Here is a 114958-nt window from a genome sequence, read left to right on the forward strand (position 1 = left end):
AAAGTTCTGTTCATATCTATCTGCTAGAGTAGGTAATAGAACTCCAAAATGCTGCAGGAACAGTAAAAGCTTGCGTATCTTCTTCTCTACCACCTGCCACAATCAGCTAAATCCTTCTCAGAGATTTTAGAGATTTCACCTAACCAGGGCAGAGGATAAAGATCTGAGGAACAAATAGACAAAACATCAAATCTGAATAATGCTAGTCTAAAGGTAACTATTTTCTTTCTTGTCCACAGAAGTATGTACTGCTCACTTTCATGTTTCAGTAACACCAGAAAGCAAGAAATTTTGACCTTTTTTCTTTCTCTTTTCATTCCTGAGTTTCAGCTGCACTGATCCCTTCAAACTGAAATGCAGTTTTACAGTTTTGACTTTTAGTCTGCTGTGAGTTGAAAGGAAGTCCCTTAATGTAGCACCGGAAAGGGGGACAGGAAAGAGAGAGGGAAAATGTAATAGTTTGTTGTGTTTTTTTAAGTGAGATTCACATGGCACTTGGTCAAAAATGGGGGGAAAAAAAGAACAATGGAATAAGTAATTGCAAACCCAGTCCCAGCCACCTGGTATGAAAGAGATGAAAACTCAGAGGACAGTCATGAATCTGGGAATGGATATAGGTGGAGTCTCTTCACTGCAGTATGAGAGTGTAGCACTTGCCTCAAGCTTACTACTTGCGTACTATACAGACCAGTTTCAAGGTAGTTTCAAGACCATCTAAAGAGATCTCAGCATAAACTATGGAGGTCAGTTTTAAGATCATTTGCTTGCATTGATGCATAAGTCTGGAAATCACTTATCACTGCAGGGCAAAGCAGAACTGTGCTTGCCTGTAATCTCTTTCTGTCAATAAGTGGGAGAGAGAGATTTACAAGCAGGAAGGAAAGCCTCCTTGAGTTCAGACAGCAGTTTCCTGCCTGAATTACTTCAGCCTGATACTGTTTCAATTTCCATCTATTGTAAACTGTGATTTCTGTTTTGCCCATTCCATAAGGCTGTTTCTCAAATTTTTCAGACTATATTCTTCAGAAAGCACTGCTTAGGGAGCAGGCGCATCTCAATTTTAGTTTCAGGTGTCTCCTGAATACTAAAGGATGCACACATCTTGCTCAAGGCAGAAGTATGTGTATAGTTCATTCACTTTACCATAATGAAGTCTAATTGCCACTGCAGCACGAGCAGTTCTTAAAGCAAAGGTCACTACCCTAGCTAAACTACTGCTTTTACAATTTGAATGGTTAGAAACAGTCTCCATGTGAGTACTGCCAAAGCTTAAATTGAACAATACGGTTAATGATAAAGTTGGGTTTATTGTATGTTTTCCCTCTTGATACAAAAAATAAGAATGAGAATGTGACCTAAACAGATTTTTTACAGAACATCCGTGCACTTTAAAGATTTCCTGGATTTGGGATATACGTTTCTCATTCAATGCATGAAAAATGGTATTTCATTACAAATGCCAACAATTCAGTTATTCCTGACGTAACACAAAACCTAAATAACACAATCTGTTTTCACACAGAGATTTAAATTACAACAGTCTGGACGAGTTCCCCACTGCTATCAGGACACTAACAAACCTAAAAGAACTGTAAGTACAGCATTTATATTAGGATGGAGAATGTTTTGTCTAGTGTATGACTGATTATTTTCTTAATGCTGGTGATTTTGTCAGTAATCCCTAAAATCTGATATCCTAGGAAAAGCTAATAAATGTGCCAACATGCATAAAAGATAATTTTCAACATGCAGTTTAGAGCATTCAAGTTCTGACAACTTTTATACTGCATTGTGCAGTAAATTTTCTTCAAGAACTTCATCCTTGGAACACAGCTAATTTATTTTGAGTCCCAAACACAACAATTGTTCTTTCCAAGCAATCCAAAATATCACAATCTGTTAGACTAAGGAAAAAACATGGCCCTCTTACTGGCTTATCAAGTTTAAATGTTTTCTTCCATCCCTCCTCCCCCATTAAATTAAAGCATTCTCTTTTCAACTTAAATAGTCCTTTGTAATGTTGTAAACAAAACACTTGTGGATGCACAGACATAGTTTCTCTTAAATGACATCAACAATGAAATGAAGCCAGCCAAGTTTATTGTAAGAAACAGCTGAGTTATAAAAGAATGAATGAAATATTCACACATTTTAAAATGATGTGTCCAACAGTATGTATGTCCAGAGTTCTTTCAGTTTGAAGTAATTGCCACTCTGCATGTACCATCAGCATAGATTTTACAAAAACTAGCTGATCGTATAGCAGCTGGACACAGTTGACACAGTTGACACAGTTGTAGTATTACTGCATCACTCATAATAACGCCACTTTCTGAGGCTGGGATTTTTTTGGAAGCAGGGAACCCCCAAGCAGTGTTGACTCCAGCTCAGTGCCTTCTGTGCTGCCCAAGAGCGTGGCTCTGAGAGGCTGTGAGTTTTTCAGTCCAGCTACTCTCAGCTGCTGTTCTGTTTCCTGAGGCCTAAAATAATTGGTATGAAATCCAGTGGCCTTGAAGAACTGCCTTTCTTCTGACCACTGGAGTCAGTAGCCAAATATGGATAACCTAGGTTTGCAGTAAATGCACCTTGTCCAGTCCAGCAAATTGCCTGATGTGCTTGAGATTTCTCAATCCCATTGGATCTCACATCTAGGTATCAAACTGCTTGTGTCAGCTGAGCTCCTCTGCACAGGAAATCTTTGGAGTGTTAAATTGTAACCTGAATTCCCAAATCCAGCACAGAACCTGACCGTACATCAGTGTTTTGCTTGGCCCTGGAAGCTGATCTTAAAAACATGAGGTGTCTCTCATTGGGTTCCTTCTGTTCTCAGCAAGAGGAACCCAGGGCCACAAAGATTCAGTTTATTGCAGGGCTACATTACTAAGGTGTTTCTGGGTCAGGCCTCTTCTCTTTCTCAGAATTTGTGCTTGTACTAAAAACACTGACTATGGCTTTTTTTTTCTTGTCTTGGAAAGAGCAAGCCATCAAGGCAGAGCTATACAAGTCCCAGATACTCTGCCCTTGGTGTTATCAACTGTAGGGTCAGTTCTCTCTCCAGAATGGGTATAGATGTTAGGTTTTGAAGATACCTGTGAAACATTTTTCCCAGTGTGGCCTTACTATAGTGTTTTACCCAGTAGTGCATTACTACTCACCTTTGGTTCAGATGAGGTACATTGCTGAGGCGCCGTGCACAGGATATGAGCTATAGCCATGATCACTCACTCCCAGTCAGACCTCAGAAGTACCATAGACTCTGTTTTACAGAAATGCACTGCAATTTCCTTTTGGCTGATGATGGGGCTGCTCCCACACTCTGACCGTGTCAATGGTGATGAGGGGCCAGACGCTGTCCTGGGAAGCAGTCACGCCATTTCTTTTGCCTTTCTCTGTACAAGGAATCCCATTCAGTGCATCCACAAAACCAGTCTGTTCACTGGTTCTAGATGAAATGGGATCCTCATATTGCTTGGAATCTGTGTCTGCATGGATGCAGTTTTTATGGCGTGCAGAAGAACAAGGAATTTAGAGCCTTGTTCTGTCTCATCAGCAGTAGCACGGTGACTAAACAAGTGAAACCAGTAATGTGGAACCTGTTGAAGTAATGACCAAGTGTGCCTGCATGAGTGAACAATTTGAGGCTTTCTAAATATATAAATTTAATCTGGGAAGCCCTTTTCATACCCGACTGAACTAATGGGAGTTTCCCACACAAATCATCATTGTTCTTTAGAAACCTTAGTTGTTTCTTTTGTTTTTCACAATGGAGAAGTACTCATATGAATAAAATCCAGTAATTAATGATGAGACCAAGTTTTGGCCCCCTATCCAGCAGACACATTGGACAGCTTGTTCATTTCTACATCTAAAATATTTCAACAATGGGGTTGTAGGAGACTCAACAATATAATGTATAAAATCATTTACTTTATAAATTTGTGTAATTCATTATTATCACAGTAAATGGAATAGATGCAAATTAACAAATAGGAGAGGATACATATATACATGTACATATGTACTATTCAATGTCTATATGTACATTACATATACATAACCTACATGACATACAGCTATGAAACGGTTTCCTGCTGTGAGCATCTGAATTTTAAAATGCTATTTTGCTGTTTATTTCACCTGCATGGCATTTCTTGTGTAGAAGAGTGCTGAATTCCAGACATTTCTTCACTTGTTCTTTTGCTCTTGCTTTTGCCAGTTGTCTTACCCCAGAAAGCAAAAATATATATTTACACACAGACATTTTCCTTACTACAGTCAAAGAAATTGTTGTGTATTGTGAATACAAATTGTGCCTTCTCATTCCTTTTCTTTACTATGTAAACCATTTTTTTGTTTCGTAGAGGATTTCATAGCAACAACATCAAGTCGATACCCGAGCGTGCGTTTGTAGGTAATCCATCACTTATTACAATGTAAGTGGTAACAGTTTATTCAATGACACTTTGTGTAAGAGAATATGGTATTAAGTACCATGTTTGTTGCTATTTGTCTGATATATCTTCTTGTGAATGCCCTGTGTAGCACATAATAATGCAAGTGAAAAGCTTATATCTTTCTATCCTTATGAAAAGTGTGGCAATTTGCATGCCTTATTTAAAGGGAGTGAGTACCAATACTTCATCATTGACCTTTCAGTTGAACCACTCTTTATAAGACTCTTAATATTGCTGGCAATGTAGAAGATATAGAAAAATTACTCGTGATGGATTCCAGTCTCAATTCTCATTATTTACATGAGAATACATATAATTGGCAAACCTCAGTGTACGAAATTGTAAAATAAATGTAAGAAAAATAGCCACAAGTTTTGAGCAGCATTTTTTTAATGAGCAAAAGCAATATTCATTTACAAGTGCAGTGGTACTCCACTGCTGTGGATGGACAACATTCTCCAAATATGAGAAATTCTGTTTTCTTCATCCATCAACTTTGTCGTATGTCATAATAAAGTTCTTCATCTTTGAATTTTAATCTTTCTGGGAGAAAGAGGAAATGGCAGGCTTCTGGTTCTAAATCCAGGGAAAATGGATACTTCAGTATTAAAAGCATACTTAATGGAAATAGCTAGCAGGTGAGAAAAGGCCCACAGGCGCACAAAATGTCTGTGAGCATACAGAGATTACTCATTTGTGTATATTATAATCATGCAATGTGTTTTGAATCTTTTAAAATATTCCATGTAATATTTTGTGTATGTGTTATTTGTATAACGTTGTGTATAACATTGTGTATAACATTGTGTATAAAATGCCTTTTTTGCTCTCTTTTTGCAGACATTTTTATGATAACCCCATCCAGCTTGTTGGAAAATCTGCTTTTCAAAACTTACCAGAACTCAGAACTCTGTATGTGTTTCATTTCTTTAAATTGTCTTCAGTTGCAACGTTAGAGGTGTCCCCCAAATTCCTCATTGCAATTGTATTGAAATGGTGTTTTAAATTCTAGGACTTTAAATGGTGCCTCACAGATAACAGAGTTTCCTGATCTGACTGGGACTACAAGTCTGGAGAGTTTGTAAGTAGTAGAGGAGTATTTTCCTTTGGTTTGTATTTTTGATATTTATTCTAAAGAATGTCCCAAAAATAAGCATTTGTGTTGCAATCTTTGATTTATTTATTTATGTATTTATTTATTTACAAATTCTCTCAATAGGACACTCACAGGAGCACAGATCACCTCTCTCCCCAGATCAGCTTGTGACCAGCTACCTAACCTCCAAGTGCTGTACGTTTCTGCATGATTAATAACTTTACATTAATAAAAAAGATCAATGAGCAAATGAAATCATTATGATTTCAAAATTACCCCATCGCTGCTATTTTTGTGTATCACATTACTGCACAGAAATCAGAGCAGGGAGCAAGTCCCAAATGTTCCTGAAAAATACCATCCTCCAACAGTTCGTATTCCACATACCTGTCAGTAATTCCCACGCACTGCTGAAGAAGATCATTAATTTTCATCTTTTTAGGAAATGCTAAAATGGTTCATGATTTTGTTTAAAGAAATCAGAGCTACTTTCATTGACTTTATTTTCATTTAGTCTGTCTCTCCTGTTGCACTTTTGCTTTCTTGTGAGGCAGATAACTCAGGGAAGTGAATGGAAAATTTATCTGTGTAAGGAGTATAGCTCTGAGTGCTTTTCATGCATCTCTTTTAGATTTTTCTCCAGACAGACTTAAGTAATTGGCTGAAATTTTGATAGACTATTACTTGGCATTGTTGGGGCACAGTTCTTATACTAAATATCCAATATTATTTTAGCTTGGAAATGTCCTTGGGGTTTGCTTAATCACTAACGAAAGTAATCACTCTGTCTGCTTCTTTGAGAATCAGCCAACACTTTCCTCTATGTATTACATCACTTGGAATGTATTTTGTATTGCTTCTCTGGCCAACATTGAAATAGGACTAATTATAGCACATGATTTGAATACCACTGTGGATGTCATTAACATTTCCAGAAAAATTAAGTTTTAGTCGATGGACTCAGTAGAATCCTACACTGTCATTACTTGCACTGTTTTCACAAATCAAACGTAGAATCTACAAAATGCCCCCTGTCAGAATAGTAGTGACAAAGATAATTTTTTCCAAGGAAGCAAGTGGGTAGATATGATTTAGTTTTAAAGGATTGGAAGCAGGGATGAAAGTAGATTACTTTTTTACTTGATATTAATAATTATGGGAAAATGACATTTTTTGTAATTATGTATTTAATTTTTATTCTATATTCTTTCCACCAGCAAAATTCAGATTTAGTTTTCCCCAAACAAGATGTATATATATGTATGCATATGGTGAGACTGTTGAGAGTGGGTAGGAGAGGGGTGTTTGGTTCTTTTCCTTCTTTTTTTTTTCCCCTCCAATTTCTGCAAATTGCCTGGACTTGTTTTTGATTAGTTAGATTATTCTATAAATCAGTCCAGATGTTTCAGTTATTCTGTAATTTGTTGAGTTTTGGCTCAAGTCTTTTCAAGAGCTTTTTTCCCTCATGTAGTGATTGATTTCAAAGTTAATTCCCATATCTTTAACCACAGTGCTCAGTTATAAGATGTAACAGTTCTAAGGATCAGAAGCAATACTGCTTAATCAGAAGTGTAGAACTGAAAGCTAATTACAGTTCATTGTGATTGTTGCCAGAAAAATATAGGATATTCTCAGACAAAATGTACATATACATTTAACATATTTGTAAATACATATTTATTTGTGCATTTTAAATGTTTAAATATTTATCAGAAGTTTAATGTGATGAATATGAAGTCTGTGATGCAAAGCCAATGCTCCCTATAAGCAGACTGCCAATGCTGTTACTGTAAAACACTTAGAAGTCTGCACTTCAGCAGGAGATTGTCAGACAATGCAAGGAATTTGCGACAGCCGTATCTGGAGTTAATGTATCTTTCCTTCTCCCCTCAGTTAGAAATTAAAAGCTGACAGATGAGAGATAATAACTGAATCTGCACATTTCTATTCTCCTGTAAATAAGTTATTTTTAACTGAGCATAAAAAGAGACAGGAAAGCAAACCTTTTAGCATTACATTGAATGTTAATCTTTTCTTTTCTTGTATATTACAGAGATCTGTCTTATAATCTGCTGGAAGATTTACCCTGTTTTACTGCATGTAAAAAGCTACAAAAAATGTAAGCTTCAAACTATCCTAAAATGCCCAAAAAGAGGCATCTAGATAGAATTTGCTTGAGCATCATTAATTCAGTTACAACTGACCAATTTGACGTACTCAAATATGTATCCTTACAATGTACTGAAGTGGATCATAAATGGTCTACAGTACTGCTTAGTGTCTTCTGGATACCTTTGAAACTGAGAGAATTTTTATTACTGTTTCAGTGACTTGCATCATAATGAAATTGATGAAATCAAAGCAGACACATTCCGGCAGCTGGCTTCTCTTCGTTCTCTGTGAGTACAGCACTAATGGTGGCTCACGTTGGTGCTCAAACACATGGGGGTATATTTTCTATTAATTCACTGTCTATTCACTGTCTGTCCACTGTCTGCCACAAGTCACTCTAATTTCTATTTCTCCTCACTTTGATCTTTCATCCATTAAGTTGTGATTTGGAAAGCAGAATAAGCATTTTTAAGTTTAGTTATCTGAACAATGAATTCAGATATGTAAACTTACAGATATAGAAGCTGTTACTTCTAAACATTTATGGTAGAGGTGGAGAAAGATGCCGTCCCAGAGCTGGTATCTATCGGCAGAATCAGCTCTGAGGAGCATGAGGTCTTTATAGGGGTAAGTGTTCTCTATGAAGAAGAACAATAAGAAATACATAGGTCATTCCAAAAGTAATTCTTCCCATGAAAACAACAACAGACACAAGGAGCATAATAACATTATTTGACAGAACAAATTCTCGGCTACAAAGCACAGCTTTTTGTCATGATCACAATTAGCCAATTTGCACGGATGACCTGGTTAAGATACTCTTCATGGTGTGACAGCTGTGCATGGCTATCTGGAACATGGGTTTGTCTTTCACATCACTGTTGCCACTGTTGGAATGCATCACCCACTGCCTCACTGTGCTCACATCCACTCTTTGGTCTCTATAAACATTCAGCAAGTGTCAATGTGTGTCATTTTTTCTGCATGGAGGAATTTGGTGATGCCCCTTTGCTTCATATGCACTTCCATGTCACACAACATTTTATCAGACGTCTCCTCTGCTGCCATCTGTCACACAGCAGCAAAATGTAATGGAATATTGGCAGGAAGGTTCACCCTCACCCTACTGCCATACCACCAACATCTGCTTCTGATGTCATGGGCCAACATAATAAAATAGGAGGCATTACTTTCAGAGCATCCATCATAAATTTCAAACTTATGTATGTTTCTAGTGTTCATAGAGACACAGCAGAATGACTTTGTAGAGAAATTACTTAAGAGTATTTGCAGGATCAAGTCTGTATATATATAGTATATTATGTAGCTACTTATTTCAGTTTTTCCTTGATTGTGACTAAGTTTATTGACAATGGATTTGCAGTTACTAATCATATCATAAGGGCCTCTTAGAAGTAGTCTGTATATCCCATTCCTCTGTCTGCTACCTTGGGAAACTAAAGCAGACTGAAAACAACTGAGTTAGACTGCGAAGGGCATTAAGAAGTTTTAGAGAATGTTGTCACTTTAGTAACTAACTCCATTAACTGACTAACATAATTTTAAAAATTTCAATAAGATTTTGCAGCATGAGATTTGCAGAAGTTTATTGAAAGTATTTGCATGTAATTAATACCTTTTTTATATTTAGGCACCCTAATCAAGTGTATGAAAACTTCCATATTCACTCAGTGGGTATGTAATTTTCCACTCACTTTTCTTGTAGGGATTTAGCTTGGAACAAAATTAAAATTATTCACCCCAATGCCTTCTCCTCTTTACCATCTCTGATCAAACTGTAAGTATTTGTATATCTTTTACATTTAAATTTTAACATTTTTCTTGCAAGAGCATACAAAGCACTGGTAACTTGTTAATTGCCCCACTCAGCAGAAATAGAAGCTGTCTCTGTTCTAATCTTCTGGTCTGTTAGATCTGTATCTAAATGTCTGCTTTTTTGTACTTCACCAATTCCCATAGGTATTATGGCAAAGCTGCATATACCAGAGTGCAATCAGGATGATTAGAGCTTCATGAAACATATTAGTGTATCTGCCATTCTTCTTTCAATTTGTTAGTCATTTACTGTCTTTTAACAGTGGGGTGGATGCCGTATTAGTTGTGTATCAAAACTAAGGAAATTGATACAAAATCAAATTACAAGCATTGTTTATCATTGCATGGAATAGTTTTTCTTCTTAAGTAACTTTAGTCAGATTATTTAATGAATAAAACACCAAAAATCCAATTTTGCAGGTCTTAATTACAAGCACTTCTTTCTTTACTTTTTCCTTCTTCCCACTGTAGTTGTAATACCTCTATAAGGTGAATCCCTGGGGTGTATCCCTGGGGACAACATGGAAGAAAATTCCTCTGCAGTTATCTTGCTCTGCAGTTGTTCACAAATGCACGCTGACGGGTATCTGATCACAGATAATCCAGGAGTTTGATTTGGGAGTTACAGGAAACAAAAATTTGAAAAGAGGCATTAATTTCTTTTGATGGACTAAGCCACCCCTCTGAATGATGGACTGAAAAATGTCTATGAGGAGAATATTGCCTATGGCATCCTTTTTGGAGGGATCCTCCTTAGCGCTTTCTTGTAGAAGAAAGAGTACAGGACCATTGTTCTGCCAGCAATAAATTCTTCCCTTGATCTATAGAAAACCCTTTGAACACACACGTAAACCACTGTACCAAGTGTTACCTGAAATGCCTCTCTGTAACCCTCATCTGAATGAAGTCATGGTAGACTTCACAGTTCAGTTGGACCAAAATTTCATCTTTGGTAATTAACTGTCTTGTGAGCAGTAGGACATACGCATGCGCAAGTACATGCACATTAAACATGAAAAGGTAGAAAACCAGTACGTCAACAAGTCTCTTATTTTATGACTAGCCCTTTTGATTTAGATGTTCAAGGGACAAGAACTTTATAGTCCACCCGTAAAACCATACCAGTGGCATCAGACTCTCCTTTTTTCTTTTTTGAGCATTGACCATCTGAAGTATTGCAGTGTAGATTATCATGAAGAGGACTGAAACAGCTTACTGAATAAATGGTAGGGAGAGGGAGTAATAGAAAACAGAATGCATCTGAACATCTGCCTTTGCTTACTTTACCATTTCCCCTTGATCACTGTTAGCTTTCTGCTGAAAATATAGATGTACATTTCTGAGTGCTGTTGCAGTTTTGCTCTGTTGATTGAGACTTGTGTATAACACAGTCATTTTTTATCCATTTGGAAAACTATAGCCTACTTCTCCAATATGACACTTCTATTACAGAATTAAAATAAAAGAGAACCTGTAAGCTGATTTTTATTTGCTGTTATACAGGGATGTGTCATCCAACCTTTTGTCCTCTTTTCCTGTGACGGGGCTACATGGTCTAACTCATTTAAAATTAACAGGAAATCATGCACTACAAAGTTTGATATCATCTGACAATTTTCCTGAACTCAAGTGAGTATATCATTAAAACTAATAAGCTACATTTGTGTTCATGTGCAGTGGAAGGTGTGTCAGTGTGTAACGCATGTTGTTTCATATTGTCAGTCTTTGATCTGTGCTATTAAAACCAAAGCAAATACGATAAAAATGATAGACTTATTTTATTATGTTCACTTTTAACTGAAGAAACTGTGAAGTGTTTTGAAATATTAACCCCAGTACTTGGTTAATATGAGCCACATCTGCTTCCTGGTGATATATTTCAAAAGCTGTTAAAACAATATGATATGATATGTCTTTCTACTGGTCTGTGCTTACAGAATTTCCCTTACGTTTAGAGAGAACTCAGTAAATATCAAAAATATACTACTGAAGTTTTAAGATATTTGGCCATTTTTGTTCCAAGTAAAAATGAATGTGGGTTGTTTTTAAGATTCAGATAACACAGAGCCATGGAATTAGGAAATTGCAGGGATTAGAAGGGATCTCAAGTGATCATTGAGCCCAACCGCCCCCCAAAACTTTGCCATTGTGTGCCATATAAAATTTTGATGCTAATAATTTTTTGCTAGATGCTCTGTGATACAAGAAGGAACTTTTATCTAGAGATTATTTGCAGCTCTGCCAGTCACTGCATGACCATAGAAAAGTCACAGTAAATCATTTTGCCTCTGATTTCAGGATACTGGGGAGTGTTCCTTAACTTTCCTTGATTTTCATGTTTTAATTGGAGGATGCAAACTGAAAAAAAAATATTTTTTTTCCTCACTTTAATGTAAAATTTTTGATACCATAACATTCAAAACAGTTAAACAGTATGAACATAATTAGAGAATTACAGAGTGGTGGAGATGGGAAGGGACCTCTGGAGGTCATGTAGCCCAACCTCCTTCTCAAGCAGAGCCACCTGGAGCCAGTTGCCCAGGCCTATGTCCATACGAATTGAAAAGTCTGCAAGGAAGACTCCATACTTATGTCCTCCCTAGATTTGCATTTTGCACTGGAAGAGTTCCATAAGTCATTATATGCAGACATCTCAGGGAGATGTGCTACTGATGGAAAGGACTGGAGTTTTTGTACATTGTTATTTGTTACAAATATAGGTGTGATGAATAGAGGTAGGGAGATGATTAAATGTTTGAATAAAGCACTGGATAGAACCATACTGGAGTACTTTTATGATGCTATGTTAATATAAACAGAGAGAAGAGTTGCAAAAATGATTCAAGCGCCATGAAACAGTGCCTTAAAAGACTTAATAAACCCAGTATTTGTAGTTTGTCACAGAGGAGATTGGTAGTGACTCAATCACTAGTGTGTAAAACTACTTTGTAACATAAATGTTCAAAGTGCTAGAGGCCTTATGTAAGTCTTCAGATGAGTCTCAGAGGTCAAGAAGCAAGTATCATAAAAAGTTGTGAATGTCTGAGCCTGAGCGTCTGCCTGTTTTTCTTCTCTCACTGACTTTGCCAGCATGTTGAAGCAGGTAATAATTCTAAAATGCCCAAAGCCTCTTAAAAAGAACCTAAACACAAGAAAATTGATCACTCCAAAATAGAAAACATACAGTAATACATATACCATGTGTGTACCTGTAATGGTCCTAGAACAATTTATTGTTTAACTGAATTGTGTACAGGTAAGATTTTTGAATTCTTTTATCAATATTACACTTTATGTGGGTTGTGTTTTTTTTCACAAGATAAATTATATATATTGCTGAAATGTAACTACAGTGTATTTAGTTGGAATGAGTAATTAAAAAGGATGTGCCAAGCAATGGCTTAATTCTTTAAAAAGATATAAAAAATATGACCGATATATCTAGAGCTGATTAACATCTGTAAGAGCAAATTATATCCATTCAGGAGAGAATGGGATAAAATCCTATCCTGGATCCTGTAAGACTTGTACCATAAATTAAAATGAGGCCAGGACTTCGTGCAGGATCACTGCAGACAGTGCATGAAACACCAACTTGAACAGAGATCTGAAACGAAATGAAATTTCACCCTTTTTAATTGTTGGAACTAGACATTGGTTTCAACATTAAAGACAAATTCCTGTATAAAAACTTCCTGCTCATCTAAATGGGTCATTGCTGCTCAATACACAAACACATCAAAGAGCTGAGCATCCTCTGCCCCACCTTCAGCAATGGCACAAGAATGCTCAAAGAGCCGAGCCCAGCTTGCTATAACAAGCTATGAGGAAGTAAAGTCAGGCTGCCAACCACTCCTTCCCCCTTTATCTGATGCTTTGATTCAGTGCTGTAAAGAACTCAGTGACTAGCTCCATTCGTCATAACTGTGCATTTCCATTCACCATCAACCAACCTTTGTGAGGTGGAAAACAGCCTTGTGTTCCCTGATGTTTGATCTAAAATCAGGAAAAGAGATATTCCTTGCAGCAGGAAAAAAATGTCAGGGGTACAAATACCATCAGTAAGGTAAGAAATATATAAAAATAAATTCAGACAGTGTTTCTATGGGACTATAATTTGACAAACTCCAAATCTAATCACCACTATCACATTAGCACCAGGTATAAAAAGGACTGTTTCTGGCACTGTATGGCTGAGAGTTGCTTTTTTTTTTTTTTTTTTTTTTTTTAATTAAAAGTTGCTTTTAAAGGAAAGGAATTCCTCTGTCACCAAGAACTGGCGCTAATTGCTTTCCATTGCAAAGTATATTTTATCCATTGTGTTCTGGGTCCCAGTCAGTCTGTTCAAATATGCCTTGCGCAGACATTCAGAAGTATTTGCAGGTTTTAAACCTGTATGTGTGACCTAGTAACTAAAAAATAAAAAATAAAAAAATAAAAATTCAGTTGTTTGAGTTTATCAAAAGGTTCTTGAAAGTCCTAAAGAGAGGATAAGAAATTGGAGTCTTAGTCTTTAACCAAAAACAATTTTTCTGGCCACTTTGTGGAAGCTGTGGAACACCACCTTGTGAGAGGTCCACATTTCAACTTTGTGAGAGGCCAGTGGGTAAAAGCCCAAAAGAACCTGAAATCTGTTCTTGTTAGCTATGCATTAAACACAGCACAGCCAACTGGTCAGAAGAGCAAACATCCAGAAGAGAGCAAACATCCAGAAGCAGTTAACAGGGCTGGAGGGCATCTCCTGTGAGGAGAGGCTGAGGGCACTGTGCTGCCCAGCCTGGAGGAGAGGAGGCTGAGAGGCAACCTCACTGCTCTGTGCAGCTCCTGATGAGGGGAAGCAGAGGGAGGTGCTGGGCTCTGCTCCTGGGAACCGATGGCAGAATGGGAACAGCACAGGGCTGCAAGGGGAGGGTCAGGCTGGAAGCATTTCTGTGCCATGAGGGTGGTCAGACAATGGGAGAGACTTCCTAGCAGGGTGCTAGATGCCTGTCAGTGCTAAAGAGGTGTTTGGACTCTGCCCTCTGTAATGTGCTTTAAGTTCTGGTCAACCCTGAACTGCTCAGGCAGTTGGACTAGGTGAAAGTTTCTTCCAACTGAATTATTCCATTCCAAAACACACTTGCTTTCATTTCTTGAACCTAAAATACCCACTAGCTATTTCCTCAGCAATATTAAACGCTTCAGAAGGTTTAACTTCGCAAGTCGCAGTGATCACCTTATAGAAATTTCAGTGTTTCCTTTTTTAAAGTGTTTTGTGTTGGTTTTTATTTGTTTTTGTCAGCCCAGGTGACTAACTGTTGGTCAGTTTTGTAAAGTGTGGATATAGTAATAGTTTATTTAAGAAGAGCTTCTGGGAAAAGTTTACAGAAATGTTTCATCAGGATAATATTCATATTTTAAAAGATCACATGTAGAGAAATGAGTTAGAAATTGAATATTTAAGTCAGTCAGATGGCATGAAGTTGCATGATAGAACTTAGTTTTCTTGAACTTTTACTGGAGTATTGAAAAAGTAGCTTGTGCAATTTTGTACTGGTTACAAGAGTACAGATTATTGTTGCTAATTCCCAACAGAAATATAAGTGTATAGAGTCTAAGTTCTCCAAATGCATTAATTTAAAATTCACTTTAGAGCTTAGGGTTCGGTTTGCTCTTCTCTAAACTTGCTAGCATGCAAGCTTAAGTGTTGGCATTGGGCGCAGTTCACAAACTGATTGTCTTGTAGATTTTCAGGGCATTAAGTGTTGCTCGGAACAATCATTATATTAATTTACATGACTAATTTGTTGAAAGTAACCTGGTAGTAGTCACATCTTTACCTCTGAAGGTTTATTGGTCTGTTGAAATTAAGGTGAATTGTTAGGTTTCACTATGTTACTACTGGGGATCTGCAAACTAAATATCTATGTTTCCAGTGCATAAAGTATGTCTCAGCAATAGAAGTAGTAGCCTTTAGAAGTTGTATACATGTAGTTCTTCCCCAAAATTTGCACATCAACGGAGAAATGGAGTTGAAAACATACTGGAAATCAGTAATTTTCTGGCAATAGACGCCTCAAAATCTTTGAAAATCACTCATCTGTACTCAGTTTTGTGTTAGGAATTCCAATTTTACTAAGGGAGTTAGAAATGACCATCCAGCGTCCTTCAATGCTCATTGCTGTGACAATTAGTAAACTGAAAACCTTTTCTTCAGTGACATATATTTTCATATATGTTGCATTTGTGATTTATTCACCTTTCAGTTTAGAACACTACTTTCTTGGTCTATATACAAAAAGCAATCTCCTTGTTGCCATTTTACTGTGAACAGTGTTTGATGTGGAAAGAGATAAATGAAATTTGAATCCAAAAATAGATCTTATTTCCCAAAACTGGAGAAATTCCTTTTGGGAAATTAGATTTTTGTTTTGCCTGTTAGGCAGGTTAGGCACAGTTGTGATCTTTTGGTTTTTTAAAAGAAACCAGTAAGAAAGTAACGTGGAGAAACCACTGAGTTACACTGAAAAACTATTAAAAGACAAAATAGAAATGGAACTCTCAGAGTAACATTCACTCAAGTGCAATTTATGTCTTCTACTTCCATATCTCCGATGAAAATGTGTAAGAAAATTTCACTGGGCCTTCACTACAAGTACCCTAGAAATCATCTGCATTTCTGGCAGAGGATTCTATCTGTGAATCTTCAGTTTATGTCATCATGATTGACTTTTACCCATAAATATTTTTACTTTCAATTCTGCCTATTTAACCAAGTTCATTTGCACTAACATTAGAGAGCAGTACAATGAATAGCTCATGCTCCATCCCGGTATCATGGTATATTTCAATGTTCTTCTCCAGGGTCATGGAAATGCCATATGCTTATCAGTGCTGTGCCTTTGGAGCTTGCGAGAGCCACTACAAAATCTCCAGCCAATGGAACAAAGATGAGAATAGCAGCACTGATGATTTTTCCAGGAAGGATATTGGGTTGTTACAAATTCAAGGTAATCGTTACCTTTCATTTTTAAATCTTCCTAAAGGTTGTGATTTTTCAAGTGAGCAGCTGCGATGTTAATCTTATCCAATACTCTTTCACAGTCACAGAGGCAGCCTCTTCCTCTCTTGCCTGGCATTGTATTATTCAAGCATTCCTATGCTTAGGGAAGTCATTTTGTCAGGTTTGCCTTACAAAAATCTCACTCACTCATTTTTCTGTCCAAGTATGGGGAAGTGAAATCTTCCCTTTATCTGAGAGACAGGGAAGTGGTGCTCGTATGTAACTCTATAAAATAATCGAGCAGCAAGGACTTAGTATCTTGCCAGCCTTGGAAGTAGCAGCACTGCCTTCTCTGTCCTGCTGCACCCATGCTTCAGGATATCACAGAGCTTGTCTGGTTACTTAGGTGTAGCTGCTGGGATTTTTTCCTGGCATTTCCTGGGTACCAAGAGTGCATCTGTTCTGCAGAGCAGAAATTTACTTTGTTTTCTTCCCCTTCAGCAGAAGTTCTGTTATTTGACCTGCCATGTAAATGCATACATACATGTTATACCAACCTTCTGCTTTCATTGCTGTCTCCAGTCCTGAAGACTAGTAGTTTTCAAAGTTCAGGGCTAGTTCCAGCAAGAGCAGAGCCAAGAATACATGGTAGATCAATGACACACAAAGAAACACAAGAGCCTGGGTTAAATCTTAATAGAGGGGCACAATAGTGGAATTCGTATTTTTAACTCCTTCCTACATAGTTGTCACATTGCAAATGAAGTAATGGAGAAAGCACCTTTCTGAAAGTGATTGTTTTCAGAGAAGTGACGATGCCAACTTTTTAAATAATCCTGAGTACAGTGACTTAGAACCAAGAAAGCATACATCTGCTTCTTCTTACAGTTTGGCAGGCAGAGAGATGAGAATAGGCCTTAAATAGCCAGGACTTTTTTGCAGCTTGTACAAAAAGAAATTTTCCTGAAAAATGCAGTATCAAATCTGAGTATTTTCTCCCCCATAGATGAGCGAGACTTTGAAGATTTTCTTCTCGACTTTGAAGAAGATTTGAAAGCTCATCATTCAGTGCAGTGTTCACCTTCTCCAGGTATAGAACTCCAATAGATGGGAATCTAAGAGCAATGTTGCTAGATATTATAGATGCAGTAACAAACTCTGAATCTGAAACTAGGATGGAGACAATAAATTTGCAATAATATCTGTACAATAATATGAAATTCTGCACAGTCCTCCAGAAAACTCTGCAAACACTGAATTCATCTATGAACGTACCAGAAATTTCACACAGTCCTCTGGCAGATCCTCACTCTTTTCCCTTTTCAGAGGAATTGGTCTTCTTATCAGGGGGACAAGAAAGCAAAGGTTCTCTTCTGCCAATAAATAGATAATAGTAGAACAGAATCTTTGCTTGCTCTTTCCTTTGCAAAACTGAAGTACTTCTTCATTGAGTTATTCTATATTCTATACTTGAACTTTCTGAATAACACACAGTTTAATATCTAGGACAAACAAAACACTACAGTACTGAAATATATACAGTCCATCACAAGGAACACCCAGCACAGTCGTTTCCTTCAGAGAGTAAGTAGTACATCCCTGGCTTTGCAGTATGATGGAAAGGTTTTAAGGTTTAAAAAACAAAAAGTGATTAAATTGCAAGGCTACAAGTCACCTGTTACACTTAAATTTTACCTGAAGATGGGGAAAGTATTTGGAATATAACTTTTAGTTTTAGCATCCTGTTCAACAAAGATTCTCCCTAGTTGTTCTTCCATTGTGAAGCATGAACAAAAATCAGCTAGTACTTCAAGACTCACTCCAAGCCAAGATCCCCATGTTTCTCTACTGCCTCCTTTGTTATTGAGCTCACAAAAACATCATTGTCTTCATGATAAGTTGTCACCAGACACCTGTGAACTGACACAACGGATGCTTCTGCCTACTCAATGGAAACAGTGGTTGTATGGAGTACAACTCAGCAGCAGGGGTTGTGTCTTCATGGAGAAGGTGGATGACTTGCTTTGAGGAAGCATAGCTGACTAGTACCAAGACAAGTAATGTTTCTCATGCGTTCAGCTTCAATCACGCACTGGGCAACCTGATCTGGTGGGTGGCGAAAGGGATTCAAACTAGGTGATCTTTAATGCTCCTTCCAACCTAAGCTATTCTATGATTTATCTTCACATCTCGAGAATGTGTCATTCTGGAACTGCTATGTCAAACAATCTACCGAATGATACTTTTCACTTTCTGCAGTGTTATTTCCTTACTTGCAGTATACCTTGACAGTCAACTTATGCAGAAAAGTACATCTGAATTGTAAGTCAAAGATTTAGGGATTCCACTCTGGGGATATTTCTCAAATGGAGTGGTCTCAGGAAATCTCTTTGCAGCCAAAATAAAACATGTCATATCTTCCATCATGAAAATTCTTCAACAAACCTGATCTCCTCTAAAAGGTTGGATTTATCATCGGAATCTGAATGGAATCCTCTCAGATCTCACTGGATCTCAATCCAAACTAGTAGATTATAGTGCATTTGTCTTTTGAAGATGGGATATTTAGTATCCATTACTTCACTGAGAATGCTGGGGATGATGACAGACTTAAAGATGTTACCCACATTTTTCTGTCTCAACAACTTGCCTTTAAGGATCCATTCCAGATTCTTGGCAGAAAGGATTAAAAATTCATCCTGAATTTATTCAAAATTTAGTTGTTCAAAAAGAGACTTCCTATTCTTTCCAGTGCTTCATGTATTAAAGTTTTCTTCCTCTTGTGTTGGATGTTGAAAAGTAGATCTGGCCTTTAGCTTTTCAAAGGTCAAAGCCATTTGAGTCACCTCATAGAATCAGTGAGGATGAGAAAATGAAGAGCAAAGCACTCCTCTGGAAAGACACTGCAAAGGGGTCTTGAACTGTGTAATGACATGCTGTTTAGCAGCCAGACTGTATCTGTTCATATCCATTGCATCAAACTTCACCAGGACTCATTAGCAACTTATTCTGGTTCAGCAAGAGATCTTTTTCAGCTTCACATGACAGCATTCACTGAAACTACAAACTGGACATTCTATTCAGTAAGTAAGAAATCTAGTCAGCAATTTCACATGAAAGTTTGACCTCCAGCTGCTAGTTTAGAACAGTAAAATATGTATCCAGTAACTAATGCAAGAGACAAGCCTTCAGGATTTTTCTGGTAAGCTTCCTGTTTTCCCATGTGGTGTTCTGCACATATATGAGCCCATAGCTGGTGCAAGAGGAAGGTACAGCTGTCCTTTTTCTTGAAGAATTTTTCATGGCAATCACACTGCACTTGTAGAATAAAAACAAACATAAAAAAAGAAAAAAACCTAGAATGTTCAGGCAGAGGGACAGATGCATGCGATACGCAGATAAGTAGTGCGCTATTGAGATCTCTTATTGCTCAGAAGAAAGATAAAATATCCAGATCTCCTTTCAGAGTGAAATTCACTGCTTGGCTACGCTAAGAAAAAAGTGAAAAATTGAATTTTACTTTACATGAGTTTTCCTTTCTCCTTTTTTTCTCTTGTCTTTTCAGGTCCCTTCAAACCGTGTGATCATCTCTTTGGTAGCTGGCTTATCAGAATTGGAGTATGGACCATCGTCGGTTTGACCTTCGTTTGCAATGCACTGGTGACAGCTACAGTTTTCAGATCTCTGTTGTATATGTCCTCCATAAAGCTTTTGATTGGTCTAATAGGTATTGTAAACGCCTTGATGGGTCTTTCCAGTGGAGTACTGGCTAGTGTGGATGCATCAACTTTTGGTAGCTTTGCTCAGTATGGAGCACAGTGGGAAAGTGGAATTGGTTGCCAAATGACTGGTCTTCTCTCCATTTTTGCTTCAGAAGCTTCCATTTTCCTCCTTACCCTAGCTGCTCTTGAGCGTGCATTCTCTATAAAGCATGCTACAAAGTTTGAAACAAAATCCTCTATTGCTAGTGTAAAAATTGCCATTTTCTTTTGCTTTATGTTGGCACTTGTCATTGCAGTGATACCTCTCCTCACTGGGAGTGAGTATGGGGTTTCTCCACTTTGTTTGCCATTACCATTTGGAGAACCCACTGCTATGGGCTACATGGTAGCGCTAGTATTGCTGAACTCACTTTGCTTCCTGGTAATGACTATTGCTTATACAAAGCTCTATTGCAGTTTAGAAAAAGGAGAACTGGACAATATTTGGGATTGCTCTATGGTCAAACATATAGCCTTGCTGCTTTTTACTAATTGCATTCTTTATTGCCCTGTGGCCTTCTTGTCTTTTTCCTCCTTACTAAATCTTACCTTTATCAGCCCAGAAGTGATAAAGTCCATACTGCTGGTGATTGTCCCACTGCCTGCGTGTCTAAACCCACTCCTTTATATATTGTTCAATCCACACTTCAAGGAGGACTTGGGAAGTTTGCGAAAGCAAACTCTGCTATGGAGGAGGCCAAAACATGCTAGTCTGATCTCTGTGAATTCAGAAGACATAGAAAAACAATCTTGTGACTCAACGCAAGCGCTGGTAACCTTCACAAGTGCTAGCATATCATATGACATGCCTACCAGCAATTCACTCATGCCATCGTCTTATCAAATGACAGAAAGCTGCAATATTTCATCCGTAGCATTTGTTCCATGTCGCTAGTTTCAGGGGCAGTGCAGAAAATATGTATGTTTACAAATTTTTTTTAACCCAAAAGTAAGTATGGGTGTGTGTTTTCAAGCTAGAGATTGCCTCTGAATTACTGTTACATGCATCACAAAACAGATGATGACAAAACTTGCAGTAGGCTGAAAATCCAGTAGTTTAGCCTTCTCAGCCAGTTTCAGAGCTGCTGGAATGAAGAGAAAATCTGAAAGCTGCAGCAGTTTCTGCAGTTGTATTGGCAGTTCCCTTTCAAAGTAGCACTACTCAGAAAAGGCAGTTGGTCAAGAGCAAAAATACTGCGCTGAATTGGTAAGCTTTTTCTTCAACACATCTTCAACACAAACATGGCACACTTTGTTTCATGGGTTGGGTTTTTTGTTATTTTTTCCTGTTTAATATAATTTGGTCTTAATAATAGATACTCAGTGCCGAGTCTGTTTTCATAAGCGTCAGCATATGGCCCTCATTCAGCAAGATGTCTAAGTAGAAGAGTAGTCCTGTTGGAAAACCTAAAGGTTTTTGCAGAATATACTTCAATTAAGTTCCATGTTCAATAGAGAAAGTTCATTTAATAGTTTACCTGCTGCTGGTTTTGGTTTTTCAAAAGTTGTCTGACATGACAAAGTATTTTAATTGCCAGAAAAATCTACAGAATTATTATATAGTATAAAAGCAGTTAATCAAAATCCTGCTAAGCACTTAAAATGGAATCATAAACAGCAAGCCATTGCTACATTAATATTTTTTTCCTACAGTTCTGCACAATCTGGTCATGAATTACCAGCATGCCAGTAGAACTACTAATGATAAAACTGACAGTTGAGAGACTCATAGAATTTGAGGGAGAAATACTACATGAAAGGTCATGAATACAGGCAGACTGGTGTGTTGAGTACAAGTAAATGACACGAAAGGCACTCACGCGAAAGCACTGATGTAAGGTCATTTGTGTAGGAATGAAAGTGATAGTCCTGCTCCAGGCATTTCTAGAAAGCCTCTCAAGGTCATTAGTTGAAGATGTGGAGGTCACTGTGTCTTTTTGGCTAATGATAGATATGGGAATACAAGGAGTGAAGGTTTTATGGTCTGTGTTCTTAGCACTGGTGCGAGCACTACGGGAGTATTTCAGACATTTTTTGTATTCACATGCTGTAAAGAACATTGGGGAAATAAAACATTTCAATGTCACAAATATACTTTAAAAAAAAAAAAAAAAGCTTGTCAAATAAGCAGCTTGATCACAGTTTGTGAGTAGCTACTTCTGGAAAACAGAAGTTTGAGGGAAAGGACTAAGTCAGGAGGAGAAGAATCTGGTAAGATCCCATGGAGGTTGATGCTAGGTGTGTATTCACAGCATAAAAATAAAGGTGTGAATTGCTGATGTTAGCAATCACTACCAAGTAGAACAACTTGCCATGGCTTGGAGTGAAAACTCACCAAGTAAGTTCAAATTGGATACATTGCCAAAAAAGGTTTTGGAGCAGCTATTGGAATTCAGGGATGCCTGATGGCATTAGTTTAGGAGCTGGTTAGGTTAGATTAACATAGAGTACCTCTCTTGATTGTAATCTATTAATACTTTGCTGAATCATGATGTGTACGTTGTGAGAAGACTTCAGACCTTTTCCAAATGTACAGAGCTCCCTTCCTTAGCCCAGAAGACAAGCAGTCTTTGACCTTGGCCAAGCCATCAGAGGACCTTCCAATCATCTTTTCTTAGAGCTGGCATATTTTCACTCAAGTGAGTTGATCATTTATGACACGGAAATGCACAGATTTGTTAAAAATAGCTCCCTGAGGAATAATCTTTAATAGCCCAGTAATCACTTTGCAGTTAATGGCCACTCAACTTCTAGGTGAATGAGACTAATTTTTGAACATTACCACAGTTAGGCTAGCCCTGTAATTAAGATAATCAGTTACAGATGGTCACTGTTGTTCATCTGTTACTATATATGCAACTTTCTGGGACTACAGGATGGATTTTCACAGTGAAGACTCTATTGCCAACAATGGATATGCTTTGGCTTTCTTGTCTACTCACACTGGCATATTTGTAGGTTTGCAGTTACAGATGGCATTAGTTGACTTTGGCTGACATGTTCATCCTTCAGGGAAAAAAAATGAACCAATGCTGAAATTATGTATGATAAAGTCAGCTGAGTACTTATCTGAATCCTTTATCTCTTGTGGGTTTTGAAGCAGTGCAGCATACAGCTGGGGAATGATGCCTGAAACCACTTTGAATTAAACAGAGGATCAGTCAACCATTGCACAATGCCTATTACCGTGTTTACTTAGCTTTAATTTAACTGGGGTCTGTCTGTGCTGCACTGCTTAATGTCAGTGAAATTCCTTTCAGCTCGCTATATTTAAGAAGTTTGTAAAGTGATTTGGGAATCAAAGTAATGTTATAATTCTAAGGACTGGTTAAAGAAAGCTTCTTTTATCAAAACTTTTTTAACTCGCAGAAAGTCCTAAAGGCTCCATGTCTTATTTTTATAAGCATGTTTGAAATATTTTGATCAAATATTTTAAACTTGAAATTGTTCAAATTCATTTAATAGATTTTAAAGTAAAATTTGTAAATATAGAACTGTATTTATTATTACAGTGAAATGCAACTCCACTATAGGACGTGAGATTAAGCCCTGTACAGTTTCGTATTGATATTTGCTATATTTTCTGCTCAGATATATTGCTAAATTCATTATCTGTAAATAATATAATGTAAATGTGTAGTGATTGTAAATAGATGATGCTTTCTTTTCTACCTGTGTTCCAAACGTATGTCAGTTGTAATAAAATGTGACTACACAGTAAAGAGCATTTAATCAGGGCTTAACACTTCACAACTGTGTGCATCTTCAATTAATCCTTCCCAAGTTATTCTAATATTTACACAAACATCTCCAGATGTCCAGAATTCTTGGCCAAACATAACTTGCAGGCTGTGTGCTCTCGTTATGTGCCCTGGGGAGCAAAAAATACTGGAAAACAGTGTTTTGTTTCAGCATGGACTGAATCTTCTACAAAAAAAACAGATTCTGCTCCCTGCTGTCTGTATCTCAGTGACAACCACACACTGCTGCCATCTCAGCTCACACCGTGTGTCACAGGCATGCACCAAGTCACACAATGAAGGGTTGCCTGGCAGACTTCTGACCTCTGTGGGCCACATGGGACATGAGGGGCTGCTGCACTTACTGCTGGCGTATGCAGGACAACAAATTCTCCTATATATATCTTCATTTTCTCTCCAATGCTGTATGTGGCAGGCAGAGCTGGTAATTCATCTGGCAAAGCTCACAGCAGAGGGGCAGTAGCAGCATCACATACAGGAAGCACAGGGTGAAGATGTTCAGGGTAAGTGGATGGTGGGGCACAAAATGTGGGATTTAGCAAGAGTCACACGGCTCAGCTGCACCAGGGGTGGCAGCTCTGCTGGAGGAAAGGCAGAAAGCAGCTGAAGGCTCAAGTCATCCTTTAGGTAACAAGAAAAGGTGGTGGCAGATACGTTCTTGTTGGAAGGGACTGCAGTGCAGAACAGTGCTGTGTGCTTAGTTTTACAGAGATTGTGAGTGGGTCCTTTCTGGGAAGAACCTGAAAGAGATAATGCACCAATGAAGTACAAACACTGAAAGCAAACAACCATTCAGACAGGAATTCAGGGCAGGAATACAGGGAAGTAACAAACTACAAAGACAAAAAATAAAATATTTCAGTTGCAGGTAGATTTTAGCAGGAAATGCACAGGTTCTCAGAATGAATAAGAAAGTCAGAGTGTATGGGGTCATCCAGACAGAAAGGCCAGTTAAAAATAAGTACTTCTGATGGGTGAGTTTGGGGACGCTTGTGTTAAGATGGGGCAGAACCAGCAGTGAGTGGTGATGAGAGGGCATTAATTACCCACAGAAGGAAAAATCAGACACATGGCAGAGTACAGGAGAGTGCACAACTCAGGGAGGAAAGGGAGCTTTAAGATACAAAAGGCAAACAGGAGCAGAATTTGATGGGATGTTAACAATAGTAGAGTTTTGTGATGGATGAAGAGCTCAGAATTAATATAAAAGATGTGATGGCTGAGGAGACAGTGAAGAGTTTTTCACAAGGCAATATCAGAGCTGGGGACCATGTGGGAGAAGAAAGGTATGCTATTCGAGGAAGGAAACACTGCATGATCACACTCTCTCCTCTGAGAGACAGAAACCATGGAGGAAGAATGGGATGGTTTGATGAAACCTTTGGTGGAGAGTGGAAAAAGAGATCAGTGTTGTATGTTCTGGAACATGGAAGATGGACATGATTGACTTGTTTGTCAAACAGCGAGCAGTAGGGCCTGAGGTCAGCTTCGGTTTTCTGGTGATCTGTAAGCACACGTGAGCACGGGTGACTTCTGCCTCCAAACACTTGTGCCTCAGAAGTCTTACCAACAATAACAGCTGAATGAGAGCTTACCACAGTCTCAGGTGACGAGTTATTTAGCTAGCAAGTAGAGCATACCATCTGTTCCCTATGGCACACTGGATCCAATGCCAAGTGTTACTTGGGAACTCAGAAAGTCTTCAAGGAAGATACAAATTTGGCCAAAGAAGAACTAGTCAAACACAGGAGTAAAAGCCATAAAGAAGACGGGATCATGTGCTGTGACAGTGTGTTCCCTCCTCCCCTTCTTTCTCCCAGCTCCCTTGCTGTCTTCCATACGAGGCTTTTGCAGAGAAAGGCAATGAGCATCAGTACTGGTAACACTCTCATTAAGGCAGATTAATGACCACAAATCTGTCTCAAACTGAAAGAGCTGATATCTGGTTCAACAGCCAAAGCCCATTGAGAACACTCCTAAAAACTACCTATGATTAAGTCAATTGTTTTACACCATGAAAAGCAAGCAGCCCAAGAGCCCCTTCAGCTCTCCTGCATGGCAGTGAGCTGCGTGAAAGGATCTACCTTCGAGCAGGAACACCTCTCATAGTCATGCCTGCACAGAGATCCCTTACATCTTGACACCAAGGCACCATGCCAATAAAGATCCTCAGTGACTGACTGTTTAAGCTTTGTTAGTTTTGCTAAGATTGTTGTGCACATGGATGGATTGTGCACATAGGGTCCCTTAGACACGAACCGTTGACCAACTTTGGGATTAGGAGCAGATCCAACCACACCTGGGCTCCTTACCTCTTAGCTCAAGGAGTTTGGAAAGCAAGGAGGTCCACTCTGAACTTTGTGACTCAAGAGGAGGGGCTCCTCCATGTGTGTGTTTAACACTCCCCTCTATGTAGTAAATAGACAAGTGCATCCAGCCATCTCAGATCTTGCTAAGTTGCTGTTAAATCGCTACGTTATATTGTATCAATGAATATATTCCTGTCTTACGAGTGAAGTACATAGTGTAGATGTTCCCATTTGCAGCACCTACAAAAAAAGCAGAAATGGGTAAAGGCCATGCTTAACTTTTAGTGGAAGAGAAGCCCGGAGAACAGCTTTTGGTAATCTCGTAGTTCTTATTCTTAGTCTCCAATTCAGGCCCACTCTTTGTGCAGTCCTTTCTGCTTCTGTTCCAGGCTCGCATTCTGGCCCACTGACCTGCATATAGAAGCCAGCAAGTCAAACTGTCTCCTATCCATATCCTCTGTAATAGGAATTCCAGCATTGGGCACCAGTTATTTCCTCTGGCTGTTGAGTGAGACTCTGCCATAACAATAATCTCATTATCAGGCATTTCTCTCTCATCAGTTTAGGTCACTGTATGAAAGTTAAAGACTTGCTGAAAACCTCATTAGTCAACCATGTAAGGAAAATCTTAAATTGTTTTGTAGCAAAATTAACGTGCATCCTCCAGGAAAGCACTGGAAGTCACAAAAGCAGAGATAAAGGAGTAAGAACATGAATACAGGAAGAATAACAGTGACAGATCTGAACTAGGATCACAGCAGCAACAACGTTGTTTGGAAATCTTTTCAGACCTGTAGGGCATAATAATTGCACAAAGGCTCAGGTGCTGCAGGAGAACACAGCCCTCAGCCTCCAGAAGAGTTGCACCCTTCTACCAGCAAAGTATTGGAACAGCATTTCCACCAACTCCAATAATCAACCCGTGTTCTCTTTCAGTAGTGTGCCAACAATAATTCTGCAAGGGATGAACAATGTTATTGTTAAAAGTAATGGGATGTTATTGTGTATTATTGAAACTAAGCTCGGGAAATTGATTCAACACATACCTGTCTTTGCTAGAACAGAATCCTAGCTCTAAGAGGCTTGAATTTTTAGGGAAGAACGCAGATTTACCCATGCTAATAAATAAGTAAAGAAGAAGGAGTTCCATCTCTCCATACCTAACACAAACATGCTGGAAAGGAAAGCCAGTATCAACATTAAGAACATCTTGTTAACATAACGAGAATCACAGACTTCTGCTCCAGTGAGTCTAGAGACATAGGAAACATGAGTATATTACTTCCATAAAACTATTTGTTGTGGCATTGATAAAATTATCTAAGGATCCAATCTCAGCCATAGTTAAAAACAAACATTAGGAATATTCCTCTTGAGAGCTGGCCCATAGCCAGGAATTCTAAAAAAACTCAGTCACAGACAAAGAGTCCACTCAGAATCCCCATTTAATCTTTTCGCAGGTGGCAACATTTTCCACTTGTCAAGCAAAAAAAAGAAATGCCTTCATTAGCAAGGGGAAAAAAACTGTCCATCTGTGGGACTAAAGACTTCCACTAAGTATTATGCATGCACATATCAGGGGTCTTCAACTGGCTTTGAAAGTCTCAGGACTGCAAAACTAATACTTGAAGGAAGTTTCAAACATCTCCTTTTTCATCTGGAGTCATTCTTGATATGTAATCATTGTTTTGACAGGTGTCCACTGTTATTAATTTTGTTCCATGCATAATGAGGACTCAATCTCTCTATCTGTAGATTTCACTGCAGTTATCATCAACATTTCTAATTAACGATTTTTTTCCTTGAGGAAGAAGCTCTCCCAGTCTTCTCCTGTAGGAAGAAACACAGTCTATTGTGAAATCCTCGCAGGCCTCTTTTTCTTGTTAGCTATGAATGTGAAATCCAGAATGTTTCATGCAGTCAAGGAATTAATTCTGGGATCTGAAACTAGTCTGAGGTCTGCAGTGGTAACAAGTGCCTCAGCTCTTCCTTTCCTGAACACAGCCAGCAAACGAGAAGCCAAAATCATTGCTCCAGGGAGTGCACCAGAGAGATTGATAAGCGGGTATCTGAAGTGTGGCATACCAACCAAGTGGAAGAGCTAGCCATCAGCATCTTAATTCCTCAAGTGAGAAGATAATTATTTGATTTGATTAAATGAATCATAGAGTCATAGAATCATTAAGCTTGGTAAAGACCTCTATGATCATCTAGTCCAACTGTCAGCCCAGCATCACCATTCCCACTAACCACGTCCCTCAGTGCCTTCTCTTTGCTGACAGAGGTGGAGGACCTACACAGAAGGCACAAACTCCCCGCCTCTTTCCCCTCTCCTCACAGCTCTCCCAGGTCCTTGCTGTCCTCGTGGGCTGTGAGCAGAGAGCCCAGCACCTTCTCTGACCCTGCAGCTGTGACCACAGCTGGCTCCACTCCAAGGACATGTCCTGCTAACAGCACCAGCCCTGAGGCACTGAGAGGGAGCTCTTTGTGTCTGAGGGACAGCGACATTCTCACTGGGGTGATATAAGGCAATAACATGCACAAGGTGGAAGCACACCTAGGAACACCTGCAGCAGAGCTGGAGCGTACTCCGTATCAAAAAGACAAAGAGGCAGTATGCTCTGCTAGAGAAAAACACCATTTCACTGTAATAATTGGCCAGGAGGTGAAGTCAGAACAGTCTGGAAATACTGTAATGTCACCGAGGGTCAGAAAGTTCGTGGGATTACCTTAGGAAAGTGGAGACTGCAAGTCAGGGAAGTGTTATTTCAGAGCACACTTCAAAAAACATGCTCTGGCTTTGCAGTCCCACGCTGCAGCTGGGGGGTGTTGCCTGAGCAATGCATGGTGCTGAAACATCCGATCCTGACAGTGCCACCCCTGGGCTGGGTGCAACCTTTCTGCTCCTGAATGAGAAGCTGTGCCACTGGAAGTCACCAGCCCTCCTTGCTCTGGGCTGAAAGTATCACAGGCACTCTGGGGGGATCTCACTGAGGCCTTCCAGTACTTAAAAATAACTCATGAACAGGAGGGAGACCGACTTTTTACATGGTCTGGCAGTGATAGGACAATGGGGAATGGTCTTAAGCTAGAAGAGGGAAGATTTAGGTTAAATGTTAGGAGGAAAATCTTTACTCAGAGTGCAATGAGGCACTGGCACAGAGAAGCCATGGGTGTCCCATCCCCAGTGTTGCTCAAGGCCAGGTTGGATGGGTCCCTGGGCAGCCTGAGCTGGTCAGTGGCAGCCCACGGAGGGGAGTGGGAGTTGGCCCCCTTCCAACCTAAACCATTCTGTGATTCTGTAAGTAATATTGGCCTAACTCTAAAAAGGCAAAGACAGAGGTGCTATATAAAGGTTGGAAGGTGGCATTCAACGTTGGAAGAAAAAGAAGAAAAGATAACTCTTGCAGAAGATGAAGCAAAAGCAGTTAAAAATCTCATAGTCATAAAGGGCTTCATTCCCAAAAGCAGCAAAGGAAAGTGAAATGGCAGGGGCAGCTGCATGTGTGCACTCACACCAGGCACAAAGGAGGACTGACAATACTCCACTGGTTTTGCTGGGGAGAGAAACATCTCTGGGCTTAAACACAGAGAGGTACGTTCATCCGCGGGTATTGGCACGGCATCAGAAAGAATATAAATAATACAGAAAGACTTGAAATGAGAAATTTCTTAAAAATACTTCAGCTTTACACAAGCATCAGTAAAAAACAAACAAAACAATAAATCACTGTGGTTTGTTGGGTTCATTGGGTGTTACAAGCTGTTCAAAACTCAAATATTTTCCTTCTGTTCTCTTGAAAAGGACTCGGTGTATGTGCTTGTATGGAACTGACACACTTCACAGTGTATTTATTTATTAGAAACGTTTAGATGTTGTACTGAGGGACATGGTTTAGTGGGGAAATATTGCTGATAGGTGGACAATTGGACTTAATGATCTTTGAGGCCTTTTCCAACCTTGGTGATTCTGTGATTCTATACAGGCTTCAACAAATTACCAGCATTCACAATTTAGTTCTGTCTCTGAGTATTCCTTTTCCACCAACAAGAGCCAACAGGTGCTTTTTTTTGTAGAACATTTTCTCTCCATTCCCCATACTCCTGACATTGAGCTCTACACAACGCTGCTGATGGGGCTTTCCAAGCCTTTAAGCCCTTGTTCCCTTCTTGGAGGGATTTACAGCTCTAAGAAATCCATTTTGTAAGCCGTAAGTGAACTGTTCACAGTATCGATCGTTCTCTACATACATTATTAGCTGTGCCAGGAGAGCACTCAGGAGCTTTGGACATAGAACACATCCCTCTGCTCTAAGCACTGTATAAAGACAGAGGGAAAAATATTGCTGGGAGCTCAGTGCTAAGCTCTCAGCATAAGTCAGCATAAACAGATGGGAAAAATGGGCGAGAAAACCCACAGGCTCTTCCAGTGTGGAATGCAGAGGATTTGTGAGAACCTTCTGCACTTCAGTGCTTTTCAGCAGGCTTCTATTTCTGCACCAAATACTCCTTTCTGCACAGTGGAACTTCTCACGTTTGTAGGCAGCGAACATCACAGCCTTAGAAGTTGTTGCTTTATGGCAGAGAGAAGAGTTTCACATCAAGCCTGGGACCTCATAAATGAACATCCTAAGTCTGATTTTTTTTTATAAAGGTAAATAAGTGATAAACAATAGTGCCATTGTCCAGAAAATACAATTCTTACACCAAGGGCCTTTCATAATGAGAGCAGCATCATAAAAGTGCTTTGATCTACAAAGGATCAAATATCTTTGTTCTCTATTAACATAACTTTCTTTCCCAGTGGAACATGGAGAATTCCTGATAATGGCACTCCATTAGGATAATTAGAAAAAGATTGTTCAGCTCTACTTCCCCTCTTAGAGCTCCCTGGCAAATTTCTTTTTCGTGTCATTCAGATTTTCTACCCCAAATATTTCTGTCATAAGGAAAAAATTTAGAACTTTCACATTTATGACTCAGAAGTTTTGGCTGCCAATGTGATATTAACCAGCCATTAAAGGATTCTGAAGAGGGAGCCATGCTGAAAATTAAGCCATCAGCTTTTAAAAACCTAATAATTTCTTTTAATGTGAACAAGCTTGTAGATAACTATGTCATGGATCTTTTAACAAGGTAGCGGGAATGTGCCTGGCCTTATTCACAGGGGAGTCACGAGAGAGCGTTCCAGGAAAGGTTGGCCCCAAGGGACTGGAGGGTGTAGCATGACCAGAAGCAGGACTGTATGGCAGATGACAGACAGGGAAAGACACTTGTTAAGAGAGTATTCCCAGACATCCCAGCAGAAATCCCATCTTGCTCTGTCTTGCAGTGCAGTGGCAATCTCTCTCCCATCAGGGATACAGACCTGAGGCCACAGACAGATGGGGCCAGCTGAAGAAGCCTTGTTTGGCCCCACAGCCTGTGCCACTATGCTTACACACACTGTTGTGAAACATCTACCGTTCACCTTCCCAGGTTCTGGTTCAGTGAGTCACCCCTCATCCAGAAACTGCATAAGGGAAGTTTGAGGAGACTGCCTATGTAGATTTGGGGAATTCTGGCAGAGGGGACACTCCCAGACTCTCCTGCTTTGGTGGTGAAGGAGACAGGCACAGGCTGGCAATGGGATCCTCATAGACTTTGGTGGTTTTCCATCTGAAACACAGCATCCTTGATCAGCAAGATGGATGCCAGTCACGGTAAAACACTCGAACCTGCAGAAAGGAAGTAATCAATGAAGAGATTGACTGATAACGCTGATCAAAGGGCACTAACATCATAGGAGAAAAGCATCTCATCAGTCACTCTGAGCAATATGATGGCAGGAAAGCCAAGCGCACAGAAAACAGAGCCCCATCACACAAGTCTGAGGAAAGGAGTGAATGTGGGGAATGGGAAATCATAGGTGACTCTGAGGTCTGTGCAGAAAAGTGGTCATGAAACTGAGAAAATGAAGTCCCCTGGGAATACTTTTTTCCAAATCTTTTCATTCATCATTCTATTAAAAATAGATTAAAAATCATGTGCCTGTTTGCTTCAGCTATCTGAAAGAGTAAGCTGTAAACCCTGAGTGCTTGGAAGGCTGGAGATCTGGGCAGCAGCGTTCTGAACCTGCTGGAGTGTTACAGCTCTTGATTTCAAAATCTTAGAGCAGGTGGGACATTCAGAAGGAAAGCCAAGATAACAGCCAGTACTGCAGCCTGCTTCTGTGTGCTCCTGCCTGCCTCTGAGCCCGCTTGTGCAGCCCAAATCCTGAAACCTTGCAGGTGGGGCATTACAGCAAGGACACAAGAAGAGACTTACACTCTTCTCCTGGAAATGTCTGTCAGTCTGTTTACATTTGACTGTTCGTACAAGCTGGGGTCTTAATAACCATCATCATCACTTTTTCCATAAAGCCATATAGAAACACAATCGCTTTGCTAAGTGAGCATCCTTCTTTCACCCTGCATAATTACTTACTGTTCTTACTCACTGCAGCCCTGAGGTCAACATTTTGTGCCGGCTTGGGGGACCCGAGGGAAAAGTAATGAGTGGAGCACTGTGGAGTCCCATGTGGGAGATGGAGCCAGAAGTCCAGCTTGCTGTCCCCAGGCAGAGGAGTTGGGGCTGTGTCTGAAGCACCTGGGGCACTTAGGGCCACCAGCACCCCAGTTCCATGCAGCAAGAAGCCAGCAGGCTCTGGCTCCAGCAGGCTGTGTTCTCCAGAGCACATGGCCTGGTGTGTGTCTCTAGGCACAGAGGCCTGTGCTGTGAATTCAGTGGAACAGGGCTATCCTCTGCCCTCAGTCCATTATCCAGGCCCATGTGCTCATGCTCCCTCCAGTCTTTCTTTTCTTCTAAATTGAGTGGTCTTGACCATAAAACATATGAAAAGCGTTGTCTGGTCCACATCAATTCACCAAATAGCAGGACAAATACTGCTTGGGCTAAAACCATGCTGGGGAGTCTGTTAACAGTGTGTTGGTTTGTCTGTGCTTGAGCCCATATCCTGCTCAATCTCACTGGTCCAACCAATGTTTATGGAATTTCAGGCACAAATATGTTGCTCCAGACTGATCGAGTCCAGGTTCAGGGTTAGCCTATCAGTGTCCATAGCAGGTCTGGAAGCACTGTATTCCAGACAGCTAGGTGGATTTCTGCCTTTTCTTTGGAAGTTTTCCAGGCACTCCAGTATCTAATTTCCCTGAGATCTGGCCAACACAAAATTAAATTTGGGATGAGATCCAGTTGCCCATCAGCAGGCACTTTGCGATTGGGATGGAGCTTCCTGATTCAAAGAAGTAAAGAAGTTTCTCCAGGCAATTCTCCATGCAGCCACTCACCCCAGATGTGGCCTAGGACTCCCACCGCAGCAGAACCCAAGGCTGAGCCATGCAGGAGCCTCCCTGCCCTCCACCCAGCAGCATGTTGGGCAAGAGGAGGCCACAATGAAACAGATGTTTTCATTGCTCTGTTTCAACAAAAGCTTTTCATGGCTTAAAGCCTCTGGACTGCTTAGAAGAATTGGACAGAAAAAAAAAAAAAAAGAAAAAAAAAGCTGAAAGATAAACAAATATAATAATCAAGCCTAACCTTTGATCTATGTTGATCTGATAAAGCTCTGGCACAGAGCCTACAGAAACGACTCAACGTAGCACTCGAGGAGGATTGTGCTGAATTAAGCGGTACAAACACAGGCTTTGTGTTCATTGGCACTTTATAGACACTGCCCCACTCACATGCTGATCTCAGGAAAAAACATCGACTTTTTACCTTCCAGAGGAATTACACTGGTCGTATTATCATCTCCTCTCGTGCAATTATATATCCACTTATTTATGGTGCAATATCTTTGTGTCTCCCCAATATTCTGCAATCCCTCAGATTATTAATGGGGCTTTACAACCAGGAAGCACAAAAAGCAGGACTTTCTACTCTCCAAGACAAAACTGCTCTGCTGTTGGTGTACAAGTGCCACATGCCAATCCGCCTGGACATTCCCCCAGGGAATATGTCATCACTCTTTCCTGTTCTTCCAACAAGAAATTAGATAAAGTTTGTTTTTTCTTGACTTTCCTGAGATTTGAACTGTGCAGGTCCTGGTGGTGACTTTCCAAACAGTGAAATTACTCCTAAAATCTAACCAACCTTTTCTGAAAGAAAACGGAGTGCTGGCATCTCATTCAGAAGAGAAAAAAAATCACAGAACCATAAGGTTCAGAAAGGGACCTCTGGAAATCATCCAGTCCAACCTACTGCTAAAGCAGCTCCTCACAGTAGGTCATACAGACCCATTCTGTATATCTCCAGAGAAGGAGACTCCACAACCTTTCTGAGCAACCTGTTCCAGTGCTCTGTCACCCTCACTGTAAAGAAGTTCTTCCTCATATGTGTGTGAAACTTCCCATGTTCCAGCTTCTGTCCATCACCCTTTGTTCTGTCGGTGGAAGAGTGGAGGGAGAAGGAAGCCTCAAGAAGGAAAGGTGAAAGTTGGTGGGAAAGGCAGATGTGATGGCAGTGAGTGGGGGCTGTGCAGGAGCATGTGGGCTGTTCTCACACCACATCAACATCATCATAACAAAAACTCCTTCATGCAAACTTGTAAGAGCAGTTATTTTGCCATTCCACTCGTGCTGCATGAGCTCTTCTCAATACAAGAGTTGTTCTCATCATTATTCTCAAGACCTGTACATAGAAGCTCCCCAGCCACCCTTTCTCAGCCACACCACATTCTTGAACAGGTTGGAAAACAGACTAAAAGGGGCATAAATGGGAGTCAAATCAGCACTTATCATAGAAATAAAAAGCAAAGGTAGAATTCAACCATCATGTCAGAGAGCAAAGTTTCCTCATGAATCACTTCACAGGAGGTTGCCTACAACCATCAGGTCCTGTGTGTGATAAGAGTGAGAAATAGATGGAAAATCATTTCCTTTTCAAAAAACACAGTTTTTCCCAGCTCAGACTCTTTGAACCAAATCATTTTACAACAGCACCACTGCATCTTCTATGGTGTTTTCTGCCAGATCAGATCCTGCTGCCCACACTGAAAGGCTTACTTCTGTTTAGTCTTCATAAGCATTTCACTGAGTGATGTTTACTACCACACAGTCACTTCTGCCAGTACCCCAGGTGCAGCACTGTGAAGTTTATGATGGGTTTTTATGCTCCTATTGGCTAACAGTCACACAGATATATAATTGCCAACAATTTAACAAGGTTAACTTTCAATCACAGGCCATGCTCTGTCTTATTATCTGCTACTCAGGTAGGGCAACAAGTTGTAGTAGGCAATAAAAAAAGAAAGAAAAACAGCAGTTAACAGCTACATCCTCTCTTAGGTCAAATTTAGATCTTGTTTTACTTGGAAACATTAAGCCACCTTGCCAATACAGATATAATAACACTCCTGTTCTGTTCTTCAGATCAACAGAAACCCCTGACATGAAATACTGACATACTCTGGAAACAAGCCCTCTTCAGCTCTCTTCTCATCCCTAAACCCACAGGGAAGATGGTCCCCCACTCTCAGGTGAAAAAGCAGGGTGCGTATGGGCATCTGTTGATTTCAGATAAGATGTACGGTCCCATCTACTTCTATGCAATCTGACTGCCTCTGCAACCTGCTACAAATTTGTAATGGATTTGAATGTTGCTGAAAAAAAAGTTGCTGCTGCTGCATCTTCATTTGAACTCTATTGAAGCTACCTTGGAGCGCCTTCACATCTACAATCCATTCCCATGTAGGATAGAGATATAACTGGAACATCTTGTGTGACACATGAAGTAGGTACAGATATTGAGCAACCTTTTTTTCACTAGATATAGAACTCACAGAATTATTGCCTTCCAACCAAATACTGCCAAGACTTAGATGCTTACGTTCAACTCATTTAGAAATCATCTTTTCAAACTATCAGGTGCAAGTATGTGACGCAGCATCTAGCAAAGTTCTTTGAATTATTTTCTTTTAAGACTGCCAACACCAAGGATATAGGCGACTCCTATTAGCTAGGTGCTGAAAAGTAAGGTGCATTTTGAGATACAGTTGACAAGGCAACTCCATGAACTCCAATCCATTGATTTTCAGTTGATTCAGCTGTCTTGGTTAAAAGGTCTGTATTTCTAAATTAAAGTAAACGTCACACATTCTTCTTATCCCACCAAAATCCATCAGTAAAACCTTCCATGATTTTCTGTAGATATACAAATGATCCCAGAACAATTCCCACAAAGTTATCTAGCAGAGATGTGACCAGACTTAGTCAACATGAAACCTGAGAATGGAAATGAGTTTGCAATTGGTTTGAATAGCCACTCATCATTGGAGAAACTTATATTTGAAATCCAAAGAAACATTATTTGTGGGAAGAAATGACCACATGCATGTTTGTCACAACTTTTGTGATCCAACTGTGCTTCCATGGTCCCATGAAAAGAATCTCAGAATTCTACAAAGCTCATAGAATCATAGAACGGCCTGGGTTGAAAAGGACCACAATGATCATCTAGTATGCTATGTGCAGGGTCACCAGCCACCAGACCAGGCTGTCCAGAGCCACATCCAGCCTGGACTTGAATGGGGCATCCACAACCTCCTTGGGAAACCTGTTACAGTGCATCACCACCCTCCATCCCTGGAAGTGTTCAAGAAATAGGTAGATGTTGTACTGAGGGACATGGTTTAGTGGGAAATATTGGTGGTGTGCAGATATTTGGACTGGATGATCTTGGAGGTCTTTTCTAACCTTGGTGATTCCATGATTCTATTCTAGGATTAGTTTGGGTTTCAGACCTACTTGTTCCAATAATACAGAAATATTATTGCTTTGTAAGTCTGAGTGACTGACCACAGGACAGAAGCTCAATCGGTGGGTCACAGAGGAGGGGCTGTCGGTCTGACTGCTTCTCAGGGGCAGACGCAGGTACCCACACTGGAGCCTTATAGGCAAAAACTCACCTCAATGATCTAGTGATGGGCAAGCCAACTACTAGGGTGGGATTTTCCTTCTTCTATCAGAAAATTCATTCAGTTCTGCCCTAGTAAATATTTTGCTTAATTAATGTAATCTGTCTTGATAATTTCCAAAACTTTGAGATGGTCTTTACAGACCAAAGGAAAAACAAAAACAGTCAATATATAAAATCACTAGAAAAGAGCAGAACAGAGGACCAGAACAGGTGCTCCTCATGAACACAGAAAAGCCTGCATCTGAATGGAAAAAGCTTTCATTTTGTGATGCTTTTCTTCCTTCACTGTCTCGAGAAGATTGATGTGATTGCAGCCCACTTGTAGCTCCTGTCTCTCCACTAGAAGCCAAAGTCTTGAGTGAAAAACTGCAGTTTGTGCATCTCAGAAGAAAGAAATTATGTAGAGTTGCACCTTCCTCAGAGTTTGAACACTAGAAACACAGGAACAACTGCAGCAATAATGAAGAGTTCATGTGTCTTAGGGCTGCACCAGTCGTCAGTTGCTTCCTCAAATTGGAAAATGAAGAAACAACAGCCAGGATTACCTGGCTGCTATTCCTTTTTGGGTTTGTTTCCCAGTATTTACAAGGGCTGCTCTGAAAGCAATGCCTGTTTTATTATGTTGGCCCAATACATCAGAGGCAGATGTTGGCAGTGTAGCAGTAGAGGTTGAACCTTCCCACCAAGGGGAATGCAACCCATTCCATGTTGTTGCTGTGTGACAGATGGCAGCAGAAGCAGACGGGCACTCTGACAGAACGGCATCTGACATGGAAGTTGCACATGAAGCAAAGAGGTGGCACTGAATTCCTCCATGAGGAAAAATTGGCACCCACTGACAGTCATTGACACTTCGTGTTTATGGAGTTCAGACAGTGGGTGTGAGCACAGTAAGGCACTCAGTAGTTAGTGCATTTCAGCAGCGATGACAGCAGGTCACCTCCACTGGTGCTGATTTTTATGAGCACAGGGTGCAGGCTCTTGTCCATTGTTGGTGAAAATGCATAGCTAATAGTGGTGGCTATGTTAAAAAATAGTGTTTTATAGCTGAGAACGTGCTCTATTAAGTAATGCTATTACGCTTTTTGGACCTGTTGTAGTTTGCATGGACATAAACAAAAGGCATTACTTTTGGAGCAACCTCTGTAGTTATGCTTCAGATCCTTAGGACTGAAAATCAACCATCAATCCCTCAGAGCATTTTAATCCCAGGCCACAGGTGATAATTACAATTTTCAAAGCTGGGTCAGATTTTCTGTGATGTTTACAGTCAAAAGCCTGTGGAGAAAAAAAGGGAACTAATGGTTCCTAATTAAGATAGAAATACATTCACTGTTCTCCATCATCTCAACCTTGAGTGTTGTGGAATTGGATCCAGGCATACAGCTGGATGCAGTACACGTACAGATCTGTATCACAGAACGACGACTGTGTAAGCAGCGTTCTGCTTTCAAGAAAGTCGGAGGAGATGGATGCTTCCACCTTCTTTTCACTTCAGTGCCTCTGAAGGTGATGCGAATTTTCTGCTTGCCAGAATACCATCAGTTTGAGAAGTTAGCCTGCTTTGATAAACACTTAATGAGCACTGAGGGCAGAATAGAACAGGTGCACAAGGAATATGCCTGAAGGATTTTGAAAGCAAGCCAATGTAAAACTCACACATATCTGAGGCATGGTCTTGGCCACCACTAAAGATAAACAATCATCCTTAGCCTTCTGAATCTAAAGAATCATGGAGCTGGGTTTTTTTTGTTTGTTTGTTTCTGTCAATCATATAAACAAAAGAAGTAAAATATATTTTTCATTAAAGGCCAGGCTATCTTCAGAAGGAACAAAGCCAGGCAAAAAGACTCCATCACAATCTGCATTCTATGTAAAATAAAGGGTGTGCAGTAGAACACCTCAACAAAAGCACTAAAGAAATCTGTAAAGACCCTAGGTAGTTTATAAACCGCTGCATGCACTAAGGTAAGAAATATTTACATCCTTAGCCAAAGGCAGGTCACTTCTTACAGCTACGTCCCAGCAAGGGATGGTAAGAAAAGTGCTGGCCTGGCTCCATGATTTTTTGCCATTTGAACAAGGGAAATGAGGGGGCAGGAGGAGTGATTAGACTAAGGGGGTGGAAGTACACGTTCACTAGAAATGTCACAATCCCAGAATGGTTGAGTTTGGAAGCAAAGCGTGGAGGTCACGTTGCCTAACCCTCTGCTGAGGCAGGGCTGCCAGAGCAGTGTACCCAGAGCCAAATCAAACATTTTTAGCAATTGTAATTGCTAAATTGTAGCAAAAGGCGACAGGTAATATTGGTAAAGGTAACCAGGAATATTTTAATTAAAACAATATGGATTAAGATCAGCAGCAGATAGAACATCAGTTTGTCTTTCCCTTCATCTCCACCTGAGAACTCCTTTAGGTAGAGTACTGCACAATCACAGAAGCCCAGGGTTGGAAGGGACTTCGAGAGACCATCGAGTCCAACTCTCCTGCTAAAGCAGGCATCCTACAATAGGTCACACAGGTCCAGATGGGTCTTGAATATCTCCAGAGAAGGAGACTCCAGAACCTCTCCAGGCAACCTATGATTATTCCCTGATTAAAATTTTAAGCAAAACTAGGCCTTTTGTTATAAAGTCACTGAAAAGCAAGACACAGAAGATAAAAGAAGGTAACAGTCCTACATAAAAGAGAAGCTGAAGTGACAGAATGTGCAAGATAGAATTAAGACCCCATAACCCTTGACAGTGTTAGTCAGCAGAACAGGAGAAATGGCATTATGCTACAAACTTGCTACATACATTCAGATGTTGCTTAAGAAAAATGTGAACATCACTTGAGTTACACACGCTGCCCATGTTTACCAGACAAGAAGGCTTTTATTAAATACTGCACGTTTACAGTCTACATCTTCATTCTGAGCTGTACCACTGAAGTGTAGTCTGAAGAAATCAATACTACTGTACCACAAAGGATGGGTTAGAATCTGCTTTCTTCATATTCCATACTTTTGCAGCCTCCAAGAAAACCTGGCCATTTAACCTCAGTATTTAAAGTTTTACTTATTTAGTAATTAATTCTTAAATCTTTCTATACACCTTTGTATTTATGGTGTGTAATCACCCTCCATTCCCTTACATGGAAAGCAGCATTTCCCACTTTTCTCTCCTTTAAGAGAGCTGCTTCACGTGTAACTTCAGATACAGGTTTTGAAAACTACTAAATTTTTTTTTTTCTTTTTTAATGTCAGAAGCAGCCTCTTTTCCCTTATTTACAAACATTTCAGACCACTTTACTCTGTTTTCACAGCATTTGCTTAAGTCACCTTGGCAAAAGGTGCAATCTTTTTTTTTTTTAAATGTAATTTTGCACAGATGAAAGAACAGGCAGAAAGCCAACCCAACGTGAACAGCCCCACGACAAACTCAGTAGGTTGGTACTATCCCTCTGCAATGCAAGCAGGGACTGTGGAAAGAGGGCCTCATTTCATTAAAGCTGAAAATGAAAAATATAAAGCGTGCTTTCCATTACTGACGTGACATTATTGAAAGGAAAATGGGACAAATTCATCTGTGTACCTGAGGCAAAGGTAAAAAAAAAAAAACCCTAAAAATATGTAGTTATCCTACAGCCACAATAGGTAACTCAACCACATGTGTTTATATTTTGGGTAAAATATAAGCAACAGAATATTTTTTCTAACATCAACTGAAACTGGAAATGTCTGCAAAAATAACTAATGGAACGTGGGTGTACCAGTACAGAACAGACCAACATCAACTTTCTTTAAACTGTTAAACTTTATTATAAATTAAAATTTCTTTACAAAAATTGCACATAATTGACCACTCTTAGGTTCTGATGCACTGGCATTTGCAATAGTTTCTTTAATCTTCAAGTTTAATAGTCTCTGCCATGAGTCCAATGCAGAAAAGGGCAGTAAGCAGCCCTCTTAGAGCCTTCAAGTGCAACAAGCATACTTGTGGCCACGGCAGTTACACTTTCCTTAAGAGCGGCTGCTTTTGTTTTAAATCCTGTAATGAAAAAGTCTCAAAAAAGGTTTAAAAAAGGAAAAACCCAAAGTGGACTACTTGCTTTTTACTGTAAACACAGCCCAGTAAATTAATCCCAAACACAGATCTCTCAGGCATCAGTGAGAGTGTCAAGTGAATCAGGAACAGCAAAACAAAGAAAACAGAAAACAAAAGAAAAACATGAAAAAATAATGTCTGTCATTTGGATTAACTATACTTACGTACATGATGCTATGACAATCTGGCAGGGCCCAGAAGCGAGGCCAGACAGGAGTTCATTTTTCCAGAGAGGAGGGTCATGTTAATTGTTTCCAGCTTCATGGAAAGCAGACCGGAGGCTCGATATGCTCAGCAATACTCATCTGCCTTATGCAGATCTTAGGCATAGATCAGCCTGAAGAATCATTCAACTGATTTTGGCATTTAACAGAACTTATGGCTGACTGTACCCAGCGTTCAGAGATTCTTGCATTCTGTTCTGCAAGTGTTTAAACTTAAAAGCTCATCTAGGCTGACTCCAACCTCTTGGCACTTGGATACTAGTTTTCTCAGGTTATCAGTTTTACCTCCTCCTGATGCTTCAAACAAGAGTTGCTGCAAGAGATGGGGAAGCAGATATAAGATTTAGCCAAAGCTTGAGCATCACCACATCTAAGGATATGGGATATGCAGAAAATTTATAGGAAACCTCAAACTGAATCATAAGGAGAAAACATTACATCTTTCCATAGTGTTGCACATAGAGGTAACTTATGAAGAGCTCTCTGATATAAATGATGGACCTGTAAAATAAAAACAAATATTAAGTCAGCAGAATGCTGTGCACTCAAAGTCATTGATTTAAAGCTCAAAAATCAAATGTAATACTTTTTTTTTTTTTAATCAGTTTTTCAAGCATCATGTTGCTACCAAATGAAAAGGCAAGTTCACATCTGACCTTAATTCTGACCCTTGAATGTACACAATTAATTACATAAAGACAACTGTTTTTCTTCTCAAGACTCTTGCCTTGTTCACTGCACAGGATGGAGCACATTCAGAGAATAAAGCAGCTTGCTTTGTCCATTTCACCTTTTAATTCTATAGGTTTTCTCCTAAGACATCTACCATCTATCTATGCTTTAACATGGCTTTAGCTTATATGCCTGCAACACTAGCAAAACAAAATGGCTATTTCTGTTTGTTCCTTGCTTTGTTGGTCTGTTGTTTTTTTTGTTGTTGTTTTTTAAACCATTGTACATCTGGAACTAAGAGAACCAAAAAGGTTTAATGCAGACATCTACAGAAGCCTCCTTCAACTATTGCTATTGCAAGAACCAACCCTAATCAGAGTGTAATTGGTGAAGGGGTTTGTTAGCATTTAAAACTTTCATAACCGTTCGTATATTCTCTCAGCAATCCTATAAATGAGCTGCTGAAGGGAATGACAGGTTCTCCAGAGATAGAAAATCCAGAATCTGAATCATAACCCACTCTCCAAACAATATTTTACTTGTTTACAATAAATTACAGTCATCTGCAACTGTCACTGGTCTGTGTAGTTGTCAAAGTGCTCACTACAGCCCTAACTGGGCATTTCTCCCCTCTCTTCCACCTTCCTGTCCCTAAAAAATACCAACTGCATTTTGTGTGCCTAAGTGATTTTACTTCACATGGTTAGTGAGGTAGTTGCAGTAGAAAGCTATACGACTTCTTCTGGGTGTAATCTAACCACAATATTTTACATATGATTTACTTCTAATTGGTTCATCTTTTTTGAGAGCCCTCTTCTGAATTAATTTGAAACATTTTTCCAATTGTATAACTAAATAAAGCAGTGACCTTCTAAGTCAGCCTTGCTGTAATGTACATAGTGCCTGAAAACGTAGTCCTCCTAATACAATGACTGAAGCAGGGATCTGTGACTAATTGCAGATGACACAAAATCATCAATACAGAGACAGAATTAAGGTTGAGTATGCAACCATGCCTTTCATGTCTCCTGACTGAATTATTTGATCTTATCAACTAAATAACTGCCTACTTGGGGGTATTTTTTTTTCATGACACTAAGAGACGGTAAAAAGGGAAAAAGACTTCATAACTGACTATAACAGTAGCCATGCTACCTATTATATATCAGTTAAAGCTTTGTTTTAAACGAAAAACTACTGACAGAAGAGAAGGGTGCTGAGAAGGAGGCTCTACAAAAAATGACACGTAATGTGAAACCACAGAGAAGTAGCTCAGAAATGCCACAACCAAGTGGTGAGTCACAAACCCAGGGCCTCCTGGATCCCCTTTAATACAAAGCAACTTTTCACGAGCAGAACATTCTGGGTGAGAGCAATAACACCAGGAAGATCCATTCTGTTTGAGCTGAAAAGTAACTGTGTTGCTGTGCCGAAAAACACTTATTTGTGTACAGAGGGATAAAAACACTCTCCACACAAATACTATATACTATTCATTATTTCAGGAGGAAAAAAGCAGATAGCTTTCAGGGAAATCACTACTTAAGCTCTCTACATACATGTGTTTGGCAGAACAACCATTCCAACTCCTGTAAACAGTAGTTGTTAACAACTTCCAGCACAAGAAACCTTTTATCCCCCTACTGTATTTGAAATGCTAGTCATCTCCTCTGGGTTAAACAAAAAGTAGAACACAGGTTCCCCAACAGAAGAAAGATACAAATAGTATCAGAAATATAAAATATCCTTTCTACTTCAATTGCTGAAGGTATCTCTCACACTTGAAGCAAATGCTTCTGTGTTTATACACAGAATATTTCAACTATCAAGAAACCTTGAGTTTAAGAGCACCGTTGATGTACATAAAGCAGAGGAACAAACAAACCTACAGAACTTCATAATTATTCATTTTAGTAAAGCGCACTGACTTACTTCTCTTTGTCCCATTAGAAAGCACTCGGCAGCAATGGCTCTGAGAAAAAGAAACAAAAATATTTATTCTTGAATTCTTTCAAGTGCCATCATCGGCAAAATACTGATGTGGAATGGATCTACAAATTCCTTGTGAAGACACTGACTAACTTCCAATGATATTAATCTACAGTGAAAAGATAGAAATAGCCATTTTTTAAAAACAATCTTACATGAGCAAGACATTTCAGTGGTTCCCCATTATGAACAAACACTGAAGAAAAAGATCAGTTCAGCATCACTGGATAATGGAGATTACTGCTATTGTGATATATAAAGGGGAGGGTAGAGAGGAGGAGACAGAAGTCAATAGTTGAATTAAAAAAGGCAACTTGTAAATACATCATCTTTATCTGCATAATATCCATTCACATAAGCTTCTCCAAGAGGGAAATTCCATTCACTTGTAACTGTAAAGACAAGACAGTACCTTGTCTGTTGCAACAAAGTAACTGCTTAAATAAAATAATGAGAGACTTCCAGCACAAGCCCAATTTGAAGGATGTTTCAGATTTACCTTTGTGATGTAAACCTTATAAACAAAAGTAATATCTATGAAAACAGATGTATGACTGTAGCATTACATTTTCCAGATGGCCAGGCATGTTGGGATATTATATGTAAACATCTTGGCTTGCAGTTTCAGAATTTGAACATTGCTCTCCTCCCAGTACCGCAGAAGTAGTCTGTAAAAGGCATTCATGAGAAAGGAACACTGCTCTAATCACTGGAAGCAGAACAGCAACGCAAAGATAAAAACACGTTATACAAAATATATTATACCTAATCTCAACCAAGAGCTGCAGGCAGGAAAAAGAGGCAAGGCATCACACACAGTACTGACTGAGAATGTTTTCAGAAAAAGATGCACGTCAGGAGAGTAACTACACAGTATAAAATCAGAGAAAAAATATGATCTTGGCACAGTACAAGATTTGTTTTCAGCAACTGTTCATTTGAAGGAAGACAAATGACTTCTGCTGTGACTACAAGCTACCGTGCAGCCAGTTCTGCTCACCCATTTCATGCAGTATCAACTTGGTCTAAGGAAGCTGTAAGCTCCACCTCAACAGAATTGCAACTTGGTTTAAAATGCAGCCATTCACCTTCCTACACCAAAAGGTAGGTGTCATACTCTCTCCCTGTGCCAACAACACGCTTCTTTAACATCTAGCTTTGAAATCTCAGCAGCCCCTACTGATGACAAACAGTAAGCATTCAGGCACTGATCAAACTTATTCAACAGAATGTTTGTGAATTCACAGCAGCCAAATGCACTGATACAAGCTTCCTAATCCTGGAAAGAATGAAGAATACGGAAGAATGTTTTGAAATGTTCAGCAACAGTCAGCATGATGTTCACTTTAATTGCTTTTGTTTCCCGTAAGATCTTTCCAAAATGATTTGGAAATCACCTTCTAAAGTGATTTGTCTTCGCTATAGTGCACCAAGCCTTCAGGTAACACTGTTATATACTGGTATATCCATTTTATTTTGCTCCACATTGGAACTACACTTATAATAAACACAAGATTTTAATATACCACTAATACTCTCCATACACTTGAAATGTTGACATTTTGACTCATGTGCAAAATGGATAAATTTATTAACAGTTCCTATGTAATTATATACTCTGTAAATAGACTGGAAGTCTGTAAAATACTAGAAAGAGATTGAGAAGATGTCAGAAAGCACAATATACCTCAAAAAAATGCAATACGAGGAAGAGGTTTCATTCTTCTAGTAGAAATCAAATCGCATGCATCTTGTACAAAGTAGTAGTAAGTGTTTACCTTGATTACACGTATTTCTACATACCTCAGTGCAAGTCCAGGATTAGCAGGCATGGTAGAACAAAACCTTTCCAAAGCTTTGGAATGTTGAGATTTCGGAATACAGCTCAAGTAGAAGAAAACTACCTGTAAAATTTGAATTATAAACATTCATCTGCTTTATAGGTGTCTAATTTTGCCAAGATTAACGGAGAAGTAAACTACAAACTTTGTGACCAAAATAATTTAACACCCAAAAATCTTATCCCCTCAGTGGTACAGAAATCAATTCACACAGAAGCTAATGCCACTAATATTTCAGTCCTTCCAGCTCATATTTAGTAAGCAAAAGGAAACGCACTGAGTGTTAGCAAAATGGGAGATAGGATTTACAGATCCAGAATAAAACTCACTGACGTGCTCATCTTGATCTTTCCCTTACTATTCTATTTCTTTTGTTTCTCAACCACTGTAATAAAAACTGACAGCTTAAATACTGTTTCCATCCTTCAGTGTTAGAGCTCTGCAGACCCCTTTTGCTCAACCACCTCGTCTCTCCTTCACAGTTTCTCTTTTCACAAATAAAGAATAGTCTGCCATTAAGAGCTGTATCTACACAATATCAAAACATATCACTTATTTACGCTTCTCTTATCCTCTACTCAAGAAGTCACTGCTAGATACTTTCCTGCTTGGAACACTATACTCTCCAATTACTTTTTTTATTAATTCCAGTGTGCCAGTTCATGTTCATGTGCCAGTGCACATATAGTACCAGTGCTGTATTTTGACAATTAGAAATACTTGTAAAAAGGATATCAGTCTTTTTGTTTGGTTTAAAAACACCCATGCAAGTGTTTTTACCTTGTTATGAAACTCGTAATTGGTCCAATAATCAGCAGCACTAAAAGGAATTGGGTATCGTGTGGGGACCGTAACCAGACATCTGTTCACTAAGTCAGTAAAAACCTTGAATTCTTGAACTTTGTTGCTGGATCCAACAACCTTGTTATTCATAAAAACAAGATAACTGGAAGAAAAGGAAAAAAAAGATAGTTCTGGTGGCCTTCACTGAATAGTTTGGAGATTAAACTACTTTCCTCCCCTAACAACTTACTCCAGCCAGATGTTCTGAACAATTTCCTGCTGCATCACTGCACCAAGAGCTGCTTCATAAGCATCCAGTGCTTCACTAACACTCGCGTGAAGAGACTGGCACAAACTGTTTATATTAGAAGTTAAAAGAAAAAGTTATATGTTATTTACACAATGCATACACTTTTAAGGGTTAGAAACAAAGCTTTCGAATTCTGAGATAAACTGAAAACTGCTTTTTGGTTGAAATGCACAACGGACTGATTTTATCAGGCAGCACATTAAAGTGGGGAAATCTCAACTGCTTACAAGGAATAACACAACCTATACAGTTTAAAATGCAACTCTCAAATTGTTTTCTATTCTTGTATCTCTTATTAATTCTTTTACATACTAAGAGTGCTCTGACAAAACCTGAAGGGGCACACCCTCAGTAAATGATTAATGTTCTGCAACTGAAAACTCCATTTACTCAGACCCACCAGCTGTTTTTCAGAAATACTTTAGAAAGCCTCACCAGTATATCTGCCAAAGATATGGGATTTGCTGGTTTACAATGTCATCTGTAAGATGCTCTTTATAGAGAGGTGCTGTAAATTCAATCGGCATTGGAAAATTCAAGAGATATCTAAAAGAGAAAAAGTGGTAATAAATGGTAACATCCCTTTCCTCAGAAGATTCCTACAGAGACATATCATTTAGTGTAGAATCTTAATTCACGACATGTATTAAAGAGATGCATCTACTGTTTTTAGAGATTAATTCTGCCCAGAAAGATGTAAGAAAGTATCCCATAAAATTATAGAAATACTTTGTATACAAAGCATTCTATTCCATTATGTGATGATGTGAGAAATGTTTCTTTCTCTGGCACAACTACCCCATAAAATACATCAAAACCTAGGATACAATTACCTACCTACCATCAGCTACACTGCACTACCAATATTAAATTCAATGTAAACAAACATAACCAGGAATAAAAACATAACACCCAACTTGGAGATAAAAAAGATAAAAACATTTCACGGCCTTATCTACATTTAAGCTTCAGCAAATAAGATCTGCCTTTGAAAGCCTTCAAAGGCAGCTAACTTTTATGGACTTCCTCAAGATTTCCGTATGCAAGCTTCCTACAGTTAAGTAGGTGCCTGAATTTTAGATGGAGATTCAGCAGACTGGTTACCAACCTGCACCTTTTCAGCAACAACAGTTGTTCATGAAAAGCATGGAGCTCTGAATGGAGGCCTTTTGTAAATGCCCTAAATAACAGGTTTGACACACGAAGTTTTTTGCTTCCAGCTTTGAAAAAGCAACTTAGGGATGCAACATATTTGACTGATGCCCATTTTCCCCATAACTTGCTGCCTGTTTTGTCTTTTTTTCATCTTATGGCTTTGCAATTTAGTTATGAAAGCACAAACAACTTACACAAACCTTAGAAAATATCACAGCATAATTCTCTGAAGTTTTACTAAGGTTTGCCAAGCTGAAAGCAAAAGAATTACAGACTGTCCTGTTTTTCAAGAAAATGTCAGTATTACCAAAACTTGCACAGAAAGTATCATAAACATACCTTAAGAGATCCATGGAATCATGCTGTTGGTAGGTATTCTCAAAGAAAGCTGCCACAAAATCTTGCAACAGTGGAAGAACACTGCCTGACCTTTCCTGTTTTTTGGTGGTTTTTTAAATTAAAAAAATTAAATCAGACATAAACCTGAAGCTGACAAGAAAAATTTAAGCATAATATTTATTAAGCGCTGTCTATCTCTGTAATACTCCTTTGCTTCAATCTCTCAAAAATAATGTTTAAGTCAGTCAGCAAGTAGAAGGAAAAAAAAGGAAAACTTCTTACAGCACTCTGCTGTTACTATTATTCTTTCATAAGGATACTAACACTGGATTAGAACAGTTTGAGGTGTAAGTTTATCCATGCATACAATTCCTTTGGTTACATTAAATCTTGTCACTAATCTTTACAGTTCTATATTAAATTCATATAAAGAAAAACAAGACATTACAAAAATACCATGAAGATTAATCAGTTTGAATAAGTGTCTGAAATGACATACAACCCCCAAAACTTTTATAAAGCCAGCAGGCCAGAGACACTTTTGGGGCTGGGTATTATTACCTGTGATATAAGAAATTTACACAACTGATAAAAAATTTCTGCATTCTGAGGACTCTTCTCAAATGCTCCAATCCACACTCCATAGGCACTTTCACTCTGCTCCATCTGCAAATATAAGGTGGCCAAACTCTCCAAGAGCAGACAGTTGTCAGGGCAGAGCTCCAATAAAGATCTACAAAGTTCTGCTGCAGACTCCCACCTAAAGTAAAAGATAAAGGTTATGTTTAAAAAAGTGGAGTTGAGCACTCCTAACTGGAAGTGTCTGGAAACATCTTACCTCTCAAGAAGTTTCAATAAAGCTATCATGTTCCTATAGAGAGGAAAGCATACAGCTATTCTTTTGTCAGCCTCAAGGCTTTCATCAGTACACGTTTTGACTGCATCTTCAAAACAAAAACATTAGAATTAAGACCTTAGACCTCAAGTAATATCAAGTGTTACTTAAAACATTAACATCACAAAAATTATCCCTTGGTCATAAAATCACAAAAGCATGGGAAGTTCTCAGCAATGCTCTTTTGCGTTACTAAAAACAGGAAGATGATTATTGCTGGAAAAGTTCAGGTTTTTTTCATTAATGTATCACAATGAAGATAAGAATGAAAAAAAGTCTTTCAGGAGTTTCATCCCTCATTCATTTAAAAACAACAAAAACTCAAATAGTACAGGAAACATACTGTCAGCTTGAGTAGTTCACTGGTAGGATATCACCTACTTAGAATTACATAGCAGTAATTCCAGTGTAGCTGCTGAAATCAGTTCTATTGAGGCAAGAACTAACAGGGGGAAATTCTTTTTACGTTAAGAAAAACAAAGTTACTAAATTCCAATACTAAACAACACATTATCATGGCTAGACTACTTCCACTCCTACAGGTCTACCTACAAAGATTATGCTTGAATATTTACTTGCACACCCTATTATCAACTGCAGCATACTTATACTCCACAACAGTTCAATATTAGTGAAGCTAACACACTAAGTACTGACATTCAAACAACACCAGTATAAAGTCTTCCCCAGGCAGTGCCTAAGTCAATTTCATTTCTTCTGGTATCTTCATTAGACATCTTTTAAAAAATTACTCTGTTTATTTAAACTCCAAATGAAGACAAACAGAGGCTTTGCACTGCATCTTCTAAGGAAGCATAATAATCTTCTAGTAAAATAGCTTTCCAATTGATATGCCCCACTAGGGATGGGGGGGAAAGAGAGAGGTAATGAGCACAGAAGCCTGGCTTTTTTAAGTCTACAAAAAGAAGCAGTGGCATGCTGTCACAAGCTACTGTTCCCTATCTTGCTACAATATCATAGCTCAGAGAAGAAAAGCTACAGCTTTCAACCACAGATGAAAAAGTGCAGGTATTAAGTACCCAAACCATGGAGTTTCCTTATTCTTCTGTTCAAATCAAGATGAAATATGCACTGGATTTAATCCCAGTGGTTTAACACAGCAGCAATATCACACCACCAATGAAATTCCTGAAGTTGCATAATATTTTTTCAACTGCAAAAAAGTGAGTAATGCATTGAGTAGTTTACCCCCTTAATCTTACCTTCAAACATAGCTAACAGTGTATCAGGATCAGTCTTCACATCTTGAACTGTTTGCCACGGTATTAGAAATGGCTCTTTGTTCATTATCCTTGAGGGACCGACGTTAGCTGGATCATAGAACTTGACTGGGAGAATGTTGAATTCAATTAAATGTATGTAAGACAGCCAAGCCAAGCAACGGTCACTTGAAGTAAGGCGTTCTGATATTATCTTTTCATTTGCTGATTTTAAAGCATTCTGTAAAGGTTAGAAGAAATACATTCTATGTTTTAACCATATAATCTTTTAGGTATGAGGAAAGGAAACAGGAAAAGTTCTAATGTTCCAAATCTTTCCTATGGAGAACAGGAAATAATTCATGCCCAATCAAGATTAAATTTGGCTTAGTGAGTGTGTGACTATATTCAAGAAATACACAACTATATAATTTTTACTAATTGTTTTAGAAAAACTGCTGAGAATTTTGCAAAGAATGATTTTGAAATGTTGCATCTTCCAATGCATTTTCACGCAGTTCTCTGCTTCTCACTAATATTTCCAATACACTTTTTAGAACAATCACATTCAAAACTAAAACAGCCCAGTTATACTGCGAGATCTCAAATAAAATCATTAGAGCAAGCAATGAGACAAAATCTAAACACAGCTACTCCTGAAGCAGAACAGAATGTCATGGCTAAAGGTACGCCAACCTTTTTTCTCCAAAAATGTAGTACAAAGAATGCACTTTCAAAGGAAATAAAAATACTTGAAAATTCAGGCAAAATTCACAGTATTTCTTGAGTAAGAGGTGAAAATTGAAGTTTCAACAACATTTCATTTATCCACTCTTCAAAATATTTTAGAAAATTTTGTTTCGAGTTTCTAAAGAGAATTATTACCACTCAATTTCAAGTAGTACTTTTACCTGGAATTTTTTTCTTATTAAATAAGGTTAAGTAACTCCTCCTCACTACAGTCTTTTTCAGTGACACATTACAGGTACACATCCACAAAGAAGTGCTTTGGTGTAACACTTTGAGTAAAGGTAAGAGAAACCAACCCACGTTCTCTCCTCATGTACTCTAGACTTCCATTTCAGCACAACACAAACCAAACTATCAGTACTACTGCCTTCAGAACAGCTGTTGGAGTAAGTCAACAAAGCATTATAATTTTTTATTTAAAACTGAGCTAGACTAAAACGTTAACAGCCTTAAAACAACCAAGAAAATTGCTTTAAGATACAGCAAGCAATAAATGCCCCCTGCTGGCAGGAATGAAAAACTCGTGGTTGAAATTACCACAGCTCCAACTTTCAGGACTCTTCTCACCTTCTTTCCCAGTTTGTGGACTACAGGTCAGCAACAGCAACCTGAATTCTCTTTAAGTAATAATAAAAGCCTGAGATAAAACTTTGCAGTTTACAGGATCTCCAATGCCTGAGATAACACTCCCCAATTTTTGAAGCAGGTGCAAAAATACAAAACAACATGCCACTATGATCTTCCAAAAAACAAAAAAAAAAAAAAAAAAGAAATGATTTGACCATTTCTGTAGCAAAAAAAACACATCTGAATACCTGAGACAGAATTCACAGGTCCCTAGAGAAGCATTCTACTGCTAACCAGAAACTAAAGCAATTCTAAAGCAACTAGAAGTATTATGAAGCATAGTGAACACCCTACCTTTATTAACAACCCAATGCAACAGAAAACATGCAACAAAGAAACTAAATGTATATGCAAATTTATAATTATATTGTGTTTTAAAAGACAAGTCCCTAGGAGACTTCCTCTAGCAAATATAAGATGCAACAGCATGAAGGTACAAAGACAAATCTTAGGGTGGTAACTTGGAAGTTACCTGCAGCAGAAGAAGAGCATTCTGGTATCTTCCTGTAAACAAGCTTAAGTGAACTCTGTACAGCAGAGTCTCCAGAAGCTGGAACGATAAGAGATTGGGATTTTCCTCTCCCTCAGTCACTTCCATTAGGAACTGCAGCATCCTCCCACATACATAGTCTTTTCCATCAAAGGAACTCTCCAAATTCAAGAACTAGAGAAAAATAATTTACATTAAGAAAAATACTTGCGGAACTTCAAGGTTAAAGTTTAAAACAACATGAATGACATACTTTGAATAATGTATTTTATCACCTTATAAACAATTTTTCCCTCTCCCCACATACCAAAACCTCAGAAAACACTTAAAATGTTTAATGATCAACTTCCAATGTCCTTGTGAACATTAATTTTTGCAAACTTATATAAAAAAAGCAAAATTAAACATCTTGATTCTAAATGACTGATTCTCCTGAGAAAAAAAGTGACTATTTCTACATACATTCTGCAAGTAGAACTTTGAATTACTTCACTGTGAACAGAACTTTCACAAGCTGTTCTATTGGCTTATTTAGACAAATTGCATTTTCCTATTTAACAATTTCTACAGTAGGAAATGCATACATTTGACTTTTTTTTACTTACTGTCCACCATATCTGATAGGATGGGGCATACTCCACTGCTGTTTCACACATTTCCTGTATCTCCTCTTTTGTTCCTCTTTTTGAGAAGAGTCTGAGGTAATGACACCAAATCTCAGGATTTTCTTTGTTGTTCTCAAGAGCTCGAGCCAAAACATTTAGAGTAGAATCCAAACACTCTGATGATGAGCTGTGAAAATTGAAATGATAGTATTTGAAAAACAGACCTACTATAGGCTAAGAAAAACTTTATCTTCCATTATGTTTCCTCCCTTCTTTTTTAAGTCTTTTTCTTACTATGCTTATAACTTAGAAAGCATGCTCTCTTCAGACTGAAAGTATTTTCTTTGTACGTTGACTATTGCATTTCTATCCTACATGTTTCAGTTGACCTACTCTCATTGTCACCACTGCTAAAATGCATCACCCACAACATCACTATGATCACATCTTCTGTTTGGTCTCCATGAACATGTACAGCAAGCATCAATGAATGTCAAAGGGTACCATTTTTTCCACATAGAGGAATTCAGTGACATACCTTTGCTCCATATCAGCACCATCTGCCTCTGATATGAGGGGCCAACATAATAAAATAGGAAGCATTGTTTTAACAGTAGCCCTTGTATTCTTTTAATCTGCTTTTAAGAGATGAATTAGTTGTATCTTTGTTAAATAAAGTTCCTTAACATCAACTGTAATAAAGCTTCTTTTCTGCATGGGTAAGGTATAAAACTAAAATGTAAAAGCAGACTTACCCTTCATTTTGGTTCAAGTATTTATATGCAAGTTTAATCCAAAGCTGTACATTGCAGGGGTTTTCTTGGACGCTTGCCTCCAAGTTGGAAATGTCATCAGTCTCACTTGTAAAATATCGGATATCATCTGGAGTCACAACAGTATCAAGAGCTGGAATTCTTTTCTTATGTTCTGTAGGGTGGGCTGGAAATGAAAAAAGAATCTTTTCAAAACAGAAATGACTTGTCACTATACATTTCATACGAGGAGTGACATTTCTATATACTAAGTGTAGCCATAGCCAAGAACAAAATATGATTACTTCAGCATCTTAAAAATTTAGAACTGTGTAACATGTAGAAAATTGGTTATGTTTAACATGTGAAGACAAGAAGTAAATAGCAATAAAGACTGCTTCTTTGGCCAAAAGACACCAACTAAGTGTCCTTAAGAAATGGACATCTAATGTCAAAAAAAGGATTATCTCAAAAAACATTTATACAGGAATACAGAGGATGCCAAGAAATCCCAAAGCTCCCACTTCAATGATAAGTCATATTTCAGGTTACTGATGCTCAAGCAAGCTTCCAAGTCTCAAATTATGTTTAAAGAGCAGCTTTGCTTTTTACCTCCTGATCTCATCACTTATGATCAACACTGTGCAAGTTTAAGCTAACAGATGAAGTGTGCTACTTTCTATACTTCTGGGGGAAAAAAAGACAACATCTTCTGGTGAAGCTGTAACATTCCAGGGATCTCAATGTTCCCTTTCATGAAAAGATAGGCAGAAATCCCATCTAAGCTTCTAATCACACTTTATACCAGTTTGTTGATGTTTTTTTTTGTTGCTGTTTTGTTGTTGGGTTTTGTTTGCTTTTTTTGTGTTTTTTTTTGCTTTTTCTTAAGCCCCACCCATTAAGGTCAACTTTGAGAAAAGTTACATGAAGAAGGAATGTAAGAATGTCTACATACAGGAAAATAGGAAGAAGCCAAAAGAGCTGAAGACAACACTGGTTTTTTAAGAATCATTTTAAATATCGGGTGTTGGGAAGAGACTGCTGTTTTTCTCCCCAGTATTCTTTTTTAATGGATGCCATGCTTCTGAATTACCATATTTAATAGGTCCAACAGACTGTTCCTCCTCACTACTGCTGCTATCTAGCAGAGGTTTTCTCCAGTACTTTGGTCTCCATTTCCTTTTATCTTTCCATGTTGTAAACGGAGGTGCTGTAAACAAGTAAAGCAATAGAAGTTTCATTTAACTTTTTCTAGACAAGATTGAAATATCTTTGCCAATGAATATTTCAGATAAAAACATTCCACAAATGCAATATAAATGTACAAGTTTTCATAGAGCTTATTTATATCTGCAGTTCTCAAGTGCTTAAGTCGTATTTTTGATTGGGAAAAAAAAATTAATAGAACTAATAAAACTAAAAAACTAATACAACTATTATATTATGGCCTTAAAACAAGTTCTGTTCTTTAATCTATCAGAAGTATAATTAAACTAAAAAAAATTGACACACAAAAGGGAATATTCTTGGTTGAAAAAGTCAAAATACTAATGTAATTACAAAAAACAAAACAAAACAAAACAACATTTAATTTATCAAGAAAGTTACTTACTATGACCTTTACTCTCATTGACATTGCTGGCCAGAAGAACAGCCATTTGATCTACTGACATACGGTCTCTGTTTATACCAAAAAGCTTTTCAACATATTTTTCTGGAACAAGAACATTCATGTCTTAGGTAGGTAAACAAGCAGACAGGTAACTTACCAGCAATTTAACACAATCTATGCTTAATTAATGAAATACAACTGCTTCAAGAGGTATGCTAATTTAACACATGTGAAGAAGAGAGGGCAAGACCTCATCCCAAGTTCTGCTCCATCCACGGAACCACAGCAGTCTTTTGAGTGAAACATTCTACAAACCACAACTGTAGAAAGCCACTACTGAGGACTGAACTGGGCAACTAGAGAAGTATTTTACACATTGCGTTACATAAAAAAGACTTGCTCCCAGAACTTCTAATGGAAACTACTGCCCTTTAGAAATAAATCTTTAAATACATAAGCAAGCAAAAATTTCTTAAAAACCTGTGGCAGTGCTGATTTCTTCATCAGTGCTTTTTTCTGAACAGCCAATCAGTTCTAAATTGTAAGACAGAATATCCTGAAACAGCTGCTTTCGGCTAAGAGTGCAATCTTTCATGTGCTGCCTAAAATAAACAAAAAAGCAATTAAAATGTTTATCACAGCAACAACTTAATAAAGTCCATAATTAGAAAGTTGTTACTAGTACACACAAGGGTGAGGCATAAAGAAAATGATCTCCATGATTAATAACACAGTCTGTTCTGAAATTTCCCTTAGATGTTTCTCTGGGCCTTCTCTGAACTTAAGTCCACATCAGTAACTTAATCCTGGTCTTCATTACTTCAACACAGCCTTGCTCATTAGAATAAGATTCTACACACTTGCTTTGCACTAACAGAGGAACACAGTGTTTAAAACTTCCCAGTTCAAATAGGTTAGTTATAACAATTAAGATATCCCCTTGCATTTAAAGGATCTGAAGTATGATTTGATTATAATAGCTATGGGTTGATTCAAAAAAGCTTTCCCTTTTTGCTGTAAAAAAAGAGCTAAGTACATTCCTATAATATTTTTCCAGTTTTCAAACTGGATTTACTCGTGGCCAATACATATCGAGTTGTTGTTCTGCTAATTTCTTACACCACACAGCGTAATGCTGTTTAACAAAGTATTTTTAATATGATTTAACACCAAGCTTCAAAGGAGCACAGTAACTTAGCCAGTATTTTACCAGAAAACCGGAATTTTTCTACCACAATGCTATTTTCTTATATATTCACTTAATATTTGCTATGTACCCTATGTCCATTTGCTGCATAATATACTTCTACCATGATTAACACTATCCATTACCACCTGAAGATTTATGATGGCCTAATGTTATGCCAAAGCTCTAGGTAAGAAGAGCCTTATCTGAATTACAAGGTAATCAAAAGGTAAAATATTCTCTAATAGTCTCACTTTTTAATAATAAAAAATTCTATCTAAAAAGCCATTTCTGTTCACGGTTCAGATGCAAGATTCCAAATTATTTTTACTGCTAACTACGTATTTGCAATAGGATATTAAAACCAACTTTCTTTTCTAAAACTTGCCCTTAAAACCCTACATGGAGACCTTCTGAAGAAAACCCTCCCTATTTTGGTCTTAAATCAGACATCTATGAATCAAATGGAATAGTACTCACCACTGACAGTCATCATCATTGCATGTGCCTGTTAAATCGAAGCGGCAGAAACACTGCTTTGGCTCGATCATATTGCTATAAGTTACTGAACTGAGGTACAATTTTTCCTTGGTTCGAAAATACGGACTAAACCTAAAATGAAATAATGAATTATTGTGACAGAGCATACAAACTGAGACACCAATTAAACATTTTGAAAAAATAACCAGTTTTTTTTTAGTACTAAATCTCAGTATTTCCAAAACCCTACTTCCAACCAAAATCAGCAGTGACCTGTAGTATATATAGCAGTATAATAGCATAGTGTAAGACATAGGTGGAAAACAGATGAAAGGAGATGGAATGGAATAGTATTTCCACACAGATTCTGCTCTAATATTCTCTTTTCCCCCATGGAGAATTTCAATCACTAAGCTTCCTAGTTAAAGAAAATTGCTTCAAGAGAGTCATGTTTCTCATCACAATTCACCTTTCTGTACACGTGTTGGTTATCACTGAAAAGCAGTGTAGACTTCTTTAAAAAGGTGTACATACACAAGTTAAACAGCTGTTAAGTGTCTCCGTACCTGTAGGATTTAAATACTAGAAGAGGACTACGATATGGTCCAAATGGAAATGGTTTTGCTTCAGTTTGTTTATTCTGTGATGTAACAAAATCCATATCCACTGAAATTTCCTAGAAAACAGATGAAAAGATGTATAGCAAGTGCAATACAACCTAATAAAAGCCACATTCATATTTCAAGTGTTTACCTGACCACATAAGAGATCTTCCTTAGGTGCTACAAAGGCAGTACTTTTCACTAACAGTTCTTTTAAACTGTCAGCTTCAGCATAAAGTTTTTTCAGTTCATCAACATTCAACCCAAGGAAAAGCTCAGGCTCCTCTGCTGCCTTTTTTGAAAGTTTGTTTATAGGTTCTTGTTTTGGAGTGTCCATGTGTTTAAGATTTGGCTTAGTATAAGAACTAGATTCTCTGAAAGATCTCCTTCGTTCCCGATTTGAATTAGACAGCACCTCATCATCAAAGTAGTTTTCTTCACTGTCCAAAGACAATTTATCCTGGGTAAGATCATGAAGTGATGGCTGAGGTAATGCAAATTCAGCTTCCTCATCTGCCTGAGGTGCAATATCGGATTGTTCCTTGGTTTGAAGTGCCCGAGCTTCTTTCAATTTCTGAATCTTCAAAGCATACTCATACTCCAGTTGCTGCAGTCGTCTTTTTTCTAATGCAATCAGTTCTGCTGAATGCTTTTTTGGACTTGATGCAGGGGAGCTCTCCAATTTCAACATTTTGCTTGGCTGAAAAGAAAAAAAAATCCCTTTATTTCATTTTCACATTTACTGATGTATTGACAGGAGGCAAATTAAACACGGGCAAGTTATTTAACTCAAGAGTTTATAAAAATATTCTCATGCCCTTGCCAAGAAAACGTCAAAAAAAAACAGCAGGAAAACCACCAAAAAGTCTCTTGCAAATCAATTGGCATCTATGCAGGTTTTTCCAATACAGATTACACTACATCTTGTGCAAGGCTTAAAAAGAAGTTCTGAGCATATTTAGAAGGTGAACTACAACACAAGTATCCACAGGAAAAAGAAAAATTTGCAGAAGTACACAGGCAAGCATAGAGGCCTGGTTCTTTCATAATTTGTAAAGTAACAAAAAACCCACTTCAGTGCCTTTGGTAGATAGCATAATGAGATGGTTAATGTCTACAGACAGCAATTTCCTTTCTTCACAGACAGAAAAATAACAGAATCTGTATCTTAATGACATTGCTCTGGCAAATATATGTTGGCTATGAACAATTTTATTTTTTGTTTGTTTGTTTTCCCCACTACTGATTTCTCAAAAACAGAAGAAAAATTAGGAAGATTCCTCCAGTGCTTCTAAAACGTTCTCCTGTTTTTACTGAAATTCCATCTGAAAAAGGTTTCGTAATCAAAATTGCTACTGCTTTTTAAGAACATAGTTTAAGAGCACTGTTTAACAGCACAGACTTACTCCAAGATGTTCTTGTTCCAGTTTTCGTTTCCCAATTTCCTTACTTGCTACTGCTTTTGCTCGAGCAAGTTCCTCCCCATATTTTAATGCCAGAGCTTTTTTGACTGTTACTCGCTGTTGAACTTTATGAATCTGGAGGAGAAAAAAAAAAAAAAGCAAGTTTCCAGATATGATCAGACAATAAAATACAGTTAGAAAACACATGGGAATTAATCATGCCTCCAAAGCAAGCCTACTGTGTTCAAACAACAAAGCTTCCTACTCTAAATTTTCTAGTTACAATTAACAGAAATTCAGAATTTACTTGTTCCTGAAGCTTCTTGAGAAACATCTTATTAGCGTTCAAGATCTTCTCTGTTGCCTGTAGTTGTTCAGCCAGTTTGTTAATTTTATTTTCAGCAATTCGAACATTCTCTCTTTTCTTGGCTTCTTGTTGCAACAAATGTTTCAAGACAGATTCATCCTTCATCAACAGAAGTCTAGAAAAAGACACATAACATTATTTTCCAGAGACATCTCTTGGAGATATCACTGTTCTATTTAGAAACCAAGTTGTGTTTAGAGTGATGCTTACCAACACTTCTAGCAAAGACCTAAGTGTCTCCAAATAGTCTTAACATTAAGTGCTGATATTACATAAAATAATTCAGTCTCCAAGTTTTCACCAGATTTCTACTGCTGAACAGAGAAAGGTAAGAAGTGGCCTATCTTCAATACTCTTTTTGACATCCAAAAACCACATTTTGTTGCCTTGTGTTACTCAGCAACCCAATTCTTTCCTAGGCCATGTAACACCTCAAGACATTGCAAGATGTAGCTTTAAAGAACAGTAGAGTAATCAAAGATGAAGAATTTGATGGATGGAAGTAAATAAAGGAAGAAGAGATGGAATTAAGTAAAGGAAGGGGGATGAACATGTTTCAATATACATCTGAACACAAGTCAGTTTCCTCACCAGTCCACACATCATAAAGCAACAATGAAAACAAAATGTAGGATGCAAAGTACCTATGATGTTTGCCATGGCAAAGGAAGGGTGAGAAGCATGGAAGAGGCATACTAAAAGAAAAGGTGTACAGGAAAAGCTTTAAACAGCATGCCTAACCTGCAGAAAATACTAACTCATTTATATCAAGAATATCTAATTGAAACACACTATCCTCCAAGTGTACTGACCAGAAAAAAACCATACTCCCTTTCCCCTATTTTAGAGTTATTAAGAACAGATAAAGTTCTAGTCACTGAATGTAAAAACAGCTGAACACTGTTACTGTGAGTAATAACTTGTAAATAGGTTTGAACACCAAACTTGCCCTTCAACATAGCTCCTTTTGTATAGCAACAGAATTCAAGGTTCAACAACTAAAGACAACAAAAAAAAAAAATGCTTGCTGTACTTCAGTGACTACACATTAATAAACACATACTTAGAGCTTTCATCATTCTAAGCAAACAAGGCAGGACATGTGACAGTGAAAGAGACTCACTTGTTTCTCTTCAGCTTTGCTTCTGCTTCAGTAACTTGTTTTGTTGCTACTGCTATTCTCCCAATTCCATCAACTTCACCATCAGAATTTGCAGGGGATGAACTGTTCTTCAGTGGATCAGATTTAATTAAACGCTGCTTTTCACGACTAAAACATATGTCAAAAGCAAAGATTTTCAGCAGCTTCAACATTAACTCCTAACTTCTAAAACCTTCTAAATAAAAAGCAGCAGTGCAAGACTTTCAATTTAAAGAATAAGACTTCCACAACTCCAAACATCTTCTGCAAGTCAGTTTGAATCTAATGACCTCCTTCAGCTGTCCTACCAAAAACTCATGGTGGAAAGACTGTAGATAATAGTAACGTCTTCAAACCTCTATTTTTTTTCTAATCACAAAAGCACACTACCAAACACCTACAAAGAATGTACGTTTTACTTTAAAAACAATCAAACTCGCTTGTACCTAGCAATCTCTTCTTTTAGGAGTCTGTATTCTATCTTCTTATCTTCTGGTAGAGCCTCTGGAGTTCTCATTGGATCATTTTCCTTTTCCGATTTTGGAGGAGCTTTGATTCTTGAAGCCTTTTATAAAGAAAAGTTGAAGTCAATACTTCTCATGCAAGTTTCAAATACAGCTATTAACAGTTTTTCAGCACAAACTTAAAGCTGTTCAAGATTAACAAGACTTTTAACCAACTACTTATTTTACCATTAACTAAACATGCTTTTAATTTGAACTGAAATAATGAATAGCTTATGCAAATTACAATTTGATGGTTCAGACAGGAGTAACCTATCTACTCTTGCCCTTTTCCGATGTAATCCAACTGTTTCTTGATTCAACTCTAGAAGTTTAAACTCTGTAAACAAAGCAAAATAATTACAAAATAAACCTATTAAATATTGATAGTTTACCTCAACATTTCTCCTTGCTTCTTTTATCATGGATTCTAGTCCTCCAAATACGCTGTTGGTTGAGTTAGATGGCTCTCCATCAGACTCACTATCATCTGAATCATTTAACGTAACCACAACAGACTTGTGTTTTGGAAGCTGTATAGAAGAAGAAAAAAATTATATTAAAAAAAACTAAAAAGAGATAACTGAACTCATTTACTAGGAAAAGGAAGTTAAAATCCTTCATTATGGCACAAGATGGTACACTAATTTCATGTTGCGTGAGGAAAACTTAACCTGTGCATCTCCCCTAGCATCCATCCTTGATAATGTAACATGAAAGGTACATCAATATTTTCTTCCTACTCCCAAGTACCTACAGCATATTTGTAGCTTCACAGTCATAATACATGAATCACAAATATTTCACTCCTATAATTTCATAAATTATTTCCATTTTAAGGAGAATTATCTGCCACTTACAAGCAGTTTTTGTGAACAAACTGAAGGATAGCAGGGAAGTCCACCCTAGAAATGCTGTAAAGTAGACTATTAAAGACCAGGACTGTCACACATTTGCAATGCCTCTTGTCCCAGCCCACAGTTAGAGTCAGCTGACCTCACAGTGAGCTGCTCATGCAGTTAAACTGGCAGAACACAAATGCACACGGAAAACACAGGCTCCAAGATTAATCACTTTTTGACAGCATTAATAATTGAATCCACACAAAGAATGATGTAGAAACAAGGAGATTAGTCTCAGATGTGAACTGAAATTGCTTATTTTCTGACTGCAGCTTCAGAACATTCCCCAGACTCACTTTCCCATCTCCCAGTATAAGTCAAGTGAATGAAATACAGATTTAACTTTTACATCAATACAAGTCTGAAGTTTTACATGCCTTTTAAAGTGCACACCAAAGAAATCCTCCACTTATTAGGGGAAAACAAAGTTCTTTCTGATATTCTCATAAGGATCATATCCACTGCTTCTGAATGTGCTACAGCTGCAGTACCTGCACCACCACAGCAGAGTGGTGCAATTCCAATTTTTACTGGTTCGTGAAAACATAATAAATCCCAAGTTCTTCCCCCCTCAATTATTCTCTGACTACGTTTCCAAGTCAATCTTACTTCATCAAATTGGGCTTTCCACCCTTCTTCACATGCCCAAAAAATCACTTCCTTATCACTGGCTTTTTGACATTCACAGACCAAAGCTGCTAAAATTCTGGCACAGCAGGGCAGCATGAATTGTCCCTAAATCTCCCCTTTGTTTTTCTACTAGGGAAAAGTTGACAGAGGGGAGGATCAAATCCAGCCTTTATCCAGGTGTTACAGCAATGCCTTTCATCACCATAACTTATATGAGACATTTATTACATTACTCAAACTGCCTGACAACTTCCCAGTGACATAATCTCCCTCATTCCTGCACCTTCAGTTAAGCACCTCTCATCTGTGATAATGCAGAGCAATAGAATAAATGGCTATTCAAGGCTTTTTTTGTTTCATCACACGTTTAGTATTTAAACATGGATAAGCACACAAATGTAAGCTTAACGACCGTAGAGAGGAATAACAAGATTAAAGATAACGTGTTCCTCCAAATGTAGTAAAAATAAAATAAATACAAAGACACCAAACACCGATATTAATCATACTGCTCACTACAGTATCAGTGTAATATTACATGGACTTTAATTTGGCACAACACAGGCAAACACTTTTTATAACATGCTTCCAACAATCCAAGATGTTTGCAGACACCACAAATCAAATGCTAACTAAAGTTAGACATGCTGTTCAAGTGAAGTTCAAGTTACAGAATGTGACTGGAGCTAATGTAATGAAATCTGCTGCTGTTATAAGAGAAAAACACCCTCCTCTCCTTAAACTTGCACTGACAGACATGCCATTTGTCACCTGTTCTGTGCTGATGCTCACAGTTCACTGAAAAAGAAGAAAAAAAAACACTACCCAACCCCATCACCACTTCTGCAGAAGAAAATGTTCTTTACACCCCTTATAAAGTTTAGTTTTTTCACTAACGCAGAAAGTTAAATAAGGAACAGGAATGATGCTCCAGATCATAGCTTACAAGAAGAGAGACTCTGACAAGGAGTAAGAGAAAGACCACCTTTTGAGGGGAAAGAGCAACTGAGGGGTTACTCTGGCCAGCTACCACAGTTTCAGTCCATGCTAATCTGAAAAAAGGATTAACTGAACTACATACAGTCTTTGAAATCCAAGCTTCATAAACCTGAAATTTATGCAGCTTTAGCAGAGATCAGCTACATTTACACTAGCAACAACCACAGATCTGTACCTCAAGCACCTTAAAGTGAACTGATCCTACTCTGATTCCATGTAATAAACACTACAGCTAGACTTCACCAGTACACTCTCCAAACTTATTAGTTTGGTTTAGACCAACTTACACCAACCAATGACGTTCCTTTCTACAGTGAAAAAAGAAACACATTTTCCAGTTCAGCTAAGCATGGGTGTGTTTTGATGCTCCCTCATGCTGTTAGATTCTTAATTCAGCATCAAATTATTTCCAGAAGAGAACATGGATTAAAGTTACTAATGATTCAAATGTTTAACTGAAGCTCCACCATTCCATCCTGCATCCCTAGTTTAAAAAAAAAAAATTCTCATCTACTCGCTCTTCCCCCAAATTGAATTCAACTCCAACTTGCAGTCCTGTTAAGAGAAAGCACCAATATTTCCTTACTGTGATCACCGCTCGTGGAGGCCTTGGTACTCTAACAAACTTCGTATTTTGTACTCGTGGCTGAGATACAGTATTAATACTGACAGCAGACAGATTGCTTCTTGGCACAGACTGCAAATTATCTGGAACAGGAGGGGAAGGAGGACCACTGTTACTTGAAGTTTCCTAGCAAAACAAAATAAAAATAGTCATTACACATGGGTACTTTACAAGACAAATGTAAGCATAAATGATCTTGTTTAGATCATAATTTCAAGTTTCAAGACATGAAACAGACTATACAACTATATCAGATAAAGCTTGTAACACTGCAATAACGCCAAAATGCCATGACACTTAAAACAATCCCAATCTCCTAAACCATAAACCTTGTTTCTAAAAAAAAAAAAAAAAAAAAAAAAAAAAGATCACACACATCAGACATAATCTTTTAGAAGTTACAGGCCTCCCAACTCCTCTCACTGTAAGTTTGAAATGAAGTTACGCAAATGAAATGAGCAGTTTTGCAGAGAATCCCTATCTCTCCCAGCACATTCAAGTTTTTGGCACTTAAGAGTTTCATAACCCCGTCATAAATAAATAGTAAGCTGCAAGTTACAATTCAAAGAGTATCCCTGGAGTTGGTTTTACTTTGATTTCTTTTCAGGTGGTAGAAATTGATTTTTAAGAAATCAGAAAAGCAGCATTCAATCCCCCGAAGTTCACATTTAAGTTTTGGTCAAGATTGCCACCTAGAGGTTTACATTTAAAACCCAATGAAGTACCTCAGATCTGAAAGCCCGTTTGTTAGCTAGCGACTTGAGTAATTCTTCTCTTAAGAGCATCTCCTCTTCTTCTTCCTCATCTGCAAATGGAGGTTTTGGTGGCTGTTCAGGCTCTTCAGGTGGAAGAGGTGGAAGGGGTGGGGGTGGCTCAAGAGAAACACAAGAAATACCCTCCATATAAAGTTGGCTCAAAGATGGTAGAGGCTGAAAGAAAAATAAAAATAAAGGCTTGAGACTTCTGAAGCTTATTATTTCTTTATTCACCAGAGGTTATGCTATCTAAATTATTTCATGGTTTAAAATTAAACTGCAGTGGATTTAAACTAATATCAAAGGCTGTAGCTAAGTGCCTGTAATAACCCCATAAAAAGATGGAAACAACAAAATTACATTTGGAAGACGAATGTAGTGCAGACATACAACTATACATGAAAATTCAGTATCAGGGGTAGTCTAGTCACAGAAATATAGCTGATCTGACAGGTTAGGCCAATGGATTGCATCAAACTGTTTAAAAAGCAGTTCCAAAAAGGTTTTACAAGTTCATCTTGCCAACAGAATTTCACACTTCTTCACTCAAAACAATTCAGAGGGCACCAGAACAGAGGAAAATAAGCATCTCCTTTCCTGTTGCCTTCCCAGTAAGAATAAAAAACACTCACTGAGGAAAAGAGGTGGGGAACTACTTTCACTTCCATGGGTACTCTGTGATACAGAGACTGTGCCTTTTGACTGTTTCTATCAAAGTGTGAAAGGACTGTGACAAACTACAGGGCTTTCTTTTCCCCCCTAGGTAACAAACTTATTTGCTAAGAAACCACGTAGCACCACTAACAGTCAAGAAAAAAAATTTTATTCAATACATTAAACTTTAACTGAACAGAAACTATCATTCAAAAAAGAATATTGGATAATCAAATCAAGTGATCAAATAATTCAGGACTACATGTACGTTTGATAAAACCCTAGCATTAGAAATGAGAGAAAATGAGAATAATTTCAGAAATACTTCTTTCAAGGTTACTTACTGGAATTGGAGGTGGCAGTGGCAAGGAAATTGGTGGTATTGTTGGAGGTGGATAATATCCTACTGGACACTCAAAATAAGGAGGTTGTGCTGGAGAGGAAGCTGTAATAAAAAGAAGCAACTGAGCGTAAGAAATACTAAACTCATGCTTCTACTAAAACAGCAGCAGCCCATTATTTCCTTTTAGTTAATCAGCACTTCGTTTATCAGCCTGAAACACAGACAGTGCATGTAAGTCACAGATGCACAAAAAAAGTTACATACAAAATGCAAGCACTCCCAGACAGTACCGCTGAGGTAATAAGGGATAAATCATCCCAAGTCATATTTTATTTAGTATGTCAGAATCTGCATTCTTAAACTACAAATCTCAGTAGAGTGACTGTGATTCTGTGACTCCTGGCTACTGCACACCAAAACTACAGTACAAATAAGGGCTGAGGCAGATCAGATGTACACACTGAATTCAGAAACATTAGAGCATGAGATGCTTCATCAAGCAGTGTATCATGTAGCAGAGTATTGTTTTAGCAAATTAATGTACAATGTAGATTAAGAAGAACAGGAAAAAAAAAAAAGGAAAATAAAGAATAAAAATTACTAATGCAGTATTTTGATTAATGGAGCTCTTGCAACACTACACCTTCTTTAGCATTTTCACATGGAACAAAAAAGCCTGAATGCTTAAAAGCATCTCAGAGTCATTAAATATTTTAGGTTCGAAGAAATCTCTGAAGTCATTTGTCTTAACACAGGGGGTCAATACAGTGCTAAAGTTTGCTAAGTGATGCATCCAGTCAAGTTACAAGAAGTATCTTTAAAGGGCTGAATTCTTACATTTTGAGGCAACCTGTTTTAGTATCCAATTGTTCTCTGTGAAGATTTGCCCTTATAGGTAAAATTTCTTCTGTAACAATTTAAGCATTTTCCCCTATCCTTCTCTTGCCCAGTCCACAGAAGAGTAGGCTCTATCTTCTTTATAACTGCCACAAGGAAGTTGAAGACAGCAATAAAGACCTGCCTCAGCCTTCTTAACACAGTCTCAGCTCTTGTGGTCTCTTTTCATAAATCACACGCCTCAGTTCCCAAAAAACTTAAAGGTCCTCTGCTAGACTCATTCCAATACATTATCTTTCATGTAGTTGAAAACTAAAGACAAATCAGTCTCCTAAAGTGAGAGGGGAATAAGCACTTCCCTCAGTCCTCGACCACTCTGCTCAGCCATTATAGCCTCAGTGCTCAAACCCAGGCTGCAGCTGGCCTCTATCTCACAAAGGTGTACTGCTGACTCATGTTTCATTCAACACTAATACTGACCCCAGGCCCTTGTCTGGGTAAGCTGCAGCTTTGCAGAACACCCACAGGCCTCAGATTTCTATACAACTGCTTTGGAATGTAAAAAAAAAAAAAAAAAAAAAAAAAAAAAAAAACAAACAATAAAGATTTCACAGTACTACCATGAGAACCCTGGGCACCTTCAAATCATCACTACAGCAGAGATAGAAAAGAAATAACAGTCAGTATTAGCATGTTAGTTAGTACACTTTATTTTTTTTTTTAATGTAAGCGAGTAGATCATATTCCAAAGTAACTGCTCATTTCCTACCTTTTAATCAATCATCTTATAAATAACAGGAAGTCTTACCTGGAGAGTTAGTTTCACTATCTGTATCCATGGCAACTTCATCGTAATTATCATACTGATATATGCCTCCTGCACTATCCGTAGGCTGTTTATCCAAAGACCATCTCAAGTCTGTATCTGAAGACTGAAAGCAACAATGAGAGTATTTTATTTAGCTGTTCTTACGCTATTATTTCAGAGCAAACCTATTTATAGAAGATATTATAGACAGGCCCTGTAACAGTCTTCTAATTACTTTATAAATACAATTTACTCAGCTTATTAAAAAAAGCTTTTGAATTGAATACTAAGTTTCAATCAAATCTACTGCAGGTAGTGACTTCAAACAGCTTTTAAAAGAGTTCTTAGAAGTTTGGAGGGGGGAAAGGAGGAAAGCCTACTGAGCTTATATACTCAAGCAATTTTTAAATATTTATCAAGTCATTTATCTGGTAATTGGCCAAGGTTACATGTTTCTTAAACACTGGAAAGGAAATAAATTCTTGATCATTTCTGTTAAATATGCCATGGTAACTAACAAGACCATTTAAACTACTTTTTATTAGAAAGAACTCAAAATTGTACATAGATAATCTTCAACAAGGCTGAATTTGTGTGTTTAGTTGAAACACTTTCCAGTTGTTGTAAGACTGCTGTTTCAGGACACAAATCCTTCATTTGTCCCACATGAGACACATATCACACTACATAATGCCAAGAGACTTAAATTTAACTTGAAGTAATTCAGAGTAGGAATTAATATTCAGAAATGAAAAGACACAGAAGAGGTAAACGTTACTTCTTAAGACTTCTCATTTTGCATCCTTAAGAGGCATACAGTACATCTGTTGGTAGCTTTTAGAATGTTTAAACACTTCAAGTCTCAATTTCCCCATCATCTCATGGGAGTCTTGAATAAAATTACTTCAAACAGGGAGTCACAATTCCCCTAGCTCTAATGCAAAATGGAATTACAGCACCAGTAGCACAAACCACTTGATACAGATGCAGCTGCTGTAAGCAGTTTCTATGATGAAAGAACCAACACTGAAGAAATACTGCCTTTTTGTTTTCTCTGCAATGTACCTACAATTTAAAGGCAGAATGTGATGATTCAAGTGCATTTCACTAGTTGCAAGAAAGGAGGAAAAACATCCTAGAAGTGCAGCAAGACCACACTGCAGTAATTCTAGCCCTTCAGAAAGCTGACACAACTCTGTCATCCTGTAGTGAGGTTTGAAGTCATTTTTTTTTTGGTGTTTGGGCATATTTAGTACGTTGAGAGATTAAAAAAATACTACCAAGAAATTAAAACTTGGATGGCATTTTGAAAGCAGTAGGTCACTGAGGTTGTAGACAAAGAAATTACAAGTGTGGAGACAGAAGTGCAATCTAAGCAAAGAAAGTAAAAAAAAAAAAAGTTCAGCTAAACATCTCTAGGAGGAAAATATTTTATCATTAACTTGCCGCACATCTACAACTCATACAAAACTCATCTTACTAAAACCAAAGGCAGTATCTATCTAGGAAGGCATTAAAGCTTTGTAACCATTGGAATAAGTGGGTGGCTCCAAAAGTAATGCCTCCTATTTTATTCTGTTGAACCACAATGTCAGAGGTACACGTTGGTGGTATGGCAGTACAGGTTGAATCCTCCCACCAATATCCTGTCACATTTTGTTGCCATGCAACAGAGGGGCAGTCTGTCACAATGGCATCTGACATAGAACTGCATACACAACAAAGATGTATCACTGAATTCTTCCATGCAGAAAAACAGCACCGACATTCATCACCACTTGCTCAACGTTTATGAGCTCAACGTTTGTGAGCACAATGAGGCAGTGGGTGGTGCATTTCAGCAGTGGCAACAGTAGGGCATCTACTGGTGCAGATTTCAATGAACGCAGCAGAAAGGCTCTTGTTCATCACTTATGGTGGTGACTATATTGAGAAAGTGTTTTGTAACTGAGAATTTGCTCTAACAGGGCTATTGTGCTCTTTGCATCTGCTGTAGTTTCCATAGAAAGAAACAAGAGGCAGCACTATCAGAGTGACCCATGTACTTTGAGTTTTAAGGGGATAAGGAAGGGTTAGCGAGAGTGAAATCAGGAAGAGCATAAAGACAGGAATCAGTCATGAATCCCAAACAAACCACGACACGTGACGCTACAAATTCATTACCCTGCTTCTTGATCTCCTTTTTCCTCCAACTAGCTTCATAAACCGATTGTACTGCTCCTCTTGATTTGAGAGGTCCCTAATTTTTCTGATTTCTTCTTCTCTCTTTCTTCTCTCCTCCTCCTCTTCTTGTTTCCTCTGGTCTTCCTCTTTCTGACGCCTATCTTGTTCCTTTTGTTGCTGTATCTTCTTTGATGTCTTTGTCTGTTGTTTCCTCAAAGTTTGCTTGCCTTTAAATAAAAAGATAAGTGATTAACTCTACTTTAACTAAATAGTTCCCCAATTCCTAGAATCTTCAGGATCTCTTAGTAGATGAAGACCGTTCCAGAAGGATTAATGGCTCATAATTCACTGTTTCACAAAACATACTATGTCTTTTTTCAGAGCATCCATTGTAGTTTCCAATTTCAGTAACATTAACTTATTACCTGTAGAACTTGTCTTTTTTGTTGAATGTGCTTTTGCACTGGCTTTGACCTTCTGTGTTACAGTTTTCGTTTTTGTTAATTTTTCCTTGCTTTCCTTCATCACCTGTTGCTCTTTTTGTTGCCATTTTTTACTAGCAGACTGAAGTGCAAGAAGCCTAAGCTGCAATTCAGACATCTCCTCCTCCTCATCAAGCAGTTTCTTGAGAGGAAAAAAAGAAAAAAAAAGGATGAGACAAAGTCAAGAAGTATCATTTAGTATGTCATTTAGTGAGTGAATATTTTTGGAAAGTCTTTTAAAGTCTGTCCCTACATTTCTTAAAAGAAGATTAAAATAATGCTCTAATGGTGAAGTGCTGTTCCTGTAGAATCAACCGCTTCTATCACTGAAATGTTTCTGAACCACAGTTTGGAAAAAAATCGTAAGAAATACCATAAAGCAATGACACCTTACTTATTGGGGACTACTTTCTTACCTTTTCAGAGATTACATCTGAACTGCTAGGCTTCCGTGTTGATGTTTGTTCTTTGTCTTCTGCACCTTTCAAAAGAGAATGGTTTTGAGCAAGTTGCTTCTCATGAAACAACAGAATATTAGAATTAAATACAGAAATGAATCTATACAAAACTATCAATGGTACACTACCAGAATTATAATTTTAAGTTATATGTACACATTAAAAACCATTAATGGCATATCTGATGAAATCTGCATCATCAAGAAGGGATAAGCCTAAGGCAAGATTTGACTCTTCAAATAGTCCTCTGGCTCTACTTCCCCAAGCAGAGCAGAACAGATCAAGAAACAAGACAAGAGCAAGGCTTCTCGCCATCCACTTTAGCCAGCATCTTGCATCAGTTACTGCTCTGAGCATCTCAGATCCCACTGGCAGATATTTTGAGTAACGGGTCAGTTGTCTGCAGAGTGAAATAAAGGCTCAATGCTGCAGTAAGAATGTACTTGGTTCATTTCACACCAAATATACAGTTATCCTATGAAAGTGAAAAGCAAATAGTAATGCTTTTCCCATAAATACATTGGCAAATCAATTTTAGACTGCCCGAAAACCATGAATCTGTTTATTATGCTTTACATATTTACATACAGCATACAGAGTGCTATATCATTTAATAAATCTAACCAATCCTGATTAACACAATAGTATTATTATATATCAATCAATAGTATATTTAACATTGTATTGTATAATTATAATGGAAAATATAGACAATTATGAACAAATAGATGCTTTGCAACCCTCTCCTGTATCAGCCTTTCTTCAGAGAGATTCCTCACCAAGAAAGTTACATCAGTGGAAAGACTGCAGTCAGCACAGCTTGCTTTCTTCTCAGTATTTTATGAAAAGTCACAAAGAGGTTGCTTAAAATATACTAAGAGCTTATACCTAAATAAAAACAGTGCACAGCAAGAGTTTGGATATGCATGTTGTTGTTTTTTTAATAACACACACGAGGGAGAAAAATAATTATTTAATGCCCATCTGCATTCTAAAAAGATAAATCAAAGAAGTTACTACACTAAGCAAAGTTCTCCGTCACTCAGTCCACAGGATGGAAGCGAGGAGATGCAGATAAGGACATGGTACGTAAACTAGAAGACGAAGACACAGGCAAAACAGACTAATGAGAAGCAAGAGAGGAAGGAATAACACTGTAAAGCCTCTGTGAGTGCAGTGGACTTGAACTACAGATTCAATTCTAGAATACATAAGCTTTACTCAGCTTTAAGACAAATTCTTCAACTCTGGAAGGTCAGGACACCCAAGAAACCAGTTTGTAAAAAAAAAAAAAAAAGAATGTTGCTGATGTCTTAGTATATGCATAATTAAGTAGCATGCATTTACTTGTTACTCATTAATTTGCAGTAATTAAAATCCAGATCTTTCCTACTCTGGAAACATGTATTACACCACCATAAAGGCCTCCATCTTGTGCATTCTGCCTGCTTTCAGGTCATCTTCATCATATGTTTAACTGAGCAGTTTCCAAAAATCCATATGTTCTCAGTACACCTATTACAACATATATTTCCCCTATCATATGACCAGGTACTTTCATTCTCACTGCTTTCGAACTTTGAAGGCAGATTTTCTTGCAGACTCTCTTGCTTTTGAAATAGTCTTTTATTCCTGCCTTGCAACTTCCTCCTGCAAGCTACTGTTTTCCCTTTTCGTATGGCCAAAATTGACTGCCTATGCTCCCCCACATCTCCCATTAAAAATTATGTTCCTTCTTAAGGAATATCTGAATTTTTGTTTAATTAATTGGAAAAAAGCAAGGGGAAAAATATCTAGGAAGGTTTATCTAGTAATTATCAGTTTTCTCTAGCTCTTTACTGAATTTTTAAAAATACCTCCCTTCTAAATTCTGATACTGAAGTCACACATGAATTCCCAGTACAAAAAAGACAGAGATCTCTTGGAAAGAGTCCAGCGGAGGGCCACAAAGATGGTGAAGGGCCTGGAGCATCTCTCCTATGAGGAAAGGCTGAGTGAACTGGGTCTGTTCAGCCTCAAGAAAAGAAGACTGAGAGGGGACCTGATCCAGGTCTACAAGTATCTAAGGTGTGGGCGGCAGAATGGCGAGGCCGGACTGTTTTCAGTGGTGAGTGGAGACAGGACAAGGGGAAACGGCCAGAAACTGGAGCATAGGAAGTTCTGCACAAATGTGCGCAAGAACTTCTTTACAGTGAGGTGACGGAGCACTGGAACAGGCTGCCCAGGGAGGTGGTGGAGTCTCCTTCTCTGGAGATGTTCAAGACCTGCCTGGATGCCTACCTGTGCGACCTACGGTAGGGAACCTGCTTTGGCAGGGGGGTTGGACTCCATGATCTCTGGAGGTCCCTTCCAACCCCTACAGTTCTGTGATTCTGCAATATGAATTGATCATTCTGACTTTGAGTGTTCTAGTCCCACCCTTCTTCATGTTCCTACAAATCACTCACGTGTATCTTTAGTCCATTCATTTAGCAATTTGTCTCTTCCCACTCAAATTGATAGTTTATGCACACTGACAAATTAGCTACCATAAGATGACAAGTGACGTCTTTCAGCACATCCTCCAACACATTAAACATCATGTAGCAGAACCAGCTGGAGGCTCAAATTAAGAAATTTAAGCTAACTCAGTTTGCTCATCTTAAAAGTAATTTCAAGGACCTTTACGAGAAGGTCTTCATCTGTCAAAAAAAAAAAAAATAAATAAACAAAACACACCACAACCATGCTTCCAAGCAGTTTTGGTGAATTACATAGAAGAGGAAGCCAATACAGCAAGATTTACTGTATCACTTTAAACTAAAATCCTAGTTTCAATTACATTATTCAGTACAATACTTTCGAACACTTAACAAATATGATAAATTAAGGCATGCAAAAAGAACTATAACAAAACAAGCGAGCTACAACAACTTTACAGGTATTTACCTTGAGTGGATTCTGTGACTTCAGATTTCTGTGACGACTGCTTTGTTCCTTCTTTGACTTTTTTCAACCTGCTCCTCTCAGCTGGAGTGGGCAGTTTTTGTCTGAGAGGTTTCAGTTCAAATGCCTGAAAGGCCATAACCGGATTTTTCTCCTCAGGAGAAACTTCTTTTATAGCATCTGTTTTAATACTGTCATTTTCTACAGTTATTTGGTCCTCAGTGTCTGCTGTTTTACTATCATCTTGTTGTTCATTTTCTTCCCTGTTGCTCAGAGCCAATCTTTCATCCTTATTAATGTACTCAAGCTCCAACTGTATCTGCTTATACTTCAGGAGCAGATCCTCAAAACTTTCTTCCACAGAGTTTTCACTTTTAGAAGAATAGTTCTGTTTTCTAGATGGAGACCTTCCAAAAGTTTTGGCTGAATTACCAGTTAAGAAAAGTAAGAAAAGAGCATGTATAACATTCACATAGCAAAGGTAAGACTGATGACAAACAGAACTTAAATTGATTTAGTTTTCTCTTCAGGATAGCTTGAAAAATATCATCTACAACAGCAGCACATAAAAGATGTGTCACTGTCAGATATGGACAGCAAAAATAAACACTTTTCTCATATCATCAACTTAAAAGAATACCCTAAAATTCCTGAGATGCCTTCTTTATCTTGGGACAACTGCTGTAATGATGAGAAGGTTCCATATTACAAAGAGCAAGCTGAACTCCTAGAGGTCCTAACTCTAGTCCTGGCTGCCCAGCTGATCGCCTGAAAAAGATAGGTTGAATTCATTCTCATTGATTTTATCCTTTCATAAATGCCAACATCTAGCCACAGCACAATTACAGACTGCAGAAACCGTAGCTCAACAAGCGAGGTAAGGCATCACATAGCCAACAGCTGTGGGGAAGAAAAAATGTTGGCTAAAGACTTGCAATCAAAACACTTAGGAGAGGATTTGGAAGTATTAATTAGTCAGAAAAAGTTGTCAAGAAAATTTGTATCCGCTGGGAGTAGGTAGTCAAGCTGTTCAAGGCAGGCAGTGGAAACATTCTTAGCGAGAGTCTTACCATGCAAGTGTGTTCTGCACACAGCTACCCTTCACAGAACATCCCAAGTTGGGCAAAAACCCATAAGGATCATTGAGTTTAACTCCTACTTCTCCTACCTTGAAAATCTTAAAGTTGAAAGATAAACAATCTAGTAAAATAATTACCCCCAGGAAAAAAAAAACATAGGATACTGAGTCAAGTTTGACTCATTGAACTTACAATATCAGCACTGACTCAAAGTTAGTTATGAGAAATGCTTTTTCCAACATGGTATATTTTGAGTAAAAAATTAAAAGCTAAGATAGTTAAGACCTATCTAAAAAATCCTTATTAGAGAAAAAAGCAGAACACATCAACAACTTGGATATTTCACTATTTTTAGACTAAAGATTCTTGCTGCTTATCCTGCATAAACAAATCTGTGTAACAAAACATTTCCTGCTCTAACAATGCTCTCCTAAGTGTCAGCACATAAGATAAAACTACGTTAAATCCACAAGGCAATCAAAAACTGGAGGAGTTTTACAAATATACTGGAAATACATCCAAAATGTAAGAGCTTTGTGAAAAATAGCCACAAATTACCTACGAATTCTGTCAATTCTGTCAAACTCAAAGGTTTCTGCTGCTAACAAAATGTGTGTAATTTTGTGAGTGACAGGAAAATCTGAAGCTGATTAACTTATTTAACACAACTTATAAAAATAAACCTAAAAATGATTTGATAATTTCAATACTGAAACAATTTCTGGAGACATCTGGAGTTGGGTCACAGAAGACAAAGTTCTGAAAAGTTTTTTTAAGCTTGGATTAATGAAGTTGCTACAGCTCCCAAAAAGGTACTCATAAGAAACGTGGTGTTTATTGCGGTTTTGGCTTTTAGCTGTGACAGTTAATTTTCTTCACAGTCACTGGTATGGTATTTATTTTGGATTTAGGATGAATCAGTGGTGATAATACACTGATGTTTTTGTTGCTGCTGAGCGGTGCTTACACAGAAACAAGGACCTTCCATTTTTTCAAGCTGTCCCACCAACAAGAAGCTGGGAGAGGACAGAACCTAGGTCAGCTGAACCACATGGCCAAAACGATGCTCTGTGCTACCTGGCACAGTGCTCAGCAATAAAACTGGGGGCAAACAGCCTGGATTAGGGGAGAGCTACTGCTGCTCCAGGGCTAGCTAGGCATCAGCCAGTGACAAGCAATCGCATTTTGCACCACTTCCTTTTGTATTTTTTCCTTCCTCTCCCATTTCTCTCTCAGTTTATTAAACTATCTCAACCCTCAAGTTTTTACCTTTTTACCTCTTTCAGTTCTCTCAGTCATCCCATTGGGTCACATGATACTTAGCTGCCCACAGAGTTAAACCACAACAGTGTTCCATGAATGCAGGTTTGCTGGCTTTTTTCATATATAGCTCTAGATACAGAGTGTAAGATTAGGTGAGTGCCATTAGAGGCAGACAGGAGTGCATTAGAACAACAGTTCTATTAACACTGGAGAGCCTACAAACTACAACCAAAAAGAGATCAACTGATTAGAAAAAAAAACTGAAAAGGGAAGAGGTTATAATTCAACAGTAACCCTAAGCCACACTGTGGCTCCATGTTTCAGACCCAGAACTCCACAAATCTCTACATAAGAATTTCTACAGAAGGCTCATTCAACAGCTCCACACTGAAGTTGCTAGGAAATAAAAACATAAATCTATTAAAAGCTAATATCCAAAGAAAAATAATTATTTAACTCTGATTTACTCCAACTCATCTACACTTCCTCTCCTACAGAGCGCACACAAAGTAGCAGTTACATGGATAAAGAAAAAAAAGCCATTATTTGTTAGCAGACCTTCACATTTCTCACCTGTCCTGTGAAATTCCAAATATCACCCATTGCAGTGAACCTCCTTGTACCAGTTCATGTGAGTGTCTCATCTGAAGTCACTTGCTAATTGCACCCCTCCTCCATTCACATCAGCAATATGAAATATCTCAATATGTAGGGATACTCTAATACCAACTCATTTGGATAGTAAAGACATGAAAAAATATAATTCATATTTTAGAGAGAAAATCATGGGCCTTCCTTAATTAATCCATTAGAACCAAATGTGACTTAAGGGGCAACAGCATTAGAAAATCACCTATAATATTCAAACAGAAGAGTGCATCTTACATATAAACAATAAAAGACTTCATTTCCTTGCTCATTTGGTTTGAAAACCAAATTATCAGTTTCTGTATGATCCCTTAAAGTGTCCAAGACGACTGTATCTGTATCAAGCATTGTAAGATCAGCTGAGAATGATAAACATACTTGCCCTGCAAATTACACAGAAAGTAACTATTTTCTGGTACTTTGAGCAACACTTCGAACTAAGAGCTATAGCCTCTATTTTCAGCACTGGCACTGTTGCACTGTGCAACCTTGGGGCAAATCACATCTTCATTCCCTGCCTCCAAGATAAGAAACAATCCTTGAATGAAGAGTTATGAAGGTTTCAGGAACACTCTTAACATCACCAGACAAGATTAAGAACAGCTCTTTATCAGTAATTTACATATTCTCTCTGCATACCGAAAAAGAACGGTTGACACAGATACATAATCTTGGCTCCAAAGTAGCACAGGGAACCAATGAGCAGCTTTCAAAGCCTTAAGTCCTAGGACAAGTAGGAGAAGAAAAAAAAAATCCTTGTTCTTGGGGACAAGCAGCACAACCAAAAAACAAGTCACATCTTTCAACTATGGCTACAGATTCAACAAAGCAGCATAAGATTCTGGAAAACAACTTTCAAGCACTAATTATTTTGCTCAAGTTTTGCTGGGTGGTTTGTTTGTTTGTTTTTAGTATCTGTGTTCTCAGGCAGTTGCATCAAGTCTCAATGCCATGCTACCCCAAAGTTACAGTTGGCATCTAAATTGTTTTTTTTCCTATAGTGGTTCTGGAAAATGAGATTTTTCCACTGCTTTTCCTATTTCTACTCTTAATGGGAGAAAACTTTAAAACCCATGAAAACCACCTCAGCAAACTTATCCAGAAGCAACTGATAGAGAATATCTAGAAGAAACACTGGGTGTGGCTTTAAACAGAAACAGGGCATTCCATGTTACCTGAACTCCCACGTAATGCACCTTCTGTGTACAGAGCCCCAAGTCACATTTAATGTGAGTTTGGCTTTAGCTACAAATAACCTCTGAAGGGCTGCAAGTGAAAATGAAAGAAGGGCAGATCCTTCATTGCCCAACAAGGGAAATTAACAAGCTCAGCGCTTTAGTTTTATAACTAGGACACTTCAATCATATATTGTCTCACTGACACCACATCCTAAGGCTCACTTCGGGCTAGCACAGCAGCACCTCGAATCCAACAGAGCAGGGCTTTGTTTCAGGCTATGCTTTTTTCTATCCCTGATCGGGCCGGGCAGGCTGCAGCGCCGTCCCAGCGGGAACCCGGCTGCCCGGAGCCCCTGGCGGCGGGAGGCAGAGCCAAAGGAGCCGCGTCCCTCCCCGCGCCCCGGGCCACGTAGCGCAGCGCTGACAACACAGCGGGCCCACCCGGCAGCTCGGGCCGCCGCCCCCCGGCAGAAGGAAGGATACATTTCCGAGGCGAGGGCTCTCTCCAGCCCTGGCTGCCGCTGAAGCCAGCGCAGCTTCCCCCTCCGGGCGGCCTTCCCGGCGGGTTGCCGCCCCTCTCGCCGCCGCCCCGACTCCTACCCCAGCGCCATCCGCCTCGGTAGGGCCGGCCTCGGAAGCGGAATCGGTCCAGGGCGTTGTGACTGCGCTCCCAGAAGGAGAGCCGGGGACCAGTCTCCGAGTGCGGGCCCGACGGCATCCGCGGCGCGGGCAGAGGCGGCGGGTGGGAGCGGAATGAGTCCTTGGGCCGGTAACCGCCGTGGCCGTGCAGGTGGCCCATCTCGGGCGGGGGCTGGTGCCGCGACCGCGGGAAGCGCCGAGAGGACGACAGAGAGATGCCGCCGCGGAGGCCAGGAGGCGGCCTGCGCCTCGAGTAGGGCCTGTTGCCCACCAGGCCGCCGCCGGGCTCGGAGCCGCCGCCGCCGCACGGCCCGGAGCCGTTGTTGTCATCGTCGCTGATCTCGCCGTCTTCCAGCTCTCCCTCTTCCTTAGGGGAAAGCCCGCTAGAATCCAGCGCTGTCTCCGCGGGTGCGGCCTCCGCGGCGGCCATGGAGCCCGAGCCAACAGTGAAGAGAGGCACAGCGAGAGCCGCGCGGCCGGCTTCGCTTCCTGCGCACGGCAGCTCCACGCCTCGCCCCCTCCCCAGCCGCCCACCCTGCGCGGCCCCGACCCGTGCGAACTTCTCGCGAGACCACGCCCTGTCCCCGCTGCCCCGTTACGCAACTACGAAAAGAACGCGAGGGCTGGAAACGACTCCCCAAGCGCGGGGCGCCCTGGGTAATGTAGTTCCCAGCTCGAGACGGGGCCGAGAGGGGCGGGGAAAACCTGTGGCTCAGCCAATAGCAGGCCAGTGGGAGTGCAGGCGCCAATAGAAACTCGAACCGCCATGTCGGTGGAGGAGGCTGCCATCTTGTTGAGGGGAAGCGCGCTGCCTGGAAAAGGGGGGCGGTGGAATAGTTGTGAGCGGCTGCGTGGCCCGTGTGGTGATTGCGTGTACGTTTCTGAATCTTGGAGAAGACTGACGCCTTTCAGCGTTTTTCTTTTTCTCAAGAGTGAATAGTAATTTTTTTTTCAGTTAATAATGTGCTACAAGTGCCATAAAAAATAAAATTATCAAATCTCCTTATTTTTTTTCTCTTTCTTTCTCTATGATACGACATGATGAATGGATGATACCTATGTGCTGCAAAGCCCAAAGCAATGTGCTCAAGACTCTCTGAGTACCCATCCTCTTCTTTTGACCCGAGGGGACAAATGTATGACTATGAGCAGGTGCTCTTTCAGTGATGTGGCTTATTACAAATTCAGAGTAATGGAATCTGTATATCACGTCCTAAATCTCTCCAACGCCTCCTATCTGAAGCAGTGCTGAATCTATTAAAATAGTTTCAAAGAAGAATGATGAAATTTTTTTTTTTTTTTCTTTCTGGCAATCATCCGTCATAACGCAGTGATATGTGTTTCGTGTCGATTTTATTCAGGTGGATATAACCCCTAGAAATCATGCTTAATTGGCGAGTTGCCCTGTTTTAGATAACCTGTGCTCAACAGGTCTCCAAAAGACTGGTAGATGAGCACAAGACCTACTGAGAGCTTTCTGAAGCAGCTGCTGGAAGCCAAGCAGGGCTTATAAAACATTGTTAGCTTCATCTGTCTGTGCCTGAAATCCCATCTGCTGCGGTTACAAATGTTTCAATATCACCACCTCTAGTGTTGCAAAGGGCAGAAATTTCCTGCCCAAGAACTGTTTGTTTATTTGGGCATCCCAGAGCTTTGCATGTATACGGTTTCCATTTTCTTTGTATACAGACAACTAACTCTGTTTCTAAGAGTTTTCACACAGCAGTAGATACCAGTTACAGCGTTTTGCAGAGGGAAAGGGAAGTGCTTACAAAACTGTAAGGAATTGGCAGAGTAGTAGGAGCTCAATGGGAAGTTAACCCCATGTGGTGTTCCCACTCCATTCAATGCTGCTGTTTGTTTGCCCAGAACTCATCTAACAAGTGAGCTGAATTTATTCAGTGCCAGTATGTGATCTGCATTGTGAATTTCTACCTGAGGTATTTGACTATCTGAAAAAGGAGATTCCTGAAAATCTTCTAGTGTTTTTTAATGTCATTTGGTATTATATGATCACACTGTATTATGTAGTATGATATTTTATTTCAATATATATATATATGTATATGTATGTATATATATATATGTAGTATGATATTTTATTTACATGATACTGTAACTGGAGGATCCTTTTTCTTACATTATAGAATTATCAGGCAAGCAATTTTATTTCTGAACTTCCAGGAAGAAGATGATTCTTCCACTGTATTCATCACTAGTAATAAACTGATTAATTGATAATGTTCTCTACTATAAAAGGAATAAAATGGCATAAGGAAAAAGAACGTGTTGATCTGATATGTCTACATATCTACATATTTATACAAATGCACACCAACATTTGAAAACTGCCTTTCTAAAATAAAACATTAAGAATCTTCCATATTCCATAGGTAATAGATGGAGAAATCCTGTGAGGTTTTATTACAGTTTGTAAATGTTAGATGAAATCCAAAATAAATAAATGTTCTCTTTGATGTATTTGACTTCATACACTCGAAGGATATCTATTATAGCTGCTGGAGCACCATTTTTGTTTTAAATACTGAATATATTTTCAATAAAGTCAAATGGAACAATTTAAAATATCAGAAAGCATATGTCTTAATATAGAACATGGAATTTGACTTTTCCTTTGTCATATCTCCTGCGTATTTTCTGCACCTCTAGACATGGGCAAAAAAGCATTGGGGAAATAGTATGTTTATGAAAACAAATTTCTAACATCTGTGTATACAAGCAGCTAAGGCTGATTGAATTAAAATATATCATCCAGATCTCTTCCCGAGACTCAGCTTGTACAGCTGGTAATAAGTTTTGTATTTAAACATAAGCAGCAAAGATCACATAAATAATAAATTAAATAGCTTTAATGCAGATAAGACTCATTTGCGTATTTTACAAATTTGAACAATGACTATTAGTGCAGCAATACTAATCCTACTACTGTTATTGCTCGTAAAGTTTTAAATATCCCTGACATAAAATATTACCATATGATTGTTTTTTTTGTGGTAGGTATCTCAAATTACCTGCCCAAAGCAAAATAAATAAATAAATAAATAGATAAAATACTATAATTAGTGATCTCCAATGATGTTGTAGCTTCAAGTTAGATATGCCTCATTTGTGGTCCACAAAATGTTAAAAATACATATTTTTCAAAGTTTCTGGTAAAAAAAAAAATGGCAACATTTACCATATTAAATGAAATTCTTACAAGCAGAGTGGAATCTTGTCTTTTGAAAGCACAATCTGATATTTAAGGATTGGGCAACATTTCCAAAAATAAAGGATGTTACATCTCTTCTAGTACCTGTATGGGAACTGCTGAGTCACAGCCTGAACCTCTGATTGATCACCTGAGGCGAGCCATGAGTCAGTCAGAGGAGCACAGGTGAAGGCAATTCAGCTGTGTTGCCGGAAGGGGTGGAGCCAGGCTGCAGCCCTCCTAGACCTATTGAAGAGCTGGCTACCAGTGGGGAAGGATCTCGTCTGGAGATCATCTCTCTTGGTGTTTTGTGGTGAGCCCAGCCAAAGGGTAAGCTCTTCCACTTATTCTCTTTTTGTTATCATTGACTATTTTACCTAACTCTCTTGATTATGTTGTGATTGTAACATCTTGATATCTATTGATTATACAAGTACCACAATGCTAGTACAGTAGAAGAAGCAGAAGAGTAGTTTGCTTTTTGTCTTCCAAGCTGGCCATTGCTTGAACACAGGCTGGACGTGAATCTGCTTGTGCAAGGTGGCATGTGACTTCCTTTTGCGTTGCTTGTTTTTGTAAGCTGTTTATCTTATGGCTTTTCTTGCTGTTGTTCTTCTTATAAACCCTTCTCCCACTGGTGGTGTGGAGGTGAGTGAGCAGCTGTGTGGGGTACATAGCTGTTGGCCAGGGTCAGCCCACTGTAGCAGGACACATAACTATATGCGGATTATTCATATGTTACTAATAAGTGCGTATTCAATTTTATATTGCTATGTAGTTGTGTTCCTAGCATACTTCTGTATTGTGTGTGTGTTTTCAGTTTGTTTATTTATTTTTGCATAAAAATGAGATAATTTACAGAAGACTATAAAAGCTTTTTAAATCAGAGAGTAGACTATAATCTTTACCTGTTTTGCTGAGTTGATATTAAAAATGAATCAGCCACATCGGTACTTGCTTGGAGACAAGAAATCAATTTTGGGGGACTGTTAAATTATTCACTGCCAGGCAGTTGCTAATGAAGACTTCTTTAAAATGTGAAAATGTCAAGGTTGTCACATGAGGTAATAACAGTGTCTGGTGGAGGAGTTGCAAGTTCAGTCTTTCACTAAGCGTACACAAGATTTTTTTTCTTTTGAGAAAGGCTTTATTATTAGGAATAGAGAATAGCTACTGCAGATAACTTTAAATGGAACACATGTACTCAAGTAGCAGTTAACTTCTTCCAGTGATATGTTTTAAAAAGAATTCTAATTGCCTCTAGAGAGCATAATGTCCATTCCTTTATCATGAGGTCAACAACTGAGGAACTCATTGGCATTTAAGACTCTAAATAAGCCTCTCTGAAAGGACTCAAAGAAATGAATGACATGCTGAGAAGCAAGCAGGTGAGAAACTTAACTGTAGAACTCATGCCATCTTTAAGGCAAAGACAACTTCAGTTGAGTTTGTATTGTACTTGAACTTAGTATGTCTGAGTTAACACCGAAGACTTTAGTGAGCGCGTAAAGAATTTTTTGCCCTGCACAGGGATGAATAGCATTCCTTAATTCTTCAGATTGTATGCATATGTAATCATGGTTGATCTAAATACAGAGCTAGAAATATCCTATAGTGTTTTTGTTCATTTGCCGTGTTAACATAGGCAGGTATTTTTTTATTTTTTAAGTATCTTGGAGTCGGATTCCTCTTCAGATAAAGGATTAAGAGAAATGTTATTTATGGCACATGGATGCTACAGTCGATGTCGTATTAGCTCTAGATGACGTATCTTATGTCTGTGGTCTTTTTTTTTTTTTTTTTTTGAATGCTTCCAAAATATTTCAAGGAGATAATCTGAAACTAACCATGCAAATCAGCATGTTTTTAAATAACAAAATCAAGTGCAGCTTTTCTATCAAGTGTGAATACTGCCATGGACTGCATGCAAAATTTTGGATCGAGAAAGAAGTGGAAAAAAATAAACCGCACACAAAGTCTCATATGAGACTTTTCTTTTTATGAGGCAGACAAAACTGTGCTGCATCATTTTCATTATATAAACATCCAGTATCTTTGTTAAAAGCACGATGGAAATAATGAGAAGCAATACACTGAGGTGTTCTGCATTTTTTTATCAGTTCTTAGCATTTCTCAATATGAACATTTTTAAAGTTGTATTTCCTACAGCATATATTCAGAGCAAAGGATGACAAAACTGGTCTCAGACACAAATCATAAGTTAGCTGTTACAACGGTAACAGGAGCCCTAATTGATACATTTTTTTATTTGGATGGAGGGAATGGTGAGTTATAAGTCAGTCGTTTGTTTGTATTGGTCATGGCAATGGAGTGGATAAAAATAAGTAACTCTTCCTTTTGACTGGGAAAGAAAGTTTTCTTCTTTACTTGCCCTTCAGAACTGTATTTCTGGGTGACTGAGAATGCATATCTTTAGCTTGGGAATAAAGGACTTGCCTTTTCACTTTATATAACTTCCACATATTATATAAGTAGTAACTTTCAAGTGCAAAAACTGCGCAGAATGTATCACCCCACTTTTCCTGTATTATAACAAGATGCTTTTCAACTAAGTCACTCTATCCCTGGTGTCACAGAATAAACACAGCCTATTTTGCAGATTTAGGTCAGGCAGAAGTGGGTTATTTCTACAGCAATGGGAGACAGCACAGAGTGACAGAGGTTCAGTTCTCTATCAGTGCAAACTTAAAAGTATAAACATTTACAGTAGATATAATCAGCTTTGAAAAGGGACTGATATGGCAGAGTAGCATCTGTGCAGGAGGAGACTTTGTCACAGCAGCTGTACCACTGTGTTCCTCATGATTTGGAGTCTGCAGCCCTGTGGTCTCAACATATCCCTGTTCATCTTGCTTGTCCTGTAACACTGCTGTGCCCTTGCCAAACTTTTAGGTGCAGGGAGTCTGCTGCCACCTTTCCCTCTTTGAGATTTTATTCTCTTACTATTCTGAGAGACCTTTAGTGTGCTACAGACAAGACACAGGTATCATGGCTCTTCTAATGAGGACTGTGCTGTCTAACCGTCTGTCCTTGCCTGTAGAATTAGGTGTCCAGCAGCATCAACTTTTGGATTTCATCTCTCTTTCCACCTCTGTTTACTACATGAATCCCATTTGCAAGGCTGGGATTAGTATGGTTACAGCAATAACTCTACATTTCTTAATACTGCAAATACAGTACAACCAACAATGATAATAAGAATAAAATGCTGTATATTTTTTTTTTTTTTTTTTTTTAAACCTAGAAACCCTAACTTTTTAAATGTTTACAGAGCAGTTCCACAACCTCCAATTATTGGATTGCTCTGCTTTGGCTGCTTCTTTTTTAATGTGTATGCTCAAATCCTAGATGGTTTCAAAATTGCCTGGCATATAGGTAAAACAGTGCATGTTTCACCCCAATGAGACAGCATAATGCCAAGTTTTAACCTGTTTTGACCACACAATATCAGACATTTCATTCCTTATGTGGTAAAAAGGATCCACAGTGTAATTGAAAATTTGCTTTAAATAATAGCTGGTAAATTAATATTCTTTTAATGGTTTTTGCCACCTCATGCATGGGAAGCATGACAGCCCAACAACTGTCATGTTCTGAGATAGCTCACATTTTCTGATAATATTCAGAAGGAAGAGGAAAAAAATGTTTTATAGCTGAGGTTATTATATAACATGATCCAAATGAGTCTTGTCAGAGACATGGGTATGCAAATATACCTTGAATAGCATAGGCTTTTAAGGGAGTAGGTATACAAGATGAGTTGAAATCAGTTCAGTAAGTGGTCAAATAATATTGTTCTAAAAATTCACAGTTTGGGTATGATTACCGTGCCCCACATAGTATGTTGCATTTGCTTTCAATTAGCAGCTGTTCTGAGGAGCATGCAGTCCCAGGTGGAGGGCAGAGTTGGATCTTCACACTTACATGTATTGGATTGACTTGGATCAGTTCCGCTTACTGTCATCAGATAATCTTGGACAAGCGATTGCTGCCCTGTGGGGATTGCAAACTGATCTTTTATTTATTATAACAAATTACATGCTATAGGACACATGGTGACAACTTCATTAGAGTGATGAGGAACACTGAAACACACCCAACGTTTTGCAACATCTACGTCATTCTTGTAATGATAAGCCAACTCAAGGGTATCTTTATAGTTCACGCGGTGATGCAGTGACTTTCAACTTTCAGAGGACAGTGTCTCTGGGTTCCTTTCTGTTGATTTTTTCAGTTGTCTGTGTGTCACCTCAGTGTAGACTCAAGTTTGGGCTCACAAGAGTGACACAGTTCACAGCCAGGTTCTAGAAGGGCTTCTTTTACTGTCAAGATCACAAACATTTCATTAGAACTTTCTAATAATTCATCGTAACATCATCAATCATCTGTTGCTTGGGTAGATGCAGTGGCTTAGGTGCCTTGACACCATGGTAGAGATCTGGCCATTTAAGGACAGCTACTTCACAAATTTGGGGCAGTTTATTTAAATCAAAATTCTTTCTTTCAACAGCTCCTGAATGTAAATGCTGTTTTTCTGAGGCTTAACAGACCACCTGAACAGTGTGCTTATGAACTGAGTCCCTTGGTCACTGTGTAGTGTGAAGGGTCAATGAATTGAAGAATCAAACCAATAGTTCCTTGGTGACAGTAGCAGTATCTGCGTGTCTACATTGACTGTAGATGGCCTCTACCCATCAGAAGAATGTGTTTATGATTACAAGACTGTGTCTGTACTTACAGCACTTGGTTATCTCTATAAAATCCACTTAAAATTCACAACAGGATGTGCATTGTTTTGGGTGTGCAGCAACTTTGGTTTGGACTGTTTGCAAACCAACTTTCTGTACTGCTGCATGAGCCACCACATGGGTCACACCAGCAAGAGAGGAGAAGGGAACGTCAGGTGCAATACAGCCACTGCCCTGAGACTGACACAAGGAACTGAGGTGTGACTGGTATCTCTGCCCAAGCCAGCCATCATTTTCATCTTCTGGGTCCAGTTCCTGTAAAATAAGGCAGTTTTGAAAGAAAAGCAGATGGAGATGAGGCCTCTCACCCACAAAAAGGATTATGACTGCATTATGTGGGGAAACATTTCTGAGATCATAGATTCATACAGTGGCTTAAGCTGGAAGGAACCTTAAAGATCACCCAGTTCCAAACCCCCACCATGAGTAAAGTTGCCACTCAGCAGATGAGGCTGTCCAGAGCCCCATCCAACCTGGTCTCACACATCTCCAGGGATGTGGCATCCATAGCTTCTCTGGGCAACCTGTGCCAGTGCCTCACCACACCCTGAGTGAAGAATCTCCTCCTGACATCTAACCTATATCTCCCTCTTTCAGTTTAAAGCCAGCACCCTCACCCCCTCCCCCCTTGTCAGAACACATAAAAAGTCAGTCCCCCTCCTTCAAGTACTGCAAGGCTGCAATGAAGTCTTCTCAGAGCCTTCTCTTCTGCAAGCTAAACAAGCCCTAGTATCTTGTTCTGGCACAGTACAACATTCATGTGCATCTCCATTGCAGGAGGCACATCACAATGCTGTGGGGTTAAGGGTAGAACAGCAAATGAGAAATGCTGGCTGAAAACTAGAGTAATATTTGTTCTCACTTAACCATAATCTGTAAATATGCTGGGTTTTCCATTTTAAAAGGAAGGATATGACAAGGTGAGAAATAGCAAGAATTAAGAGATAATGAAGGATCAGAATATCTGGGTGTTTTTTTTTTTTCAATAATAATAATAAAAAGCAGCAGCAGCATCTGTTTTATTTGTTTTTTGTTTGTTTTGTTTTGTTTTTCTTTTTTCTTTAAATGTCTTTTCCTAACAGCTGAAAAATGCATCCCATTAGACCTGGTCCGCCAGCCTGCCTGAATACTTACACTCAGTAATTCATACTATTAAACATACCAACATTTATACTATTAAACACATTAAAGATGCCAAATTTGCAAAAATAAACTAGTTACAAAAGTTATAATACAAAATAGATTATGTATGATGTTTTTCAGTTTGTAGCTGTAAAAAGTGTTGGGATCACATTTCTGGAAAACTGAATCCATATGCAGAGAAGCATGACATGACCCTTAGTGCCAGGACAATGTTTTCAGCTTTACTTACAGCACTTCAGTGTTATTCTTCAGCTTATTCTGAATGATGAAAATGCCAGAAAATTAAAGGATTTCAAATGCTTTGTCTAGCTCTAAACACCTGTTGTTTGTGCTGTCTCCAGGAAAGCTCAGGAACCTTCACTTGGCAGAATGCATCTTTAAAACTGCAAGAAAATACAAGACAGGGGCGATATTCACAAAGGCTTAAAATAAAGGCTAATATTTGACTTTGTATTGCTAAACAGGGGAGCATGGGTCCAGACCCTGGCCTCAAGGGGTGACCCTTGTACTTAGGATTAACCCAATCTCTGGGGGATCTCCTAGAAACAGCTGTTTGGAGCAGTCCAAGTGCAGCTGGAGAACAAACCTGCAATTAAATAATGTGTGGATTATGGAGAGGTCAAGTGCCTGAGCTGCTTCAAGGCCCTGTTTATTTATTTAGCAGTATAAAATTGTCACCAAGGTCTTCTCTCATAGTTAATGGGTGAAGAAATATGTCTTTACCAGTTGTTTCAGTTCAGTGTTAGCTGACTGCAGAGGGAGCGCACAAAAAAGAAATCTTTTTGCTTTAATTAAGGAAGAGAGGGGCTTCTATAGGCTGAATTTTAATTTTGTACATCATGAGTGTCTAAGATATGAATCATCGACCATCATAACCAGTGGCTTTTAGTTGTATAGAAAACTTTTCGTTACTAGTTGCACTCAGGATCTTGGATGCAAGCACTTATTTAAAAGTTCATCTGTGTGATAGTACTGACTCTGTAATGCAAATTCTTAAATTGCAAGAAATCTAAAGCCTTTGACAAACATCTTTTGTGTTTGAATTTTTAGGGAAAAAAAAAAAAAAAGGATTTATTTTTTAACACAAGTACTTTGTTCACAAAGACTGGGTCAGCTCCGGCTTTAAACTAAATCAGTAGCTGACATAAGAGAAATTCAATATATAAATCAAATTCCAGATAGGTTAATGGACTCACAGGTGAGGAGCTCAAGAAAGTAACATTAAAGCAGGCTGACTGAAATCTCAAGACAGAAGAATGCAAAATATATGTAAAGAAAACATGATCTACTAAAACAACCAAGGATTTTAACTATATTCACTTTTTATTGACTTTAGATTTATTCTGATAAGGTCTTGTTTGAATTCAATTCATTTTCCTTCCGGCATACGTATTGTCCAGTGCCTATGTCATCAAGAAAAAATGACAAGTGGGGAAAAACTTGGAAGCCATGAGCTGATCACTTGTTGTTATGGCAATGTCCTAAACTTCCAAAAACTGAAGTATCTCAGATCCACGTGGAAAAGCGTGGAAATTGTTACGACAATGCTAGAGAGTATATGCAAACTCCTTTCACAAACTAAGAATGTCCTTATTGTGGGCAGTTAGTGCAGCAAGTCATAACCACAACCTTTTCTGAGATAAAAACAATGGCACCTTAAGTGTTTGGCACAGTGACAGGGCACTGCAACTTCAATACCAATTTATAACACTGGGTGGATCTCTGAATTCAGAAGAACAAGAAAAGAAACCATTTACTTGACACTGTCTTGGTGGGAGAGCTGTGAGTTGGGCTCCACCTCATCAGTTAGCCACTTGATTTCTCCACTTCTTACCTGCTTTGTGGCAAGGTGTGTTGCTGTGGCATCGCTGCTGTTTGTGGCTGAAAGAATGTGGCTAAATTATCATAGCAAAGAAGCAGAATACACAGTTGAACATTCCTTCTGATAAGACTTCAGTTGTAGAAAGTGTTGGGAATCTGCAATTCTTTCTCATAGAACTTCAGTTCCTGCTTTTTAAACACTTGTTCTACAGCAGTTCTATTGAATCTGGACTGAGCAGAAGTCTTGAAAGGTAAGGGATGTTTCTGCTTAACTTTTGAGTGCACATCGTTACAGCCACATCTCTTATGTAAAACTTCTGTTCTTTACTCTGTACTCTTTTTTTTTATTTATTTGTTTTTTTTACAGAAAATCAGAACATCCCTTAAATATTTATCCAATTTCTGTAGTGAAAACGTTTTCAGATCTAGGATTGTTTTAAGTCAGATATCCAGGTATTTGTCCTGAGTGGACTAAAATTCTGCACTGACAAAATTGAAACTACTGTATCTTCGTATGTAAAATATTTCCTGTTCATTATTGAAATGTAGATTATATTTCTTGCAATCCAGCCTGTTGCCTCAGAGAACTTATGATTTCATCTATCTGCAAAATAGAGCTAAATCTGTGTGGCACATGATGTTCATCTGGTTTAACAGAAAACTCTGAACAACTGTCCAGGTATAATGCAACATATAATTATTCAGATGTATGTTAGACGTACATAACTTACAAGCTACTGTAAATCTAAGAAATAGTTTTGAATTTCTATTCTAATCTTTCTCTTAGTATCATATCCTTGTATATCCTTATAGCAGTGCTGCACTGTAGGGAAGAGAAGTAGTCCACCTTAAAAAACATATTGAACACCGCTGTTGTACGTAGTACTTTTAATAGGCTACTACTAACATGTAGGGTTTCCTGTGTCCTGAGACTAATTTAACAAAGTGTTTCAACAATATCTGAAGTGTGTGGAAGTCTTCACAGTGCTGTGCATTTGAATCTAGGTGCACTACTCAGGTGGATAATCCTTGAGAATTTTCCTGGCAGTTTCTTTGCTAGTTATGGAGGTTAAGCATTGAAGCACAATCACAGATTTTATTGAAGAATCCAGACACTCTGATTAGGGTTCATAGCATTTTTTCACAAATGCTAATAGAATATTTAATATAACATTTCATTATGTATGAAAAAAACTAGTGGATATCTGGTTTTATGTGGTCCTTGATTGACTTTGTCACAAGGCCTGGATGAACACACCAGTATTATTCCCCTCCCTTTAACTTTGCTGAAACATAATGTTAGTGAAGCTCTTTTAACCTCTTATGATTTAACTGCTACAGAAATGCAAAATATGTAATTCAAAGAGAGGCAACAACCTCAGTATTTACTCTGTATCTTCATAACTGATGCTCTTGCTTCTCAGATGCAGTACAACATTCATAATGTTATATCAATATTATCTTCACATCATAAATCATTCAGCTTAAAATTCAGATTGCTTGTGATACTAGATTTTCTGCTAATCCACGCTTTAATAACCTGAAACAGTGAAACAAAGCTGCTTTGAAGTTGATTTATGAGACATTTTGCATGCTTCACTAGGTTTTTTGTAATGGATTATACATTTAACAGAAGAATATTTAACTGCAGAAAAGAGTTTAGAAAGCTATTTTTCTGTATTTCCCTAGTCAGAACTGAATTTTGTACATAAACAGTAACATCTGTCGGGTTAATCAACTGAAAGAAATATAAATGGGACTACATTCAATTATATTTGAAGTGATCACTACCTTTTTCTTTTTCAGTCAGAACTACCAGTAACACATAAGCATTCATCACGTAGTTCAACTGAAACGAACTTACTTATCACTGAAAACATGAATTGTACCACTTTCATCCATGCATCTAAAATCAGTCCAAATTGCAATGGCTTAGGCAGATGAAGCAAATTAGCAGGGACAGCACCTTAGTCATCTGTGCTTCTCTGCTGTGTGTACATCAGCCCAGTAAAAGCTGGATTTTGGCCAATTGCTGGTCTGTCTAGTGAGTATCTCAGAATAATTCATCCTCTGGTTTGAAGGAGATATGTAAACAAAGGAAGGGTAACCCAAAACCCAGGGCTTTTCTGGTTTACCACTCTGGAAGATAGTTGCCACTAATAAGAAATACCCACTTTCTGTATTAATTTCTTAGGAGCAATTAAAAAAAAAATGGAAATTTAATAACGAACATGAAGCAAAAAAGTACAGAGAAAAAATCATTTAATCAGGGTTTGAGAGCCAATCTCTTCTTTAATCAAACAGCAATTTTCACTGCTTGCTTTTAAAATAGTGGTTAGTAAGAAAATACATCAGCCTGAAGGTGTTAACAGCATCTGCCTTGAGATTTTGGGTCAGATCTGGACGTTGTGTAACACGTCTTCACAGCCTTAAACAGCATTGAAGCCACAAATGGTTCATCCTAGAGTTTATGTAATTTCTCTGGTTTGTTACAAAAGCATCCTGATATCTTTTGCATAGAAAAGGCAGAATCACTTGTTTGCAGCAACTGAAATAATGTTGGAGAAGAGGAGCAGAAGATATGAAGTTGTTCCCTGACTGGAAAACTGGCAATTGAAGCATTATCACCTATTGACTTTGCTGGCAGTTACCCCTACTAAAGCTCGTGGTACAGTTGAGTGCAGTTTTATCTCAGAAGAAAGAACCAGCATGATAAGCAACTGCTTGAAATATCTTAGTCGCATAGGTGCTGTGTTTTGGTATTAGCCTCCAGTATGAAACATACATAAGTCCACCAAACAGTTGGACTTGACAGCCTGTTGGTGTGGTTTCTTTATCTGGAAGAAGTGTTTAGGAATTTTATGATTTTCTTTTTTTTTTTTTTCATTTGGGGAAATGCTGTTGTACTAAAATGAAAACATATTCTGTTCAGCTAATTTTCTGTTGGTTCTTTACTCAGAACAGAATGTAGAAGAAAACTCATGTAATACAGATGTCCCTTAGAAGATAAAGCAGTCTGGTGGTTCAAGTAGTCAATTAAATACAATAAACCCAGTTTCAATTATTTCATGGTCAGATTAGCATTTTCTACTAAATTTATATCCCTAAGAAAAAAAGAATAACATGACAAAAACAGAGCCCTCACGGACAGGAACAATGTTTAAGCAAAGAAGAGCAATGAAGAGTACCACCACAAAGAGAGAAAAAAGAGGCAGAAAAGCAAAGAAGAGCAGAACAGTTATTTCATGAAACTTTGGAAACATTATGCTGTAATACATCAAATCTACTGAATTTTAATACATTCATAAGAATGAATGCAAAAGAGTTAATTTTAATTAACATGCTATATACAGTAACATGCTATTAACTTCCCTTTATCATGTTGCCTTAGCTCATCTCACATTCCTGTCTCCTGTTAAATCACCATGATTATTTTTAATTCTAGATTCTGTGCTGGTTGTATTTTGCATCCTATAGTTCTCTGTACAAATACCCAGGCTGCTTATAACGACACTGTACTGTTTTTAGATTTAAATTTCTCAGATTTTTCTTACTTCAGGTATGTATTTGTATATGAAAGTGTAGGAGGAAATTTCAAGCAGTAGTTACTTGCCATTTTTAAATTAACAAGCTTTTTAGCTACAAAAGTCAGAAGTGTATATTTAAATATAAGGAAAAAATATATATGAAATGTACATATTGCATGTAACACTGTTGTTATTGATTCAAGATGGCATTTCAAGTATGTAAATTCTAAACTCACAATACTGTCAATAACTAGATGAACATTAAATTAAAAAAAAAAAAACAACAACCTTAGAAGTGTGATGATTTTTTTTAATTTCAAGACCTAGAAAAAACAAAGGGCAACATTTAGAAAGCAGGAGTTTAAATACAGTATTTGGACAAAGAGTTGTAGATTCGTTACTTTCCAAAACGTGCCTGCTTCCTTCAGTTTCCAAACACAGAATTTTAAGTTTCTTTCTTTTTCACTTTCTAATCTGTCTGTAAAATTTAATGTTTACTAAGCAATTGCAGGAAAATATGTTGGTTTCAAATAGCACACAAAGTCACATGTAACAGAAGTGAGCTGGAGTAGGAGTCAAAGTCAACATTATTCTTGTTATGGTTGCTACAGAATTCATAATTGGAGGCACTTCGTTCATTCCAGGCATTTAGAGCTGTTTTGCTTTTCTTCCTCTTGTAAATTCCAACAGCAGCAGCATCTGTGGCTTTAAGCCAAGATGCGAGGTTTGTGGATAAGCCAGAACAGCATTCTGGCATGTCTCTCTAAACTGGCTCCAGTGCTTCTTAACTCAGGTATGGGAGCAATGCAGGAAGCTGAAGGATCTTCCGCAAACATGCCTCCTCTTTGCATTAGTGTGTGGGTTGTGATTCATCATGGTCACATGGTTGTACAAGCTCGCCGGTATAAGCCTGGGCTGTATGATTCCTGTAAGAGCCTCTGTCCCTCCACCAGAAATTCCAGTATCCAGTCTCTGTTACAAGCTGGAAAACAAAAGCTAAGCAATTAACTAAACAGACCAATATTGCAGCTAAGGGCTATTTGAATAAACACATTTGAAAAACATATTGGAGTTGACTACTGCTACACAGGCAGCTGCTTGTTCAGCCCCCAGACTAAGTAGAGTTGGTAAAAAAAATCAGTTATGTGGGTTATGGCAGGAGAATCTAATCAGTGTATCAGTTATCCTTCAAAAGGTGTGCTGTTCTCATATAGCATCCCACAACTACTCAGCCCAGGATTTCAGATACATTTCTTAAATGGAGGTTAAAAGACAATTTTGGAGATAAGAATCATAGAATGGCTTAGGTTGGAAGGGACATTAAAGATCATTCAGTTGCAACTCTGTGCCGTGGGCAGGGCTGCCACCCAACAGATCAGGCTGCACAGGGTCCCATCCAACTTGGCCTTGAATGCCTCTAAGGATCGGACATCCACAGCTTCCCTGGGCAAACTCTTCCAGTACATCATTACTCTTTTGAGTAAAGAATTTATTCCTAACATCCAACCTATATCTCCTCTCTTTTAATTTAAAGCCATTGCCCCTTGTCCTATCATTATCAGATCATGTCAGTCCCCCTCCCACTTAAAAGCTCCCTTCAAGTACTAGATGATGAAGGACCAAATACACCAGTTAGTTCTGCTACATTAGTATTAACATTTTCAGAATCTCTAGCTCAGAGAAAATGTGTATGTTCCTAGTTCTTACTGCCAATAAATGCAGCAGAGAATAAGGTAAAGTCTAAGGCATCCAAGGCACCTGGTCCAGGTTTTTGGCTCTTATTGTCTAGAAACAAAACACTGTCAACACCCAAGTGTTTAAAAGTCTCTAGAATTGACCTATCTTCAGCTAAAGCCAACCATCTGTAGGCCTAGTATGGTCACTAGTTTAGACAACATCTGCAGAAGCCCTGACTGATAACTGATTATTTCATCTGTAACAACACATAAATATGTCTAAGCTTCTGTTGCAAAAAGACTCCATAAGCTGTGTGCTCATCCTGTTAGAAACTCACAGCAGGAGCTGAATAAAAAGCAACAACACACACCTTGAGATAAATCAGGTGCCGATGAGCCAGAAATACTCTTAAATCTAGTAGGGAAATCATCAGTTCTTATCTGAAGATTAATCATTAGAATTTTCAACGCTAAAAACATCTGTTCTACCAATGCCTGTAACTTACCATGCTGCCTATTCTTTGTAAAAGATCCTTTAATTTACTTTTTCCTATTACTCATCTCCTCACTGAACACATTCTATCATGCTGGTGTTTCAGTTCCATGAAAACAGGGGCCTGAGATTCCTTTACTGAGGATGATACAATGGCCCATCTGTAACACTGTAAAATTTAGGGTTTTTTTTTTTTTTCCATCTACTTTCAGCACCTTACTACTTACAGAACAAATGCTGAATATGTTACCTCAAAAATCTCTTCTGAAATGCTTTAAATTTTGTTTATTTCAAATAAATCTTATTTCTTACTTGCCACACAGCGATGGGGCTGGGGGAGGGCTGTTGCTAAGTGGTGGATCTTCCCATCTTTCTGTGGCACGTTGACAGAGCTTGGTATGCAAGTGGGAGATGCAGAGTTTTCTAATAACTCGTGTTGGCTTTATTTATGGCCACATGTTTTGCATGTAATTCTGGCATCCCATCAGAAAAGCCACCAGGCAGGTTTGGCTTGTTTTCATCCCAAGCTGGCTTTAGGAAATACTTCAAGTCTTTACATTAATGAACGTCGCAATGTTCCAACAAGTTTCAAACCTCATAAAAAAAAAACCCTCATCCCTGTCATTATCAACCTGTCTTATTTCTCAGTGGATTTCCACGTAACAAGCATTGCTTCCTTTGACACACATATAACTGCTGTATGCGGGCACAGAGCAGAGCCAACAGGCACGGGGCAAGCACCAAACAGCCGCACAGCACGCTGTGCCCTCACGAAACATACGAATCATACGGGAAACTCTCCACGCACAGAACCATTGGAACAGGCAACAACTAGCGACCAGCGAACAACAACCCGGGCAGGGCAGGGCCGCGGAGCGACGCCTCGCCTTCCATCTCCACACGCGGAGGCGGGGATGGGCGGCGCATGCGCAGTGCGGCGCTGGCGGCGGGGCGGGATGGTGGCGCCGCTGGCGGGCCCGAGCCGCAGGTCGGTGGCGGAGCCGGGCGGCGGGGGGGAGGCGGGGCCGGACGCTTCCCGACGCCTTTCTCCTGCCTTCTGTCATCGCTGCCGTCGCTTCCGTCCCCGAGCTGACGCGGTTCGGGGCCGTTTCGGCGCTGGCAGCGCGCGGGGTAGCGGGCGGGGGGCGGTCGCGGGCAACTCGCCGGGAGCCCCCCGCGGAGCCCCCCGAGATGTCCGTAGGTGTCGGGAGAGCGGCACAGCGGGTGGGCAGAGCAGGGCGGCAGGGCAGCAGGGCTGGCCGCGGCACTGACGTGCCCTGTGCCTTGTGCCTCCCCTTAGGCGGCCGCCCTCTGGCTCCCCATGACAAGCAGCCAGGAGGATTTCTTCAGGGACTACCTCAAGATGTTGGCGAACATCGTCATCCTGAGCCTGCTCATCTCGGTCTCTCTGGCGTTCTGGATCGTGTCCATGACTGCGAGTACATACTACGGTGAGTGCAAAGGCCGCGGCCAGTCGGCTGGGCCCGCGGCCAGCCGCCCCGCCTTTCCCCCCCAGGGATGGGGTCTGGGTCTGGATGAGGCATCTGTAGGGCTTTCCCAGCCCCGAGTAGAGCTGGGAGCCCGAGGCCCAGAGAGAACTGTGCTGTCCTGTAGTGAGGGTAAGGATGACGGGTAGCAAGGGGCGCTCCGGCCTGCAAAAGTTTTGGAAATGCTCTTGGAGGCTTTGAATGGGGCATGTGGGGAAGTGTGCTGGGGGGAGAGGTGGGAATCGGTGCTGCAGTAAAGGGATGGGCGTGGGGAGTTGCTGAGGTGAGTAAGGTCAGCTGTGTTCTGTTCATGTAACCCAGGTGAGTTGTGGGTTGTGTGTGGTTGCAGGGACACAAGTGCTCTCTGTGGGCTGTCACTTTTGTTAAGACCTTTTTTTAACTGCAAAATACAGGTGCAGCAGTGCTGCCTGCAGCATCTGTTCAAACCTTGAAGAGTTTGAACAGCTTTCCTGGGCAGGTGAACAGCTGTCTCTAATGCATCAGCTGCTTTGTCACAGGAGGAGCTCCAGTGTCACTGCAGTGCCACTCAGTGCGTAGGGATTTGTAGGAGCATGTCCAGGTGCTTGCTGTTACCTTGGATTCAAAGGAGATAAAATATTTCACTAGTATATGCACACTCTTGTAGTGGCTATTTAATGTCTCTGCTCAGTGCTTTCCAGTGCTTCAGTTTTCAGAATGGCAGTGCTCTCAGATATACAGTGTGATTTTTGGGTGGTTCTTTGTGGAGCTAGCAGTTGGATCCTTACCACTCTGTTCTGTCTCGCAATGTTCCATGATTCTAACTGAACAGAATAAAGGAGCACTTGCGGTTCCATACAGGATTCTCTTATCAGGGTGACATGAAATCAGGTGTCACATGACTGCAGGTTGTGTCTACAGCTCAGCATGGAGTGTGTCAGGGAGTCAGGTGGGGTCAGGGAAAGGCTCTGTGCCAGAGGTGGCATGGAACGGGTTGTCCAGGGCAGTGGACACGGTCCTGAGATATTGGAGCTTAAGTAGTGTTGGCCCTCAGAAGTTGGGTTTTGGTTTAGATGGTTCTGTGTAGAGCCAGGAGATGGACTCTGTGATCCCTGTGGGTTCCGTACAACTTGGAATGTTCTGTGGCACCTCCACATCACCTTGTGGGGAGAGATAATTGACACAGAGCAGGTGTACAGAAACAGGCTTGACAAACAGGTTTGGTTAATTATTTTAGAACTAGCAGAGTTGGTGTCTTAGTTTCAGCTGGGATGTGATTGTTTTTTTCAGAGTATCTGGTATGATGTTACGTTTTGGTTCTAGGAGAAAAGCTGTTTATAACACACCTATGCATAAGGTTGCTACTAAGTAGTGATGTACAGGGCAAGGCCCAAGATGCTGTGAGGGAGCAGAATTAGGACAGCTAACTTAAACTGGCTAAAGAGATATTCCATAGCATGTTATCAAGCAGAAGTTTTGAAGTGGTGGGGATTCACCTTCCACTGCACAGAGAGTTGGCAGGGTATCTGTCAGTGGTTAGTGAACAATTGCTTGTACAACACTTGTTTATTTATTTATACACACAGGTAGTCATAAATATTATTTTCTTCCTTTCCTCTGTCCTAGTTTTATCTCAACCCACAAGTTCTACTGTTTTTTTTTTCCCTGATTCTCTCCTCCATTCCCCTGGGAAGGAGAGGGGTGAGCAGATAGCTGTGGTTTTTAGCCAACTGCTGGATTAAGCCACAACAGTCAAGTTTAAGCAGACTCATAACAGTGTCATTTTTGCACGTCTGCTCAATAGGTATAGCTCTCTCAGCTTTTCCACTAATTAAGTTATTCCTGCTCTTGCTATGTAACAGGAAGGTGTAGGGTGGAGAACTGTGATGTCACATGAATCAGGGGCTAGTGGAAGTCAGGAAACTGGAGACAAATCCTCTTTTTTGCAGAGGATTATGGAACAGGACCATGGGACATCTGTTTTCCATTTGACCAAAACCATGGAAAGACCAAGATGTGAAGGGGAATTAAGCATATAGTAGGAGTGGACTTAATCAAATAGGAAAGAGAATTGTGATGTGGTGCTTTTCTTTGAGTTTTTGACCCAGCAGTTGACCCAGGGCTCACCTCCACACCATGTGGGGCATTGAGCTTTTTCAGTGCATGAAAAAGAGGTTGTTTTATCATGAAAACCCTTGTGCTGCATTGACAAGTGTTTCACTGGAGATGTTTGCCCTGCTTTCCTCTGAGGAGCCTGAATAGCTGCAGAGCTGTTGGTGCTGCTGACGCAAGCACTCGTGTTACAAACCATTGTGTTCAGCTTTCCAGTGTGGCAAGCAGCTGTGCCTGTGTGAAATTTCTATTCCATTAGCTAGGTCGCATGTAATGCTAGATTTGTGATGTCATATATTTGTATAGCAGATGTAATATATAGTTTCTCACGTTTTGGTGTTGTTTTAGATCAAAAGCCATGTTAATGATTAGCTTTACTGTTTTTTAATGGGCTTTTTTTAAACAAAACTCATGAAATCTTGCAGAGATAATCAGTTTAAGATATATATTTTGAGAGCCTTACATGAAGTTTAAAAGGAATCAGAGATATGATGTTCTAGACAGCAGTTGCACCACTTTTACCTGGTAGAATTTCTTGTCATGTTTTCTGGCAGTAATGTTCTTTCAGAGGAAGTTCAGGATATAGTCAGTAGCTTTCTTGTCTCTGGGTGCAAAGATAGAAGACTTCTTAACAGTCTTAGCAACCATTTCTTCCTATACTTTCAAATTTTTGTATTCTAAAATATGTACTTGAAACATCTTTTGCAGTGAAATGTATATCTTATAATTAAAAATGAGGTGATTCAACATATATGTACATATATTAACTGCTGCTAAGGCAGGAGATACATTGAGTCAGTTCCATGATTAAAACAACCCTCTAACTGGACAGTAAAAACTCCTTTTTAACTTATTAATAGCTTTTATTTTAGTGAGTGTTCTGGAATTTGAGAAGGAAACAAATATGTTTAGGACGCTGAAGATAAATCATCTACTTAGAAGATAAGCTGCTATGGACACTGGTACTTTATGGAATGGTGTGCAATATGGTGGCTCAGTGGGATATTGTTTTTCTGTTCTACAAAGAAATTCACATTGTAATGAAAGACTCTTTGGGGGATGATGAGGGGGAGGAACTTTTGTTAATATCCATTACAAGACATGAAACTGTTGGATGCAGCTTGTTTTCCAACAAGTGTCTGCAGGGCTATGGACCGAGCTGCACAGTCAGTTTTCATACTGCTGCCAGGTTGGGAAGAGGCTGTGTGTGTGTGTGCATGGGCAGTAAAGAGGGACTCCTCTAAGTGAAGAATTCCAAGTCACCTGTGGTTCTCAGCTGAGCCAAGTTTTCTGTAGATTAGGGGAACAGAGACAGAACTGGGAGAACTGAACTAGGTAACTTCAAACTTGCTCAAGGATAAACATTTAAAGGGAAACAAGATTAACACCAGACTTAAATCTTCTGGCTACCTTTTCTTAAATACAAATCTATAACATCTTTCATAAAAATGGTGGTTTAATAGAGGAGACCAAGGCTTGCTGAAATAAGCTTAATTTTTGGTTTCTTTACAGTTTTAGGTGTTCCTAGTTTACTTTGAAAGTTCCTAGGACTGTTAGCCCTTTTGGTTTATATAGTCATAAGAACACCTATTGTGTTATAATGGATAATGGATGTTTTTACAGATGCTGAGGGACATAAATTCTCCCTGTTGAGGAGGTAGACTGCTGTGGTGAGGAACCCAACAGCAGCCTGAAGATGGTTAAAGAAGATCAGATAGCAGTGGAAGCAATGAAACAAATATTTGTATTTTACACCGTAGTAATCTGTAATTGATGTACTGCATGACTGAAGAGGTCAGTGGCCTGGTTCAGTACAAGCAGCTAATGCAGGAGAGGGGAACTGCATTGTGCAGGTTACCTAATATATCCTCATCTGTTTGTTGTTTTGTTGTTTTTATTTTGATGTGAAACACATTGTTTAAAAAAAAAAAATTGATGATTTGCTAGCAAAAAAGAAAATCTCACTATTGTAACTGTAAATTCATGGTGTCTCACCAGTGTAAGAACTGCTTATACTTGCGTTCATCCCATCTCACAGTGTCTATAGCAGAACAAAAAAGAATGAGTATGAAGAGCATAGGTAATAGCATCCATTTAGGAAGACTTACCAGGTAAAGATATTTCATCATAGAAATGAGACATCTATGTAGGTCATGAATGGCAAGAGAAATGTGAATAGGAAATCACAGAATCTTTTCACGTTCATTAGGTCAAAAACTACAGCAGGTGTCCAATGGAACTTGAGGCAGCAGTATCTGGGTAGTTGAGCTACACAACAACTGGCTTAAAAATGGAATTGAGCAAATATGATGGGGGATGATTTTAGAAATTATAATGTAAAAGCTCCAATAAAAGGGGGAATATGAATCTATATACCTTTCTTATACTCTTCTGTTGAGCACATGCAGCTGGCTGCTGCCAGGTGGGGTTCTGAGTCAGGCAGATGCTTGGCTTGGTGCAGTGTGCTGGTTTATATATTCTGAACCTTGATCAAAAAGCACCGTCATTGTCATGAACAATTCAGGTTTATTCAAGTTCTGAGCAAGTCAGTCATCACAGGATCTGTGAGAGAAACTCTTGCTCTGATTTGTTTTCTTAAAGTTGTTTTGCATTCTTTTCACATGAAAGGAATGGTAATGCTTTATTAACTGTGGTTTTACTTTGTGTTTTATTCATATTTGAAACTGAATTCTACGTACCTTACTGTGGGTGTGTACTTTGTCTAAAATCTGAACATGTCTGTTTTATTCAATTAGGTTTCAGTTGTTCTTAACATTTTGCATATTAATGTTGGGGGTTTATAAATTCTTTTTTTAGAAAGAGAAATCTCATTGTGTTTATTTCTAACAAATTTGCCATTTCTTGATCATGAATTTCAGTTACTTTTATGTATTTTCTCTTTTCTTAATAATAATAAAAAAGTAATAATTGCAGGCATTTTGATCTTCCATTCATAAAAGTACTTGGTTTTGAGTGGTAAGGAAGTTTAATCTCTGTTAAGGTCAGACTTTGAATATATTCTTGGAGAGAAATATTTGTCAGATACCAAGGCACTAAAAAACTTACAAGGATGATATGTAACCATTTCGTTTTATTCACCAGGTAATATCCGACCAATTTCTCCGTGGCGCTGGCTTTTTTCAGTCACAGTTCCAGTAGTGATTGTTACACAAGGTTTTAAGAAGAGGAGTCTTGATCACAGTGGTGCATTGGCAGGTACGTTTCTTCTGAGGTTATTAAGCTAAACACTCAATAAACTGAATTAAGGTCCTTTTTATACTATGTAATGTTCTTTTTAAAGCCATTCTACCTGGTTCAGTATAGATGCAAGTATGCATACTTTGAATTCATACTGATTTTTATAATGCTTCAGTCAAGTTAACTTTTGCAGCTGTTTGCAGTTCATTCCATTAACGTTGTTAGATTTACATAATTCACAAAATTGTTTTGAACTCAGGTACAATTTGCAGTTAAATCTGCATGGTCTCGTTTGTTTCACATGTCTAGAGATAAAGAAGTTGAAGAGGCAGGGATAATGAAAGTGCCAGCAACCTGCCGGCCTGGTAGGAAACCAGTGAAGATAACATGGTTTTCCTTTCTCTAATATCATAATTTTTGCCTCCCACAAATAAGAAAATTAAGTCTATTATTCACTTTAAGCCAATGACTGTTTCAACAATATTTTTCTTGGCTGTAAGGAAAGAAAGCTCCTGGTGTTCATTGAAATCTAATCTAAGACCTCTCGTTGAGGTGGCTGACCCTTCCTTGTCATGTGGCATTGTCTGAGCTGATGGTCAGTGGAAAGAAACAACCTACAATCTATTCCTCCTATGCCACCCATCTGCAAATACTGTTCTGTTTGTGAGTTCAGGGGGAGGATTTTCTTGGTTTAAAATTATGACTTCTTCCAATTGTGAGGAGCTGTAGGCACTGAGAAGTAGATCTCCTCTGTAGAGAAGGAGGTAGAAAAAAAAAAAAAGCAGCACATCCAGCATCTCAAATACTAAAGAAAATAATGGAAAGAAAAAGATCAAACAATTCAGAAACAAAAGAAAATGAATGGCAGGAGTGGCCTTGTGTGGGGAGGGGGTTTGATCCTTAAACTGAAGATACGTTTCCAGATAGAGAAGCTATACACTTCTCATATGAAGAGTCAAATTCTTTAGGCAGGTAACCTTTATCTTTTCTTTATTGCTCCATCTTCTGCACTACTTTACTGATTTGTGGCAGGAGAAGATCATATGCTCTAGCAGTAGCAATAAAATCAACAATTTTAGTAGTTAAATTTACGAGAAAATAATAAGGGTAACTGATATTGTTCAGTCAAGATGTCTCTAGAGTTTGCATTACAGATGTTAGATGCTTCATTAACTTTCTTATTGCATGTTTATCTTAGGTTTATCATGATGTTCATTTATCCTGAAGATTGTATTCAAGAGTATAAAAGTACTTAATTGCTTTGCAGTTAAGTTGTTACGTGAAGGAATTTTACATACCTTTTTTTCTTTATAGGATTGGTGGTTGGATTTATCCTTACAGTTGCAAATTATAGTTTCTTCACTTCTTTGCTTGTATTTTTTGTTACTTCTTCAAAACTTACTAAATGGAAAAAAGATGTAAAGAAACGTATCGATTCAGAATACAAAGAAGGTAAGCCCTAACACTTTGATTTCTTCAGATCCCTTGTGAAGAGTAAATACTGTGTACCCTTTCTTTCAAAGCATCAGATGTGATATAACACCCAGAATAGGGAACACTTGTCATTCCCATCTCCTTATCCCCATGAATGCAAGCAGTTTACTTTTTGAAAATGTGCATTTTTTAAATTCAACTTTACATGTGTGCATTTTGCTTTTGTCTCCAGCTGTTGTATGTCAAGGTGTTTTATCTGAAAATACTAAAATTTCATTCTGTCACTTTAGGTGGGCAGAGGAATTGGTTGCAGGTATTCTGCAATGGCGGCATTCCTACTGAGCTGGCTATCTTGTATATGATAGAAAGTGGACCTGGTGAAATTCCAATAGACTTTTCGAAGTATTACACGGCATCGTGGATGTGCTTATCCCTTCTGGGAGCTTTGGCGTGCTCTGCTGGCGATACGTGGGCATCAGAGATTGGTAGTGTTATGAGTAAAAGCAAGCCAAGGTTGATAACGACCTGGAAACAAGTTCCAGTAGGTGAGATACTGTCTGTTCTATGTTTTTATATCTTATGTTTTGTTTTGAATTATGCACCCAACATGAAAAGTTCCAAAAGAGCCTCAAAAAAAGTCCAAACGTTGGAAACAGATTTGAAAATGCTAGGGGGAATGTGTTCTCTGAAATGTAATTTACTCAGTTGTTTTTCTGCTTTATACCAACTGTGAGATGCATCGAAACAGAATCTGGTGAGCCAACATCATTCATAGAGATTGCTGTCACTTCTTGACTCGGATACTTGAGTCTTAGAAGTGTTTATACAGACAATAACACAAAGACTATAAATTATTAACTCTGTTTTTCAGTCATTAAAATTTTAATCAATAGAAGAAATATTTTCATTACAGATGCTGTGGAAAGCTCACCTCTTAATCAAATTGCTCATTTCCTTTAATGTTTTACAAAGACTGTGCAAAGTGAGCCTTCTGTCTGTGAAACCATTTTTACACAGTGGATAAAATTGCTGCCTTAAATCACTGTTTTTTGAGTCTTGCAGGCATGCTGATACGTTTTTTAAGCATTTTATGGGCATTTTTTTACCCATTGTAAGTGTTCTTCGGGTTTTATTTCTTTTCAGGAGGCTATCAAATGTCTTTTCTATGGATTTTGCTCTTTTAAACATACTGGGGAAATACTTCTTCATGTACTTTTGAAAGAGGCGTTGTTTTAATAGCCTGCAGAACTCAAGCTCTATATTCTTTGAGCAATTCTTTTTTCCTCCAGTTTTACAGCAGTCAGATACCAGGTTGTATTGAGCACTTTACTATCTGGTTTTGCTTCATTCATTGCTAGGAAATATTTGTAGATAACAAGCCTTAGAGACGGGGAAAGTAATGTTAATCCACCAGTATATACACCAGTTAAGCATCTGAGCAGCTGCATGACAATTATAAATAAAAGCTGTGATGGCAGAGTCTTTTTGATAGATATGACTGTAGGCATAGTAAATTTAAGTCTGTAAGAAAAAAAAAAAAGAAAAAGAATTGTAAATCAGCTTGACTTTTCTTTGATTTAGGTACTAATGGAGGAGTTACACTGGTGGGCTTGCTCTCAAGTTTTCTTGGTGGCATGGCAGTAGGTATAGCCTACTACATAACACAGCTCGTTTTCGTGAGTGATCTGGATGTGTCAGCTCCGCAGTGGCCAATTATTGTGTTTGGAGCAGCAGCTGGCTTACTGGGATCAATTCTTGATTCATATTTGGGTGCTACAATGCAGTACAGCGGTAAGAATTGTCTTTTTTTTTTTTTTTTTTTCTTTTCCTGTTATGACCTAAAGATGGACTTAAATGGACTTGATATCAGGAAGAGCTGAGATGTACAGAGATATACAGAGTGCACATCACAAAGAACAAAGAGTCAGAGCAATGGGCATGATAATGACAACAAGAGCTATGGCAGTTGGTCCTCACTTGTGTACTTCATCCTCTTCCTTTTGCACGTTTTGGTTTGTTTGTCTCACATTATTGTCTTGGTGACTGAAAGAGACCAGAGATTTCCAACACACTTCCTTGGCAAGAATAATTTCTTCCTCCTGTTTTTTTTTGTATCTAATCATGGTAACCTTTTAGAAGAGAAAACATCACCTTAATTTTGTCCATTCACTCCAACTAATTGGGAACTGCAGAATCTCCATTTCTTACTCTGGTGACCTAGTGATAGTGCCAGCTTTGAGAACTAAACAAGAAGAGCTCTGAGATGATGTGCCCCTTATTCTAGATTCTGTTTTTTGACTGTCTAGTAGGGTAGTAGGGTACTGTTTCCTGGAAGTTAAGTGTTTCATGAGCTAGCCCTGCTTTTATTTAAAACAAACAAATTGGTATCCATTGAAGAAGGTTGTCAGCTGGTTGATCCTAAATAATTCCACTATTTAGTTACTCGCTGCTCCTTAGGGTCATTGTGAATGAATAATACAGGCGACCTTCAGACTAAGCCTTGTGCTTAAAATCCATATCTGATGCTATTCTGTCCAAAACCTGATTTACAGAAAGAATTTTAGTTTTCTGATTTGATTGTCAGTACACTTGTTAGAGGTCACAGTTTGAATTTGCAGATGAACTGCATGAGAAGTAAAAGCCCATTGAAGCTACTGTCACAGTGAGCAGTGCACTCTTGTTGATGCTGTGGATTTGGCTTTCCAGCAGTTTGTGTGCTCTATTCTTTGTAGATCCAGGGAAGTCCAAACCAAGATGGAGTGTTTAACCATGTGAGGAATTCTTACATATAATGCTTCATTATAAAAGATGAAGCACTGAAGCACACAAACCATGTTTCGTTCTTCTAGTGAGGCAGATGGATTAAGATAATGTGGTAAACTTAGCTAATGCATGTCTGCATTTGTCATTTGTTTCTTACTCACTTTAGGTATTTTTACATGCTCAGCAACTTCTTTAGTGAGCTACAGAAGGGACAGTGTGCAAGTTCCACAGATTCATTTCCAAATTTATAAGCACTTCTGGCCTGTGTTTAGTATGTATGCATGTGAATGGTATACATGCTGTGACACAGATGAGTAAGTGCTGCTCATGGTGTGCACGCTATTGGGTTACATCTCCCTCTTTGCTTAACCTGCTTTCCCAAACTGTGTTCCATGTGTTCTCATGAGAAGTGCTCCAATCTCTCTTCAGCATCTTGAAAAAATGAATATGGCAGTCGTAACAGCTGTGATACTGTGGGTTTTTTTGGAATACATGATGCCAGTGCCACCTATACCCTCTCTTGAGGTTTTACCTGCAGGTAGTTTTGGTTTATATAATAGTCTGTTTTGAAGAAGTCCTCCTTTCCTACTGCACACATCAAGACTTTTCTTAACAGCTTTGCAGAATTGCATCCAGATTTTCCTGTATCTCCTAACTGAGATTATGCCAATTATGTAAATAACCAAACTACAAAAAAAAAACTTGCTGAATGAACATTTTTATGCTTTGAATCTACAATCTACAATGTATGTACATCTGTGGTATATGTTTATTAAAGACCATTTTTTTTTCTGTCAAGGAAGCTTGAGACATTCTAAAACATAGCAAGTGTTGCCAAGTTGGTTTATGGGGTGTGCATATGGGGAGGGATGTGTTTTGTGTTTTCTGTTTGATTGTGTTGTTGTTGTTACAATTTGTCTGAGGTGCTGAAAATGTTTCAGTGAAGTAGGAGTTCCAAATGATGTTTCTGTATTGTGGGCATTAACAGATACTCCAACATACTGAGAAAAATAATTTTAGTTCAGAATATGCTCATGTGTTTCGGAGCATTCATTCACGTCAGTCTGAGATCTGTATTTATGCACACACCTGATCAATACTGCACTGACCTGTGAGTGGCCATTAAAATCTAGCATGCTAGAATGCTAGACTTTTACCAATGTATAAAATTGGACAAAGCATTGGAATGTACAGAGTGACAGAAAATGAGATACAGTGCTAGAACACTGTGGCACAGCAGGAAATTACTTAAGTTATAAGGATTAAATGTATGGTGGTATAAAACTAAATAGAAATGTTAAATTCAGGCTCTATCCAGAGCTTGTTTTCTGTCAGCTCAGTTAAGTGTTACTTCCATAGGTTAAAAAACAAATAAATCTTTCTAAAAGTCAGTTGTTTCTGTTCTGTGCAGAACAGCATCCTTTGCCTTCGTGGCTCTCCCAGTAGCTTCTTCCTCTTCTGGTTTAAGCTCATGTTTCCTACCTTTGTTTGTCACATAGCTACAAAAAGAGGTAAGTAAACTCAGTAGAAGCATAGCTGCTCAAAACTTTGAACTTAAAGAATGGAACCTAAATGCAATACTTTGAATCTACCAGATGTAGTTAACCATAATTTTGGTTAGTGTTTTACTGTCTTTTCTTACAAAGTCAGACACTGTAATGGTAAAGGGAATGTAGAAAATTGCATACACTTGGTTACTGTTTCCTCTCATCTGCTTTGCCTTTTTAAAATGAAGTCTTTATCTCTTCCCAGGTTTTGACAAGAATATCAGCATGGTTGTCAGCTACCAAACAAGAGACTGCCAGCACATATCTGGAAAACCTATATTAGACAACAATGCAGTAAATCTTTTTTCCTCTCTACTCGTTGCTCTGGTTTTTCCAGCTGTGGCATTGTGTTTCTGGCCAAGACGTTGAAATGGCTTAAGGCTTTTGGCATGTAATCAGTTTTATTCAGTCTTTCTTAAAGTGCTCTTTGAGCACTCTTAAAGAAAGGGATCTGAACATTTGAGAGAGCCAATGGATTTCCATCTCAACTTATGTAAGCTTCGTATGGCAGTAGTCATCCATCAGGACAAGAAGTTTTGTTAATTTTGCTGTTGCTCTTCTTTGGGTGCAGATCATTGCCAAGTGAGGTAAAGCACTTTGTTTGTCCTCCTGAAACCTAAGGATTGGCTTCAGTGGTCTCAAAGGAGGAGCAAAAGGCTGGAAATGGAAATGTGATCTACGTTTACTAGGGCGTTGGAGCACTGAAGCTATTGTCCAAGCCAGGCCCAAATCCTCTGCAACTTTGTGTGGGCAGCGATAATACAGGTAGAAAGGATGAATTCTGGTTTAGTATTCCCTATAATCTGGAGTATGTAAAGTTTTATGGAAATGTTTTGGGGAGGAAAAAAAAAAAAAAAGGTAAGCCTTGTTGCCTATTCTATATCCTGATAAAACTTTTCCTTCCCTGAAAATGCAGTTGTTAAAAATGATATCATTATGTGACGTTTGGAGCAAAAGATTATGGTTAGAATTAAAAAAAAAAAAAAGTGTTTGCAGTAAGAATAATAAATTTGCCCATGTTTATTTGAAATTGCTATTTCCTAACTAATTAAATATATGAAGATTATTATCACAATTGTAATGCAATAGTTATTAAATTATCTGGAATTATCTGGAATTCACATTCATTGTTTTATAAATATACAGATTGTCTCTGTAAGCACAGAATTGCTATTTAGAGTTCTGAGCAAACTGTATTCTTTGGTTCCTGCAGAGCAGTGTAAGTTTTTCTTCTGTTTGAGGTGGCTACTCACAGATGAGAGTCTCAACCAAAGAAGGTACAGAGGTTATCCTCAAAGTGAGTAGAGAAAGTTTCATTGACAAATCATTTTGGAGTTTTAGTGCTTTGTCTGCTATGTCTGCTGGTTCCACCTCTCATCATTAATTACAGAAGATGTGGAAGTTACTGAGGCAGCATAGGTTGTATTTAAACTTCATGCATACCTTCATAGTAACTGGAGATGTTCAGAAGGTAGAGCCCTCTCTGTTAACTTGAAAGCTTCTTATTTTTGTTGTTAGAGGTAGGTGAAGATTTGTATTAAATAGCTGATCTTTAGTTTATCTTTTCTTTTACAAATGTTGTGTGTGTCTCCTGTCCAAATTCATTTGGATGGTACTCTGTCAGTTTTTCTGAGAACGTTCAAAGATTTTAATACCTTCCACATTGGATTTATTGATTTGAAATTTACTCTACAAGTCTGGAATTCAGCACTGGAACTAGTGAACTGTATTATCCAGCTTTTTGAAGGTATAAAAGCTTTCTGAAAAGAACAAGTTGTGTGGTTGCTGTGTGTCAGCCTTTCTGCAGAAAAGCACACAATCATGAAAGGAATGTATGCAGTTGATCTGTAGCAAGGTATACATGAGTTATTTCTGTTTTGTTTTTTTTTTTAGTGGATTTATGCTGCTTCTACATAAAGACTGTGTTAGTCGGCTTTTAGGATTTTATTAATACTTCTGTAATGTTTAGAATTAAGAAATGCACATTTTTGTAAAGTAATTTTTCTTTCAATTGAATGCCTTATTTTTTTTAATATTATTTCAGTTCCTGAAATAAAGTCTGCTTTCAAATACTGAGGTAGACTTAGCCTGCTTTTCACTGCTGTTCAACACTAGTCTCATTTTAAAAATAGCATGTCACAGTGAGAAGACATCTGTAGTTTTAAGTCCAGCATGAAATGCTTTGATCTGTTATCACGTGAATTAGTGTGATCCCATCAGAGTCCTGCAGGAAGGACTTTCAAAGGCCACTGTTAGGAATTTTACCTTTGTCTTATCTTCATGATGGTGACACTGAGTTGTTTATGAAATTCCCACTCCTAAATCTTCAATATTTACAAAGATCAGAGTACTCTTGAACTCCAGAAAAGACAGCGTTAACTCTAGGTATGCTGTATCAACTGAGGTGCAGCTTATGCTAATTTAGTTACTTCTTTTTAATAGAAGGTACAGGGAGGAAGAAACAGTGTGTGGCTGTACCTGTGAACAGCCTGTTAAGTGGTGTGTCACTAAGAGCCATTACTGAGATGAGAATGGAGCAGACAGGGATGTGCTGCCTTTCCACGTGATGCTTTGGGAAATAGAAACTGTAGAAGTAAAAGGGAAAATGAGGAGAGAAGCTACATTGAAAACAGAGAAATCAAAAACACCTGAATATGTTTTGCTTCAGAACTTTTGGCACCTTTGCTGTGTGAGATAACTCTGTCACTAAATTTTATTGAAGTGACAGGGATTTTCCACAGCAACAAGAGGATGAACTGAATTTTTATTTTTTTTAATTGACAAGTTTTGATTGTGAAACATTGTTCCTCATTTTGGGCTTGTTTTCAGATGTGTTAGAAGTTCAAGTAAAAGTATGAGAATGGCATAATTTATTTTTAATAAATAACATATTGCAATCACTCTGTGTATGAGAAGTCTTTAGCCAGGTCTTGCTTAGGCTTGGTGTCCTGATCTTGAGTGTTGAAGGGTATTGGTATCAGAGTATTCAGAATTACTTTGTATTGCTCTTAGATTGTCTTGGGTCTGTCCATGTTGCTGTTGACTGGTCTGTCATTACAGCTGTAAAGCACAGTTTGCTGGGACAATGAAATAAAGTGGTATAAAAAGTGAAGGGGATATATCACCTCTCCTGAGATTTAAAGACTAGCTAACATTCAGATAACTCACTTTTTTGACAACAAGGGGCTGAAAAATCTTGAAAGACTGTTGACGTTTTACAGACGTTGGTTTACGGATTGGATAAATGCAGCAATAGATTGATATTCACATTTAAATCTGTTAGGATTTCGTTTTTCACATTTGTAAGTGGGATATGTTTTCCTGTGTTTTCCCCCAGTCCCTTCTCTGATTTTGATTATCCAGATCCTGTAATTGCACTAGATAATTATTTTTTCAAGCAGGAGTTATTTTCAGGAAGTTGGAGTGTTGACTTAGAGCTTTGTAGACATATTGCACTCTGCTTCTGGCAGTTCTTCCAGTGCTGCCAGGTGTTTGTTGCTTCACACCACGACCAACCTGAGTGTCTGCATCTTCCAACGTTACTGCAACTGGGTAATCTCTTTCAATTTAAATACTTGCTTTGTTTAGGGGAGATGTGGGATGGAGGGTCTGTGGAGCTCTCAGAATTAGGGGCCTGCGTGTGAATAAGAGCAGGGATGTGAATTCACTCAGACTATGTGGAGCACTACAGCACACCCAAGTCTGGAGCTGCCAGTAAATATTGCAAGTCCCAAATGAAGATGAAATCTGGAAATGTAGAAACAAAACTGTCAGGCAAATGATGCCTTGTACTTACATCCTCTGCTCTATCAAACTCTGAGCCAAAATGAAACAAATTCCAGCAGGACAGAATTTCTTCAGTAACATTTCTTTGGCTTCCATCCCCAAGGAGGCAGCTGATCAATATGAATATCTTGCTACTTGGTGAAGAACTAAATGCCAGATTTCCTTGATGTACCATAAGAGCAGTAACTGTGGTCCTCAGCTTTCCTCTGCGTGCAGGTTCTGACCCAGAAACATCCTGTGTGACTGACTGGTAGTGTGAACAGTAGTGTGGTAAACATTATAACTTGAGGAATATCATTAGAATGAATCTACATTCCTTCAGTAGACCATCTAGAGGGTTGTTAGCTTTATACTGCTTTGGGTATTGTTGCCCTAGAGTGGGGGTATGTGTTGGTTCCTGACAGAATGGCTGTAGAAGAAAAGACTGTGTGTAGCCGAAACATGGAAGAACCAGCTTGACCTGTATTGAGGGCAGGAGTTTCATAAAGTGGATCACCACCAGCCTGGAAACAACTGCTTTTCCTGGGGGACAACTTGGTTGGACTTAGTGCTTCACAGACAGCTCTGTAACTTATTTGCCCCTATTTTTCCCCTTTTTTTTTTTTTTTTTTTTTTTTTTGTTGTTGTTGTTGTTGTTGTTGTTGTTGCAAGCAAGAATAAGGCAGAACTAAACTCTATGTGATCACCTTCAGAATTGAATTTGGAGGTTCAAAACCATACAGCAAATCTATACAGCAGTATGAATGTACTCTGCCTTTAGAGAGAATGCCAGTAGAGAGCAAAAGAGTAAAAATTCAAGTCTTTTTGTGCTTGTTGGTTGTTATCCTCTCGTAGCTCAATAACTGCTTCTATCAAGGCTTTCCAACTGCAGTCCTAGCTGCAAAACTATGAAAGTAGAAGGACCTCGTTAAAAACTTCTGTCAGCATGAGGGAGTAACGTGCATGGATGTCACGCAAAAATGAAGGCCTCTGCAGGCACTTCTTGTTACGGAGGTGAGCTCTGCAGTCTAACCTTGTGCTGTGAACTGGAGAATGTTATTCTTAATGATCTCTCTCACTTAATCCAGTTATAGGCTTTATACAAGCCTTTGGGTTTCCAATGTGTTTATCTGGGTAAATACACTAATTAACTTCAACCCCCACAACCTAGCACAGCTGTGTACTTATGAAAGCGTTATAGTTCCCATGTAACAGCTGATGAACTCCTGCTACAATGATTGCTGAAAAGTTCATCCCAGTACTTGGAAAGCAGTGACTCTGGCTTCCTGGTTTCCACGTGAGCACTGTTCATGAGCCTGATACTTCATTATTCCATTTGTTGATATCCTAAATCCTGGAATCACTGATGAAAGCTGCAGCAATCCAGTGCTTATCCTAAAGCAGTAGTCATTTCAGCTTGCTGTTGGCTGTCTTTAGCAGCCAAACACCTCCAGTTATGCTACTCCCAGTACAAAAAATATATGCATGATCTTTTTCTATCACGTCTCCTCCCAGTGTGTTTTAAAATGGAGAAGTGAAAACAGGTAATCCATAGTGCACTGGGATAAGAAGCATGGGTGTAATTCGCTATTAGAATTCTAGAAGTCATTTGGATGGTGCTCTAAGGAAAAGAAAGTGGAGTGTCAGCATGGAGCGTTGCATTCACAGTGTCTGCAGCTCTGAGCTAAGTTAGCTATGCCAGGAAGAAAAAAAAAAACTAAAAATGCCTAATTCATTATCACCAGACAAAGTGAAAGCATATTTTAATGTGGGTAAACTTCACAGACTGACACTGGCTTGTCTATAGGTTTGTGAGTAATATACCTCAAAGATTCAGTTTGGTTTCATTTGGAGCAGATTGATGTTACTTCATTTGGTTCAGAACTAACCTGAAGTAAGAATGTAACATAAACTTGGAACTTAGATGCCTTTCCTTTTTCTTGTGATGAATCTCTTACTACATGTTTTGATTCTTTTCCACAACAAAGAACTGCTGGTCATCTTCACATATTGCTCTGTGTGAGGAGATGTCTTTGTTCTTCAGATGTGACAAAGTCAGGAGAAGAGAGGCAAAGATAAACCCACATTAGTTTTTGAAAATGCAGGCTGACTTTCTTTGCCCAGTTCTTTCTTGCAGATGTTGTTGCGTTAGACTTCAAGCTCCATCTTGATTACAATGAGCTCCAGTTCATTGGCTGCACCCTTTGATCATCCTTAGGCAGAATGCTCTTGTGCCTGCAGCTCTAAGTACAATCTCAGGAGCTCAGACATGTACAGCACTTGACTGAGCCTGCAATAGCATTTTTAGAAAGAGAATGTGAATACCAGGAGGCACCCATTGGTGTTGATATTCAGCATCTAACAGTGCCCTGAAGAGTGAAGGTGTTGACTGTCATTTATACATAACATAGCAGTAAAATCCTACCTGATTCAATAGGCGCATACAGGACTGCTTTTTCACACCTCTAATATTCAAAACCTAAAATTGATGAGAGCAGTTCTGACAGCAGCCATTTGCTGAAGCTGAAATCCTACTGCTTTAAGAGTTCTGTTCTAATTTGTTTATAGGAAGGATAACGTATATATAATATACATGTAATGTACAATAATGTAATGTGTATAGGAAGGATAATGTGCACTATAGGTGCACATTTTTCTTCACACCATCACTAGGATAGTGTTTTGTTTAAAAGTTACTCCTATTTTTGACTGAGAAGGAAACACTGGAACTGTATGCTAAAAAGTGTCTTCTAGAGATTAAATGGGTTTGGTTGTTGAAAGTTACTATTAAATCTGTGGTATTTAAATTCACTTCAAAGGTGGCTCTACACACCAGCAGCTCTTCATTATTTAAGCAAGAAGCAGTGAGAAAGATGACTGGTGGCAACGAACACGTTATCAGCCTATGGCCACATCTTCATGGAATGCACCAGTCCCAAAACAACACCTGCGTGCGTGTTTTGGGGCTGCTATCACCAGCTTTTTGCACTGTAATCATTAAAGTATTTTTTAAACTGTTAGATGTCTGCAACACGAGAAACGTTTCCTATTTATTTTTTGCTATTATCTGAAGAATTCGGTTTCCTTTGTTCCTGTCTCCTTTATCTCATTTTCTGTTTTCAGCTTTAGCTCCTCTTGCAGTCTGCAGCTGTTCTTCAATCCTCATGAATGTGGCTTAGAGGAACAACAGAACAGTGATTCTCTTCATAGCAGGAGATGCTGAGTTGGTGTTTGCACTTCTGTGCGTGGCATGGGACTGTTCTGTTTTGAACCATTATTTTTTCCTTGGTAGTGCAAATAGCTGTATAAAAACACAGCCTGATGTCCTCTGGGGTTTATGATGT

The 114958-nt window shown here is 38.7% G+C and overlaps 3 protein-coding genes across 4 annotated transcripts in view; 2 read left to right on the plus strand and 1 right to left on the minus strand.

Annotated features, from left to right (window-relative positions):
* The window catches only part of LGR5 (leucine rich repeat containing G protein-coupled receptor 5), an 84004-nt gene extending 62867 nt beyond the window's left edge, over positions 1 to 21137 (plus strand). The window contains exons 7-18 of the mRNA XM_042872564.1: positions 1523 to 1591; positions 4362 to 4433; positions 5295 to 5366; positions 5467 to 5535; positions 5674 to 5745; positions 7604 to 7669; positions 7878 to 7949; positions 9389 to 9460; positions 11002 to 11127; positions 16342 to 16487; positions 17487 to 17570; positions 20046 to 21137. Of these exons, the coding sequence (XP_042728498.1) occupies positions 1523 to 1591; positions 4362 to 4433; positions 5295 to 5366; positions 5467 to 5535; positions 5674 to 5745; positions 7604 to 7669; positions 7878 to 7949; positions 9389 to 9460; positions 11002 to 11127; positions 16342 to 16487; positions 17487 to 17570; positions 20046 to 21136 (2011 nt within the window). The 3' untranslated portion in view covers position 21137. The remainder of the gene's footprint in view (positions 1 to 1522; positions 1592 to 4361; positions 4434 to 5294; positions 5367 to 5466; positions 5536 to 5673; positions 5746 to 7603; positions 7670 to 7877; positions 7950 to 9388; positions 9461 to 11001; positions 11128 to 16341; positions 16488 to 17486; positions 17571 to 20045) is intronic.
* A 19908-nt stretch (positions 21138 to 41045) lies between these two features.
* ZFC3H1 (zinc finger C3H1-type containing) lies at positions 41046 to 79191 on the minus strand. The gene is made up of 35 exons (XM_042872496.1): positions 78534 to 79191; positions 73886 to 74305; positions 70916 to 70980; positions 70443 to 70641; positions 70018 to 70244; positions 67855 to 67978; positions 66211 to 66311; positions 65183 to 65386; positions 64419 to 64583; positions 61697 to 61834; positions 61245 to 61363; positions 60781 to 60927; positions 59598 to 59772; positions 59294 to 59425; positions 58039 to 58587; positions 57852 to 57961; positions 57286 to 57417; positions 56100 to 56221; positions 55620 to 55721; positions 55101 to 55217; positions 54011 to 54194; positions 53256 to 53442; positions 52633 to 52824; positions 50787 to 51024; positions 49507 to 49612; positions 49230 to 49428; positions 48669 to 48763; positions 47610 to 47720; positions 47115 to 47219; positions 46862 to 47027; positions 46044 to 46144; positions 44807 to 44908; positions 44184 to 44223; positions 42018 to 42080; positions 41046 to 41892 (listed from the first exon to the last, which is right to left on the minus strand). The coding sequence occupies exons 1-35, from the start codon at positions 79117 to 79119 to the stop codon at positions 41755 to 41757; spliced, it is 5961 nt and encodes a 1986-aa protein (XP_042728430.1). The 5' UTR covers positions 79120 to 79191; the 3' UTR covers positions 41046 to 41754.
* Positions 79192 to 96239: 17048 nt separating this feature from the next.
* On the plus strand, positions 96240 to 110750 carry TMEM19 (transmembrane protein 19). 2 transcript variants are annotated; one of them, XM_042872869.1, is made up of 7 exons: positions 96240 to 96317; positions 96630 to 96780; positions 102010 to 102123; positions 103420 to 103557; positions 103830 to 104084; positions 105121 to 105330; positions 108055 to 110750. In XM_042872869.1, exons 1-7 carry the CDS (start codon positions 96255 to 96257, stop codon positions 108216 to 108218), a joined length of 1095 nt encoding a protein of 364 aa, XP_042728803.1. In that variant the 5' UTR covers positions 96240 to 96254; the 3' UTR covers positions 108219 to 110750. The 2 variants fall into 2 exon arrangements, with proteins under 2 accessions (XP_042728803.1, XP_042728802.1); XM_042872868.1 differs by lacking the exon at positions 96240 to 96317 and adding an exon at positions 96500 to 96526.
* Positions 110751 to 114958: the final 4208 nt, after the last annotated feature.

This window comes from Lagopus leucura, unplaced genomic scaffold, assembly GCF_019238085.1.
Source record: "Lagopus leucura isolate 7727_CA_CO unplaced genomic scaffold, USGS_WTPT01 Super-Scaffold_100008, whole genome shotgun sequence".
Lineage (NCBI taxonomy): Eukaryota > Metazoa > Chordata > Aves > Galliformes > Phasianidae > Lagopus > Lagopus leucura.

Excerpts from the sequence above, each read along its gene's own strand:
- TMEM19 (XM_042872869.1), top strand. The coding sequence starts at position 96,255 with ATGCGCAGTGCGGCGCTGGCGGCGGGGCGGGATGGTGGCGCCGCTGGC. Across the intron at positions 96,781-102,009 it reads GACTGCGAGTACATACTACG|GTAATATCCGACCAATTTCT; the intron begins GTGAGTGCAAAG and ends TTTATTCACCAG. Across the intron at positions 105,331-108,054 it reads TGCTACAATGCAGTACAGCG|GTTTTGACAAGAATATCAGC; the intron begins GTAAGAATTGTC and ends ATCTCTTCCCAG.
- ZFC3H1 (XM_042872496.1), bottom strand. The coding sequence starts at position 79,119 with ATGGCCGCCGCGGAGGCCGCACCCGCGGAGACAGCGCTGGATTCTAGC. Across the intron at positions 70,981-73,885 it reads AGTCACAGAATCCACTCAAG|GTGCAGAAGACAAAGAACAA; the intron begins GTAAATACCTGT and ends CTCTTTTGAAAG. Across the intron at positions 42,081-44,183 it reads TTCTAATGGGACAAAGAGAA|GTCCATCATTTATATCAGAG; the intron begins GTAAGTCAGTGC and ends TTTATTTTACAG.